Raw genomic sequence first — 139,365 nt, forward strand, 5'->3', positions numbered from 1 at the left:
GGATGACATTTTCTGTGGCATATTACAATAGTTCAATAAAGAAATCGGGGAAGGGAGGAGCACATGGCATAAAAAAACACTACATAGCTTCTGGAGATTTTATATTCTTCCTACAGGAAGGGCAGAAAAAGCTTTATCTAAGGCAGATTTTGAATCAGACAAAGAATCGTATCAGAGTCCACTTATTGTGTGACCTTGGATAAGTCACCTAACCTGTCTGAGCACTGGTTTATTTATGTGCTAAGTGAGGAATGAGATATATTTCGTGAGACTTCAGTAAGGATTGCATGAGGCATTGTACGTGAAATCGCTTTAGTACATAGTAAGAGTTCATTAAACGTTGGTTGCCGCTGCTGCTCCTTCCCAGAATAGCCGTCCGTTACTCCCAAATTCCGGAAAATTTGTATTCTACAGTTTAACACCTCGGCTGTAAAATGATGAAAAGAAACAAGTTTTATACCCGGGACTCACTTATTTGACACAAAACCGTTTTAAACTTTCCATAGGCAAAATCCACTTAACTGGTGGCGGGACCCGCTTTGAAAGCACTCCCACCTAGTTCTCACCCCCTGTGGATTGTGGGAAGTGTAGTCCTGCGCTGCTGATGCTTGGATACAGAAAAAACTGGGAGAAAACTACAACTCCCAGAAGGAAAAGAAACGGGACTATTTCCCAGTCGGGCGGTAGCGCTGTGGGAGGGAATTGGCAATCTCTCTGCCTACGTGGGAGAGAAGGGAGGGTTGGGGGAAGTGTGGAAAACCAGAATCTGAGCGGCTGCCGCCTGAGGCGGATTTGGTGGGAGGAGAAGTAGAGGGAAGGAAACGGGTGGAGGGGGTGAGGTGAGGAGGGCATCTGGGTCGCTGCCCCCGGGCGGCACAAAGTTCTTCGCTATGTGGCTGAAGCCCGAGGAAGTGCTCCTGAAAAATGCGCTGAAGCTGTGGCTGATGGAAAGGTCCAACGACTACTTCGTGCTGCAGCGGCGTCGGGGCTACGGAGAGGAAGGCGGAGGGGGACTCACAGGTAAGCAGTGGCCATTGCCCCCCATCTCGCCTCGGGGCAGTGTTTGCTGGTCCTTAAAAGGTGGTGAGGGAGTCAGTTACTAGTCGCCGCCCCGTGCCCAGTGCTAAACCCTGGGCGCTGGGGGTGACGGAGGGGCACTAGGGTTCCTCTCCCGCCACCTTTCGTTCCCCTCATCGAGTCCCGAGGACGCCTCCCCGGATCGGTTGTCGCTCCTTGAGGGGGACCGGAAAAGGGAGGAGGAGTTCTTTCTGAGGCTAGGGAACAATCCGAGGTAAAGGAGGGGGTTCTTTCTGAGGCTGAGTACCTGCCCTGTCGCTTCCCATGGGGGAGGGGGCTGGTGACGAGCGTTAGACGTGGGCAGGTCGCATTTTGGCAGGTGACTAGGGCAGGCTCGCAGTTGTGGACTTAACTTTTTTACACCCCCCTCCATAGATCATCACCACTCGGGCCGGAGTCGGGGGGCGGTAATTGTGTGGGAGGGGGGATGATGAGGAGACAAGGAGGCGCTCCAGTCCTATCTCGAGGGATCAACATCAAATGAGAGAATAGGGAGTCCGGGGCGGGGGAGGGCGAGAGGTAGGTCTCAGAATTGCTGACACCCCACCCCCACCCCGATTTAGCATCTTCCTCTTTGTTGCCAAGTTTTCTGTGCTTGGGATCCCCTCCCAAAGAAACTGTCGTAATTCATTTCTCTTGAGAGTTTGGCGCTGCCCTTTCTTTCAAAGCCAAGGCTGTAAGCAAACCATTTAAACAAACGGAAGTTTCTCTTCCCGCCTAATCCATCCTGCCTTCACTTTGATTTACAGATCAAGAACTCTATCTGGGTCAAAGGTGTAAAACCTCCAAGGAATTTGGTTTTGAGACCAGTCGTCTAGGGCATGGGCATTGAAAGTTTTGGTCGTCGGGGAGATCAGAGCTTTTTTCGTGACAGTTTCTCCTTTGGTATTGTGGCCTTGAAGTGATGGACCAGGCTTAACTAAGCAGCAAGAAGGAATGGGAAGAACGAGTCCCAAAAACTGCATTTTAGTCCCATCCTTAATCTCTGGTTGAATGACATTCGACAAATTCTTTCATTTACTCAAACTTAAGCACCTACTATGTGCCACATGGAATGCTAGGGCACAAAGATAATTAAGATTCAGTTCCCTGCCTTTAAAGTACTCATAATCTGGATAAGTGGTAGAGGGCCGGGTTTGGGGGAAGTAACCAGCAAACCATGCAAATTGTAAATATAACCCATAACTACTAAACCAAGCAAATTGTAATTAGAATCAAATAACTGAAAGATTGTGTCAAGCTTCACAGAGGAGATGACATTGCTTTTTCTCTCCTGTTAAATGGTGTCTACCTCAGAGTTGAGAGGATGAAATGAAAGATAATAAATAGGTGCCAAATCAGTGTGTGTTGTTGAGATGGTGATGAACATGTGCTGTTATTTTCTTTTTTTTCTAAACACCCGCAGTGTGGAGAGAATTCTGAGGTTCTGTGGGACATTAAAAAAAAAAAAAAAAAAAAAAACCCTGCAAGACCCATTCATCCTATCCAGCTTCTAAAAAGGCTTTCTTGAAAATACAGCGACAAGAATTGCCTCATTGATCACATTTTGGAGTTCTCCTGTGGCACAGCAGGTTAAGGATCTGGCGTCACTGCAGCGGCTTGGGTCACTGCTATGGTGCGGGTTTCTTCCACATGCCCCTGGGTGGGCCTAAAACCAACCAACCAACCAACCAACCAAAAATCCCCAAAAACTCACCCCCCAAATGCTTCACATTTTGTCCTTTTCTGATTTTCAAAAATTACAAATATTATTGTGCAGAGGAGTCTTTCCATTTAATAGATGGCTATGTTTTCCAGATTAAAATTTGAGAATCAATGTTCATAGTTACCCAGTTATGTAATTTATCCACTTGAGTCTATTGAGAACAGATCAGAATATATTTAAAATAGATGTTCCAGCTCGGGGTCACAGCATATTTCGGTTCCCCATAACTCTACTTGACCAGAATCTTCCTGGTGCTCCTGCTCACATTTACCAAATAAATGTATTTCACTTTATACAACTGTGTTCCTGGAAAGTAATAGGTAAATCAGATTTTTGAGGATCCAGCCCTGTTATATAGTAGTAAATGGTTTTTTTTTTACTTGTTGCACATTTCCTTTAAATAAAAACTGTTTTCTGTGTTTGGTTTTTCATTTGACCTGCTTTCTTAAAGCATGGATCAGTTGCTTGTACCAATTTCTTATCTCTGTCCCACTCCCATTTACTCTAGCTCCATTTCTCTAGATTAAGTGCTTTGTCTGAAGAAATAAGCCAAGATTTCTGCCACACTTGTGTGTTGAGAATAGCCAGAGCCCCGTTTTTGTGCTCCATTTGTATGTCTGCATTTTCGCTTTACCTGTGGTGTTATCAAGATGCTTGAAATTACCACATGAGAGGGGCCACTATATTTCATGTAAATTAAATAAAATGCATCAGAATGAAGCAAATAGATGTTTTTAAGGTTTGTTTGGTTCTCTTTGGTCCAGAGAAAAAATGTGTACTGATTTTCATGGCTGCTCAATTACTGTATTCTTACTTAAAACTATGAAGCCACGAGCGTTGCTGTGCTTTACCACAAATCTACGTTTGCATTAGCTCTCATAGGAGTTTGCGCCAGCATAAGCTTGCCTTTGTCCATTTTGTTTGCTAAAATCCAGTGTTAGGTGCTCCTCCTTTAAAAGATTCGTTTATACATTTTGCTTTAATGAAGAAAAGATAATGACCATCTAGAAATGTTAATAGTTGTACTTTCTTTAAGATTTCATTTCTTGGCCATGTGATAATTGGCAGTAAGGACCAGCAATGTAATGACTTTAGTTATGAACTTGGTGAAGTTCGTTGGCCTTTTTAAAATTCTAATAATGGAATTGGAGCAACAGAGAATCCTAGAATGGTTATAGCAGGAGGCTAATTTGGAAGTTAGAATTCTGAAGGCCTTTTCTAAATTTCTGAAACACTTCTAGTGGATATCTGATAGACTACTTACGATTTGCCTAGCTTTATCTTAATTGTCCCGGTTCACAACAGGGTGGAGTATCTTGTGAGTTTTGTTATACATAAGATTATTTTTCAGATAAAGTGGTTTTCACTTAAGAGAAGTAATTCACCCTTCTGGTTTTTTGCAGTTACCTTTTATTTTTGCTTGTTCCTCCTGGCTGGTAGGGTGATGACTTTTCTCTGGCACCTAAATTTAGCACCTAGCTTTATGTAATTAAAAATAATTTACGCATATTTGGCTTATTAAGCACAAATCAACAATTTGCTCTGCTTGGCAGATGGGAGCCACTACATGAGTGAAATTATGGGGCTGCATTCTATTAAGTACACTAGTATATGGGACTTAGGAAAATTTGCCAATTAGGAAGCTTTAATCTAGATAGTTTGTTGAGAGTATTTTACTCTTGAATTTTTCTGTATATGAATAGTGTAAGCAGGTTCTTGTGTGTTGGATTGACAGTCCCCCTCAGACTTCATTTTTTTTTGTCTTTTTGTCTTTTTAGGGCTGCACCCGGAGCATATGGAGGTTCCCAGGCTAGGGGTCTAATTGGAGCCATAGCTGCCGGCCTACGCCAGCCACAGCAATGCGGGATCCGAGCCACATCTATAATATTTGTTGTCAAGTAGATTTCATTCTAATAAAAGACTAAGAAGTGATGACACTTGAGTTCCCACTGTGGCAAAGTGGATTAAGAACCTGCCTACAAGAGTTCCTGTCGTGGCTTAGCAGAAACGAGTCCAACTAGGAACCATGAGGTTGCAGGTTTGATCCCTGGCCTCGCTCAGTGGGTTAAGGATACAGCGTGGCCGTGAGCTGTGGTGTAGGTTGCAGACGCAGCTCGGATCCCGAGTTGCTGTGGCTGTGGTGTAGGCCGGCAGCTACAGCTCCGATTCAGCCCCTAGCTTGGGAACCTCCATATGCCGTGGATGTGGCCCTAAAAGGACAAAAAAAAAAAACCCCAAACCCAAAGAAAACACCTGTCTACAGCAGTTTGGCTCCCTGGGGAGGCACAGGTTTGATCCCTGGCCCGAGCAGTGGATTAAAGGATCCGCCAGTAGCTGGAATTCAGTCCCTGGCCCAGGAACTTCCATATGCTGCAGGTGCAGCCAAAAAAATAAAAGAAATAAAAATAAATAAATAAATAAATAAAGCAATGCCACTGACCATCCTTAATTTTTCAAAACCTACAGAGCTGTTCTCTGTCATTCAAAGAGATCCCTAAAGGTGACTTTTTACTTGATTTCACGTGGATCAAAGTGTTCCAGGGAAGGAACTGAGCACAGTGTAATTTACCCTTCTCAGGGGTTAGCATGTGAGATTTTAATGAGTGAACTACATGCACAACTCTGCAAATAACACATATATCACCTTGCCCAGTAATTCTACTTACCCCATTAACCCTGCTTCCTTTATCTTCCCTGATTCGTTAATATTTTTGTGTGCCTATTCAGTTGTAATTATTTTGTAAAGGCTTTGTTTTGTCACTTGTAAAATGGGAACAAAACTTATCTTTCCTATCTCACGGGCATTTTTATGAGTCAAATGAGTTTTGAAACCCGTGAGCAACTATATAAACATTTAACATTCCCTTATCTATTAATGAAGGAATAAGATGTTAAGTGCCATTTCCTGTACCTGAAGATCAAATAGGGTCTAAATTTGTAGCATTTTATTGCTTTTATGTTAGAAAATCTGCCCAGTTTTCCACCTTTTGCTGCTGCTATATGAGCACAAAAGATAAGAATAAATCCTGGAGTACCCATCGTGGCGCAGGGGTTAATGAATCCAACTAGGAACCATGAGGTTGCAGGTTCGATCCCTGGCCTTACTCAGTGGGTTAAGGATCCAGCGTTGCCGTGAGCTGTGGTGTAGGTCGCAGACGCGGCTCGGATCCCGTGTTGCTGTGGCTCTGGTGTAGGCTGGTGGCTACAGCTCCGATTCAACCCCTAGCCTGGGAACTTGCATATGCCACAGGAGCGGCCCAAGAAATGGCAAAAAGACAAAAAAAGAACAAAAACAGAAACAAAAAACAAAAAACAAGAATAAATCCTTAATCTGATGATACAAGATATATTCATTCAACACATAATTACCAAGTGCCTTCTAAAAATCCAGCACTGTTTTAGGTGCTAGAGATAACAGCAGTGAGCAAACCCAAAATCCCTTTTCTCATGGGGCTAACATTCTAGTTGAGGGAGACAAATAAATAATATATGGCTACTTAAAAAAAAAAAAAAAGGAGTTCCTGTTGTGGCTCAGTGGTAAGGAACCCGACTAGTATCCATGAGGATGCAGGTTTGATCCCTGGCCTCGATCAGTGGGTTAAGGATCCGGTGTTGCCGTGAGCTGTGGTGTAGGATGCAGACGCAGCTCGGATCCCGAATTGCTGTGGCTGTGGTGTAGGCAGACAGCAACAGCTCCGATTCGACCCCTACCCTGGAACCTCCATATGCTGAGAGTGTGGCCCTAAAAAGAAGACAAAAAAAATATGTGGCTGCTGGTGGTAATCGATACAAAAAAAAAATCAAATAAGGTATAGTAATAAAGAGAGTAGGGAGTCGGTATTTTAGATAAATTTGGTCCAGGAAGCCTTCTTCAAGGTGACCTATGAACACAGACCAGAGGAACTAGAGTGTATGAGCCAAGCAGATATTTGGGAGCAGAGTAAATATACATAATTCTGGCTAGGAATTTTGCTGTGAAGGGAAGCAGAAAAATGTGTGGTAGCTGGCTGCTGTCCTGTGTACTTGATACACAGCCATGAATAAAACAGAAATAGTGTCTACCCTCACAGATTTTATAATCTGATGGGACAGAAAAATAATAAACAAGAAAGCAAGGGAATATGTTATTACTAGGATAATCAATAATAATATCAGCCTGGTTCGAGTGGCTCATACATAGTTGTGCACGCGGAGTATTTGAAACTCCCAAAGCGATTTTCCAGGCCCAGGATCTGGTGTAATGTGTGCTTATCCAATGTCCTGTTAAATAATACAAAGATTTCCTAAAAGCAGTGATTAATAACAATAGGTGGTATTCTAGTGGCAGAAGTCCAAGGTGACATCTGTGGAGCAACTTGCCAAAACCCCATTTGGATTGTTCTTTAATTAAATAAGCCATCTCTCAGCACTAACAATATCTGGAATGTGGTTTGGTGGAGAGAACTGGGGAGGACATTCTAAGTGGGAGGAATGATATGATAGTGCAAAAGCAAAAGATGGCATTTGTTGGGGACACAGAAAGTACTCCAGATTCATATATTTGTGGTTAAAAATATGAGACCCAAGGTATAGTGCCCTGAGCAACTAGAAAAGTTGTTGAAGAGCAATGCCCTAATCAACAAAAGAGGAAAACCTAGGAAACCTGAGTTAGAAAATTAAAGGGACCTGAGAATTAAACCTTTGTTGTTTGTCTCCACTGCCCTTTCAACTCCAGCCTAGATAGTCTTGTTTTTTTCTTTCTTACTCCAGTATAAAAAAAAGTGACTTTTTAAAACAAGATAATCACATTTGTTGATTTTTATCATTGTCGTAGGTGTCCTCTTGTTTTAAACTAACCAAAATCGTGGCCAGGTTTAGTTCCTTTTTTTTTTTTTTTTTTTTTTTTTGGCTTTGTAGGGCCGGACCTGCAGCATATGGAGGTTCCCTGGCTAGGGGCGTCCAATCGGAGCTACAGCTGCCGGCCTACACCACAGCCACAGCCACGCCAGGTCCAAGCCACATCTTCGACCTACACCACAGCTCACGACAATGCCGGATCTTTAACCCACTGAGTGAGGCCAGGGATCAAACCTGCAACCTCATGGTTCCTAGTCAGATTCATTTCCACTGCGCCACGATGGGAACTCCTCTAAATAATGTTTTTAAAGTACTGTACTATATATAAGTTTATTCTTTTGCTGCCACACTTGGTTTTTACTTTGCACCTAGGAATTCAGATGTATTTTCTTTAATTTTCTGAGGGCTACTCTTTTTGTACATTGACGCATAAGTCAAAGTGTATTAAGGCGCTGTAAATAAAGACGGTAAACAATTCTCATATTTCTTATGTTTTAATCCTTAGACGGTTCTAATCTTTAGCTGAGTTTAATCAATAATTCATGTATTCTTTTTTTCCCCACATGACATTGTAATCTGCCATTTTTGGCATCAATTACTTACCTTTAAAAAATTCTAAATCCTTTAATGAAACATAGATTTCGGTTAGGGAAGGAAATGAGTGCTTACATAGATCCAGCTTTCAAGTAAATGTCTTTAAAGGAATACAGCGAGAAGGAAAACAGGACAAAAGAATTATTAACTGTTTTCCAAAGCTGGCAGCTTTCAAAATGTCAACGGTGGCTATCCGATTATTATCAAATAAGCATTCACAGTCTTGTTTTAAGGATTTACATCTGGTAGCAAAAGCAGTAGACAGGAAAACCTACAGCCTCTACTGAGAACACTGCTTTCTCCTCTCTTTCCTACTAAGTATGTTGTCAGTTTACTAATTACTTTGTTCATTAACATTTAATGAACTTGAGATTATAAAAAATTCAGTGAAGAAGGTGTACTTGTTTGACTTTGTAAACGTGGCAACTTAAGACAGGATACAGAATCCACTCTAAAGTTCCAGCAGTCATTCCTTTGGCTAAAATTTATAATCAAACATTTTACTTAGAATGGAAATTAAATCTTATTTGTATTAGGAAGTTCAATTTTTTTTTTGTCTTTTTGTCTTTTTGTTGTTGTTGTTGTTGTTGTTGCTATTTCCTGGCCACTCCCGCGGCATATGGAGGTTCCCAGGCTAGGGGTCCAATCGGAGCTGTAGCCACAGGCCTACGCCAGAGCCACAGCAACGTGGGATCTGAGCCGCGTCTGCAACCCACACCACAGCTCACGGCAACGCCGGATCGTCAACCCACAGAGCAAGGGCAGGGACCGAACCCGCAACCTCATGGTTCCCAGTCGGACCCACCAACCACCGCGCCACGACGGGAACTCCAGGAAATTCATTTTAATGACACTTCTGCAGCTCAGGCAGTGTTGCCTTACACAGTGTCCTCAATTTAGTTTACAAGCAGAAAGAGCCACTTGTCAAATGAAAATGTACTAAACTAGTGCATTGATAATGAGTACCATCTTCAAGAGTTGGCTATTTTATAGTATCCCTTCCTCCAAAACTCAGCTCTTGGACCTACTTGTTCGTCATTATCATTAACATAATGTAAAAAAGGAATGTTTATCAATTTTGCAGGTGTCTGAAAGTCGAAAGAGACAATTAATACCATAGATCAGTTTTCTCAACACTGGCTGCATGTTAGAGTCAACTGAGAACCTTTTATACAAACTAAATGATCCTGGAGTATGTATGGGTAAAATGATACGATATCTGGGATTTACTTTAAAATACTCTAGGAGGGGAGTTTCCATTGTGGCTCAGCAGGTTAAGAACCCGACTAGGGAGTTCCCGTTGTGGCGCAGTGGTTAACGAATCCGACTAGGAACCATGAGGTTGCGGGCTCAATCCCTGCCCTTGCTCAGTGGGTTAAGGATCCGGCGTGGCCATGAGCTGTGGTGTAGGTCGCAGACGTGGCTTGGATCCCGCGTTGCTGTGGCTCTGGCGTAGGCTGGCAGCTACAGCTCCGATTCGACCCCTAGCTTGGGAACCTCCATATGCCACGGCAGTGGCCCAAGAAATGGCAAAAAGACAAAAAAAATTAAAAAATAAAAAAATAAAATAAAAAGAACCTGACTAGTATCCAGGAGGATGGGGGTCGATCCCTAGCCTTGCTCAGTGGGTTAAGGATCGGCATAGGTTGCAGATGCGGCTCGGATCTGGTGTTGTGGCTGTCATAAGCTAGCAGCTGCAGCTCAGATTCCACCCCTAGCCCAGGAACTTCCATATGCCACAGGTATGGCCTTAAAAAGGAAAAAAAAAAAAAAATACGCTAAGAGGGACAAACAATAGAAGATGATAAAATGTTGATATTTTTCAAGTTTGGTGATGGCACATAGAAGTATTAGTATATTATTCTCTCTTTTTGAAAATTTTTATAATACTAACTTAAGGAAAAAAATAGAAGACCTGGGCCATATCCCAGATGAATTAAATTAGAATCTCCAGGCTTTAATAGTTTTAAAAGTTAAGCTTGAGTAGTTTTTGAACTCCTCCAAATGATTCAGATTTGCATTTAGGGTTGAGAATCACCATCATAGAAGATAAAAATCTAGATTAAGAAAGATCTGGACAAGTTAAAATACACAGTTGAAATCAGTGAGATAAAATTTAACAGGGGTAAATGTAAACTTCATTTAATCGGTTTTTTAAAATCAGCTGTACAGGACAGAGACTACCTAGGTTGGTGCTTTTATTTGTGAAAAAGATCAAAGCAGGTTAGTTGATCACAATCTTAGTATGGTGATGATATGATGTATGACTAAAACTAATATGATTGTTCACTATATTAATAGAACCATGTAGCCCACAATATTAAAAAAAAAAACCCTTGCATTTGTTCAGATCTTATCTAGTATTTAGGTTTGAATGACACATTTTATAAGAGGCTTTGGCAAATACATATGTTAAGAGAATGGTAGAAGAAATAAGAAGCCCAGACAATCATATAACAAACATGTGAAAGAACTAGGTGTATTTTAAGCTAGGAGAAGAGAAGAATAACAAAGGTGAAAGAAGATAACTATAATTATAGTATTTGAAGACCTATCATGTTGAATAGAGCGTTTTGTATTTGTCCCAAAGTTGCAAGGCAGTAGCATTTTACTTATCCTAAGAAAGACCTTCCTTTTTCTTTGTTTTCTAAATGCGTTAAGAAATAACTTTATTTTTCTATCTTAAAAGTTAAAAAATGTACATTGGAAAATTTTTAGAAAAATATGTATAGGTATAAAAAGAAAATAATGATCACTCATCATCCTGCTGCCCAGAGATAACCACTGAAACCAGGACTGGCTACCTAATGTGTATGGCCCAATGCAAAATGAAAATGCAGGGCTCTTTGTTCAAAAATTAAGATTTTTTTTTTTTTGGTCTTTTTGTCTTTTAGGGCCACACCCATGGCATATGGAGGTTCCCAGGCTAGGGGTCCAATTGGAGCTGTGGCCTCTGGCTTACGCCACAGCCACAGCAACACCAGATCTGAGCAGTGTCTGCGACCTACACCACAGCTCAGGGCAACTCCTGAACCCACTGAGCGAGGCCAGGGATTGAACCCACATCCTCATGTTTCCTAGTCAGATTCGTTTCTGCTGCACCACGATGGAAACCCCCCAAAAATTAAGAATTTTATTTTTATTTATTTATAATATTTTTTTAAGGCCACACCCATTGCATATGGAAGGTCCCAGGCTAGGGATCGAATCAGAGCTGCAGCCGCTGGCCTACACCACAGCCACAGCAACGCTAGAGCTGAGCCACATCTGTGACCTACACTGCAGCTCACGGCAATGCCGGCCACATCTTTAATCTACTGAGCGAGGACAGGGATCGAACCCACATCCTTATGGATAATAGTAGGGTTCGTTACTGCTGAGCCACAACGGAAACTCCAAAAATTAAGAATGCTAAGATGGTGAGAGAAAAGTATTAAAATAGCAAGCATGGGAGGTCCTGTCATGGCACAGCGGAAATGAATCCAACTAGGAACCATGAGGTTTTGGGTTCGATCCCTGGCCTCACTCAGTGGGTTAAGGATCTGGCGTTGCTGTGAGCTATGTATGGTGTAGGTCTCAGGCGTGGCTTGGATCCTGCATTGCTGTGGCTGTGGCGTAGGCTGGCGGCTACAGCTCCGATTCGACCCCTGGCCTGGGAACCTCCATATGCCACAGGTGAGGCCCCAGAAAGACAAAAAGACAAAAAATAAATAAATTTTAAAAATAATAAAATAAAGTAGCCAGCATGGAGACCTTCTAAGCACGAGGCCCTATTGGCAAGTCATGAAGCCAAACTTTACTGTAATATCTGGATATATACAGTTCACCCTTGAACAATGCAGGGTTTGAACTGCTTAGGTCCACCTTTATGTGGGGTTTTCTTTCTTTTTCTTTTAATCTTGTTTTTTTTAATGAAAAAATGTATTGGACTATAGGCGACTTACAATGTTGTATTAGTTCCAGGTGTACAGCAATGTGAGTCAGTTATACATAAAAATATATCCATTCTTCTTTCTCATCCAGGTTATTGCAAACTATTGAGTAGATTTTCCTGTGCTATGCAGCCAGTTCTTATTAATCATCTACTTTATACAGTCGTGTGTATATGTTATTCCCACCCTCCCTCCCCACAATGGTTTCACCTCTGGTACCATAAGATTGGTTTTGAAATCTGAGTTTGTTTCTGTTTTATAAATAAGTTCTTTTATGTCATTTTATTAGATTCCACATATAAGTGATATCATATTTGTCTTTTTCTGACTTCACTCAGTATGATAATCTCTAGGTCCATCCATATTGCTGCAAATGGCATTATTTCATTCTTTTTATGGCTGAATAATATTACATTGTGGGTTTTTTCCCCAATAAATATAATAGTACTACATGATCTGCAGTTTTTTTAATGAATTTTTTTACATTTATAGTTGTACAATGATCATCACAACCAAATTTTATAGCATTTCCATCCTAAACCCCCAGCACATCCCCCTACCCCACAACCTATCTCATTTGGAAACCGTAAGTTTTTCAAAGTCTGTGAGTCAATATCTGTTTTGCAAAGAAGTTTACTGTGTTCTTTTTTTAGATTCCACATGTAAATGATACCATATGATGTTGGTGTCTCACTGTCTGACTTCACTTAGCATGATAATTTCTAGGTCCATCCACGTTGCTGCAAATGCGATTTCTTTCCTTTTAATGGCTGAGTAATATTCCATTGTGTATATATACCACATCTTATTTAGCCACTCCTCTGTCAATGGACATTTAGGTTCTTCCATGTCTTGGCTATAGTATATAGTGCTGCAGTGAATATTGGAATACATGTATCTTTTCCAAGGATGCAGAACTGCAGGTAATGGAGGGCCAACTATGGAGTTACATGCAGATTTTTGACTGCATGGGTGTTTGACGCACCTAACTTCTTCATTGTTCAAGGGTCATCTGTAAAATATTTTTTTCAGCAAATTTCCATAGACATTATAATCACAGGTACTACGCTTTTGTCTAAGAAGTGTGTCTCCTTCCTTTTTTTTCTTTTCTTTTTTTTTTTTGGTCTTTTTAGGGCCGCACCCACAGCATATGGAAGTTCCCAGGTTAGGGATCAAATCGGAGCTGTAGCTGCCAGCCTACACCACAGCCACAGCAACGCCAGGACTGAGCCGTGTATGTAACCTACACTGCAGCTCACAGAAATGCTGGATCCTTAACCCACTGAGCAAGGCCAGGGATTGAACCCATGTCCTCAGGGATGCTAGTTGGATTCATTACTGCTGAGCCACAACAGGAACTCCAAAAATATTTTAGAAATAACTTTCTAATTAGTAGAAATTCACACCAATGGCTGCCTTGGGGAGAACTCTGTAGTTAAAAAGGAAAAAGCTGGGCTTTCTTTGAGGAATACTATAGAGTAGATAAATGTATTAGATTACATTGGATTACATAACCTGCTAGGATAGTTTTCATTTCTGATGTCAGTGGTGCTTTATCTCTATCCATCCAAAAATAAGTGGTTCATGAACAATAATTATTACCTAGGACTTCCCGTGTGGCTCGAAGCATAACTACTCGGCGTTGCTTCTGCACTGGCTGTGGCTCGACTCCTGGCTCGGGAACTTCCATATGCTGCAGGTGCGGCCACTTGTTTAATAATAATAATAATTGGAGTTCCCATCATGGCGCAGTGGTTAACGAATCTGACTAGGAACCATGAGGTTTCGGGTTCGATCCCTGGCCTTGCTCAATGGGTTAACGATCTGGTGTTGCCGTGAGCTGTGGTGTAGGTCGAAGTTGAGGCTCGCATCCTGCATTGCTGTGGCTGTGGCGTAGGCCGGTGGCTATAGCTCCGATTAGACCCCTAGCCTGGGAACCTCCCGTGGGTACAGCCCAAGAAAAGGCAAAAAGACAAAATAATAATAATTACTATTATTATTATTATTGTTATTACCTGAAAATGCCCGTTGTTTTTTTTTAATAATAGAACCTTGGTTTATATCTTTTTTTTTTTGTCTTTTGTCTTTTTAGGGCCCAAACTGCGGCATCTGGAGGTTCCCAGGCTAGGTGTCCAATCAGAGCTACAGCCACCAGCCTACACCAGAGCCACAGCAACTCGGGATCTGAACCGCAGCCATGACCTACACCACAGCTCCCGCAATGCCGGATCCTTAATCCGCTGAACAAGGCCAGGGATCGAACCCTCCTCTTCATGGATGCTAGTCGGGTTCGTTAACCCATGAGCCATGACGGGAAATCCCTCCACCTTGCTTTTTATCTTGCTGTGTCATTTAACAAAAAGTATTTCACACCAATTATGATGATGAGTTTCCTTCCGAAGTCTGTTGCTACTTATATGGCAGGATGCTACCAAAACCACATAGACCTTTAGTAGGGTCTAGAACTTTGATACTTTACTCAGTTATAGATCTTCAAAGGATGATTTGAATTTCTTGATATTTTAAAATCTCTTGTTCTAGCATGCAGCTGATAGACAGTTTCTACTCTCTTCCCAATTTAGTACTGCTGTAGAACTGCCCATGTGTAGGCTTAAATGAACTTGAGTGTTCAGTCTGTCAGATGATAAACCTATATGAATACGGAAAAGCAACCCAAAGTTGTCTGTCTCCTTGTACACTTAGAACTTAGGCATTGGCACATATTAATTCCTAAATGACTTGCAGGGACATGATTATAGCTTTAATGAGCTGGAAGCCTTCCTCAAGTGACTGGGAATGTATTCTAGCACTAGCTTCCAAATTATTGCATGGTTTTACACTAACTGCCTGATTTAAAACACTTAACAAAAACTGAACAATTTCCCTTCTGAATAGCGCGAGGCACTTAAAATCTTGCAAACATTTCGGTTGCAAAAAAGAAAAAAAGCTTTCATGCCAGTGATTTTGACTGCTTTGTCCCCAGTTGCAAACTTTCTATCAAAGAACTAATTGTTGTTCTGTTACCCAGGAATGATTATCTGTGGCTTCTCTTTCCTCTCTCACGCATCCACACTCCCACTGTTAACTTCCAGCTGAAAACTTTTCTTTACCTCTTTGTTCTTTTTCCCATTCTTATAATACTGCTTTTCTAGTGTATATTAAAAAAAAAGGACATACAATTCGAGCTACTTTTATTTAAAATATGGTAAAGGGGAAACAAGTGATTTTCCTTGCAAATTTGAAAACACTTTTTTGAAAGCTTTTTTAGAATTTAAGTTCTTGGAAGGTAAATCCAGCAGCTAAAACAGTGCGGTGTTTATTTAATGAATGCTTTTATTTGAACTTATAATCCCTTTATTTTGACAATTTTGTCAAGTTTTTACATGTTCGACATTTGTACACATAATTCCATTTTTTCAACCTGAGGATAGTTGCCTCTTTTGTTTGTCTCGTACTACTACTCTTTTATCTTTTCGAGTATTTTTACTTTCTCATCTTCAAACTGAGAACATTCTTTTTTTTTTTTTTTGCATTTCCTGAATAATTTCAATAACATTGCTCTGAAGCGGCCATCTGGATATGTTTAGCTCCCACTTTTCTTTCTTTATCTTTGACCAACTCCCACTTTTCTTACTTTATCCTTGATCTCTGAGGCAGATCTCCAATTCTCACAGCCACTTTTTTTCAGGCTGAAAGTGATAGAATTATTTTACCTTTTCCCTCCACATCCTCCAGTAATTCCCTCATCATTAGTTGGCATATAATCTCTTCCTCTGTCTCTCCTCCTCATTCCCATTATCTCTTCCCCGGTACCATCTTTCATAATATTTGTCTGGATGTTCATATTGCTCTTTCTTAGTCTTCAAACCATATTATAGCTTTTTTCATATCAGATTTCTTTGCTGTATAATCTGCACAGGTTATGATTGCCACAATATTCATTCTTTATACTTTACTATCAAAACCTTCTGTCAGATTGCTAATTGATATTAATGCTGCATTTGTGACCCCTGTGTTTTACTTTCTACCAATTCCTACATCTACTCTCCCACTCTTTCCTTTCAGCTGAGCCAAATTTCCCTTTATTTTTTTTTGTTCCTTCTCCTACTCTTCTAATCTACCTCCCTCTATGTTTATGACTTCCTACCTCACATCTGCCAATTTACCTATATTCTCATTCAAAGCTTGCTTGAAATCTTAACTCCTTTCAAGTGGGTAAAGGCAGGAAAACAGCCAAAGACCTGTTTTATAATTGATTTTTTCCCTCAAAAGTCTGTATGCTAAATCAAAGAGGGATGTCTCATAAAGTAAAACCAACACTCAACCAATCAAAGCTTTCAGAAAAGGAAGGTAGATTTATGTATTTCAGCCATGTCATTGATACAGTTAAGTCAACAAATTTTGCTCCTGTTGTGTCCAGCAATGTGTTAAAAGTTAGGGATACAAACCTGGAGATAGAAGACATTATTTTTGTCCTCAGAAAACTAATAATCTATAAGGAGGCAAGATTTAATATGCAAGAAGCACTTAGAAAGTAGTTGTAAAAAGCAGCCTAATAATCAAAATGCTAGGTTGTGTCATATAGACTTTAAGTGCTGTAAGTAATCAGAGGCAATGGAAGGCATAATTGCCTGGAATTGCCAGTGAAGATTTCGCGGGACAAGTGGGTCTTGAAGAAAATGTAGAATGTGGATTAGCTAGACTGGGCTACAAGACTTGCCTTTGCAGTTCTAGGTAAAAAGAGACTTGCTGAGCAGACTTTAAGGGAGAAATTAGCTGTTTAAGGAAACAGCAAACTTTATTTTAGGGAGGAGTAGGAAATATCAGATGATTAAATTGAAACTAAATGATCAAAACCTTGAATTCCAGATTGAGAATTCATGTCAAAAAGAAAATCCCTTTACCTAAGCCTTTTAATTAATCAAGGTTTTTTATCTTGTTTAAATAAATAATAATAGTGTTTTCTTATATAATAATAGTGTTTTCTTATATAATAATAGTGTTAACTAACATTGAGTGTTTTACTATGTGTTAAGCATTGCTCTAAGTGTTTTCATCCTTACAACCACCTTTTGTGGTCGGCTCCATTTTTACCACCTTATTTTACAATTGAGGACGAAGGAAAGGTAAGTACAACTGGCTCAAATGGACACAAGAAAATACCAGAGCCAGAATTCAAACCTAGGTAATCTCTGGTACCAGAATCTACATTCTTATCTGTTCTATACACAATCTTGTAAAGTAGATAAGTGCTGCAAATACATCATGAGGCTTAGACAGCTGAACGTGACTTATTCTTTTATTGAAAGATATTTTTTTCAATATTCTCTTTATTACAACAGGACTTCTGGTTGGGACTCTTGATTCAGTCTTAGACTCTACTGCTAAAGTAGCTCCATTTCGCATCCTACACCAAACACCAGATTCTCAAGTTTACCTGTCAATTGCATGTGGTGAGTATGATTTTCAAAACATAGATTTCAAACTAAATAAGGACACTAAGAAATTGAATATTTAAATTTATTTATACTCTCCAGTTATTTTGATTTAGAAATGAGTTAAATGTGCAACTCTGCTTTGATAGACTAGAAAGATATCTATTTATTTAAGAAGGATTACAGATTATTATTTTTTTAAATCCATCAATGTGAGGGACATGAAGCATATGTTCTAACAGCGCTGATTCTGAGCAAATTTTTTTTAATGATTCTTATTTTTTCCATTATAGTTGGTTTACAGTGTTCTGAGCAAATTTTGGTCAGTGCTACTGCTGTATGACTCTTTTCTTCAACTTGCCTCTCCTGCTTAACCCAACTGCTTAGGAAGATGAGAATTTACTTTGTTTCATCTCTAATAACTCAAATGAGGAGAATCAAACTCAAAATCTAAAGGTTGAGCCCTAAGAAAACATAAGCCTGAAAAACCAAAGCCTTTTTTTTCCTCCGGAGTTTTTTGGTTTTTTTTGGTGGGGGGAAGCACACTCTTGGTATATGGAAGTTCCTGGGCTAGGGGTCAAATTGGAGCTGTAGCTGCAGCCTATGCCACAGTTACAGCAATGCAGGATCTAAGCAGCATCTGTGGCCCGCACCGCAGCTCACGGCCACACCAGATCCCTGACCCACTGAGCAATGACAGAACTCCATGGAGCCTTTTTATGTACCTACTTTCTTATAAAAGGCATCCTTGAAATATGAAAGGGTATCTTACAGGTAATGCTACATATTTATCCACACTACGGTGGTTCAGATGCTTCTACACATATCTATTGTGGTAGAAGAGGAATTAGGATGATTCTTCCTAACAAAGCAACTCAAAATTAATGACAGTTTGTTACTTGTTTTATGATGGTATTATAGTGTTAATCTAAATTGGAATCTGAGATGTATGGCTTTTTTCATATTGAAAGGCTGCCTTTTTCTTTTTCTCTCTTCTTTCCCCTCTTCTCAGTAAGATTCAAAAAAAAGCATGTGGGAATTCCCATCGTGGCTCAGTGGTTAACAAACCCGACTAGTATCCATGAGGATGCGGGTTCGATCCCTGGCCTTGCTCAGTAGGGTAAGGATCTGGCGTTGCCCTGAGCTGTGGTGTAGGTTGAAGACACAGCTCAGATTCTGCGTTGCTGTGGCTGTGGTGTAGGGCGGCAGCTACAGCTCCTATTTGACCCCTAGCCAGGGAACTTCCATATGCCATGGTGCGGCCCTAAAAAAAGACAAAAACAAAAACAAACAAACAAAAAAAACGCATGTGAATTTCTGAACAGTTCACATGTGTAAACATAAAGCATACAATTAATTTTTTAATAAGATGTGTGGCTTGTTTTTTGCATTTTTCTACTTTTCCTTTAGAGTTCCTGGTGAGTGTTTTATCCTGGCTCTTTTAAACTGAATGCCTTGGAGTTCCCATTGTGGCACAGCAGAAATGAATCCGACTAATAACCATGATGTTGAGGGTTCGATCCCTGGCCTTGATAAGTGGGTTAAGGATCTGGTGTTGCTATGAGCTGTGGTGTAGGTCATAGACATGGCTCAGATCCTGTGTTGCTGTGACTGTGGTGTAGGCCGGCAGCTGTAGCTCTGATTCGACCCCTAGCCTAGGAACCTCCATATGCCAAGAGTGCGGCCCTAAAAAGCAAAAAAAAAAAAAAAAAAAGAATGCCATTTAAACTAAATGAAGAAGATATTATACCTGCTGACAACCTCAACTCTAAATCTAGTTGGTAGAAATTATCTAGAAAAAATGTCCTTTTTACTTAAGAAAAAGCATGATGGTATAACTTATTCCCTCAAATTAACCTGATACAGAAATATAGTAGTTACCAACTAATGAAACTTCTTTATACCTAAAGGACCAAAATAAAGGCCTTAAAAATTTCCCCCTGGCTTTTATTCGTGGTTCCTTAAAGAAGGATATTATACATTCTGTGATGACTTTAGTAATGAACACAATTCTAACTGAATTATGGGAAATAGACAATTTCGCAGTGTCAGTAAATTTTTTTAAGGTCTCCCTCTCCAAGTATCATAAAACATGCTTAGAAGTCAAGACATTTCTTTTGAATGAGATTTGTATAATCTGTAGTACTGTAGAGATATTAAAGATACATGGGTTATAGGAGGAAATTGACAGACAATGAAATGTTCTTCAAGCCAAAGCAACTCAGAGCTAACTGTAGTATTTAACTTTCAGTAAGCCACCCAACACTGATTCAACAGACTGTATGGATTTAACCTTGCTACAGGATTTCTAAACTCTTTTCATAAAATTTGTTGAAGTTGACTAGGCCTTTTACTGAAAGAGTTGACTCTGAGCAAAGGCTTCATACTTTCTGAGATAGAGTTGTCACAAGTGAAATTCATGTGTATACCTTATGCATAGGATTAGTCACGTGCATGCTACTTTCAGTCACAGAGATAGGCACAGTAGTAATTATATTATTTGAGGGCCAAAGTTTAAATTATGTATATTTATATTCTATATTCTGTATGTATATTTATATTCTATATATTCTCTTAAAAGAACTGGTTGCCTTAGGTACCAGTTACTGGCACCTTGTTTTCAGAATTTTATATCTTTTCTCATGAGTTTTATTTTCTCCACTTTCATTAAATATCTTATTCTCTCGATTTATAATGAAAAATAGTGTTCATACCCACATATTGGGATGAAATAGAGAATAAAAGTAATATCCCTGTTCCTTTATGATGATTGTTTTTAAAAATGAGCAAATATAGTTTTATTTCTTTTTAAACCAAGCTTATAAATATCAAGAGCATTTTTTTTACTTTTTATTAAAGTATAGTTGATTTACAATGTTGTTGCTATATAGCAAAGTGAATTAGTCATACATATATTTCATTTTTTTTATATTATTTTCCATTATTGTCTATCCAAGGAGATTGGATATAGTTCCCTGTGCTATTCAGTAGGACCTTATTGTTATCCATTCTTTATGTAATGGTTTGCATCTCCTAACCCCAAACTCCCAGTTCATCCCATTCCCTTCCTCCAAGAGCAGTTTTTTGTGTGTGGAGATTCTTTGAGTATTTCATTCTCTTTTATTATTAATCAGGAGCCAACAGAGAAGAAATAACCAAACATTGGGAATGGTTAGAACAAAATATCATGAAGACTCTATCTGTGTTTGATTCAAATGAAGATATTACTAATTTTGTACAAGGAAAGATAAGAGTAAGTGGCATGGATGTATTTTGTAGATGGAATACTAAAATGTTTGACCCTCTTTTTGGGAATCAAAGCTACATGGAAGGTCCTGGTTTTACTGGCACCTTTCAGGATTGGCTGGAGTATACGTATGAATATCAGAATCAGAACTAAAAAAAAATTATACTTAGTGGTTAGTCTTTGGTGCCCTTGTGAGTACTCTTAGGGATATTTTCATTTCCCTCATTTCCAAACTGAGTTTGGAGTTTGAATGAACTCTTCACTCAATCAAATGATTATTTAGCACCTATATTTGTGGTAGTTTCTTGTGAGGTATTAGAAAAAGTGTAATTATAGGAGTTTTCTGTGGCACAGTGGGTTAAGGATCTGGCATTGTCACTGCAGTGGCTTGGGTCACTGCTGTGACATGGGTTCCATCCCTGGCCTGGGAACTTCCACATGCTACTGGCATGGCCAAAAAAAAAAAAATCCTAATTACAAAATTAAAGAAAATCTGCTCACCTCTGCCCTAAGAGATGTATGTATACATATGTGTATGTGATATGTATCTGTGTGGCTATACACAGGTTTATTCAACTAATTGTTTAAATATGTGAAATAATTTTTACTGGTAGTTACTTACTAATTTTCCAAAAATATCTTGTCTTCTTTAGGGATTAATTGCTGAAGAGGGAAAGCATTCCTTTGCAAAAGAAGATGATCCTGAGAAATTTCGAGAAGCCCTTTTGAAATTTGAAAAATGTTTTGGTTTACCAGAGCAGGAAAAGTTAGTGACCTATTACTCATGCAGTTATTGGAAAGGACGGGTTCCTTGTCAGGGTTGGCTGTATCTTAGCACCAACTTCCTGAGCTTCTATTCTTTTTTGTTGGGATCAGAAAGTAAGTGGTTTCTATTGCTTCCTGTGACTTTGAACTTGCAGACTGATCTATCAGCTCTGTGGTGGTGTTAGGTGGTGTATAAAGTGATTAGATAGATATTAAAGGTAATTAAACTGTACATTTAAAAGTTCACTTCATCTAGGGAACAAATCCTTTTAAGACTGGTTGCTTGACATAGGAACCATTAGAATTTTGTAAAGAATGCCTTGCATATTATAGGAAGCAAATGAGTATTAAACTATGATGGTGATCTGGCATATTAACTCTTATCTTTTTTTTTTTATGGCCACGCCCATGGCATATGGACGTTCTAGGCCAGGAATTGAATCTGAGCCACAGCTGTGACCCATGCCGAAGCTGTAGCAAAACAGCTTTGGAGTTCCCGTCGAGGTGCAGTGGAAACGAATCCGACTAGGAACCATGAGGTTGCAGGTTCAATCCCTGGCCTCGCTCAGTGGGTTAAGGATCTGGCGTTTATGTGGCTGTGGCCCCTACTCTGGGAACCTCCATATGCCACGAGTGCAGCCCTAAAAAGACAAAAAGACAAAACAAAAACAAAAAAAACCCCACCAGATCCTTTAACCCACTGTGCCAGGTTGGGGATTGAGCCACTGCAGTTGGATTTTATTTTGTTTTATTTTATTTATTTACTTATTTTGCTTTTTAGGACCGCACCTGTGGCATGTAGAAGTTACCAGGCTAGGGGATCAATCGGAGCTGCATCTGTGACCTACACTGCAGCTTGCAGCAACACGGGATCCTTAACCCACTGAGCAAGGCCAGGGATCAAACCTGCATCCTCATGGACACTGTCAGGTTCTTAATCCACTGAGCCACAACAGGAACAGTTGGATTCTTAACCCACTATGCTACAGTGGGAACTCCTTTTTCTCTTGTTCTAAATTACCTACTTTCTTCAATCTATGTTTTAATCCTTGTTCTGTTTTTTTTTTGGTTTTTTTTTTGTTGTTGTTGTTGTTTTTGTCTTTCTGCCATTTCTTGGGCCGCTCCCGTGGCATATGGGATGTTCCCAGGCTAGGGGTCTAATCGGAGCTGTAGCTGCCAGCCTATGCCAGAGCCACAGCAACGTGGGATCCGAGCCGCATCTGCAACCTACACCACAGCTCACAGCAACACCGGATTCTTAACCCACTGAGCAAGGGCAGGGATCGAACCCGCAACCTCATGGTTCCTAGTTGGATTTGTTAACCACTGCACCACGATGGGAACTCCCTTAATCCTTGTTTTAAACATACAATATAAATATAGTAACCATAGTCCCTAATGGCTCACAGCTACAAAGAAGAATCGAACAGTACTGTTCATGGCACATGTATAGCTTTTACATCAATGGTTATATAATTGTGTAAATTTATATATCAAGTTTAATATAAGATTTAAATATCATATCAGAAAAAAATTTTAAATTATGTCTATCTTTAGAATCACCAGTTGCTGTATGTTCATTGCTATGCTTCAAAATTTTAACTAATCTTGAACTCTAAAGTATGTTAGTTGTTCTGAGAATTTTTCAAGTGGTTAACTATTGTTTTGAAAGATCCAATTGATAAACATTAATCAACATTGAGAAAGTTAATCGTATCTGCTTATAACTGCTGTTTACAGTAAAACTCATTATCTCCTGGGATGCAGTCTCAAAACTTGAAAAGACTTCAAATGTCATACTGACAGAGAGTATTCATGTGTGTTCGCAAGGAGAGAATCACTACTTTTCAATGTTTTTGCATATTAACCAAACATACCTTCTTATGGAACAGCTGGCAAACTATGCCATAAAAAGAATTTTTGATAAGGAAACATTTGATAATGATCCAATCCTTGATGATCCTCTACAAATCACTAAAAGGTATTCAAAGTTTAATTAATATTTACTTTTTAAAGTATTGTTTGACCAAAGAATGGTAGTCTTAAATAGCATTAAAAGTTAGCTATTCTTGTTGTATGATAATTTTTCTTTGAGGTAATCATTGATGTGTGTTTTTCTTTTTTCTTTCTTTCTTTTTTTTGGGGGGGGGGGCACACCACGGCACACGGAAGTCCCCAGGTCAGCTATTGAACCCAAGCCACAGCAGTGACAATACTGAATCCTTAACCCGTAGGCCACCAGGGAATTCCTGATGTGTGGGTTTGTTTTTTGCTTTTTTTTTTTTTAGTTCATTCATGTGTGTTTCACAAATAGTATCCTCCCCATGAAATTTAATTGTAAGAAGTGATGGAAGTTAAGTTTGAAAATTATTTCTTGAGATCTCAGTAGGATTTGTTCTGGAGTGCTTTTAGAAGCATAGAGATTTTTTATGTGTGTGCACGGTTAGTTCGAGGAATAGCCTAGATAGTTTTAGGTCTGAAATTGTTAAATGTATTGTTTATTTATTGCCTTTAGGACTGTACTCGTGGCACATGGAGGTTGCCAGGCCAGAGGTCGAATGGGAGCCACAACCGCTGGCCTACACCACAGCCACAGCAACACCAGATCCAAGCCACGTCTGTGACCTACACCCCAGCTCAGGGCAATGCTGGATCCTTAACCCACTGAGCGAGGCCAGGGATCAAACCTGCATCCTCATGGATCCTGGTCAGATTCGTTTCCGCTGAGCCGTGATGGGAACTCCTATTGTTTATTTTTAAACGTAATTTATACACAGTTTCATTTTTTAATATAAGGGTAAGTTAGTAGAGTCGGTGGAACATGGGCTTTAGGAGGAGAGTAGAGCAACTCTGGGACAAGTCATAATCTCTCAGGACCTCAGTTTCTCATCATTTGTACCTCAGAGAGCACTTGTGAGGAGTGAGCAATATAATGAGTGAAGGCACTTTGTAAAATTTAAAGCACTAGATAAATATTAATCATTATTAGCGCCCACATCAGAAGTATCTGTCTGAAAGCTGTTTGCTACTATATTTGGTTTGCTGGAGGGGCCCAGAGCCCTATCATCCTGCTCAACACTCAGCACAGTTGACTGAAATGAGTATGCCAAAGGGGAGGGAGAGCAGAGAGAATCCAGAAATAGCTAGTGAGAGCCGCTTCTGGCAAGAAGAATAAGGGTCTAGACCGTATGGGAAAGTGTAAAGAAGAGGAACCTAAGCTGCAATCCTATGGATAGACCAGAACAAGTGACCTGGAGGGTTGTGTGATTGCTACATAGCCCTAACTGAGTGCAGTTGTTTCTCTTGCCTATTCTTAAACCATTCCTAACATCTATATACATAAGAATTCCTTTGTGAGCCTTCTTGCATTTCTGCAAATAGATTAGCAATGTGAATTTTTTTTAACACCTTATCACCAAAATTAGGTCCTAGTGTGCATGATTTATAAATAGAACTCTGTAAGGATTAAGAATCATTTATGTTATATTATAGTGAGACATTTGTTTTTATAGGTTGTTTCTTTTTTTTGTTTTTTTTGGGGGGGATTTTTCTTTTTTGTTTGTTTTTTTTTTTTGCTTTTCAGGGCTGCACTCTCAGCATAAGGAGGTTCCCAGGCTAGGGGGCTAATCAGAGCTACAGCTGCCGACCTACACCATAGCCACAGCAATGCCAGATCTGAGCTGCATCTGCAACCTATACCCCAGCTCACGGCAATGCCAGATCCTTAACCTGCTGAGCGAGGCCAGGGATCGAAGCCACAACCTCATGGTTCCTAGTCAGATTGGTTTATGCTGCGCCACAACGGGAACTCCTGCAGGTTGTTTCTTGACTGGCCACCATAAACATAAACTTTTTAGCCATTTTATTTCCCTTAAAATAGCCTAAAAGGCCATCTATCAATGAGTTATTCATTACCAAGTCTGTATTTAAGTGAGGTATAGGAAATTGATTTTTGTCTATGTGCATTTTTAAAGAGCCTATTGAAAATTACCTAAATCCTGTTTTTGTAGTAAGTTAAAAAGAGCAATATCTTATTTAGACTTTGTCTCCAAATGGCCTTTTTCTAAAATGAGTATCTTTATTGCTTCAGCTTATTATTTTAAAAAATATGTATTCTATAATTTAAACAACACAGAAGCATAATAATAATAGCTAAATAACAGGCCTTTTAATGCATGAATTAAAAAATATTTTCCAAAAACATGAATGGGACTAAACATATATTGTTCGATAAATTTTTTTCCTTGTAAAATAATATATCATGGGTATCTCTTCATTCATATAAAGAGATCTTATCCTATCCTTTTAAATAATAGTAAAATAATCCACCAAACTACAATTTAAGTGAGGTAAAAATTAATGTGGTTTTCTTTTCATATTTATCAAAGTTATTTTTGAAAGATGTGAACTACCACATATTGCTGGAAGGATAAATTTAGTTTTAACTTTGTTGGCTTTGAGTTAGAACTTGCATAATATACTTACTATCCCAGATGGTATTGCTGCTTAGCACAAGTGTTTAGTGCCTTTAGAAAAATTGTACTATTTTAAGCAATTGTTTTTTTTATTTATATATTTATGTAGCAGTTAACAAGTCATCTGTATTTATTGACACTCATCCTGTGCCCAATACTATGCAAGCATGCTGCTTTATCTTGCCTCTACTTTGAATTTTTTAAACATTTGAAGTTTTGCTTCACTTAATTTTAATGTTATTATTATTTGCTTTTTAGGGCTGCACCTACAGCATATGGAAGTTCTCAGGCTAGGGGTCAAATCAGAGTTACAGCTGCCGGCCTATACCACAGCTACTGCAACGCCAGATCCAAGCCACGTCTGTGACCTACACCACAGCTCACGGCAATGCCGAATCGCTGACCCACTGAGCAAGGCTGATCGAATCTGCAATCCTCATGGATGCTAGTTGGATTCATTTCTGCTGTGCCATAATGGGAACTCCATTAATATTATTTTATGTACTATTGTTCCCATCAAAATTTTGATGCCATAACTTTTCATTATTTTATTTTGTTTGAACTGGGTAACTCTTGATTTTCTGATAACCAGGTGGAAAAATTATTGTCTGCCAAGATTGGCTTTAGCCATATTCATATACTATGAATATATAATAATATAGTAATCCCCCAGCAAATCACTCCTTAGCAGATGTCATCTCTAACTTTTGTGCATTGTAATCTACTAATAATACAAAATGGAAGCACAAACAAAACTAATTTGTTAGGAGTTAGTGTGTTTATTCCATTTCATAATTTGTTGAAGAGCATAGCATGTAGTATTTAATCATTCTGCTTTACAGTGCACTTAGAAGAATCAATATAGACATGTGTACACTTTAGAAGTCGTCATTTGAGCCCCCTTTTTTTTTCTTTCCTGTAGAGGTCTGGAAAATCGAGCCCACAGCGAGCAGTTTAATGCCTTTTTTAGGCTGCCCAAAGAAGAGACTTTGAAAGAAGTACATGAATGTTTCTTATGGGTACCATTCAGCCACTTCAACACTCATGGAAAAATGTGCATCTCAGAAAATTATATCTGCTTTGCTAGCCAGGATGGCAATCTATGTAGTGTAATTATTCCATTACGAGAGGTAAAATAAATTTGGTTAAATATCAGTTTTTAGCTCGAAAATGTTATCATTCACAGAGTAAAATAGCCTTTTAATTCTGTAAATTATTAAAAACTCAGTTATGCCACATCCTTTTAGGAGTTTTTTTGTTTTATTTTGTTGTTTTGTTTTATTTTCTTTTGCCTTTTAGGGCCTCACTTGTGGCATATGGAGATTCCCAGGCTAGGGGTTGAATCAGAGCTGTAGCTGCTGGCCTACACTACAGCCACAGCAACACCAGATCCAAGCTGCATGTATGACCGACACCACAGCTCATGGTAATGCCGGATCCTTAACCCAATGAGCGAGCCCAGGGATCAAACCTGCGTCCTCATGGATGCTAGTTGAGTTCATTAACTGCTGAGCCACTATGGGAACTCCTCTTTTTAGTAGTTTTTTTTTTTTTTTTGGTCTTTTTGTCTCTTTTTAGGATAACACCCAAGGCATATGGAGGTTCCCAGGCTAGGGGTCAAATCAGAGTTGTAGCTGATGGCCTACGCCACAGCCACAGCAACGCTGGATCCTTAACCCACTGAGCGAGCCCAGGGATCAAACCCGAATCCTCATGGATGCTAGTTGGGTTCATTAACCTCTGAGCCATGACAGGAACGCCTCTTTTTAGTAGTTTTTAAATAGTCATTTTTTTACTTTTAGTAATATTCTCCAGGGTAAGAGTACCATTCCTCAGGATAAGAGTACTTATTGAAGATGAAAACAGAAAAGAATTTTAAATTTATAAACAAGTGTTTAGGCTGGCTCAACATGGAGCATGATCACTTGGACATTTATGACATGAATCTCAAAACTTGTACCATCACTTTAGTACACATAGTCAAACAGAATAGAATTGATAGCTTTTGTCTAAGTCAGATATCAATTGTCAGTATTGTGGCATTAAGAAGTATAATAACTTGCACTGAGGGTGCTTGTATCAGTTGCATAACTAGTACCCAAAGTCTATTTATTTATTTTTAATTACTCAATGAATTTTATTACATTTGTAGTTGTACAACAATCATCACAACTAAATTTTATAGCATTTCCATCCCAAACCCTCAGTGCATCCCCCCAGCCCCCAACCTGTCTCATTTGGAAACCATAAGATTTTCGAAGTCTGTGAGTCAGTATCTGTTCTACAAAGTTCATTGTGTCCTTTTTTTTTTAGATTCCACATGTAAGTGATAGCATTTGATGTTGGTCTGTCTCTTAACTAAGTCCTACCATAGATCAAAACTTGTTGCCCTCCCCCCCACACACGCGTACACACACACACACACACACACACACACACTCATACACACAGCTAAACACATTTTGCCTGACTCTCTGTAACAAGGAAAAACGTGATTCATTGATAATATGTCTTCACCCCCCAGGTCTTAGCTATAGATAAGACAAATGATTCCAGCAAATCTGTCATCATTAGCATCAAAGGAAAAACAGCTTTTCGCTTCAGTGAAGTTAAAGAATTTGAGGAATTGGTGGCAAAACTCCGGCTCAAGTGCGGGGCATCTTCAACTCAATGTCATGATATTAGTACAGAGGTAATTATATGCCATTCAAATCATTTTGAAGAAAAAGGTTTATGTTTGGTGTGGTCCATTCTTTCAAAAGGAATCCATAGCACCTTTCCTATTTATATACTTGGGTTTAGGTTTTTTTTGAAAAAGATGAGTACCAAAGAAATTATATTCTCTAAGTCACATCCTAAAGCAGAAGTGAGAGTAAGGACTTTATTCTTTTTTAAGAACTTATACTTTTGAAAAAAATATTATCATTTGATTTTTCTTGACTGCATTTGCTGTTTATCATACCTTGTACTTTAACATAACATGGTTTTTTAACAACTCAAAATATATTTGAGAATTCAACAAGAACTTGAAAAGGATTCTCCTCTTATTGCTCTAGAAAGAGCAATATTGAACCAGTCTGAATATCTTTTTATTTAACATCAAGTAGGTCTGCCTTATTTACATAATCTAGGCCAAAGCAAAATAGTGACATATCTATTTACTAGTGAAATATTAGAGAAGGCAGATATTCTTGGCAAAGGCTGATTTTGATGTTTGTCTTTCATGGCAATGTAGATTGTTTCAATTCAAATTAATTTTCTTTTTCAATGCCAAGGAATTTCGTGTTTTAATAGATTGGTAAAACATAAAAGGTAACTATTTATATTTTAATTAAAAATTCAAAGAAGAAATCAACATTGGCTTCACTGGTTATGTGATTTTACTTAGACTGGATTATAGAGGCTTTTATTTCTTTCTCCAGAGCAGAAACTAAAAATATTATGCTAAATCAATTAGAATGTGGGATTTACAAGACACTTTTTTTTTTTTTGCTTTTTAGGGCCACACCTGTAGCATATGGAGGTTCCCAGGCTAGGTGTTGAATTGGAGCTACAGCTGCCGGCCTACGTCACAGTCACAGCACAGCCACAGCAACTCGGGATCTGAGCCCTATACCACAGCTCATGGCAATGCCAGATCCTTAACCCACTGAGCGAGGCCAGGGATCGAACACACAACCTCATGGTTACTAGTCATATTCATTTCCGCTGCGCCACAATGGGAACTCCAAGACTAACTCTTTAATAATAGAAAAAGCATAGTGAAAACATATAACTTAAAAAGTACATATATCTCAGCTCAGTTCCAGACACAGAACCTTCATGTTGGCTGTCAAGAGTTTTCTTACCCCAACTTGCTATTCTTTCATTCTCCTCAAATATGTACCCAGGATATACCGTTGTTGATGGGAGGACATAGGTAAAATCTGATCAGTCTTGGTAGTTTCTCTCTTAGCGCTCCCATATTCTTGCATATATCACTTTTGTTTTTCTGTCCTATTCCATTTCAGATTGCATTAGATTTAATGCTTTGCTTATCTTTCCTTCTCCTTTAATTTACCTGTGTCTCTTGAACTGAAGAACTGGAATTTCTCCCCTGAAAACTCTCAGGTGCCTCTAGTAGTTGGATGTGCTTAATTGTTAAGAAATGATTTTGTTTCAAAATGAGTTTCCCATCTTTTCAGATGTGTGTTGGAGTTCTAAGGTTTTCTAGGTCCTCTTATAAATTTTTAGAGGTGTTAAGAAAAATATGTACAAAATACCAGTCAACGTACTGGTTGCTTGGAAATGTATTTTTTAAACATTGTCATGGAGTTCCCATTGTGGCTCAGTGGGTTAAGAACCTGACTAGTCTCTGTGAGGATGCGGGTTCAATCCCTGGCCTCACTCAGTGGGTTAAGGATCTGGCATTGCCACAGCTGCAGTGTAGGTCACAGATGTAGCTTGGATCCTGCATTGCTGTGGCTGTGGCATAGGCCTATAGGTGCAGCTCTGACTTGACCCCTAGCCTGGGAACTTCCATATTTCACAGGTGCAGCCCTAAAAATAAAAATAAATTAAAAAATTAAACATTGTCATACACTCTATTTTCACTTAAGATTTTTATCTTAGCAATGAGGAAGAATATGAATTCGTTTTAGTATTATCTGTATATGTCTAGCTTTATTTATAGTACATTTTAAAAATAGTGAAGAGAAAGAGAGCTGGGTTCCATTTGATTTCTAAATGACAGAAATTGTAATTGTATTTTATAGCTACACCTAGCATACTGAAACAAAAACAAAAAATTACATTCTGTAATTTTACACAATGGGATTTTTTATTCTAAATCTCAAAGAAGTATAAATCAACAAAGCTAAATATGAATCCTGGAAGGACTAGGAAATTTTTCCCATGAGTGAATCAAAATGTGATGTAAGGGAAAAAAAAATCCTCCCAGAAACAATTGGGATTATACATAGGTACTAGTTTTGTCTATATGTTTAAATATGTCAATTAAAATTCTCCATGGAGTTCCCACTGTGGCACAGTGGGGCAAGAATCTGACTGCAGTGGCTCAACTGTGGAAGTGCAGGTATGATTCCCGGCCTGCTGCAGTTGGTTAAAGGATCTGGTGCTGCTGCAGCTATGGCATAGGTTGCAGCTACAATTCAGCTTCACTCCCTGGCCTGGGAACTTCCATATGCTGTGAGCACGGCCATTAAAAAAAAATAATTCTCCACATTTTATTAAATTACGTTAAAATCTGGGTGCATATACAAGTTTTGAAAAAATCTAACCAAATAATTAGAAAACACATTAATCTTTTATTTTTATTTACACATATACTCAAGAAATATTACCAGATATGTTAGTTTTTCAAAACCATACTAAAGGAAAGAAAAATGGGCTCTTTTAGCTTAATTTTAAGCAAAGTGGCCTAAGAAGGGAAATTACTGCTAAAGATCATTTACTTGATGCTTTGAAACTGTATTATAAGTGGATCATAGGAACTACAATGTCAAAAAGAGGTAGAAATTGAACTATGCCTTGAAGTTTTTAGAAGGGCAGATATCTTCTACACATTATCAAAGCATGTATAAACATACTTGTTTCATTAATTCTCATAGACAACACTCTCTAAGTTTTTGTTTGTTTGTTTGTTTTTGCTTTTTAGGGTTGCACTGCAGCATATGGAGATTCCGAGGCTAGGGGTCCAAATGGAACTACAGCCACTGGCCTATGCCACAGCAAGGCTGGATCGGAGCCCCGTCTGTGACATACACCACAGCTCATGGCAATGCCGGATCCTTAACCCACTGAGCTAGGGATTGAACCCGCAACCTCATGGTTACTAGTCAGATTAGTTTCCATTGTGCCACAACGAGAACTCCTAAGTTTTTTTAATTGAAAGTAGTGGCTTCCTTATCCTACATAATAATGCAGATAAGAATAATAGTTTAACCCACACAACTGGTGTTTGCCTGAATAAGAATAAAGTAATGCATTTTCTGTAACTACACTATAAAGTAGAGATTTTTAATCTATGTGGACTAGATTTATTTCAGCATTAGGAAACCAGAAATTTTATTAAGAATAAAATTAGCACTAATTTTAAATTATGTACTATGAACAAAGTAAGCTTCTGATACCTAAGAGAAGTGTTTCTTTGTATTTTTGTTGTAATTTTTGGTTTCACAGGTCAACTCTGGCCTCCAGCCATTATTATTATGTTGAGTTTTGTGAAATATTCTAATTTAGGTATAATTACTAGTTTGTGAAAAAGTTGCACATAAATATTAGTCTTTATTTACCTCGTCTTTCCTTCACTTTTAGATGCCATATGCTAGTTCTAAATAGCAGATACCATAAACCAAACCAGTGTTAAAAATACCTCTTATAAAGTCAACAACCTATGTTGCTTCCTCATGTGATTGGATTTTGCTCTGCCACTAAATGGCTGATGAGTGCCAAATTTATAACTGTCACAAGTATGAGCATCCAAATAGATGAATATATAGAATATATAGAATTGGTGAAACTCTCCCATTCAGAAGAGCCAGAGCAAAAAAAATAATCGAAGAAATTTAAGCTTAGTTTCTTGAATAATCTACTTTTATACTCTTCAAATAATTCAAATATTAAATTGATGTAAACCAACATCTTTGAAGGTGAATATATTAATGTGATTTTATGAATACTCAAAAGGTAATCATGGATAGAAGTGGTACATTTGCCATCTCTTTTATAAATTGATGTTTGGGGCTTCATTATTTCAGAGGTTATTTTTCTTTTCCGTCTTGGCTACTTTTCTTATAGTTTGAATAGACTACTAAATAGATAAACTGCTGCCTCAGTCATATGGCTTACATTAAGGGGATGTATTTTGCTCAAGATCCAGACTATAACCATGAAGTTTTTTAGCTGGTTTTGCAAAAACATAATCCCTCATTAGAACAGCAAAATTTAACATGAATAGTAAAGCAGACTCATCGAAACAAACTTTTTAAAAAAGAAAAGCGTTGTAATATGGGATGTATAGTACTAATAATTATCGTTTCCCTTGTAAGCTTCTTCTGTCCTACCATTATGTTCAGGCATTGATTCGAATACTCCTTTTTAACTTTTCCTGAATCCTCTTAACTTCTAAGCTTTTTAGGTCTTGTCGGCTTCTTTGGTTTCAGGCTGAAATACTACTGGAGTGCTCCACCCTAAGCTGCTACTTTTTCGTCACCTTAGTCATGGACAGTCTTTTCATCTTTCTTACGCTCCTAAAATTAAAGGGATGATATTAAGTAAGTCTTTTTCTTTAGTACCTCTAGTGGTAACTCTAGAATTCAGGTATAGTTATAATCCACAGAAGTTGGGTAGCAGATACACTTTAAGAGTAAAGCCTTGGAGATCATAAAATTAATGTGGAAATGCAAGGGACCCAGAAGAGCCAACACAGCATTAAAGAGGAAAAACAAAGTTGGAGGACTCACATTTCTTCAAAACTTGCTACACAGCTGTAGTAAGCAAGACAGTGTGATCTTGCTGTAAGGGTAGACATAAAGATCACTGTAAGAGAATTGACAGTCTAGAAATAAACTTCCATTGATTTTTTTCAACAGAGTACCCAATAGATGCAATGAGGGAAGTACGGTCTATTCAACAAATGGTATGGGGATAGTAGATATTCACACACTTACACATGCAAAATAAAGTTGGACCATTTCTTTACACCATACACAAAAATAAACCCCAAATGGATCAAAGACCTAAATGTAAAAGCTAAAACTAGAAAACTCTTAGAGAAAACAGAGGAGTAAAATATTCATGACCTCGAATTAGGCAATTTTTTTTAAACTATGACACAGAAACAACAAAAATAATATGCAAATTAGGCTATATCAAAAGTAAAAATGTTTGTTCTATAAATGATACCATCAAGAAAATGATAAGATGGAGTTCCCTGGTAGCCTAGTGGTTAAGGATTCAGTGTTGTCACTGCTGTGGCTGGGGTTTGATCCCTGGTCTGGGAACTTCTGCATACCATGGGTGTGGCCAAAAAAGAGAAAACAAAAATGGGAGTTCCTATTGTAGCTCAACGGGTTAAAAACCTGACTAGTATCCAAGAGGATTCGGGTTTAATCCCTGGCCTTGTTCAGTGGGTTAAGGATTCAGCATTGCAGCAATCTGTGGCATAGATCACAGATGCAGCTCGGATCTGGCGTTGCTGTAGCTGTCACGTAGGCTGGAAGCTATAGTTCTGATTCAACCCCTAACCTGGGAACTTTCATATGCCGAGGATGTGCCCCCCAAAAAAATAAAAATAAGGAAAAAAATTCATATTGCTAAAATAAAAAGTTACAGTAAACTTTTTAAAAAAGTGAAAAGATAATTCACAGAAAGAAAATATTTGCAAATTATATATCTGGTAATACATCTATCCAGGATATATAAAGACCTCTTACAACTCAATAATAAAAGCAAAGAACCTATTTTTTATTTTTTTTCAAATTCTTGGTTTATTAATCCTCTCACGAAAAGTTTGCACAATCACCACAGACAGAGTCACTGCAGAATCTTTACTCCTTCTTTTTGGCAGCACCAGCCTTTGCAGTTCCCCTTACTTTCTTCATTCTGTTCTTGCATTCTTTTCTGAGGTCTTTTTTTTTTTTTTTTTTCTCATACAAGCCATGTCTTATAAGCCTGTGTTTGGGCTCATTTTTCTTTGCATTATCCAATGAATCATAAATCATGCCAGAGCCAGTTGTCTTGCCACCACCAAAATGAGTTTTGAATCCACATACAAAGACGACATCTGGTGTAGTCATGTAAATTTTGGCTAGTTTTTCCCGAATTTCTGTCTTAGGTACTGTTGCCTCCCCAGGTTGAAGGACATCAGTGACCATTTGTTTCCGCTGAAATAGTCAGTCGCTCATGAACTTCCAGGTCCGGATACTTAAACAGTGTTATTCATGATGGCTGCTAGTCTTCAAGCAGCCAGGGAGGAAAAGCAAGAACCTATTTTTTTTTTTTTTAATGGTCAAAGGATTGGAATACACATTTCACCAAAGAAGATAAAGAAATGTCCAGTAAGCATGTGAAGATGTTTAGTGTAAATAGTCATTAGGGAACTGCAAATCAAAACCATGATGAGGAGTTCCCGTCGTGGCTCAGTGGTTAATGAATCCGACTAGGAACTATGAGGTTGCAGGTTCGGTCCCTGCCCTTGCTCAGTGGGTTAAGGATCCGGCGTTGCCATGAGCTGTGGTGTAGGTTACAGATGCGGCTCGGATCCCGTGTTGCTGTAGCTCTGGCGTAGACTGGCAGCTACAGCTCCGATTAGACCCCTAGCCTGGGAAACTCCATATGCCGAGAGAGTGGCCCAAAAAATGGCAAAAAGACAAAAAAAAAAAAACCATGATGAGATACCATTTCACACCCAGTAGGGTGTCTCTAATAATAAAGACAGACTATAACAAATGTTGAGAATGCGAAGAAATTAAAATCCTTCATACATTGTTCATTGATTATTTTAATAATTTCTGTCTCGGATGATATTCTCTATTTGATGGTACATAGCTGTCATACTTTCCTTTTTATCCTTTTAATTAATAGACTTTATTCCTTACAGCAGTTTTAGGTTTACAGAAAAATTGAACAGAAAGTACAGAGAGTTCCCATATATGTCCACTCACCCTTTACCTGCCCAGTTTTCCCTGTTATTACCATTTTGGCATTGCAATGGTATATTTGTTATAATTGATGAACCAATACTGATACATTATTAACTAAAAGTCTGTAGTTTTCATTAGGGTCCACTCTTGGTGGTGTATAATTCTATGGGTTTTGCCAAATGCATAATATATCTACCATTATAGTATCATACAGAATAGTTTCCCTGACCTAAATATCCCCTGTGTTCTACCTGTTTATTCTACCTCTAACCCTTGGTAACCACTGATCATTTTACTATTCTGTATAATCTTGCCATTTCCAGAATGTTATATATTTGGAATGGTACATATCCTTTTCAGACTGGCTCCTTAGCAATATGCACTTAAGCTACCTCTATATATATTTTTGTGATTTGATACTCATTTCTCATTTTTTTTTGAATTTAGAAAAATTCAAAAAATATTTATTAAACTTCAGTTATGTGTGTAAGGGACTGCTGGGTTCCTTTTTCCCCAGATTTACTGAGGTAATTGACATATAATACTGCATAAGTTGAAGATGTGCAATGTGATGATTTGATACATATTAAAGTGATTACCTTAGTAAGATCAATTAACAGATCCCCCACCTCATGTAATTGTCATTTTGTTCTTGTTATAGTGAAAACATTTAAATTCCACTCTCACTGCAACTTTCAAGTATTGTTAACTGTAGTTACCATGCTGTACATTAGATTCCTAGAATTTATTTCTCATATAAACTAGAAGTTTGTACACATTGACCAACAGCTCTTCATTTCCCCTGGCAACCACCATTCTACTCTGCTTCTATACAATGGGTTATTGTATTTTATTTTATTTGGCCACGCCAGTGGCATGTGGAAGTTCGGGGGCCAGGGATCAAACCTGCACCACAGCAGTGACAATGTTAGATCCTTAACTTGCTGAGCCACCAGAGAACTCCAAAGTTGGCTGTTTTAGATTCCACATATGAGTGAGATCATACAATATTTGTCTTTCTCTGTCTAATTTATTTCACTTAGTGTAGTGGCCTCAATGTCAATGTATGTCATTGCACATTGCAGAACTTCTTTTATATGGCTAAATAATAATTCATTATATATATATGTATATGTGTATATATTAATATATAGGCCCCATTTTTTTCATCCATTCATCTATCAACAATTAGGTTTGTCTTGGCTTTTGTGAACAATGCTGGAATGAGCATACTTGTACAGATCTCTCTTCAAGACAGTGATTTCGTTTCCTTTGGATATATACCAGAAGTGGGATTACCAGATCATATGGTAGTTCTAATTTTAACTTTCTGAGGAACCCCCACACATGTTTTCCATAATGCTGTACCAATTTATATCATCACCAACAGTGCACTTGAGTCCCCTTTCCTCCACATCCTTGTCAATGCTTATCTCTTGTCTTTTTGATAATAGGTGTGTAGTTATATCTGATAGTGGTTTTAATTTATATTTCCTGATGATTAATGATGTTCAGCACCATTTCATTTACTTGCGGGGCTTTTGCCTGTCTTCTTTATTAAAAAAAATATCTATTCAGGTCCATTGTCCATTTTTTAATCAGATTGTATTTTTGCTGTTAAGTTGTATGAGTTCCTTATATGTCATGCATGTTAACCTCTTATCTGATTTATGGTTTGCAAATATTTTCTTCTGTTTCATATGTTGCCTTTCATTTTGTTGATTGTTTCTTTTCCTGTGCAGAAGCTTTTTAGCATTTTGTAATCCCACTTATTGATAATGCTTTTGGTGTGCTATCCAAAAATCATTGCTAAGACCAATGTGAAGGAACGTTTCCTCTGTGTTTTCTTCCAGGAATTTTATGGTTTCAGGTTTTATGATTAAGTCCTTAACCATTTTGAGTTAATTTTTGTGCATGGTGTAAAACAGCAGTCCAATTTTATTTTTTTGCATGTGAATATAAAGTTTTCCCAACATCCTTTATTGAAGAGACTATTCATTCCCTATTGGGTTGTCTTGGTTCCCTTGTCAAATATTAGTTGACTATATATACGTCGATTTATTTCTGGGCTCTCAGTTCTCTTTTGTTGGTCTGTGTGTCTGTTTTTATGCCAATACCATACCATTTTGATTATTATAGCTTTGTAATAAAGTTCAAGATCAGGAAATGTGATGCCTTCAACTTTGTTATTTCTCAAGATTGCATTTACTATTCAGGATCTCTTGTGGTTCCATATGAATTTTATGATTTTTTTCTATTACTATAAAAAGTACCATTTGAATTTTGTAGGGATTGCTTTGAGTCTCTAGATGGCTTTGGGTAGTATGGACATTTTAACAATATTAATTCTTCTGATCCATGAACACGGCTATCTTTCCATTTGTTTGTGTCTTCATCAGTTTCTTCAGGGTCTTACCATTTTTGGTGTATAGAGTTTCACTTTCTTGGTTAATTTATTTCTAAGTATTTCATTGTTTTGATACTAACGTAAATAAGATTTTTTTCTTTAATTTTTTTCAGATAGTTCACTACTAGTGTATAAAAACACAACTGATTTTATATCCTAAGACTTTACTGAATTGTTTGTTTAGTTTAACAGGGTTTTTTTATATATAGATTCTTAAGGATTTTCTCTGTACAAGATCATATCATCAGCATACAGAGAGTTTTATGTCTTTCTGATTTAGATAACTTTTATTTCTTTTTCTTGCTTAATTTCTCTGGCTAAGACTCATGGTACTTTGTTGAATAGGAGTAGTGAGAGTGGGTACCCTTATCTTGTTCCTGATCTTAGAGAGAAAGCTTTCAACTTGTCACCATGGGGTATGACTTTAGCTCTGGGCTTGTCATATATGACCTTTATCATATTGAGTTATGTTCCTTCTATACCAACTTTGTTGAGAGTTTTTGTTATGAAAAGATGTTGAATATTTGTCAAATAATTTTTCAGCATCTACTGAGATGATTATATGGTTATTACCTTTCATTCTATTAATGTGGTATATCACATTTTATCAGTTTGTGTATTTTGAACCGTCCTTGCCTCCCAGGGATAAATCCCACTTGATCATGATGTATAATCATTTTAATGTGCTGTTGAATTCAATTTGCAAGTATTTTCTTTAGAATTTTTGCATCTGTATTCATAAGGGATTTTGGTCTTATTGTTTTTTGTTGTTGTTGTTGTTTCTTGTAGTGTTCCCACCTGGCTTTGATATCAGGGGAATGCTGGCCATGTAAAATAAGTTTGGGAGTGTTTCCTTCTATTTAATATTTTAGAAGAGTTTGATGATTAGCATTAATTCTTTAAATGTTTGGTAGATTTCACCTGTGAAGCCATCAGGGCTTTTTGTTGTTGTTTTTGTTGGGAGGTTTTGGATTAGATTCAGTTTCCTTATATGTTATTGGTTATGTTCAGTTTTCTATTTTTTTTTTCATCTTTTTTGTCCTTTTTAGGGCCACACCTGTGGCATATGGAGGTTCCCAGGCTAAGGGTCTAATCGGAGCTACAGCTGCCAGCCTATGCCAGAGCCACAGCAATGCCAGATCCGAGCCACGTCTGCAACCTACAGCATAGCTCACAGCAACACTGGATCCTTAACCCCTGAGAAAGGCCAGGGATCAAACCCGCAACCTCATGGTTCCTAGTCGGATTCGTTTCTGCTTTGCCACGACGGGAACTCCCAGATTTTCTATTTTTTATGATTAAGTCTCGGTAGAATTTGTCCATTTCTTGTATGCCATCCTTTTTTTTTTTTTTTTTTTGGCTGCATATGTGGCATATGGAAGTTCCCAAGCCAGGGATTGAATCCCTTAACCTGCTGTGCCACATTAGGAACTCCAGTTTCATCTAATTTGTTGGCATATAATTGGTCATAGTAGTCTCATGATTTTTTTTTCTATTTTTTATTAAAGTATAGTTGATTTACACTTATGATCTTTTTAACGTCTGTGTTATTAGGCATAAAGTCTCCTCTTTCACTTCTATCTTTATGTTTGAATCCTCCTTCTTTTTCTTGGCAAATCTAGCTAAAGGTTTGTCAGTTGTGTTTATCTTATCGAAAAACCAACTCTTAGTTGTATTAATAGCTCATTTCTTTATATTGCTGAAAAATATTCCATTGTATGGGTATACCAGTATTTATCCATTCACCTTTCGAAGGACACCTTAGTTGCTTCCAATTTTTGGCTTTCATTTCTTATTTCCAAAGTCAGCCAGAGTTGAGTGAATGAAGCCTTCTCCTGTTCCATTTCTTTCCTGGGCAGGTTCATACTCTTGTACATGCATATATACTTCCAGATCCCCAAGAATATGTTGGAGCCTTTCAAAGTTCCCCTCTGATTCTTCTGTAGACATTCTTGTGCAGGTTTTGATATGTACATAAATTTCAACTTATTTGGGTACATACCCAGGAGCACAGTTGCTGAATAACATGGTTCGACTATGTTTAGCTTTGTAAGAAACTGTCATACCATCTCTTAAATTGGCTGTACTGCTTTGTATTCCCACTAGCAATGAATAAGAGTTGTTCCATATCCTCAATAGCACTTGGTATTTTGAATTTTAGCCATTTTAATAGGTGTTCAACTGTATCACGTTGTTTAAATTTGCAATTCCCTATTGACATATGACATTGAACATCTTTTCATATAATTACTTGTCTTTATATCTTCTTTGGTGAAGTCTCTGCTTAGATCTTTTGCCCACTTTTTAACTGGCTGCTTTATTTTTTTAAGTAATTTCCTTTAGTTCTTTGAGTATATATGTAATAAATGCTTCCCATTACTACTTTAGAAAATCATGGCAGTGAGCCCCTTCAGGGACTTTTTTGTTGTTGTTGCTGGTTGCTTTTTTTAAGTTCTTGTTTATATTTTTAAGCCTGGCTTCCTCAGGTCACACCCTCCCCCCACCCCAGTCAGTATAAATCAGTGGTTAGCCAGTGATGGGTCAGAATATTTCCTTAAATGCCTTGAACCATTAAGTTTTCCATCTTTTGCCAAAGGGATCTTTTTTTTTTGTCTTTTTTTTTGTCTTTTTTGCTATTTCTTTGGGCCGCTCCCACAGCATATGGAGGTTCCCAGGCTAGGGGTCGAATCGGAGCTGTAGCCACCGGCCTACACCAGAGCCACAGCAACGCGGGATCCGAGCCACGTCTGCCACCTACACCACAGCTCACGGCAATGCCGGATCATTAACCCACTGAGCAAGGGCAGGGATCGAACCCGCAACCTCATGGTTCCTAGTCGGATTCGTTAACCACTGCGCAACGATGGGAACTCTGCCAAAGGGATCTTTGTGCAAAGGTATACCTCAAACTTTAGGCAGTTTATAAATCAGCCTTAGCTTTCATTTCTTATTTGCAGAGTCAGCCAGAGTTGAGTGAGTGGAGCCTTCTCCTGTCCCATTTCTTTCCTGGGCAGTTTCACACTCTTGTACATACATGCACGTATACTTTCCAGATCCCCAAGAATATATTGGAACCTTTCAAAGTTCCCCTATGATTCTCAAGGTCTTTCTTTTAAATTTTTAGCCAAGCTCCTTTTGCCTCAAATTGAAATCACAGCTTTAGGCAGCTGTGATATTATCAGCAGATTGCTGTGGTTTTTTGGAATGCCCTGGGGACGGGGCTTTTTACACAGAGCCGAGCTCTGAATCAAATCACAGGATAACAACACCCTGGGGATGGAGATTTTCCAGGGAGCTGATAGTCTGGTGAAAATATTGACTGTTCTGGGGATGGGCTTTTAAAAAACTCTGAAAGGTCCATTGGCTGTGCTAATACTGGCTTTCATGGCTTTCACACCTCCGAGCTTGGAAGGGAGAGAGAATGGAAATAGCTTCAAGTTAAAACTTCACAAGACTCTGGTGTTCTTACTGAGGTTCATTAGTTTTGTTTTGTTTTGTTTTTTGAAATTGATACCTTTCAGTTCATTCTGTCGCTTTATTCAATTCAGAAATTTCCAATGTCTGAACTGTTTTTTGTTTGTTTTTAATGTTTTGTCAGTATTTTGTTGCCCATGTATGGGAATTGATTCACTGGGGTCCTGAGTTTGATGTTCTAGACATTAGTTTGTGGACATCTCTAATTTTGATAGAAAAACGATGGTCTTTTGAGAGATTGCTTTAATAGTTATTATTATTTAAATTGTGGTTTATAAATGACAAAATAGCACTTTTTTTCTGGCAGAAACTTTTAAGCATACATTTGGGACAATTATATTCGTTCTTTTTCAGGTTCCTGTTAGTTCTGATTCTGTAGACCCATCTGATAATATTGAGGTGCAGTCTTTGACGTGTCAGAGAGAATGCAGTAAAGCTGTAAACACTGAAGCCCTAATGACAGTATTTCACCCTCAGAACCTGGAGACTCTTAATTCCAAAATGGTAAGAAAATAAAATATTTAAATCTATATATTGAAACAGTTGATGAAAAATAAAAATCTTAGACTAGACCAGAAGGTATCCCAACTGAAAACTCTACTTTTGGGGCTTGAAAAGTTTTTCTAGCAGGTGACATGTTTGGTTCCATTACATAATAGGACTATTATCAAGAATTAGATGAAAGTTGAACCTTGCGTTTTATTTGCATAGATTTCTAACAATCGGTCCTAATTGGGGCGATTTAGTGAGAATGATGGTTCAAAGCTTTACCTCCTAAGTGTTATGCTTTTCCCATTTTAATATGAGTTTAGTTAAAAACTAAAATAGTGGAGTTCCCGTCGTGGCGCAGTGGTTAACGAATCCGACTAGGAACCATGAGGTTGCGGGTTCGGTCCCTGCCCTTGCTCAGTGGGTTAATGATCCGGCGTTGCTGTGAGCTGTGGTGTAGGTTGCAGACTCGGCTCGGATCCCATGTTGCTGTGGCTCTGGCGTAGGCCCGTGGCTACGGCTCCGATTCAACCCCTAGCCTGGGAACCTCCATATGCCGCGGGAGCGGCCCAGGAAATAGCAAAAAGACAAAAAAAAAAAACTAAAATAGTAAATTAAAGCTGTTATGCTCACACGGATATAAAAGATTTTTGTGATGGCAGTGGTCTAGTTTTTGGCCAGTGTGTGAGTACTGATTTTTACTTTCTATGTTCTTGTTTTCCATAGGTATTGTTTCATGGTGAAGAGAGTTATCAATTTATTTTTAAGTTAATTTCTCACTATGTTTAGTTGCTTTAATTTTTTTTTTTTTGTCATAGTTGAAAGAAAAGATGAAGGAACAGTCATGGAACATACTGTTTGCAGAATGTGGGCGTGGTGTTAGCATGTTTCGAACCAAAAAGACTCGTGATCTGGTTGTAAGAGGAATTCCAGAGACCTTAAGAGGAGAGCTCTGGATGCTTTTTTCAGGTATTACATTTATTCACTTTATTTAATAGACATGACTATGCCTCTTCTAGGAGTTGTGTAATAAATTAAATGAAAATAATTACAAAGATCCTAGGACTAAGTCTTACTTACTCATCATGAGTTCAGACTAGTCAGAGAGTAGTTATGTTTACTTACTTATATATCCACACATCCATTGTCTGAGCAGATTAGTTTATTAGGCAATATATGGCTAATTCTGAGTTCCTGTCGTGGCTCAGCAGTTAGCGAACCCGACTAGCATCCATAAGGATGTGGGTTCGATCCCTGGCCTCACAGTGGGTTAAGGATCCGGTGTTGCCGTGAGCTGTGGTGTAGGTCACAGACGTGGCTCCTCAGATCCCACGTTGCTGTGGTTGTGGTGCAGGCCGGCCGCTACAGCTCCGATTGTACCCCTAGCCTGGGGACCTCCATATGCCATGGGTGTGGCCCTAAAAGACACAAAGACCCAAAAAAATATGGCTAATTGCAAGGGATGGGGTGGGAATCTCTAATGTCAGAGAAAAGTTAAGGGGAAAAGACAGTTTATGAAAATGTTATTCTTTTGAACAAGATTGGTGTCCTGATGTTAACCAATGTTAATGTGAAGCTTTCCCTTTTATTTGTTTACACTCAGATAACACTTGAGCATAAAGCTATTTTTAGAGGTAATCCAATTCTTCATGTATATCTGCAAGTAGTCGCTTTGTTATATTGCTCTTCTTTTGTATGTTAAATGTAATCATCTTTATAGGTGCTGTTAATGACATGGCTGCTAATCCTGGCTATTATGCTGAGGTGGTTGAGCAGTCGTTAGGGACCTGCAACCTAGCTACTGAAGAAATTGAACGTGATTTGCGTCGCTCACTGCCTGAGCATCCAGCCTTTCAAAGTGACACTGGCATATCTGCTCTGAGACGGGTACTCACTGCTTATGCATTCAGGAATCCCAAAATTGGATACTGCCAGGTATGATTTCATTATGAGCTCAACTGTTTACATGTTCCAAATGATAAAATCAGCTCAAATCCAACTATACTAATAAGGACAGAGGTTGGGCTAAGATTGATACAGTGAATATTATTAATCTAAGTAGAATGGTATTGGGAAAACTTAGACTTTATCTTTCATTCATTCTTTTTTTCTTTTATATTTAACAAATACTTACTGAATTTCTGCTCTGTAAAAGAGACTGCGCTAGGTGCTCAAGACTATGTAAAACTGAATCAGATAAGGATCCTGCCCTTAAAATTATATGGACTGGTAGGTATTAAAACATATGCATATGCAAATGAAAAACAAATGAGACAATTTATTAGAGAAATATTAAGTCTTGCCAGGATTTATAATAGGGATAAGTTAGAGGAACATAGAAGGGGTTATAGAAGAAGTGGCATTTATAAGTCTTGGAATTGATGAAATTTGGATGTATGGAGATGGAATGAAAGACCATTCTAGGAGTTCGCGTCATGGCACAGTGGTTAATGAATCCGACTAGGAACAATGAGGTTTCGGGTTCGATCCCTGCCCTTGCTCAGTGGGTTGACGATCTGGCATTGTCGTGAGCTGTGGTGTAGGTTGCAGACGCGGCTCGGATCCCATGTTGCTGTGGCTCTGGCGTAGGCCGGCAGCTACAGCTCCGATTAGACCCCTAGCCTGGGAACATCCCATATGCCGTGGGAGCGGCCCAAGAAATGGCAAAAAGACAAAAAAAAAAAAAGACCATTCTAGGTGAAGGGATCAGTTAACCAAGCACAGAAGTAAATGTGGAATATATGTAGGACCATGTTCTGTTTAGTAGAAGCGTAGAGTGGGTGAAGTAAAATAATTGGAGGGAAAAAAATCAATGAGGTAGATTGGGAAGGGTCAGGTGGTTGAATTATATTTTGTAAGCAGTAGAGGAATCATTGAGAAAAAATCCTCTAGGAGCACATTATATTAGTTAGGGTATGCTAGACTGCTGACACAAATAATCTGAAACAGATAGTAGCTCAAACACAATAGAAGTTTACTTAAAGGAGTAAACAGAGGATAGCAAGTATTCAAGTCAGCAGGTTGCTCTCCTCCACGTGATTATTCAGGGATTTAGGCTGACAGCAGGCTCTATCATCTTCAAAACATGGCTTCCAAGGTGCTCTTTCATTGCCATTACTGCTCACAGGAAGGGGGAGAGAGCATGGAGGAACAATTGTGGGAGATTTTGTTGGCCAGGCCTGGAAGTTGCATACATCACTTCCCCCACAGTTTATGGGAGGATCTTGGTCTCATAGCCACACTTGTGTCACACACATATATTCTGATGCTGTGGAAGAAGGGGCAGTTTGATTATAGTGGATAGCTTAGCACTCTCAGCCACACAGTCATTCATTCATAATAGGGTTAAACACCCATAATACTTCCGTATCAATCCTATCTATCCATTGAAACTTGTCAATAGAGAAAGGTGTCTTTTTGTTTGTTTGTTTTGTTTTACTTTTCAGACTGCACCCTCAGCATATGGAAGTTTCCAGGCTAAGGGCTGAATCAGAGCTACAGCTGCTGACCTACACCACAGCTCACAGCAATGCCAGATCCCCGGTGCATTGAGCAAGGCCAGGGACTGAACCCTCATCCTCAGGGGTCCTAGTTGGGTTTGCTACTGTTGAGCCATGATGGGAACTCCCGAGAGAGGTATTTTTGAAAAGCAATTTAAGTGAATGAATTATCTAAATGACAAATATTTAGCATGTTTTAGGATCTCTGAAAGCTAAAAAGACGCATAATGCTTCTTTTTTCAGAGCATATACTCACAGAGCTTGCGATGTTACCTATATGCAGTAGTTTAGAGGCAGCTTCAAAGTAGGCAATACTTGATATTTGACTTCTAAAAAATGAGAGCAAACTTAGAAACATGGAGAGCCAGAGGAAAGTTATTCTGAGTTAGGTAACTCTATGAGCAATACCATTCCGGTGAAAATAAGCCTACTATGGAGATCAGACTGGCTAGGTTCATGCTGGAAATCAAGAAGGAAATAAGTTTTTGTGAGGCAAGATCATGGTGAATCTTTCAAGCCTGGGAAAAATTTGAACTTAATACGGTAAGCAGGTTTTATTGCTTTTGATCACAACCCCAGATGATCCATACTGACTTATTATGGCTGGCCGACTGACTTTATCTTCTCTTCCTTCTTCCCTCTGTCCCTTCCTTCCATCTATCTGATCTATATTCCTTTATTCCCATCGGGGCTCAGTGGTTAACAAACCCGACTAACATCCATGAGGACTTGGGTTTGATCCCTGGCCTCCCTTAGTGGGTTAAGGATCCGGTGATGCCATGAGCTGTGGTGTAGGTCACAGACACCACTTGGATCGGCGTTGCTGTGGCTCTGGCGTAAGCCAGTGGCTGCAGCTCTGATTCAACCCCTAGCCTGGGAACCTCCATATGCCGCGGGTGCAGCCCTAAAAAGACAAAAAAAAAAAAAAAAGAAAAAGAATAATTTCATCACCCCAAAAGGAAGCCCCATATCCATTAGCAGTTATTCCCCATTTCTCCCTACCCCCAACCCTAGGCAGTCACTAATCTACTTTTCTGTCTCTATAGATTTGCCTATTATGGATATTTTATCTAAATGGAATGATATGTGGTCTTTTGTGTCTGCCTTGTTTCATTTAGCGTTATTGTATTCAGGGTTCATCCATGTTGTAGCATGTGTTAGTGTTTCCTAGTTATTCCCTGTTACTCCTTGTATTCCTTGTATTCTTTGTATTCCTTGTCATGGCTGAATAATAGTCCATTGTATGGATATATCACATTTTGTTTATTCAACAGTTGATAGGCATTTGGGGTTGTTTCCACATTTTTGCTGTTATGAATAATGTTGCCATGGATAGTTATGTACAACTTGTTGTATGGATGTGGTTTTTGATTCTTTTGAGTATTTAGCTAGAAGTAGAATTGCTAAGTTATGTGGTAACTTTGTTTAACATTTTAGGGCATTGCCAAACTATTTTTCAAAGATATAGTACCATTTTACATTCCCACCAGCAATGTATGAGGTTTCTAATTTCTCCACATCCTTGACAACTCTTATTATTATCTTATTTTTGATTATAGCTATCCTAGTAAATGTGAAGTGGTACCTCATTATGGTTTAGATTTGCCTTTCTCTAATGTGCTTATTGGCCATCTGTATATCTTCATAGGTGAAATGTCAATTCAAGTCCTTTCCCATTTTTTTTCTAGGGCCACACTCATGGCATATGGAAGTTCCCAGGCTAGGGAACTGCTGCTGCCGGCCTGCACCATAGCCACAGCAACACCCAATACGAGCCGCGTCTGTGACCTACACCACATCTCATGGCAACACCAGATTCTTAAACCACTGAGTGAGTCCAGGGATTGAACTCACATCCTCATGGATGCTAGCTGGGTTTGTTGCTGCTGAGCCACAATGGGAACTCCCAAGTCCTTTCCCATTTTTAAAGTTATTTATCTTGTTATTGTTGAGTTGTAATGGTTCTTTATATATTTTAGATACCAGTCATCTATCAGATATAATATTTGTAAAAAGTTTCTACTGTTCTGTGGATAGTCTTTTCACTTCTTTGAAACACAAACGTTTTAGTGTTTTTCTTTTGTTGTGTGTACTTTTGATATCACATCTAAGAATCCAAGGTCAAAAAGATTTATTCCTATGTTATCGTCTAAGGTTTTATAGTTTTAATGCTTAAATTTAGGTCTCTGAGCCATTTTGTGTTAATTTTTCTGTGTAGTGTATGGAAAGGGTTCAGCTTCATTCTTTTATTTGTGGATAGCCAGTTGTCCCAATGTCATTTGTTGAAAAAAAAATCTTTCTATCCTTGAATTTCCTTGGCACACTTGCTGAAAATCAATTGACTATAAATGTTAGGGTTTATTTCTTGACTCACAGTTCTATTCTATTGATTTATGTTTCTATTCTTATGCCAGTATCACGTGGTCTTTTTTACTACATCTGTGCAGTACGTTTTGAAATTGGGAAATGTGAGTTTTTTAACTTTTCAAAAAATTTTTTGGCTTTTGTAGGTCTCTTGCATTTTCATATGAATTTTAAGATTGTCAATTTCTGGAGAGATCATTTCCTATATGCAAGACTTGTACTTCATTGCTAATTTCATTTCTAAGTTTTTTATTCTTTTTGACATTGCAGTAAATGGAATTGTTTTCTTGATTTTATTTTTGGACTGCTCATTGCCAGTATATAGAAATACAGTTAATTTTTGTATATATTGATCTTCTCTCCTGCAACCTTGCTGAGCTTATTAGTTCTAGCAGATTTTTTTGTGAATTCCTTACTTAGGATTTTCTATATACAAGACTGTGGGAATCTGTTGGGATTTTGTTGTTGTTGTTGTTGTTCCTTTTTCTTTTTTGGCCCCAAATGTGCAGCAGCTTCATTTGGGATCTCAGTTCCCAACCCAGGGATTGAACCTGGGTCATGGTGGGGAAAGTGTTGAATCCTCACCACTAGACCACCAAGGAGCTCCCAAGACCATGGAATCTGAATAGTGATGTTTTTACCTTTCCAGTCCAGATGCCTTATTTCCCCTCTTTTTCTTGCCTGATTGACCTGGCTATAACTTTCAGTGCAATGTAGAAGCGAAGTGATGAGAATGAGTATTGTGTCTTGTTTTTTTATCTTAGGGGGAAGCAATTAGTCTTTCATCATTAAGTATGATGTTAGCCATGGGAGTTTTTTTTGTTTGTTTGTTTGTCTTTTGTCTTTTCGAGGGCTGCACCTGCAGCATATGGAGGTTCCCAGACTAGGGGTCTAATCAGAGCTGCAGCTGCCAGACTACACCACAGCCACAGCAACTCGAGATCTGAGCCACATCTGTGGCCTACACCACAGCTCATGGCAACGCTGGATCCTTAACCCACTGAGTGAGGCCAGGGATCGAACCTGCAGCCTCATGGTTCCTAGTTGGATTCGTTTCCACTGCACCATGCCGGGAACTCCAGCTGTGGGAGTTTTGTAGATTTACTTTATCATGCTGAGGAAGTTTCCTTATTTCGTAGTTTGAGTATTTTTATCATGAAAGGGTGGTGGATTTTATTAAGTAGTTTTTCTCCATCTATTAAGATAATCTTGTGGGTTTTTTTCCTTTATTTTATTAATATTGTTGTGGGCCTGAAACAAACAGACTGCCAGATTTTTTTTTTCCAGCAAAGACAGGCTAATTTGAGAACACCAGAGAATTGCAATGCGGGGACAGCCATGGTGAGCAATGGGCAAGTTCCCCCCATGGCAAGGGGAGGAGAATGCTTTTATAGAGAAAGAAAGAAAGTTGGAAGGGTTATACTAAACTAAGAGTCTAGGATTTTTCATTGGCCTTTCCAGGAAAGAAGAGTTTTTCTACTTGTTGGTCTCTGCTATAGTGGCAGGGCATGAACACACCCCCTTCTTGTCCACCAACTCTATTTAGTTGAGGTTTACATTTGTTAATTTTTTACATCATGTTTTCTGTTGATTTTCATGTTTTACCACCCTTACATTCACAGGATAAATCTTACTGGGTCATGATGTATGTTATTGGATTTGGTTTGCTAGTATTTTGTTGGGGATTTTTTTACTTATACTGATGCATAGTTTTCTTGTGATGTCTTTGTCTAGTTTTGGTACAGGCTCTCAAAGAATGTTTCTTCCACTCCTATTTTCTTGAGTTAATGAAGAATTTGGTGTTAATTCTTTAAATATATGGTAGAATTTGCCAGTGAAGCCATCTCTTCCTAGAGTTTTCTTTGCAGAAAGTTTTTTTCATTATTAACTCAATCTCTACTTATAAATCTATTCAGATTTTTCTATTTCTTCTTGAGTTGGACTTGGTGGTTTTTCTAGGAAATTGTCCATTTTGTCTAGGTTGTCTAATTTGTTAGCACACAGTTGTTCATCTTATTCCCTTATAATCCTTTTTATTTCTGTTAAGGTTGATGGTAATGATATCTATTTCTTGATTTTAATTTTTTTTATTATTTTTAATAGTTATTTCCCCAATACGATTTTTTCTACTGTACAACATGGTGACCCAGTTACACATGCATGTACACATTCTCTTTTCACACATTATCATGCTCCACCGTAAGTGACTACACACAGTTCCCAGTTCTACACAGCAGGATGATTTTAATTTTTTAAGAATTTTATTGGAATATAGCTGACTTACAATGTTGTGTTAGTTTCAGGTGTATGCCAAAGTAAATCAGTTTCACATATATCCATTCCTTTTCGGATTCCTTTCCCATGTAGGTTATTACACAGTATTGAGTAGATTTCCCTGTGCTATACAGTAGGTCCTTTTTATTTATCTATTTTATATATAGAATTGTTTATATGTTAATCCCAACTTCCTAATTTATCCCTCCCGCCAATGTTTTCCCCCTTGGTAACCATAAGTTTGGTTTTGAAATCTTTGAGTCCAGTTCTGTTGTGTGAATGAGTTTTTTGTATCGTTTTTAAATTAGATTCCACATATTAGTGATCTTATATGATGTTTGTCTTTATCTGATTTTCTTCATTTAGTATGATAATTTCTAGGTCCATCCATGTTGCTGCAAATGGCATTATTTCATTCTTTTTTATGGCCAAGTACTGATTTTAATTTCTCTCTGTCTCTGTCTCTCTCTCTGGTTTTGTTTTATATATATATATATTTTTTTTTTTGGTTAGGCTACCTAAAGGAGTTTCAGGGTTTTTTAAAGCTTTCCAAAGAACCAACTTTTAATTTTGTTGATTTTTCCCCTATTTTTTTCCTGTTTGTGAAGAACCTCAAGATTAGCCAGAGGTAAGGGGATAGAGCCTTTTCTGTTCTTTCCTGAGCATACATACAGCTCTGGGCAGACATAAGCCACATGCACTTGGCCTTCTAGATTCCCAGGAATAAATTACAGCTTTCCAAAGTCCCTTATGGATATATCATTCCTCAGCTTTTCATTTTAACCCTGTATTACCCTGTTGTTTGGCCCAACTGTTACCCACTGCCTCAGGCAGCCACACGTTCAACAGCTGCCTCTGATTTTTTCAAGGAACATGCTGGAGAAAAGTCTGTTTGCCTTGGGTGAGCTCTGTGTCGGGTCAAATAAAGACAGCCTTGTGAGTGTGGTCTTACAGAGAACCACCAGACATGTCCAATAATGACAGTTCTCTGGGAATGAGACTTTGAAGGCACTCCAGCCCCATTCTGTTCCTTCCTGTGGCTGCTAGGTGCTGCTTTTCACCATGATTGCTGAGTGTTGGTTTTTCAGGCTTCTGTGAAACTGAAGAGGGCTGGGACTTGAGCAATTTAAAATACCACAGAGCTTACTCTTCTTACTGAGATTCAGCCATTTTGTTAAATAAATGCTTCCTGAATTGCTATAAGCTTGTGGTGGATTTTCAGAGTTCTGAAAAATTATTTTTGATAATTTTTTTTTTTTGGTCTTTTTGCCATTTCTTGGGCCACTCCCGAGGCATATGGAGGTTCCCAGGCTAGGGGTCCAATCGGAGCTGTGGCCGCCAGCCTACGCCAGAGCCACAGCAACGCAGGATCCGAGCCGCGTCTGCAACCTACACCACAGCTCACGGCAACGCCGGATCGTTAACCCACTGAGCAAGGGCAGGGACCGAACCCGCAACCTCATGGTTCCTAGTCGGATTCGTTAACCACTGCGCCACGACAGGAACTCCTATTTTTGATAATTTTTGCTCGTACTCTTGTTGTTATTATAGAGAGAGCATTTTCAGAGAGCCTTATTCTGCCATCTTCACTGATGCTGCTCTGATTATGGCTTCTTTTTGAAAGTAAAAAATTTTTTCTTTCATTTTTTATGACCACACCTGTGGTATATGAAAGTTCCCAGGCCAGGGATTGAATCTGAGCCATAGCTGTGACCGAATGCCACAGCTGCAGCAATTCTGGATCCTTTAACCCAGCGCCGAGCAGGGGATTAAACCCACACCTCCAGTGACCCAAGCTGCTGCAGGCAGATCTTAACCCACTGTGCCACAACAAGAATTTCCCATAATGGATTCTTTTTTCTTTCTTTTTTTTTTTTTTTGGTCTTTTTTAGGGCCACACCTGCAGCATATGGAGGTTCCCAGGCTAGGGATCTAATCGGAGCTGTAGCCGCTGGCCTCGGCAGAGCCACAGCAATGCCAGATCCGAGCTGCTCCTGGCAACGCTGGATCCTTAACCCACTGAGCAAGGCCAGGGATCGAACCTGAAACCTCATGGTTCCTAGTCGAATTCATTTCCCCTGTGCCACGACGGGAACTCCTCATAATGGATTCTTGAACAGGAAAGTGGTGGAGTAAAAATTGAACTTGAGGTCGCATATTGTGCCAGAAGTGACAAAGAACTGACATACTTAATATATAAATCTATAAGAAAAGTACTAAATTATAAAAATGAGCAGTGGACATGAAAAGATTTGTCATAGAACAAAAAATACAGATTGATAATAAAGTCTAAAAAAGAAAGTTCAACCTCAAATCCAAATTCAAACCATGAGATGCCACTTTCATTATCAAATCAGCAAAGACAATTAAAATTATTATAATTCTTAGTATTGGCAAAAGAGCAGTGAAGTAAGCATTCAAACACTTTAAGTTGGAAATATAAATTGGTAGAGCCTTTCCAGAATACAATTTGGCAGTAATATCGAGTCATTTAAAAATAATATTCTTGGAGTTCCCATCATGGCTCAGTGGTTAGCGAATCCAACTAGGAACAATGAGGTTGCGGGTTCGATCCCTGGCCTTGCTCAGTGGGTTAACGATCCGGCGTTGCCCTGAGCTGTGGTGTAGGTTGCAGACACGGCTCGGATCCCGCGTTGCTGTGGCTCTGGCGTAGACCAGCGGCTACAGCTCCGATTCAACCCCTAGCCTGGGAACCTCCATATGCCGTGGGAGCGGCCCAAGAAATGGCAAAAAAGATAATAATAATAATAATAATAATAGTAATAATAATAATATTCTTTAGGGAGTTCCCTTCATGGTGCAGTGGAAATGAACTCAATGAGTATCTATGAGGATGCATGTTCGATCCCTGGCCTCACTCAGTGAGTCAGGGATTCAGCACTGCTGTGAGCTGTGTTGTAGGTCACAGATGTGGCTCGGATCCCGTGTTGCTGTGGCTGTGGCATAGGTGGGCAGATGCAGCTCTGATTCAGCTTCTAGCCTGGGAACTTCCATATGCAGTGGGTGTGGCCCTAAAAAGCAAAAAAATAAAAAATAAAAATAAATAAATAAAAATAATATTCTTTGGAGTTCCGTGGTGGCATAGTGGTTAAAGGATCTGTCATTGTCACTGCTATGGCATAAGTTCTATCCCTGGCCTGGGAACTTCTTCATGCCATGGGCACAGCCAAAAAAAAAAATTTTTTAAATGTTCTTTGACCAAATAACTTCATTTCTATGGATCTTTTTTAAGAAAATAGTAAAGATTTATATACAGAGATATTCCTTGCAGAATTATATATAGTAGTGAAAAGTTGAAATCAACCTAAATGTTCAATAATAGTAGCATGGTTAAATAATTTATAATGTATGCAACTTACTCGATTATTTTACAGTCATTAAAATATGGTTTTAGAATTATTTAATGGTGTTTAAAATGTATAATATAATGTTAAGTGAAAAAAATCAAACTTTATAGTTTGGTATACATTTTAGAAGGTGTAAAAGAAAAAATAAAAACACAAAAAGTACACATCAACTTGTTAACAGTGGTGATCTCTGGGTAGGTAGGATATAGGAGATTTTGTTTTCTTCATGCCTTTCCATTCTTTCCAGACCCTATCCCTTAAAGGTTTATTACCTTTATAATAAGGGCCATGGCCAAATGTAATATAAAAGTAATGATCTGACATTTGTATGGAAGATAGATTAGAAGAAGGTGGACACTAGGGTGGTTGTGGGAATGGAGAGGATAAATCAAATCTAAAAGACATTTTATAAGAAGATACTAGGATATGAAGACAGATCAGTTGTGGTAAATAAAGGGCTTCTAGCATGATCAAAATTAAGGGAGCAAAGATGGGAATCCTATTTAATAGAGGAAAGAAGATGTTTGATTTCTGACACAATTGAGGAAGATGGACATCTAAGAGAGGGAGTTGAAAATACAGATGAAGTTTATTTCTACAATTTGAGTATGTCCTTGAAAGTAGGTGTTTTTTTAAGATTTGCAATAATTAATATTTTTTACTCATTGAAAGTAGTCTAAATCAGAGAGGTTTTACTTGTGTTCTATGTTCATGATGTTACCTCTTCATTTTCCTTGTGAAAATGAAATTTACCATGTGAAATAACTGATTAGCAAATGTTATCCTGACTTCACTTTGTTTTGCTTTGGACTGGCTCAGAGTTCTTATGTTTCCATTATGATTACTCTCATGGTTGTTATTGCTGAAAACTACTGTGTTTGAAGAAGAAATGTAATTATTGGCCAAGCAATGTTTATTTTTTAATTTTAGGCGATGAACATTTTGACTTCAGTGTTGCTTCTGTATGCAAAAGAGGAAGAAGCTTTTTGGCTTCTGGTTGCTGTATGTGAACGAATGTTACCTGATTATTTTAATCGTCGAATCATTGGTAAAAAAAACCACACACATATACATACACAAACACATATTTCTTTTCTAAACAGTTTATAGGCCCCTTGTCTATCCAATTACCTAGCATATGGAAGAACTGATCAATTAAGTTTTGAAATACAAAAAATGTAAGCAATATGAAAATGTCACATTCACTGACATGCTCAAGAGAAGAGCTTTTTGCACTGAATATACAGTTGGAAAGATTGTTTAATATGTTTTTTAAAGATAAAGTACCAGGTCTGTTTCTTTATAAAACAGAAAATTTGGAGTTCCTGTCGTGGCGCAGTGGTTCACGAATCCGACTAGGAACCATGAGGTTGCGGGTTCGGTCCCTGCCCTTGCTCAGTGGGTTAACGATCCAGCGTTGCCGTGAGCTGTGGTGTAGGTTGCAGACGCGGCTCGGATCCCGCATTGCTGTGGCTCTGGTGTAGGCCGGTGGCTACAGCTCCGATTGGACCCCTAGCCTGGGAACCTCCATATGCCTCGGGAGTGGCCCAAAGAAATAGCAAAAAGACCAAAAAAAAAAAAAAAGAAAATTTAAGTTTACTATCTCTGTATTGCTAAAACAGTGGTGATCTTAAGCATCTGGAGCTACTGGAAAATTTGTAATAGTTTCTTGATTAGAGAGATTTTAATCAGCTTAAAATCTCCACATTTTTATGAACTGTATAGATATATACAGGCTTTCAAAGGATCAAGTTCTTAGTTTGTTAATTATATAATATTTTCTTCAGTCATCAAATATTTATAGATCTGTGATCCCCTCTCTTAAAACCATAGAGGGTCTCTCCTTTGTTACCATCATAAACCTTTGGTATCATGACCAGGTCATCGATTGTATTGTCTTGTGTTATAGTTATTTGTGTATTTATCTTAAGTTCTATTAGATGTTAAGCTCTTTGAAGATGAGCCATTTAATTAATCGGTATATCTCTTATATCACCTATTACAAGTGTCTGCACATAGTAAAGATTCCATAAATAATTGTCCAAATGAATATGAATTGAGTTTCTCAGGTGCTTCTTGATGCATGATACCGTTAGCAGATAAAGAGATGTGTGAAATATAGAGAAGGCGCAGAAGATGTTTATAATTTAAGAGAAATAAAATATATCGGCATACTAATAGAAGTGGGAAGGTATCAGAAACAAGTCCTCTTGAAAGGTGTTTATTTTTAAGTTTCTTTTTATGTTCTTCAGGTGCCTTGGTGGATCAGGCGGTCTTTGAAGAGCTTATCAGAGATCACCTTCCCCAGCTGACTGAACACATGACTGATATGACATTCTTTTCCTCAGTTTCTCTCTCATGGTTCCTCACACTTTTCATTAGTGTGCTACCTATTGAGAGTGCAGTGAACGTAGTAGACTGTTTCTTCTATGATGGAATAAAGGCCATTTTACAACTGGGATTGGCAATACTTGACTATAATTTAGACAAACTGCTGGCCTGTAAAGATGATGCTGAAGCTGTCACAGCTTTAAACAGGTACTGTGAGACCCACAACATTTAAATCTGGCAAGCACCTTAGAGGTTATGTTGTTCAAGCCCCTTATTTTATTGATGAGGAAACCAAGCCCTAGAAACGTTAAATAATTTGCCCAAGCTCACAAGCTAGTTGAATGAAAAGCCAGGCCTAGAGTCTACTCTTCTGCTTCCAGAATATAACAAAAGTAAGTCACTTTGATGTAAACCACTAGGTTATATACACATTTACAGTAATACTGTTGATTCAGTGTGCTGGGACTTTCAGAGTCCCAGTTCGTGCTATAAATTAAAGCATGTACAGGTAATTTGAAGGGGGAAAGGTAGCAATATAATATTATCATTCATATTATTATACAGTATATATTATATTCATGTTATAATTATTATATTATATACTATATAACATTATATAATATTAAATATCCAGTGAAGGAAATTTTTCTGGTTTCTAAGTGGTTTCAATCAGATAGGCCGAGCTTTATTTGCCTAGTGCCTTTTCTGTGAATTCTATTTTGTATTGTAACACATGTGTTGTGTGTATATATATACTATGTATGTATATATTAAATGAATGTATATATAAATATTTGGGAACTGTTGTGATGGTGCATCAAATGCCATTTATATACAGAATAAAGTATAAACACCTCACTCTGGCATTTAGAACTCTCCGTGTTAAGGCCTCCCTGTATCTTTCTCAAATTATTTCTCCTTAGGTACCTCTACGTACCCTAATTCCATCCCCACTGGGCTATTTGCTGAGTCCTCTCTGAGCCTGTATGCTTCTCTGTGCTCTCCTTCCCTGCCTCTGACATCATTTCATACCATCCCATTTCCTGCTTCTCTGTCCTCCTAATTCCCAACCCTCTTCAACTTCTACTTCCTTCTAAGACTGTCCCTTGTCCTCTTGGTTGAAATTAACCTCTGACTAACTGGGGAGAAATTAGCTGTCACTTTCTTGGCATTTTACTTCTACTAATTCTTGTTATTACTATCCCTTTTGGATAGGTTCTTTGACAATGTCACTAATAAGGATAGCCCATTGCCTTCAAGTGTGCAGCAGGGTTCAAATGTAAGTGATGATAAAAGCAGCCATAGTCGAGTGGATATTACAGATTTGATTAGAGAGTCAAATGAGGTAAGTTTTTCTTATGCCATAATATATAATTACATAGCACATTTAAACGATAGCTACTATAGTTTTAGCTCTAGTGGTACATTAAGAGTAAGATAATATAAATAAAGATACAGTAATTTAAAACCCAACTTCACTTTAAAAATGAGTTCTGTGAACCATTCCTAAGTTATAGAGCCTCCTCTGCTTCAGTTTGCTTTTCATTAAATGAAACTATTCACAAATAATATCCACTTTCAAATATCTATCACTGTATAAAAAGGTGAAAAATATGCTCGATGTAGAGACTAAGAATTTTACCGATGTCCTTGTACTTAGTCTAGACTCATAGTAGATGGAATCCTCTCCTGTGAATATACAGAACAACTGAAACGTGGGAGGTGAAAATTTGTATAATCACTGCACAGGTTAGGAAAATAGCTAGAAATAGAACCAGGGCCTCTGAGAATTGAATCTGCTGAAATTCAATTGTAAGAGAAGTGGATATTTATTATGAATGAGTATCTACTGAAATCATATTTCTTGCAGAAATATGGCAGTATTCGCTATGAGGATATACATAGCATGCGCTGTCGAAATAGGTTATATGTGATACAGACCCTAGAGGAAACGACAAAGCAGAATGTGGTGAGTATCCACCCAATAGGAGAAAACCAATTGGAGTCACATTTTTTTCTCTCAGCTTCCTTTTAAAAATGATCATTCCATGCGAAGAAAATAAAATAACTATAGACATTTGAGCTAGATTCTTGCCATAGCTTAGCTTGCTGTAAATTTTTTGAGGGGAAAGAAGTTATTTTCTTCTGGTTGAATTATATTGGTTTCTCCAACATGTTCTGTGCTATTTGACCTTTAGTATTGAATGCTATGATGTAGGCATTTAAGCATAACATATTTGTGATACGCTTCATCAATAAGAACAGCTGACCCACATAGTAGTTTATGCTGCTAATATGTATTATTATCCTTGGATACCTAAGATAAAGTGAAAAAGTTATGAAATGGTATGTTTTAAGTACTTCTTACTAATATTTGGATGACTACATAAGAAGCTGTTAATATTGCTTGCCTCTTTAATAGATTAATAGATTAATCAATTAATCTACTCATTAATAGATTGCTGGTTGGAAGAGGGAGGGCTTTATTTTGCTGTATAAATCCTTCTGTACTGTCTGAGCTTTTATCATGAGAATGTATTGTTTTTGTAAACCTAATGCTTAAAGGTCAAGTCCACAGAGATACAAATCTGGGAAAATTAACATTTCTGAAGATTACAGGTTTAGATCACAAATAATTCAATGATGTTACCATGACATAGTTAGCATAGAGCCCCCTTGTTTTAGTTTTTCTATATTAACTTTAAAAAAACATACCAAAGCAATACATGATTACTTTGAATAACTTAAAAATTATAGAAATGTAAAAAAGTAAGTTTCCTACCCCAGGAGTAACCAATATTAAAATGATTTGCCATATATCCTTCTAGACCTTTTTTCTAAATATCTATAGACATACGTATATACAATGGGGGGTGAGGGAGCAATATAGCTTTTTAATTTTAATTTTATTTTTATTTATTTATTATTATTATTTTTGGTCTTTTGTCTCTTTAGGGCTGCACCTGCAGCATATGGAGGTTCCCAGGCTAGGGGGTCGAATCGGAGCTATAGATGCTGGCCTACACCACAGTCACAGCAACGTGAGATCCAAGCTGTGTCTGCAACCTACACCACAGCTCATAGTGTAACAAGGATCCTTAACCCACTGAGCAAGGCCAGGGATCAAACCCGCGTCCTCATGGATACTAGTTGGGTTCATTAACCACTGACCCACAATAGGAACTCCATACATGGGTTTATTTCTGGAGTCTTTTTTCTGCAACACCACCAAACTATTTTAAGTATTGTGGCTTTATAGTCCATTTTGAAATCTGGACTTTCACGTGTCTTTTTAAGTGTCTTTTTAAGTGTCCTTTAGTAAGCATTTATTGTTTATCATAGAGGTTTTATATATTTCTTATTGTGTTTTATCTACTCCTGTGTATTTTATGGCTTTATTGCTAATATGAATGAGGTTTTTTTTTCTTTACATTTTCTAATTTATTGCAGTATATGTAAAAGCTATTGATTTGCACACGTTGCTTTTTTCAGTGGCTATGTTACTGACTCATTAATTCTAATTTTTTTTTGGTTGAATTTCTCCAATTTTCTGAATAGACAAGCTTATCATTTCTAGTCTTAGAGTTTTGACCCTTCCTAGGATGTATACCTCTTTGGGGGGGGGGTTATAGTGGGTAGAATTTTCATAGAGGTATTACATAATAGCAGTGAAGTAAGCTTCCTTGTCTTATTCTGGGATTTAATAGGAATTCCTCTAGTATTTTATTGTTAGGTATGATGATTGCTCTTGATTTTTATTTATTTATTTATTTATTTTTGCTTTTTAGGATCACATCTGCTGCATATGGAAGTTCTCGGGCTAGGGGTTGGGATCAGAGCTGCGTCTGTGACCTACGCCACAGCTCACGGCAATGCCGGCAGATCCTTACCCGTTGAGTGAGGCTAGGGATTGAACCCACATCACTAGTCAGGCTCATTACCACTGAGCCACAGTGGGAACTTCCTGCTCTTGATTTTTGAAGGATGCCTCTTATCAAATTAAGGAGTTTCACTAAGTTTCTAGGTTAAGAGGTTTGGGACATTTTTGAAACATCAATATTATGGAGTTCCCATCGTGGCGCAGTGGTGAACGAATCCAACTAGGAACCATGAGGTTGCAGGTTCCATCCCTGGCCTTGCTCAGTGGGTTAAGGATCCGGCGTTGCCATGAGCTGTGGTGTAGGCCACAGATGTGGCTCTGATCCCACGTTGCTGTGGCTCTGGTGTAGGCCGGCAGCTACAGCTCTGATTTGACCCCTAGCCTGGGAACCTCCGTATGCCACAGGAGCGGTCCAAGAAATGGCAAAAAGACCAAAAAAAAAAAAAAAAGAATTCGTAATATTAGGAGTTCCTGTAGTGGCTCAGCAGAAACAAATCTGAGTAGAATCCATGAGGACACGGGTTTGATCCCTGGCCTCTCTCAGTGGGTTAAGGATCTGACATTGCCATGAACGGTGGTATAGGTTGCAGATGTGGCTCGGATCCCATGTTGCTGTGGCTGTGGCGTCGGCCAGCAGCTACATCTCCGATTCGACCCCTAGCCTGGGAAACCTTATGCCACAGGTGTGGCCCTAAAAAGACAAAAAAAAAAAAAAAATAGACTTCCATTGAATTCTTGAAATGAATTCTGTTTGTTCATGTTGTATTATTCTTTTAATATTCTGCTTTGATAATGTTCCTAAATAGTGTAGCTAGGTTCTTTATATCTATGTTACAGTGATGTTGGCTTACCGTGTGTGTGTGCTAACTTTATTTTTCGTATTTGAATTGTGCTCACAGGAGTTCCCAGCATGGTACAGTGGAAACAAATCCAACTAGGAACCATCAGGTTGCGGGTTCAATCCCTGGCCTCGCTCAGCAGCTTAAGGATCTGGCATTGCTGTGAGCTGTGATGTGGGTCATAGATGCGGCTCGGATCTGGCGTGGCTGTGGCTGTGGTGTAGGCCAGTGGCTACAGCTCCGATTAGACCCCTAGCCTGGGAACCTCCATATGCCGTGAGTGCGGCCCTAAAAGACAAAAGACAAAAAAAAAAAAATTGCGCTCATGTCATAGAATGGATTTTGGAGCAAACCATATTTTCCTATGCTTTTAGATGGTTTAAATCACATAAGAATTATCCATTATCTGACAGTTTGAGATGAGCCTGTAAAACCATCTGGATCTGCTGCCTTTGGTGGGAGGCAGATCTTTGCTTACCAGTTTAGCCTATTCAGAACTTGCTCTTCCTGAGTTAATTTTGGCATTTATATTTTCCTAGAGAATTAGCCATTTCATCTAGACTTACAGATATATTTTCATAAAGCTTATGAAATTCATTCAACAGATAATGCTACTTTTTTATGTCCTGGACACTTAATGAGCTCTATAGATATGTTTATAGTATTCTTTTCCTTCTCAATGATATTTATTTGTGATTTCTTATTTCTTTTATCATACTTGCCAGATATTTATTTTACTTACTTTTTCAATTAACCAACTCTTTTATTTATCAAGTCTATTTTTTATTACCCGTTTCATTAATTCTAGCCTTTGTCTTTACCCATGCTTTAAAATTTCTTAAATAGTAAAACCATTTTACCATCAGTGCTTTTTTTTTTTTTTAATGGCTACACCCATGGCAAATGGAAGTTCCTGGGCTAGGGGTCGAATCGGAGCTGTAGCTAAGGCCTCTGCCACAGCCACAGCAACACTGGATCCAAGCCACATCTGCAACCTACATACACTGCAGCTTGCAGCAACACCAGATCCTTAAACCACTGAGTGAGGCCAGAGATCAACCCTGCATCCTCAGAAACAAGTTCATGTCCTTAACCCACTGAGCCATAGTGGGAACTCCCATAGTGCTTATTCTTCATGGAGTCGAATGAAATTACATATTTTCTAAGATAATTGTTTCTAGGATTACATTTCTTGACACAGAGAGGGAATGTATATCTCCCAATTCCTTTCAAGTGTTTACTGACAATCTCACATGATTACTTGACAAATTGCTCATGTAGCAAGACAGGAATAGCTGACAAAAGACATAGAATACTGTTGCTTATATTTCTAGACATTAAGTGGCTGTCCTTTGGGAGTAATTTCTAGGTATGAAGCGATGAAGGTCAAATTACATAATCAGTAAAATTGAACTATAGTCTATATACAACCTTTTTAAAGGGCAAAATAGGTACATTTACTTTTGTTGGCCCTTTAAAAAGTTAAAAGAAAAATATTTTATTCTGGCAGAGAGAGATTTTTTAATTATATTCAAAGAGAATTTCTAAACTGAAGTGTTAATTCTACATTGCTTCTAATCTTTTTAAAGTTGCGTGTTGTATCACAAGATGTGAAGTTGAGCCTTCATGAATTGGATGAACTTTATGTCATCTTTAAGGTACTATTTTCCTTCTTTAAATGAAAAATAATATTCTTAGCATAATTTTACCACAGCCACTCAACTATAAAAGAAAAAAAAATCATACAAAGTTACTTTTTCTGACCTAATGACTTTCCTTTTTTTCTTTTTTTTTTAAATAGAAAGAGTTGTTTTTTTCTTATTATTGGTGTTTGAGTTCTCCAGTGTTGAAGCACCATGATCCCAGTCTGCCATATTTGGAACAGTATCAGATTGACTGCCAGCAGTTCAGAGTGTTGTATCACTTGTTGAGTCCCTGGGCTCATTCTGCAAACAGAGACTCACTAGCTTTATGGACATTTAGATTTTTGGATGAAAACTCCGACTGCCTTATAAACTTCAAAGAATTCTCTTCTGTAATTGGTAGGATGATGTCCAATAATTTTCTTCTTAAAAACAAAAAATAAAGGTACCCTTAGAAATACTAAGTATTGCCTATTATTGCCACTTTCGTCAGATTTTATCAGCCTTATTTACATTGTCTCCAGCTTTAGCGAAAACTGGACAATTTTGTGTGTTTGTCACTAAAGCTAAGTATATTTGTCTAATTTTGCTTCAACCCTTCCAGAAAACCAAGCTGTTAGATGCAGATGATTTAATGGTTAACATGAAGGAAGATAATGTCCTGATTTTTCCCACACTTGGGCACATGAATACTTCAGAGGACAGTCTCCCTCAGTAAAAATCCAACCACATAGCCTAGAAAAATGGTAGCGAAATATTCAGGGAACATTTTGTGCCTGTAGATAGTCCATCAGTTATATCGTTCCTTTGCTTTTCCAGACACCCTATTCATGCTTTCCTACCAGGGGCTCCCCCTTGAAGAAGAGTTCTCTCCTCAAATGAAGCATAAAGCCTGATTCAAAAGAAAAACATTAATTTTAGATTGGGATTGGAGGAAGAGAATTCAACAGGAGAGCATTTTATTTATTCCTCTGATAAAGGATCTTTTGCGTATATACTTCAAGGAAAGAATCTGGCTGACTGGGTGGTGGTTTAACTGTTAGTTTAAGTAACAGAAGGTTTCTGAACCCTAATTCCTGGCTAATAGCTGGATCTTTATAATCTGTGTTGCTGGAATTGCTTCAATGTTCTTCAGATGTGATTATTTGCAATTTAATTTTATTGAACAGACATAATGTACAATGGAAGTTTCACCGAGAAGCTTAAGCTGCTTTTTAAGCTGCATATTCCTCCAGGTAAGAGTTTAACAGTTGTTAGTGATGTATGGAAGTTGACTCCATTTGAACAACTATATATTACACATGCCATTCCATTTTAACAAATAACATAACTTTCCACATGACATAAAGTCATTGTTTCAGTGTGGCCAGTGGATCATATTGCCAGTATTTTTGCTAATGTATAGTTACGCTGAAATCTATGGAAGAGATTCTGTATAACAGATGGGTTCACAAGTTTCCTTCCCGTTAGTGGTCAATTTCATGATAAGTAGTTTGTGTATAAGAACTATTTATCATTTGAATATTGGTATAATATTGAATTTTTTTTATTATTGCTGCTGTTGTCGTTAGAGCATAGAATTTAACTTTAGACAAACTGCCAAACTTGTGAAATACCATAAATTATTCAGAACAATGAGACAGGAAGCAGGGATGTTAAACATTTAGAAAAGGAAGCAAAATGAAAGCTACCATTTATTGAACACTTGTTCTGTCAAGGCATTTATTTACTTAATATGCATTGTTTTATTTAATTCTCATGGTATCTCGGAAAGGTAGTATTATCTTTCCAATTTTGACAATAAGTAAACTAAGAGAAAGATTAAATTTGCTGAAGATCACATGGCTAATAAATTGCATAGCTGGCATTCAAACTGAAGTTTGAATCCAAAATTCAGGTTTCTTTGTATTTTACCATACTGCCTTTAATGGCCTGATTCATATTTTGGGAAAACAGTTTTAGGCTTTAAAGGAACATCGCAAATGTTCCTTAGATAGGGTGATTCACTGCCTCCCTCCAAAAAACGTACATCGTAATTTGTCTAAAACTGTACCTGAGGTCTCTTAGAGTCTTCCCAGGTTAGCTGGGAACCATTCTTTACCAGGCAGACCAAAAATCTAAAAGCCATCTTTAACCCCTCACAAACTCAAATCACAAATACAACATTAAAAACAACAGACAAACCAAATAATAATTTAATTATGAAGAACTTTACATTGTCAAGTTACGTTGTCCTCAGAATGTCTAAGATTGCCATAGAATGAATATACTTTCAGTAGAAATATCAAAAAAAAAAGCACTGTATATCTGTTAGAGCTCTCAATGATTTCCTTATTATTAAAGACTTTTTTTTTTTTTTGTCTTTTTGCCTTTTCTAGGGCCGCTCCCATGGCATATGGAGGTTCCCAGGCTAGGAGTCAAATCGGAGCTATAGTCACCGGCCTACGCCAGAACCACAGCAACGCCAGATCTGAGCCGTGTCTGTAACCTACACCATAGCTCGTGGCAATGCCAGATCCTTAACCCACTGAGCAAGGCCAGGGATTGAACCCGCAACCTCATGGTTCCTCATCGGATTCATTAACCACTGCACCACGATGGGAACTCCTTAAAGACGTTTTTAAACAGCTGAGGTTATATTTTCAGAGATTCCCACGTGCCAGATTTTTAAATTTCAACTTATAATGGCTCTCAGAAAACTTATTAGAAAGCATGTAGTTTGCAGAAATAACAGAACTGAAAATGATCAAATACTATACAGTAGTACCACTTCCACATTTCTTCATGTATGTCTTTCTTTTACAGGAACCCTTTGTTTAATTCTCTGCCCCCAGATTTAATTGGACCATTTATAGGACCCATTTCTGTCCCTCATTGTTATAAATATGATTTGGGTTATCTGTTTTCAGCTTATACTGAGGTGAATGCTAAGGACCCTTCAAGGGGAGATGAACTTTCCAAGGAAGAATTACTTTATTTCAGTCAGCTCCATGGTAAATATCTGTTTAAAATCTGTTTCGATGATTAGATACTCAAGAGATCTTCCTGGCTTAAATATTCTTTACCCAGTTACCACTAGTTAAATTTGGGTCAATTATACTTTTTTGGTGCTACAATAACACTTCACACAGCCCTAAATGCATGGTAAGTATTCCATAAATATTTGCCTGATTAACTAGATTACATTTGGGGGTTTGATTTATGGAATTTCTTGTTTACTGGAGAATTAGAAAAAAAAACGCATTTTATTTCTACTTCTGTATCAGAAATTTCTAAAATGTATCAGACCATTTTTCATGCCTTGTTAAAATGCACTGAAGACAATGGTATTTTTGATGATCGAAGGTCATAGCTATTATTCAGACAGTGACTACTTATTATAAATCTCTGTAGGTGTAGGAGACAGGGATGAGTCTGTCTCCAAGACACAGTTTGAAAGTATTATGAGCTCATTTTTGTGTTTTACTTCTTTTTCATAAATATGAATGTCTCATAGAAGGATAAGTCCTTATTAATGTATGTTTATGGTTACTCTATGTTAGCATTTAAACATTAAGTTTGAAGAAACCTTACAAATACAAATCATCCAGTCAAGTCCCTTAATTTTTTTTTTTTTTTTTTTTTTTGCTTTTTAGGGCTGCACCTATGGCTTATGGAGGTTCCCAGACTAGGGGTCCATTCAGAGCTACAGCTGCCAGCCTATGCCACAGCAATGCCAGATCTGACCCACGTCTGTGACCTACACCACAGCTCACAGCAACTCAGGATCCTTAACCCACTGAGCGAGGCCAGGGATCGAACCCGCATCCTCCTGGATCCTAGTCGGGTTCGTTTAACCACTGAGCCACAATGGGAATTCCTCAAGTTCCTTAATTACATTTAGGTCACTGAGGCCTAGAAAGGAGAAGTGACTTGTGAAAGATTTTTCAGTGAGGTTTTATCACAATCAGGACTAGTAGCTCAGTCCTTTGACTTCCAGTATGTTTTTTTTCCCCCAATAATACAAATAATACAATATATTTTTTTTTTTTGTCTTTTAGGGCTGCACCCGTGGCATATGGAGGTTCCCAGGCTAGGGGTCGAATTGGAGCTGTAGCCGCCGGCCTACGCCACAGCCACAGCACTGCAGGAGCCGAGCCGTGTCTGCAACCTACACCACAGGTCACGGCAACGCCAGATCCTTAACCCACTGAGTAAGGCCAGGGATCGAACCTGTGTCCTCATGGATGCTAGTCGGGTTCGTTAACCACTGAGCCACGACAGGAACTCTGAAATAATACAATTTGAAGAAAATCACAAGGAAGGAAATATCACATACCACCCCAAAATAAATATTTAATATATGGTATACTTCTAGCATTTTTATATGGATTTTTCCCCAGTATTCTTAAGTCTTTACATAAAACATTATTTTACTTTCAAAAGGTATTTATTAAATATTTTACAAAATGCACTTATCTTCTTTTCCTCTAGTTTCCAAGCCTCCAGAGGAGAAGGAAGCAGAGTCAGTGAAACACAGCCCTGAAAAAGGTATATGACCTAGGAGTCTCATTTAGTATAAGTTGTTGTTTTTGTGAATAGGGTTAACTACACAAAAGGGAAACAGGCGTTTCTTTTAAATCTATTGATTTGTCCTGAGAGCTTTTTCAGTTTCCTTTGTTTTAATTTAATAATTTATTCTTTCTTCTCTTAATACTTAAGTCTCGGAAGTTATAGACAATAGTAAATGACATTTATTTATTTATTTCTGTATTTCTGTATTTATTTATTTTGCTTCTTAGGGCCGCACCCATGGCATATGGAGATTCCTAGGCTAGGGGTCGAATAGGAGGTATAGCCACTGGCCTACATCACAGCTCATGGCAACACCGGATCCTTAACCCACTGAGAGAGGCCAGGGATCAAACCTGCGTCCTTACGGATGCCAGTCAGATTCGTTTCTGCTGAGCCATGACGGGAGCTCCCACATTGATTTAATGTTATTATTTTGAAAATATCTATTTTAATTACATAAGTAATATATAATCCTTCTGAAAGAAATTTAAATGGTACAGAAATCATCATACACTTTAACCAACCTGTTTTCACATTACCCTGAGGTAAATGTGAAAACACTTTGGTTTATATTCTTTCCAGGCCTGTGTCTATATATAAACTACAATAAATAGACATCGCTCTTTTTTAAAAAAGGATTATTTCATAAATACTGTCCTGCAAATTGCTTTTTTGATTTTGTGGTGTATCACGGACATCTTTTCATGTCAGTACATTTGGATTTATCTTATTCTTTTTAATGGGTACAGAGTATTCTGCCATTTATTTCAGAAACTGGCTTGAAATTGCTGAACATTTAGGTTGTGCCCAATTAATTATATTGTAAACTATGCTCCAACAAAGATTTTTTTATAGTTACATTTTAGGATACTTTTACATGTATTTTTTAGTATAGGATAAATTCCTAGAAGAATGAGAAATTTGGGTCACAAAGAACGTGCACATTTAACATTTTGATAGAGGTTGTTATATTGTTCTCCAATATAACATTGTTATTGTTATATTGTTCTCCAATATAACATTCATCATTCTTTATGTTTTTGAGTAACATTTAGTTAAAAAACAAGTGCTGAAGATCTGCTTAAATATGACAACCTCACCAGGCTGTTCAGTATATCCTTGTTTTCCAAGAGGTCTAAGTAATCATGATAAAGTCATGTTAATATCATCATGGTTAAATTCTTCAAAGGAATGAGTGAATACATACTGTTTTGAATTTCTGGGTTTTTTTTTTTTATTTTCTTTCTTTGGCCACCCTGCATCCATGGGGATTTCCTGGGCCAAGGATCAGATCTGAGCCACAGTTGTGAGCTAAGCCACAGCCGAGGCAACACTGGATCCCTTAACTCACTGTGCCAGGCTGGGGATCGAACCTGTGTCCTAGTGCAGATCTCATTGCACCACAGCGGGAACTCCCTTTTTGTTTTTTTGGCCATGCCCATGGCATGCAGAAATTCCTGGGTCTGATATCAAACCTGCGCCACAGCAGTGACAACACCAGATCCTTAACCACTGGGCCACCAGGTAACTCCTGTTTTGAATTTTTGAAAAAGAGCCACCAAAGACCACTTTGGTATCTGCATATTAAGAACATCAGATAGAAGCTATTTTAAACTTAGTGGCATGCAGGAGAATATCTCCATGAAATTTACATCATCAAGCTGGAGTGTACGGGTGAATCTAAAATGCATCCTTCTCCCTCTCTACTCACATCTTCCCTAGTCTCCAGCCTTTCCAAAGTAAAGGTTTTAGTTTAATGGAAATAGAGAATGTATTTTTGAAAACCAGAGAGTGAAATAAAAGGTATAGTCAGATCCATTTCTGGAATCTTCTATCTCAATGAAATATCTTTCCGTCATAGTTGCTCTTTTTTGGGATGTGGGCTGATCATTATGAAATGGTTTTATTCCCCTTATTCAGGAAAAGGAAAAGTTGATATTCAAGCGTATCTAAGTCAATGGCAAGATGAGCTTTTAAAAAAAGAAGAAAACATTAAGGATTTACCAAAAATGAATCAGGTGTGGTATTTTCAAAGAAAAATTCTGGTTTTCTTTTGTGTGTGTATGTGTGTGTGTGTGTGTTTTAAATGAGTGTGGTTGTATCCAAATCTAAAATAGCTAACATGGTATTACAAACATAAATTATCTATGTATCATCTTTGTACATTTCAGATGAGCATAGAAGACTGGGAGTAAATTTTAAATGATTTTCTACTTTAAACCCTTAAATGTATCTAGAGTTTCAGTAGAGTCCAGTCCTCTGCTATGGCAACATTTGTACCATATAGAAATGATGTGTGTATGTGTAACATATATTTCAGTGTTTTCTAGTTGCAGCTCTATTAGAAATGTTCATTTATTTAGTAAACATTTTTTAGAGCCTAGTAAGATGACATGCCCAATGCTAGGTAGTAGAAATAAGAAATAACTAAAATAGGTTACAACACCCTGGTTTCTAGTCGTCTTGTATTTGAACCTGCTCAGACAGTACTAATGACTACTATTGGCACCATTCTAAATCCATCTCTTTCTTGTACACTATTCAGTCATTATATATTCTTATATTTTCTAATGAAACTCTTTTGGTATAGATACTGATGATTGCCGGAAGTTTGCCAAAATGAAAAATATGAAATAACTTAGTTTTTCTCAGTGGACTAGGTAATTTGGTATTTGAATAAGTACTTTTAAAAATTAATCAACATGATATATTTATTCAAAAGTTTAAATAAACGGTACTACAGACTTTAAATAAAAGCTTAAAATCTTGGTATATATTTTTATGAAGTATATCTTTTTTACTTGCTTTTTATTTATAGATAAACTTGTCTGTAGGACATTGATCTACAGGACTTTTGTGTTAGAATAGTTTTTTTTTTTAATTGACAGATATCTTCTAGGAATATCTATGGATTATTTAGGGGCAGCTAGCAAACAATCCCAGTTTATTTCGCTCCTTGAGCCTTTAAAAAGAAGCTTTAAAAGAGAAACATTTCCAAATGGGCTCCTTTGAGCTACCTTGTGCTACTAAATAGGCCCCAAAACATTCTTCCTTAAATTTAAATCATCTTTTTTTTTGTCTTCTTAGGGCCGCACCCACGGCATATGGAGGTTCCCAGGCTAGGGGTCTAATTGGAGCTGCAGCCGCTGGCCTGTACTGCAGCCACAGCAACACAGGGATCCGAGCCATGTCTTCCACCTACACCACAGCTCACAGCAATGCTGCCTCCATAACCCACTGATCGAAGCCAGGGATCAAACCTGCAACCTCATGGTTCCTAGTCAGATTTGTTTCCACTGTGCCATGACGGGACCTCCCTTTTTTTTTTTTTTTTTTGGTCTTTTTAAATCATCTTAGTTTAGCTGCCCACTCTACTCTACTTCTTGAGGAGAGCAAGGGGAACTCATTCTTAATCTGTTCATTAAGACTCATTAATGAGGAGTTCCCTTGTGGCACAGCAGGTGAAGGATTTGGCCTTGTTACTACAGCCAAAAAAAAAAAAAAGAAGATTGGTTAATGAATGAATGATTTACATATAGGGAAATTAGGGACTTTGCCTAATCAAAAGTACCACCTAACATTGAAGGAATGCCAGCGGATACTGTCCAGGAATTATTGTGTATATATAATATATGTACATAATTTACTTTTATTAGGCAAGAAATGATAAGACTTAAGCAGAATTTCTTTCATGGTTCATACTCATCTTTCTAGAACCAAGACTTATTTGAGGATTAATCATCAGTTCTTATAACTTCTATAGTGAAAGTTACATGGTACCAATTCTAAATAGAACCCACTTTCAAGTTCTCTTTATATGTGCTAAGTCTAATATAAAATGCGATGTTTCTAACTTGTGTCTTCTAGTCACAATTTATTCAGTTTTCAAAGACGCTATATAACTTATTTCATGGGGACCCTGAAGAAGAGTCATTATATCAAGCCATTGCCGTTGTAACCAGCCTTTTGCTCAGGATGGAAGAAGTTGGAAGGAAACTCCATAGCCCTACGTCATCAGCCAAAGGACTGTCTGGTGCAGTGTGTGCTTCTGGAGGACCTATTGAGGGGCAAACCAAGAGCCACTTGGAGAAAGATCCTTCCTCCCCTCGGGAAGAGCCTCAGTGGTCATTTGCCTTTGAACAGATTCTCGCATCTTTGTTGAATGAGCCAGCATTGGTGAAGTTTTTTGAGAAACCTATAGATGTAAAAGCCAAATTAGAAAATGCAAAAACCTCTCAGTTAAGTTCTAGAACCAAGAAGTAAGTCTCTTAACAGGAATTGCCTACTATAGACAAGTTTACCAAGATCCTTGTAGTTGTCAGCTTGATTCCTGGGAGTAGGAATCGGGGATTTATCTTGTTACTAATATATTTGAAGGTTAAAAAGAAGACATTTGGAAGCACAATGACTTATTCCTTTGTGGTCATATCTTGATATTTTGATATTCTCTGATTCAAATAAACTTTTTGTATTTCCTAAGACACGCACTATCAGGGGGAGTATGCTAAATGTTACCACCAGAGGGCACCACCATATCACTTTTAGTAAGGAAATTCCTAGTTTGTTTTGCTATTTACGTGTGAATTACTGAGGATTTTTGAAAATGTGGTGTTACGTTTGAGTATTAGTGATGCCGACATGTCATAGTGATAAATCCTACTTTCCAAATTGCCTAAGTCCTATTAGAATGCTTTAGAAAACCAGGCTCTTAGATCTGTAGCCTTAATTATCCACACGATTACCCAATGGGAAATTCATTTTCAAGTTACCTAACTGAAATAATATTAAGTTTTCAGAGTACATCTCACTCGGTCTTCTAATAATATTTTTTTTTAGTAATTTCTACATTCTCCCCACCTGAGCAGTTCAGAAGCTGCTGACACACTTCTAGCTCTGTTACTGATAAAAATAACTCAAAACTCTGGGCTGATATAAAGAAAAACAATATTGGATTTGGATTTGAGCTGGTTCAAGCCAGCCAATTCAGAAGGCTTAACAAACAGTACAGTTTCCTGTGCGAAGGTCTCTCATTAGGCTGCGATATTACTTGAAGTTCTGAGTGCTGCCCTTCGTGGCATTTGTCTCAGAGTAGCTTGTGACTGCTTTGGTTCTAGTTTTAGATTTTGGATTTTCACCGGTTGTATTTTAAGTTACATCAGATAGACTGAATTATTGTATTAGTCTGGCAAGTTCACAAAGCGTACAGGCATACCTCATTTTAGTGAGCTTCGCTTTATTGCGCGCTTCACAGATACTATAGTTTTATTGCAGATTGAAGGTTTGTGGCAACCCTGCGTTGAGCAAGTCTAGCGGCGCCAATTTTTCCAACAGCAGTTGCTCACTTTGCCTCCGTGTGTCCAATGTTTCTTGCAACATCTGAAACTTGTTCATTATTATTATGTCTGTCCTGGTGATCTGTGATCAGTGATCTTTGGCATTGCTATTATGACTCACCCAAGGCTCAGATGATGGTTAGCATTTTTTAGCAATAAAATAGTTTAAGGTATGTACGTTGTTTTTTAGACATAATGCTATTGCACATTTAATAGACTATACTGTAGTGTAAACATAACTTTTATATGTCCTGGGAAACCAAGAAATTCATGTGACCTACTTTATTGCAATATTCACTTTTACTGCAGTAACCTGGAACCGAACCTGCAATATCTGAGGTATGCCCGTACTTGTGCATGATGATTGTTAAGATAATGTATAGAATTCCTGGCATCCAGCTCAGAGGCTGTAATCTATCTGATTGAGATGTGTAATCTCAATATACTTTATGCTGCTTATATTTCAGTCATTACAATACAAGTTCATTTAGAGATAATGGGCTTTGTTGGCACTTTAAAGAAAAAAAAATCACACCCGTCCAATCTTCTGTGCTGTTTTCTGAGAAGAGAGTTTATTAATCAGTTAATTTAGACATTGTGGGGAGACATCATCCATTGGAGTGTCTTTCTTCACAAAAGACTTTGATTTAAGCCTTTTTGACTTTTCAGATTTGAAACAATGAAAGGGCAGACATCCTTTAGAGCAACCCAAGAAATCTCCCTTTCTGGAAAGAATTGGTATAGTCAGCCTTTGTCAGGAATCCACTATGAAACAGACCTAACACAGAGGCTTCATCACCATGTAATATGTTATTTTCAGAGAGTTCCAAGAATTTCCAAGTTGACCCTTTGAAAATGTTGTAAATTGGACTTGGTCAAACACTTCTAGTTGTGTTCTTAAAATGATTTTGCCAGTCTTATCTTTTCAAGGAAATTGCCACTTAAAGAGACAATAAATAAGCATTGTCCCTTTTCTCAGAAGTGGCTTGACTAAAACATGTCCAAATTTTAGAGGTTAGTTAATAGTTTATATGAGAACTATCACAACTATTATACAGTGATTGTTAAACTACACTACAATAGCTCTATAACCACAAGGCTCTATGCTTATGTGCAAAGGCACTATTGCCAATACTTTGTTCAAAATTTTGTCAGTTGTATTTACAAAAAAAGATACTTTTTAAGAGCATATGTTATTAATATTTGATATGATTTCTGAAATCAGAATATTGAAGATTACCTAGTATTGTATTTTAGCCTAGATTAAGATTGAATACTTTAAAGAGATTTTTGAGTTGCAGAAAGATTATAAGTTAAAAAGACAGACATTTATTTTCTGAATCTGCAGGAGAAATAAGCTGAACACATAGTTTTGTAGTTGCTACCTTGTTAAGCAAATGAGTTGTTCTTAATACTTAAAATCTTATGTAATTGTGTCACCCTGAACCAGTGCATTATACCTTTTACATTAAATTAAATGTTATAAGGTGGCTTTCCTGGTCTTTCTAAACATAAATGTTATGAATCTGTTATAATAAACATGAAAAAATGGCTTACTTAAAGATCTTACCATTATTTCTTATGATGTCTTTTTGTTTGTACTTAACTTGGTTATCACTTGAGGACTTCCCTCCTATACTAGTTAAGGTTCAGTTGCAGAGAACAGAAGTCACTCTATAATTAGTTTAGGCAGGAAAAGATTTATTACCAGACATTAAGTGGCTTACAGAATTACCAAGAGGAATGACTCAAAATTGAGCTTTCAAGAACAACTTCCAAAGCTACACCACAGAACCAGGCCACCAAGGGAGTTGCTCATTTTTCTGTGATTAGGAAATTGCTCCTGCCTACTGCCAATGATGAAAAGCCAACACTACAGCTGCTACCTCCAGAACCACGCTCCACCTGCTATGATTTACACCAGCAAAATGGATACCAAGCATCCTGCCTCTCAGCATCCATAAGCTAGTGACTAACTTGCAGTAGAACAACCAAACATCTTCACAACCACGTGTACCAGCAGAAATGGCAGAAGCATAGTCGCCACCTCCCTTCTGCTGTTTAAGTCTCACAAGTGTGCGTCTGCTTGGCCTATAAAAAAATACATCCAGAATCCTAGTTCCAAGGGAAGCTGGGAGATGTCTTTTAGCTTTTTAGCCCCTGCTGTACAGGAAGGCACACTGAGAGGCTGGAATGGACACTGAGCACTGTATTTGCTTTCTATCGCTGTGTAGCAAAGTACCACAACACACATTATAGGCCATCTGATTGGCCTATCATACATCCAGAATTCTAGTTCACCATTTCAATGGGTCAGGACTCTTGGCTCAGCTCAGCTGGGTCCTCTGCTTAGGATATCACAAGGCTGCAAAACCAAGGTGTCAGCCAAGCTGGTTCTCACATGGAGGCTTCACTGGGTAAGAATCCACTTATGAGCTCACTCAGGCAGTTGGCAGAATTCATTTCCGTATGGGTATAGGTCTGGAGGGCCCAGCTTCTTGCAGATAGTCGGCTGGAGGCCACCCTCACCTCCTAGAGGCTTCACTCAGTTCCTCACTGCTACCCAACCTTGCCATGTGGGCTTGCCCCAAATGGCCACTTACCCTCATCAATCCAGCGAGAAGAGTCTGTTAGCAAGACAGTGTCTTACATAACATAATCTCACAGTGATGACGTATCCCCTTCAAGCCATATTCTGTTGCTTAAAGGCAAGTCACAGGTCCCACGCACTTTCAAGGAGAGGGGATTACACAAGGGTGTGGACATCAAGAGGCAGGGGTTATGGTGCAAGTGTAGAGTCTGTCCAACTCTTCTGTACTTCTACATGAAAGCTAATTGCATCAATGGCATGCTGCTGCCTATAACACAAGCCTCCCTCATCCCAACAAAAATGCACTGATCCTCTCTCCTAGGGGAAAATGTAAGTGTCTATTCGTTACTTGGATCCCTCGATGGGTAATGTCCACTCCTAATTCAGTCTCAACTCCATCTCGATATCCTGTAAGATGTGGACTAAAAAAAAAATGACCATCAACTCACCTTGTAAAATAGCAGGGGAAAAGTAGAAAATTGACACATTGATTATTATATATATGATATATGTATCTAAAAGAGAAAGGCAGAAACTGGGTAGCTACTGCAGTCCTTGTTTCTACGAGGCCATAGTTGTCTTTTATTTTATTTATTTTATTTTATTTTATTTTTTTGCCTTTTCTAGGGCTGCACCTGCAGCACATGGAGGTTCCCAGGCTAGGGGTGGAATTGGAGCTGTAGCTGCTGGCCTACGCCAGAGCCACAATAACACCAGATCTAAGCCGCATCTGTGACCTACACCACAGCTCACTGAGCAAGGCCAGGGATCGAACCCGCTACCTCATGGTTTCCGCCACGCCACGACCGGAACTCCAGTTGTCTTTTATTTTTGTTTGTTTAGAATTATCAAACAATAAGTTAACTTCTTTTTGGTGTACACGTGTAGGAATTTTTAACAGAGGTATATATTCCTGTAACCATCATCACGATTAGAACACAGAACAGTCCCATCACCCTAGAAAACTCCCTCCTGCTGTCCCTTCACAGTCACACTCCCTCCCTACCCCGAACAGCCCCTCATCAGTTTTCTGTCCATCATATTAAACACTAGATATTTGCTTTCCCACAATCCCTGCCTCTTGTAGCCACATGACCAAGGATTGGTTAAACAGATGCTTCTGCCTGAATTTCTCAATCTGTGGCAAAGCAGGAGCGCAAGTGGAGAATACATTCTGGTGGCAGTGGTGATATCTTCATATCAACACTCTGGTTCTTAAATAGCATTTAAAGTGTTTTTAGATGCCCAGTGTTTATCCTTCCTTTTTTGGCAGGGGTTGGGCAGGGGGCGGGGGCAGGCTTCTTAGTGAATCTATGAGCCCAACAGTTCAATAAAGTCTTGTTCTGCTTTTATCAGCCAGAATCTGTTGCTTTGGCTTTCTAAAGTCAGATTGAGTAGTTCCCGTCGTGGTTCAGTGGTTTAGCAAACCCGATTAGCATCCATGAGGACGCGGGTTTGATCCCTGGTCTTGCTCAGTGGGTTAAGGATCTGGCGTTGCCCTGAGCCACTGTAGTGTAGGTCGCAGACACGGCTCAGATCCCAAGTTGCTGTGGCTGTGGCGGAGGCCAGAGGCTATAGCTCCGATTGGACCCCTAGCCTGGGAACCTCCATATGCCATGGGTGCGGCTCTTAAAAAAAAAATAAGACCAAAAAGAAAAAGTCAGATTGATACATGTGACACTTAGAGCCCTGTAGCACTGACTCAAGGCACAGCAAGCAAATTATCCTGGTAGCTACCATCCCAGGCTTACGACTGCAGGCAGAAGGACGTTTTGTCCTTAATCTCACTTTATACTGCAGCTTCCATTTCTGTCATCAGTACTGCATCTTTCCCCCTGTCACCAAAGCACCAAGCAGTAGATTTCCTAGCTTCTAATTCTACTTGTTTTCCTTTGCAGGTAATATGTTTTCTTTATGACTGCTTTTAAGATCTCAGCGTTGCCAGTGTTCTGCAGTTTCTTACGATTTATCTAACTCTAAAAAATTCTGTTTGGGGAGTTCCCGCTGTAGTGCAATGGGTTAAGGATTCAGTGTTGCTGCAGCTGTGGCTTGGATTTGATCCTTGGTCCGGGAACTTCCGTATGCTGCAGGTGGGGCCAAAAAAGAAATCCTGTTTGGCATTAATTATTAAATTTTGGTTATCAACTATTATTCTCCAAGTGCTGCCTAACTTTTGCACAGTTCAGACAGGCAAGTTTTCTTTTAAACTTTTCTTGAAGTATCGTTGATTTACAAGGTTGTGATTATTTCTGCTGCACAACAAAGTGATTCAGTTATCCATGCTCTTTCAGATTCTTTTCCCACATAGATTATCACAGAATATTGGGTAGAGTTCTCTGTGCTATACGACAGGTCCCCGTTGGCCAGTCATTCCATAGACCTCAGTGTGCATATGCCAATTCCAAACCCCCAGTCCATCCTTCCCCTCTCCCCCTCCCCACACACTTTCCTCCTTTGGAGTCTGTTGAGTCTGTTTCTATTCTGCAAATAAGTTCATGTGTGTCCTTTTTGTAGATTCCACATATAAGTAATATCATAGGACTTGTCTTTCACTGTTTGACTAACGTCACTTAGTATGATGATTTGCAGCAAAACAGGCAAGCAAGTTAAAGGAGGTAATAGAAATCACCTCCCGGAGTTCCTGTCGTGGCTCAGTGGTTAACGAATCTGACTAGGAACCATGAGGTTGCGGGTTCGATCCCTGGCCTTGCTCAGTGGGTCAAGGATCCGGCGTTGCTGTGAGCTGTGGTGTGGGTCACAGATGCAGCTCAGATCTGGCGTTGCTGTGGCTCTGGCGTAGGCTGGTGGCTACAGCTCCAATTGGACCCCTAGCCTGGGAACCTCCATATGCCGTGGGAGTGGCCCTAGAAAAGGCAAAAGGACCAAAAAAAAAGATATCACCTCCCACCTCTCATACACACACACACACACACACACACACACACACACACACACACACACACATCCTTCCCATCTTCTGTAGGCACTCGCCTCCGTGATTTCCCCAGGGATACAGTATTGAGAGATACAGTGAATTCTACATGGCCCTTCCCACCATAAATAGCCCTTCCTACACCCTTCAGGGAGCAAATGGGGTAGTGTTGTCAGAACTCGGCCTCTGCTCACCGGTGACTAATAGAAATGCCATGGACACAGAGTTTTGGGCGAAGGAGAAAAAATAACTTCATTGCTTTGCCAGGCAAAGGAGGGTCGTAGCAGGCTAATGCCTCAGACTCTGTTCCCCCTTAGGCGAGATTGGGAGTGAAAAATGGGGCTGCAGATAAGGATCAGGGTAGAGGCAAGCTTGTATTGCTTTCAAAGTTGGTGTTGGGGTGGTCTGGTGGTCTTTTTTCCAGAATAAAGAATGCTTCATTAACATCTTCCATTTGTTGGAGGTTTTAGTTCTGCAGAACAACTCAAAGATAATGTTTTATCCATATTGTTGAGGAGGGACCAGGCCCCTGCCCCAGAGCTACACTATGGTTTCTTGACTGCTCATCTCTGGTCCCTGCATCCCCTCCCTTCCCTGATGAGCAACTGTTGAACCTGCCCTTTGGAACTCAAAGAAGGTCCTGGAGGCTGAAGTTTATTCCCTAAAAACATGAAATGGGCACAGAAAGGCTGTGTGCCCAGGAGCCCACAGAACCCTGCTTGGTTACAGTAGATGTACCCATTGGTAAATATTGCTATTTCAAATATTCATAAACCAAGGACCCTATGATGCATTTGCAGATCCACTGGACCCATTGTAGATGGATCTGAGATAAAATTATGTTTCTTGGAGTTCCCATTGTGGCGCAGTGGAAACGAATCCGACTATGAACCATGAGGAGGCAGGTTTGATCCCTGGCCTTGCTCAGTGGGTTCAGGATCCAGCATTGCTGTGAGCTGTGGTGTAGGTCGCAGACGTGGCTCGGATCCCGAGTTGCTGTGGCTGGAGCCTAGGCTGGCAGCTACAGCTCGGATTAGACCCCTAGCCTGGGAACCTCCATATGCCACGGGTACGGCCCTAAAAGAATAAAAGACAAAAAAAAAGAAAAAAAATTATGTTTCTTGACTCCATAATCCCTGACTGTGACCGCTGGATGAACTTCGTGCTCCAAATGCTCCCCCGACTCCCCATACTGGCCCCAGATGAATGTGAACTCGGTCAGTGTCCAGTAATTTCTGAAAATTATTACAGGTTCCAGTTGCCCAGCGCATGGCTACCATGGTAAACGATTGCAGAAAGAAAAAGAAAAGCTAGGAAGAAAATCTGTAATACATGCTTATTATATTTTTATTTATATTATTCATTAATATAAAAATATATAATAAATAATATAGTGTATATATTAAATAACATACATAATATATTGTATTATATATAATATATAATATAATTAATATATATGTATTATGTATACTATATAATATACAATATATAACATTTATTATTATTATTATTATTATTATTATTATTATATATTGCTGAATCCGGGGCCTCTGGGTGTGTGAACTGACTCAGGTTTCCAAACTAGGTGAGAGGCCATGAATCTCCATGATAATAGCTAAAATTAGATTTTTATTCACCGGACAGAAATGTCTTGGCTATACAGATCAAGTAGGAATTAATAGGTTGATTATCTATTTCCCTCTAAGGGATCTGAAGAACAAGGAGCCATTACCAAACTTTTCTGCAGCTCAAAACACTCCAATTACTTCTAAGGCCAGGCTTCTGTCACGTTAACCATGCTCACCCCACCTCTGGTCATTAAATGCTGCCACTAGGTCTCTTCCATTCAAGATCCCATTATTTTCTTTGAAATGAGCAAGTTCCTTTCAGTGTCAGCACCTGTCGCCTCTATTTCTGTAGTATGTCCCAAGGCTATCAGAAGGCAGCTCTCGTTGATATATTTTTCAATGTCTCAGGGACATGGTTAGGATGTAGGTGTGTGAGTCATGTATCCTGAGTGTATTCCAATGTTTCTATTTTCTTAAGTTTTTGGAGTACTTCCTTTATATTATACCAAGGATATCCGGCATATCGACTTCATTTAATGTAGGCTAATTTTCTCTCTCTCTCTCTCTCTCTTTTTTTTTTTTTTTTTTTTTTTTTTGCTTTTTAGGGCTGCACCTGTGGCATATGGAGATTCCCCGACTATGGGTCAAATCGGAGCTACAGCTGCCAGCCTACACCACAGCCACAGCAACTCGGGATCCATATCTTCAACTTACACCATAGCTCACGGCAATGCTAGATACTTAACCCACTGAACGAGGCCAGAATCGAACCTGCATCCTCATGGATACTAGTTGGATTTGTTTCCCCTGTGCCATGACGGGAACTACCAAATGTGGGCTAATTTTCAGCCTTGGCTTCAATCAACCAAGCAAATAGAAGCAAGGTCCTGGTCCCTCCACAAGGAATATAGATAACAATATCTTTGATTTCTTCTGCAGAACTAAACCCCCAACAAATTGAAGATGTTAATGAAACATTCTTTATTCCAGAAAGAAGACCACCAGACCCCCGACCTCCAGCTTTGAAAACAACGCATGCTTGCCTCTACTCTGATCCTTGTCTGTGGACCTGTTTTTCACTCCCCTAACTGTAAAACCACCTCCCAATCTCCCCTAAGGGGGGGCCCCACAGTCTTTGAGGCATTAGCCTGCTATGACCCTCCTTTGCCTGGCAAAGAAATAAAACTTTTTTCTCCTCTGCCCAAAACTCTGTCTCCACATTTCTATTTGGCACCAGCGAGCAAAGGCCAAGTTCCGGCGACACTTCCAATTGGGTAAGCGAGTAATTGAATACAGAAACTCTGGCAAGTATTCAGGTGTCGAAATATTAGGCCCCATCTAAAATTACATTCCTTCCTCCCCGGTATAGTATCCTCAAAATACATTCCTGCACATATTCTTTCAATTTCTTCCATTATCAGTTAGCAAAATTTTGCAATTCCCTCCTTCCAGTTCAGACCTTAATATTTGTGTCTTTGTGTTGTGGTGGCTGTCAGCAGCCCAAGGCCGGAGTGTTATCAGCTCTGGTGGCAGCCCTGTGGCCAGTGTACCAGCTCCAGCAGCTCTTTCACCCAGCAAGAAACCAAGCAAGCACTCGGAGAGTTGGAGAACTCAGGTTTATTACGCCAGTGGGCTCAGAGGAGATTGCTCTCCGGAGTCTGAGCCCCAAAGAGGGGTTTCACAAGGCTTTTTTTTTTTTTATTACTCAAATGAATTTATCACATCTGTGGTTGTATAATGATCATCACAATCTGATTTCACAGGATTTCCATCCCACAACCCAAGCACATCCCCCCACCCCCCAAACTGTCTCCTCTGGAGACCATAAGTTTTTCAATGTCTGTGAGTCAGCATCTGTTCTGCAAAGAAGTTCTGTCTGTCCTTTTTTCAGATTCCACATGTCAGTGAAAGCATTGGATGTTGGTGTCTCATTGTATGGCTGACTTCACTTAGCATGACAGTTTCTAGGTCCATCCATGTTGCAAAAAATGCTGGTATTTTGTTCTTTTTAGTGGCTGAGTCATATTCCATTGTGTATATGTACCACATCTTCTTGATCCACTCCTCTGTCGATGGACATAGGTTGTTTCCATGTTTTGGCTATTGTATCACAAGGCTTTTATGGGCTAGTTCTTCCGGGTCAGTGCTTGGTGGACCAGAGTGAGACCTGGCAAAGTAATAGATGCGGAAACAAGTTTACAGAAGCAGAGGGGGGTTGGGGCCGTTGGCTGGCCTTTGCTTAGTCATCATGGCCAGGGTCTCTCCTTTCTACCTTTTTATCGGGACATTTTCTCCTACACTTGGAGCATACCGTGATCTAACTCTAGTTATAAGCCCGGGAGCAGTGAGAGGTATTAGGGATGGTGGAAAACCGACATTCCCTTACAAGTAACTTGTAGGGTGTTTAAGCAAGGCAGGACCAGCTTCCTCAAGCTGCCGATGCTTCTACTGACAAAGAAGGCTCATGGGGGAGTTCCCGTCGTCGTGGCTCAGTGGTTAACGAATCTGACTAGGAACCATGAGGTGGCGAGTTCGATCCCTGCCCTTGCTCAATGGGTTGGGGATCCAGTGTTGCCGTGAGCTGTGGTGTAGGTTGCAGATGCGGCTCGGATCCTGCATTGCTGTGGTTCTAGAGTAGGCCGGTGGCTACAGCTCTGATGAGACCCCTAGCCTGGGAACCTCCATATGCTGTGGGAGTGGCCCAAGAAATGACAAAAAAAAAAAGAAGGCTCATTGGTGAAGTACTTAAAGTCATCTGAATTCACCCAAATTATCCTCATTTCCATTCTACGGAGACTCACTCAAATAAATGCCCTTACTTTCACAAAAATGACCCCCGACAAGGCTATGAGTTCAACATAATGGACATTGAAATTTAAAAAGCCATAGGAGGAGTTCCCATCATGGCGCAGTGGTTAATGAGTCCAACTAGGAACCATGGGGTTGCAGGTTCGATCGCTGGCCTTGCTCAGTTACCCAGCGTTGCCATGAGCTGTGGTGTAGGTCGCAGTCGAAGCTCAGATCCCACGTTGCTATGGCTGTGATGTAGGCCGGCGGCTACAGCTCTGATTAGACCCCTAGCCTGAGAACCTCCATATGCCTCGGGAATGGCCCTAGAAAAGGGAAAAAGAAAAAAAATAAATAATAAAATTTTTAAAAAAGCCATAGGATAAAACCAACTAATCTTCACCTATGTCAGCTCTATGTTAACAAGAGAAAAGAGAATAGAAAATACTGTCTTCTGTTTCTGGAGCTGGGAATTTAAATCCTAAGATTGCCATTTCACTATTTGAAACCTCTAGAGCACAATTAGGAGTCATCCCACTCCATGGTTCTTGGGTTCATCATTCGTGCCAAAATAATCCATAGTAGCAGCTACCTGGACCATCAAGCTGTGTTTTTTTTTTTTTTTGTCTTTTGTCTCTTTAGGGCTGCACTTATGGCATATGGAGGTTCCCAGGCTAGGGGTCTAATCGGCTGTAGCTGGCAGCCTACAGGACAGCTCACAGCAACGCCGGATCCTGAACCCACTGAGCAAGGCCAGGGATTGAACCCGAAAACTCATGGTTCCTAGTCGGATTCGTTAACCACTGAGCCACAACTGGAACGCCAAGCCTTGCTTTCAATAGGCACTTCATTTTAGATGCCCATTGGTAATAATTTGATTGGTTTGCCTTTTCATATCATGAACTACCAGCATCTCATCTTCTAAGACTAACAGGATTATCGCTGCTTTCAAATCCAATCAGGTTAAGTAATCAATTCCATTTTCCCATTTCCTTGAAACACTATCGCCTTTGAGCACTCCTGGTACTATATTCCCATCCTTCATTGGTCAGGGTTCAGTTTCAGAGAGCAGAAACCACACTAGCTAGTTTAAGGAGGAAGCCATTCATTACAGGGTCTCAAATGGCTGTAGAATTATTTAGGAGGGCTGAAGAAACAGATGTTATGCTGAGCCTTTAAGAATTATTCTCAGAGTTCCCGTCGTGGTGCAGTGGTTAATGAATCTGACTAGGAACCATGAGGTTGCGGGTTCGGTCCCTGCCCTTGCTCAGTGGGTTAAGGATCTGGCGTTGCCGTGAGCTGTGGTGTAGGTCACAGACGCGGCTTGCATCCTGCGTTGCTGTGGCTCTGGTGTAGGCTGGTGGCTACAGCTCCGATTGGACCCCTAGCCTGGGAACCTCCATATGCCACGGGAGCGGCCCAAAGAAATAGCAAAAAGACAAAAAAAAAAAAAAAAGAATGATTCTCAAGGCCACGGCGTGAAACCAAGCCAGCAAAGAGTGCTGCTGTCTCTCCATACAGTCAAGAAACTTCTGGCTCTGGAACCGTGTTACTATTGCCACAATCTAGAACCCATTACTACTGCTACCAACTCCAGAAACATGCCACATATAGTACCACCTGCACTTCCAGTCAAATGGGTGCCGCAGGCATTGCCTCTTGACTCCCGTGTAGTTAATGACTAGATCCTGGGACCACTGCTAACCCCCCTGGAAAATAACTAAACATCTAAACCCCTATGCTTGGCAGCAGAAATGAAGCAAAAGCCATGTTATACCTTCCAAATCTCATGCCTTTGCATCTGATGAGCTGAACCTAAATCATATTCAGAATCTCAGCCGCGGAGTTTTCCTGTCGTGGCACAGCGGAAATCCGACTAGGAACCATGAGGTTGCGGGTCCCATCCCTGGCCTCGTTCAATGGGTTAAGGATCTGGTGTTGCCGTGAGCTGTGGTGTAGGTCGCAGATGTGGCTCAGATCTGACATTGTTGTGGCTGTGGCATAGGCTGGCAGCTACAGCTCAGATTGGACTCCTAGCCTGGGAACCTCAAAATGCCTCCGATGCGGCTCTAAAACGACAAAAAAAAAAAAAAAAAGAATCTCAGCTGCAAGGAAGTCCAGAAAGTGTGTGTACTTTCCATCAACTGCATGACACACTAAGATGAGGATGGAATGGAGCTGAACACCAAGCTACAGTAGCTACCCTAGCCTTCATCAAAGATTTAATTTATTGGGAATTTCCTTCGTGGCTCACTGGAAATGAATCTGACTAGTGTCCATGAGGATGCAGGTACAATCCCCGGCCTCACTCAGTGGATTAAGGGTATGGCATTGCCGTGAGCTGTGGTATAGATTACAGACTCAGCTCGAATCCCAAGTTGCTGTAGCTGTGGTGTAGGCCAGCAACTACAGCTCTGATTCGACCCCGAGCCTGGCAACTTCCATATGCTGCAGGTGTGGCCCTAAAAAGACCAAAAAAAAAAAGACAAAAAAAAGATTCAGTTTATTTAGCTGGAACCTCAATTCCAGGATCACAGGGAACTCAGAGTTCTTTCTCTGATTTTGTCTCTCTTTTCTTGTGTTTCTCTGAATCATTCTCTGCTTCTAAATGCACACAGGCTTTCTAGCACCTTTAGTCAGAACCTGGTCAAAAACACCACCCCTTTCACTATCTTCTAAAAGAAATCAAAACACAATAAGCACATGATGATTTTTGCATTTTTTTCCCTCAAGATTCATGAGGTTATAGGAGAGAAAGGGCCATACTGATGAGCACGTGGCCATCTGTCATCTCACTGGTCCTGTCTTTTTCTTCATTTTTCTCTTGAAACTGATCCCTCAAGTTCACATTCCTTGTATATGACTCTCCTTGTGATACTTTTATTTATTCAGCTTTTTTTTTTTTTTTTGCTTTTTTTAGGGCAGCACCCATGGCATATGGAAGTTCCCAGGCTAGGGGTCAAATCAGAGCTGTAATGGAGTTCCCATCGTGGCTCAGTAGTTAACGAATCCAACTAGGAACCATGAGGCTGTGGGTTCGATCCCTGGCCTTGCTCAGTGGATTGAGGATCCGGCATTGCTGTGAGCTGTGGTGTAGGCTGGCGGCTACAGCTCCGATTCGACCCCTAGCCTGGGAACCTCCATATGCCGCGGGAGCTGACCTAGGAAAGGCAAAAAGCCAAAAAAAATAAATAAATAAAAATTGTAGCTGTAGCAACGTGGGATCTGAGCTGCATCTGTGACCTACACCACAGCTCATGGTAACGCTAGATCCTTAACCCACTCACTGAGCGAGCTCAGGGATCAAACCTGCATCCTCATGGATACTAGTCGTGTTTGTTAACCACTTAGCCACGAAGAGAACTCCTTGTTGATACTTTTAATCCTTTTTATTTTTATTCCCATGACTCTGCTTTCATTTTACTTTTATTTTGGTTTTTTTTCTTTCTTTCTTTCTTTTTTTTTTTTTGCCTTTTGTCTTTTTAGGGCTGCACCCGCAGCATATGGAGGTTCCCAGGTTAGGGGTCTAATCGGAGCTGCAGCTGCTGGCCAATGCCAGAGCCACAGCAACGTGGGATCCGAGCTGCATCTGCGACAGCTCACAGCAATGCCAGATCCTGAACGCACTGAGCGAGGCCAGGGATCGAACCTGCAACCTCATGTTTCCTAGTCGGATTCGTTTCCGCTGCGCCACGACGGGAACTCCTCATTCTACTTTTAATGTTTTGGTCAGTTGGGATGTCTCCCATCATTTTGACTCTTGTCCTTGTACATATGGTAATTCTTTTATAGATTTCTGTTCGGGGCTCCATGGGGGCTCATTGTTGCAATGGCTCTTTCTGCTGACCCATGAGACTGCCTGCCTTGCTTAAGTGACATCCTGTTTTCACCACTGGTGCCTCCTTTCCCAAGACTATGAGACCCTCCCCCCCCCTTCACCGTGGGACACCACATACCTCCAGCTTTCTCAAGATTACGAGACCACCCTACCGTGAGACACCTCCGACTTTCTCATGACTCCCTGACCACCAGAGTTCAGCTGCAGGCGAAAGATAAATTAAACTCCCCCAGCTTCAGGGAATCCAATTTCCTATCCTCAGGGTATAAGAAGGCCCCACGAGAAGGGGGGAGCTGGCTCTTCCCAAGGGTCAGTCACCCTCTCCTTTTTCCCTCTAATCAATTTTCTTCTCTTTGCCTGAACACCCGGCTCCATTCTCTTTTTCTCTGTGCTTGCCTTACAATTACCTATAAGTTTTTCCATGATTTCAGAGAATTAAAAAAAAAAAAAACACCTTTCATGACCATGGTTGGAATTTAAATAGTGGGAGTCCTTAAAATGTTTTTTAGAATAAAAAATCCATTTTCCTGGAGTTCCTGTTCTGGCTCAGGGGTAACGAACCTGGACTAGCATCCATGAGGACACGAGTTCGATCACAAGGTTTCCGGTTCGATCCCTGGCCTCACTCAGTGACTTAAGGACCTGATGTTGCTGTGAGCTGTGATGTAGCTCCCAGATGTGGCTCGGATCCTGTGTTTCTGTGGCTGTGGCAGAGGGTGGCAGCTGCAGCTCTCATTCAACCCCTTGCCTGGGAGCTTCCGTACACCGCAGGTGCAGCCCTAAAAAATAAATGAAAAATTTTAAAAATTTAAAAGATCCATTTTCCCAACATGCTGTGTACTTTCGGAATACTCAGCATGATATGTTCCTTTCACTGAAGTGTGCAGGGAACCTTGGAGAAATAACATGAACTGAGAATTGCCAATGGCAACTACCTAAAGTCACCCCTCCCGGTAGTTCAAACAAAGCTTCTGCTCCCATATTCACAGTTGTGTACACAGAGCCTCTTAGACAGCTTCCCCAAGTTGACTAGAAAATCGAGTATCCAGAAAAGTTGAGCAGACAGAAAATCAGAAATATTTCAGCTGCCTCTAGTGTGAAACCATGAGCTTCAGCTCCTCCAGTAATTCACCTGAATGGCTTTTATGCCAAATCTTCAAAGGTTTCTCCCAGAAATGTCTGGGGCTTGTGCCTGCATTTTGAAAGGAAGACTATTATACTGAAGTTTCTTTCACAGTACTTATTAAAATATGGATTGATGGTTCAGTGGGTTAAAGATCTGGTGTTGTCACTGCCATGGCTGGTTACTGTTGTGGCACAGGTTTGCTCCCTGGCCCGGGAACTTCCGCATGCTGTGGATGCAACCAAACTAAGTTAAACTAAAATAATAGAAGAAATAAAACAAAATACAACTTTATATAACATTTTACAATTTGTAGAACGGTTGCATCATATAACTACCCACTCAAACCTCATTTCCAAGAAACCTAAAGAGGTGGGCAGGCGAAAGACTAACTGAGGAAACTAAGTCAATTGTCCAACACATTGCAGAGAATATAAATGACAGAACTTAATGAGATCCTGCTGTGTAGCCCTGGGAACTATGTCTAGTCACTTATGAAGCAGCATGATAATGTGAGAAAAAAGAATGTATACATGTGGAGTTCCCGTCGTGGCACAGTGGTCAACGAATCCAACTAAGAACCATGAGGTTGCGGGTTCGATCCCTGCCCTTGCTCAGTGGGTTAATGATCCGGCATTGCCGTGAGCTGTGGTGTGGGTTGCAGACGCGGCTCGGATCCCGCGTTGCTGTGGCTCTGGCGTAGGCCGGTGGCTATAGCTCCGATTAGACCCCTCGCCTGGGAACCTACATATGCCGCAGGAGCGGCCCAAAAAATGGCAAAAAGGCAAAAGAAAATGATAAGAAGAATGTATACATGTATGTGTAACTGGGTCACCATGCTGTACAATAGAAAAAAAAATTGTTTGGGGGACATAGCTATTAATAATAATAATAACAAAATTAAAAAATAAATAAATGACAGAACTTGAACAAGTACCTAAGTGTCCAGATTCTTTCCACAACACTGTCCCCACTTTAGAAAATATTAGCCATTAATAAAGTTGGATAAGTTTCCAAAGAATGGATTTTTATTTAATTTTTTTTAACCTATGGAAATTGTCATCCATTTTCCAAAAGGGCTTTGATAATTAAACAATTTTCCATGGGTCTGTTCGAACAGGGGAAATTCCACTGTTAGCCCAAGGCAAAGCCACTACTCACAATTTCACAACAAAGTCCCATCACTCCTACATGTCTGTGAAAGAGCTACATGCAACTAGAAGCTCAATATGAAATTTGGGTTTAGGAGTTCCCATTGTGGCGCAGTGGAAATGAATCTGACTAGGAACCGTGAGGTTGAGTGTTCGATCCCTGGCCTCGATCACTGGGTCGGGGATCCGGCATTGCTGTGAGCTGTGGTGTAGTTCGCATACGCAGCTCAGATCTGGCGTTGCTGTGGCTGTGGTTTAGGCCAGGAGCTACAGCTCCGATTTGACCCCCAGCCTGGGAACCTCCATATGCAGCAGGTGGGGCCCTAAAAAGACAAAAAAAAAAAAAAAAGACAAAAACTCTGACTCTAGCCAAACCTTCCTAAGTATTGTAGGTTCAAGGAGTTTTCATGCCTGAATCTCACCACTCATCCTTCTTCTCTTCAAGACTTTCCACTGAGAAAGCTTCATGCAGAGTTCTGGTGTGGTGCAGTGGGTTAAGGATCTGGCATTGTCATGGCTATGGCTTGGGTCGCTGCTTTGGTGCAGGTTCGATCCCTGGCCTGAGAACTTCCACATGCTGTGGGTATGGCCAAAAAAAAAAAAAAAAAAAGAAACAAAAGAAAAAAGAAAGAAAGGTATATGCACATGGAGCATGGAGCGATTAGAACAGCAAACAAAGTGCCATTTATTAGTAAAAGCTTGATTCAAGAATTCAGCATATGCTTTTGTAACCCCACTCCCTCCCTTTCTCTCTTTCTTTTTTTTTTTTTTTTTTGTCTTTTTGCTATTTCTTTGGGCCGCTCCCGAGGCATATGGAGGTTCCCAGGCTAGGGGTTGAATCGGAGCTGTAGCCACCGGCCTACGCCAGAGCCACAGCAACGCGGGATCCGAGCCGCGTCTGCAACCTACACCACAGCTCACGGCAACGCCGGATCGTTAACCCACTGAGCAAGGGCAGGGATCGAACCTGCAACCTCATGGTTCCTAGTCGGATTCGTTAACCACTGCACCACGACGGGAACTCCCCCTTTCCCTCTTTCTGTTGTAGGATCATCTGGTTTAACAAATGGACTGGAACAGGCAGCTTAAGCTACTCTGTCTCCTCTGAATCTGAGAAGCTAAGCCCTTCAGCACAAATGTGACCTGACCTAATCATCCAGAGCAGGCAGAATGGACACCAGAGTCACAGGAGTATCTCAACCGGCTCACTGGTGAGATATAGCCTCGTGATTGATCTCACACCAATCAGATTAGCAGCTCCTATGCAGGAAGCTCTAAAAAAGAGGTCTGTCCAACACCAGAACTGTAGGTGGAAGAAGCTACTCTTCACCACGGACCAAGGCTGCAGCATGGAATAAAAATGTTCCCTTCCCCTAGTATCAGAGACAGTACATTTGCTGTTCCACATATGTCTGCTGCGGAGGAGTTGCTTTTGATGCTGGGTCCCTCTCAGGTTGCCATGGTGATAGCAGAGTGAAGAGCAAGTGACAGCCGAAAGAGAAATTCAGTGTCACCCAAGGATCCAGTGCTCCAGGAGGAGGTAACAAGGTTTTCCTCTCAGCAGAACCAAGCTTGCCAGGGCTTCCATATAACATAGGGCGGGAGGAGGTGGTCTCTAGGCTCCGTGATACGTCCTTTCAGCGGGGTTTGTGCTGTTGCCAGTGTGTCAGAACGAGAGGAGACCAGCCTCTGGCACTAACACTCAAGCCTGCATTCTCTCTCTCTCTCTTTGCTTTTTAGGGCCACATCCATGGCATACAGAAGTTCCCAGGCTAGGGGTCGAATCGGAGCCACAGCCACAGCAACGCAGGATCTGAGCCATGTCTGCGACCCACACCACAGCTCCCGGCAACGCAGGATCCTTAACCCACTGAGCGAGGCCAGGGATCGAACCCGCATCCTTATGGGTACTAGTCAGATTCATTGCCACTGTGCCATGATGGGAACTCTACTTTTTTTTTTTTTCCTTTTTAGGGCCACATCTGCGGCATATGGAAGTTCCCAGCCTAGGGTCAAATCAGAGCTACAGCTGCCAGCCTACACCATAGCCACAGCACCACCAGATCTGAGCCGCATCTGTGACTTATGCCACAGCTCCCTGACCTACTGAGTGAGGCCAGTCATGGAGCACCCATCTTCATGGATACTAGTTGGATTCGTTTCTGCTGTGCCACAACAGGGACCCCCTAATCCTGCATCCCCCAGAGTCACGTCAGGTGACACTGAGAGCTATTATCATATTGTTTCCCCTAGTGCCTGCCAACAGGTGCCCCCACAAGGACCCATGCTGGTGACACCCATCAACAACTCCCAATCTTTGTACCGACTTGGGGCAGAGTTGCCCTTTCCAGCCCCTGAGGTTATGTCCAACATGAGATGAGATGAGTAGCTAAATCCAGTTGGCTGTGAACACGGGGACAGTGGTTAATTTCTCAGCGGTGCCTGCAGCTCGGCTGGGGATTCTTGGCATGTGTTGGAGAGGTGGCTGTTTTGGCTCACCAGTCCTAGTAACTTACTGGCATTTCTTTTAGGAAAGGAACATAGTTTGACAGTTTACTGGAGATACAACCTTGGCCTTGGTAGAAACAGGAAAACTTTGTCACAATGCAGTGATGTATGCAGCTTCCAAACTAGAAAGCTGAATCCTGGATTAGAGATGCTTCACGTTTAGCCAGAGCTCAGGGCACTGGGCCATTGCAAGGGTTGAAGGAGGAGCACTGGACTCAACACAAGATTCCGGGTGGCGGTGGGGGTGGGGGGGTGTGCACAGTCTTGACTCCTGTACCGACTTGCTGTGTGGCCTTGAGCAGATGGCTTCTCTTGGGAGTTCCCATTGTGGCTCAGCGGAAACGAATGACTGGTAACCATGAGGACACATGTTGGATCCCTAGACTCGCTCAGTGGGTTAAGGATCCAGCGGTGCTGTGAGCTGTGGCATAGGTCAAAGATGCGGCTCGGATCTGGCATTGCTGTGGCTGTAGTGTAGGCCAGCAGCTACAGCTCTGATTCGACCCCCTAGCCTGGAAACTTCCATGTGCCCCGGATGCGGCTCTAAAAAGACCAAAAAAAAAAAAAAAAAGACACATCACAAATCACTTCTCTTCCCACCATCTTCAAATTCCTCATTGAAAAATGCGAGTACCTCCTGGGGACCTCCTGGGGAGAACGTGGATGTCAGGCTGCTCTGAAGCACGGACAGAGCCTGCCCAGCATGTGTGTAAAGCAAGCTTACTAACGGGATAGTGAGGGACAAAGATGAACGGTCCAGGGTGCTTGAAAGTATCCGTGGAGTAAAGCAAATGTCTTACTTAGCCTGTGTAATAGCCATAAGCTGTAGGAAAGTGTGTGGACAGTGCCTTGGGGCAAAGACAGCGGGCTTGGAGGCATCAGGGACCTAACAGAGCTAGAAAGGGAAGTCGAGGGGACTCAAAGAAGTACTAACATGATAGCATGTGTCAAAAAGGAAGATGATTATATATATGCACGCACTATATATATATATATATATATATATATATATATATATATACCCCACACACATGTGCATCTCCCATCTATCATGTGCCAAAGATTCTAAATCCTTTACATGTATTATATCATTTAATCCTTAGAATTATCCTATGAAATTAGTATTTTTTTTTTGGTCTTTTTAGGGCTGCACCCACAGCATATGGAGGTTCCCAGGGTAGGGGTTGAATCGCGAGCTGTAGCCACTGGCCTACACCACAGCCACAACAACGCCAGATCAGAGCCACGTCTGCGACCTACACCACAGCTTACGGCAATGCCGGATCCTTAACCCGCTGAGCAAGGCCAGGGATTGAACCTACGTCCTCATGGATGCTAGGCAGGTTCGTTTCCACTGAGTCACAATGGGAACTCCTGAAATTAGTATTATTATCATTCCTATCTTTTCAATGAAGAAACTGGGGCTTGGAGACTAATTTGCTATTTGGGCCATCATCACCGAGCTCACAAAGAACCAGTGCTTACAACACGGGTGTAGTGTAATTTCAGAGCTTCTCCACATAACCAAAGGGCACTAACTTGCTGGCCACAGAACCTTCTGGGCGCCTGAGCCTCCTGATCTCTTGCCCAGTGTTGTAGGTCCAGGCTCAGTTTAGATCTTGGCCACGAGGGGGCGCTGCCTCCCCTACTGTTAATGGACAGCTATTGAATTGCTCGGGACTTGCAGGAGCTGGCTGTTCTCTGCCAGGGATGGAAGACTCCTGGAAGACCCCAGAGCCTGACTCCAGATTGTTCTTGGGTTCTCCCTCAACACTTTTTAATTCCCACTTAGCTTCCCGCCCCAGGTATCCCCAGTGATGGCTAGAAATGCCTTTGCCTGACAGTTTATTATGTGCTTCTCTTCTACGTAGCTGCCCGCCCTAATGGGACTCTCAGTGAGGGATGCACAGAAGAGGTTAAGAGCCAGGACTGGGTCCTGACCATGAAATCTGATCATGATTTCACCTCTCTGAGCCCCATTTCCTGTCTGTTAACATGAGGAGAGCACCTCCCGTCCTGCTGCGGTTTGGCGAGCCCTTGTTCTTGATAAAGTGGGGGGGTGGGGTGGGGGGGGGCTGAGTTCAGTGCCTGGTGCATCTTGGGAGAGCTGGGCCATAGGTAGTTTCTCCTGCTGGGCCCAGACCCTTCATCCACAAGGAAGCTCGCCCAGCCAGGGCCCTGTCCACGCAGAGGTTCCACAGCGCTGAGGGCCAGCAACTGTGCTCCCTCCTCCATCCCTTGCCTCTGGTGTCCCCATGCCTCAAAGAGCCCAGGCTCCATAAGAGGCTGTCCCTGCCCTGCAGGAGGCCCCGACACCTTCGCAGCTCTTCTTGGCTCAGAACTGTTCCTAACCTCTGACTCACTTCCCTCCAGCAGGATTTGAAAGCTTCTCTCGGCCACCCTCCCCAGAGATTTCATCCTTCACCAAATCCTGTAGACTCTGCCTTCTGCCAGCACTGGGGCTCTACCATGAGACAGACCTGCATGCTGGTCCTGCCACTTTTCACTGGTGCCACGTGGGCCAAGTGCTGTAATCTCTCAAATCTTGACTCAGCCATTGACTCATGGTGTGACCTTGAGCAGATTCCTTGACCTCTTGGAATATCAGTTTGCTGACTCATAAAATGGGGATAATAAATGGTATTTGGGTCTCAGGGTCATTGTAATGATCAAACGAGGTAATACGTGTAAAGTGCCCTGCTGTCTAGGCCCCTCTGGGCAAGGGGGAGCCCCCTCTTCCACCTCAGCAGGTGTTACCACCTGGTACCCAGGTGACTGTGTGGTTACCCAGTGGGGAGCAGTCTGTTTCTTTTCTGCTCCAGACCCCTGTCCTTAAAATGGTGGCTTGTGCTCACTAGGGCAAAAACCTTACTAACTCTTGGTTTTCTCATATGTAAATGGGCATCATTCCTGTGCCTCTCTCCGAGGAGTGTTGCAATTATAGATCCTTAGGAGTTAACCATGGGTGTAACGTGAGTAGCAAGCACCTGGCAGAATGTGTGGCCACCACTTCTGAGGACTTGCTCTTTGCTGGGTTTTCTACCTGGGTTTCTGTGCTTGCCTGGAGGTTGCTATAAGCCTTGCCAGCTGGGGAGTAAACCAAAAACACAGTAACCAACACCAGGCCCCCAGCAAGTCCAAACAGTGAGATCAGTCCACCTAACAGCTTTGTTTGGAAGGAGGACAGGCCACCGTTTATAACGGGGGCCTGGGGCAGAGAGGAGACACACCGTAGATAACTACACAGGTACAGTCAGGGGGAGGGGGACAAGGTGGGGTCGGGGAAGGGGCTTTCCTTGCCCAGAGACGGGAGAATATAGGTAACTTTTAATGCACATATGCAGTGTGTGTGTGTGTGTCTGTGTGTCTGTGTGTCTGTGTGTCTGTGTCTGTGTCTGTGTATGTCTGTGTCTCTAAGCACTATAATAAGGGACTACAGAGGTGGCAGTGAGAGGGCTTAGGGCAGAGAGCTGACCTTGTCACCAGAGAGGAGTGGGCCTATGGATAGAACCAGCAGAGGCCAATATGAGGTTTGAATTCAGGTACATCTGCCTCCAAAGCCCATGCTCTTAACCACTAGAGTAGGAATGCCTGGCGCAGAGTAGATGCTCAATATGGGTTTAAGGAAGGAATTCGTACTGCTGCCTCTTTCTGGAATGTTCTCTCTCCATCTCCACCTGGGCTCGTCCTTCAAGGCCCAGATCAAACAAGCCTCACACCCAAACCCTGTGCCATCTGTCTGTTGCTATGGGGTGGGGGAAACAGGAGGCATCAGCGCGGGGCGAGGAAGGATGGGGCACTAGGATGGGCCAGCTGGGGTGGAGCCAGAGGAAGGACTCTTAAGTTTTGCAAAGATTTTTTGCTTTCCCCTGAGTTGGTGCAGTAGATTTGAAGTTGCTACAAGGACTGGAGACACCCATAACAAAGTAACGGCAGGCTGGGCTCTGAGGAGTCAGATAGTGAATTCCAACCGCTTAGCCACACTGTCTGGGGAAGAAGATCACAAGCCATTCAGGACGGGGGACTAGGAGGAAAGTGAGACAAAATGGCTGCCACTTACCAACCGGCACATGCGCAGTAAGGGGCAGGAGAAGGGCAGTGAGAGGAGGTCGTTCTGAGTTAAGAATTACTGCTCCAAGGGTTTTAGGGTTCTTAAGCCACTGGGGATTTAGGGATTAGTAATTCTATGCTATATAATACCCTAAAACCAAGGATATTGGGATTCCAAGGATTTTAAACCCCTACTACCTATGGTACAAGGACTGGAGCAATTTTTGAGCTATGAAATGCTGGGAGCTTAGAACCCAAAACAAGGATTTTAAACGGAACACTGAACATGTTAAAATACTAATCCCCCTTGGACTTCAAATCAGTCTTGCTTTAACCCTTGGGAGAGTGCTTTCCAAACAGTCTTCCTCACAAACTAGGGATCTCTGAAGGTGCCTCACAGAAAGAGAACAGAGAGAGTTTGCCCAGGGAGGAATTCTGTGTCTCCCATTGTGTTTCCCACCAGGCCTGCTCCATTCTTTTTTTTTTTTAATTACTCAATGAATTTTATTACATTTATAGTTGTACAACAGTCATCACAACCAAATTTATAGCCCTTTTTAAGGCCACGCTTGTGGCATATAGAGGTTCCCAGGCTATGGGTCTAATTGGAGCTCCAGCCACTGGCCTACGCCACAGCCACAGCAACGCCAGGTCCAAGCCGTGTCTGCAACCTACACCGCAGCTTATGGCAATGCTGGATCCTTAACCCGCTGAGCAAGGCCAGGGATCGAACCCGCAACCTTGTGGTTCCTGGTCGGGTTTCTTTCCGCTGCGCCATGAAAGGGACCTCCCGAGATCCATCTTTTTTGATTTGTACTTTGGGGTTCTGCACTCAATTCAGAAGAAAGGTGTTCCTGCTAAAGCACATAAAATAAGTTTTGAGGAGTTCCTGTCTTGGCTCAGTAGTTAACGAATCCGACTAGGAACCATGAGGTTGCAGGTTTGATCCCTGGCCTTGCTCAGTGGGTTGAGGATCTGGCATTGCCATGAGCTGTGGTGTAAGTTGCAGATGCGGCTCGGATCCTGCGTTGCTGTGGCTCTGGTGTAGGCAGGTGGCTATAGCTCTGATTCGACCCCTAGCCTGGGAACCTCCATAGGCCGTGGGTGTGGCCCTAGAAAAACATGAAAAGACCAAAAAAAAAAAGAAAAAGAAAAAGAAAAAGTTAAAAAAAAAGGTTAGAAAAAACTAAGTTTTGAAATCTCTCTCCTAGGAAAAAGGGACCAAAAACCTGTAACAAGTAGCCCTGGAAGCTACATTTGTCCCGTCTCTTTCTTTCTTTGTTGAATGGAGCACAAACACCACAAAGATGCTTTGACGGGTAGATGATCAAGTGGTGCCGGGGGATCCAGGTGGAGAGGGCTGACAAATCAGTCATGAGTTGAATAAGCCTGTCATTACCTGACTCTAGCCTCTTAGCTCGTTTCGGTCATGAAGTTAATAATAACAACCACTACTACAACCATGATGACTATGAATAATTTCCCTTGTGTGCTTTTACTATGTGCCAGGGCTCGTGCTAAGTACTCTACCTATATTACCTCACGGAATCCTTACAACCACCCCCGAGAGGAAGTATCCTTACATTGCCCACTTTACAGATGAGGAGAGCGGGGCTCAGAGTGGATAAGTAACTTGCCCAAGGTCACAGAGCCAGCACATGGTAAATTCCACTTTACCTCCAAGCAGAAACAGAATGGACTGAAGGAATTAATATGATCAAGGGTCAACTCTCTGGCAGCCTTCATTAAGGAACAAGGCTTAACTTTGACCAATAGATGGCACCAGCGTGTGAGTTTGGTGGCCCGCTCAAGGCCATGTCTAATTCAGGGAAGCCCCAGGGAGCTTGGAGAGCTGAATAGACTGTATTGAGGGAAGAGGGAGAGGAATATGGCCAGCATTTCGCTCCTCAATCAGATAAGGTTACCTTGTGCTTCCTACAGCTCAGCAAAGACATGGGAAGCCAGCAGGTGGGCCAGGACCGAGGGGGTGGGGAGCTGGATGAACAGAGGGGGTTCTACCAAAAACTGCTTTAAGACCTGCAAATCTTTTTCTTCCTTTTTTTTTTTTTTTTTTTTTTTGCTTTTTAGGGCTGCACCCATGGCATAGGCTAGGGTCCAATCGCAGCTACGGCTGCCTGCCAGAGCCACAGCAACGCAGGATCCGAGCCACGTCTGCACCACAGCTCAGTTGTCGGGTCCTTAACCCACGGAGCGAAGCCAGGAATCAAACCCGCAACTTCATGGTTCCTAGTTGGATTCATTTCCGCTGCGCCAAGGATGGGAACTCCTCCTTCAACATTTTCTGAGCACTTCCCTTGTGCCAGGCAGTTTGCGGTTCAGAGAAGTCACGTGGGGTTATCAAATACAACCCCATCTTCCTGCACAGGAAGAGAGGTAGTTGCAATGGTAGAGGAGGTGCTGAATGGGGGGGGGGGCCTCCAAGACTGGACCTGGGAGTGTGGGGAGATGTCTCACAGAAAGTCTGAGCTAGTCCTAGTGGATGCATGGGACTTGATCAGACCTGCAAAAGTCTAAAATGCATTTCGGACAGAGGATTAAAGCCACAGAAGTGTGAGAAAGCCTGACACATTCAAGAACAGGCAGCATGAACTTCAACTGTCAAGAGGTGAGTCTGGGAGTTCCTATCATGGCTCAGTGGAAACGAATCTGACTAGCAACGATGAGGACGCAGGTTCGATCCCTGGCATTGCTCATGGGGTTAAGGATCCGGCGTTGCCGTGAGCTGTGGTGTAGGTCTCCGACGCAGCTCGGATCCCATGTTACTGTGACTGGTGTAGACTGGCAGCCATAGCTCTGGTTTGACGCCTAGGCTGGGAGCCTCCATATGCTGAGGGTGTGGCCCTAAAAAGACAAAAAAAAAAAAAGAGAGAGAGAGATGAGTCTGAAGACACAGGTAAGGACCTGTGTCTAGGCACTTGGACAGCCTAGAATATCCAGTTGAAGACTTGGTTTGGAAATGTATGAGTAGAAAAGCTATATACTCTCATGAGGATCTGTGATTTAAAAAAATAATAATAATAAGTCCAATTGTTGATGAGACAATGAAGTGTCATGGTAGGGCTTCAAGCAGGGGATAAAACATAATCTGATCTCGGCCTGTATGGAGGATGAGTTGCAGAGGGACGTGCTGGAGGCAAGAAAATAAGTTGCAGAGTGACCGAGAGCCTGAGAGCTGCGGCAGATACAGAGGGAGTTGAGAAGGTAAAATTGATAGGACTTAGTAGCCTCCCAAGCCCCCTCCCCACATGCACCCGCTCATCTCCATAGTTCGATTGAGGCTGCACATCTCGCTTTCCCCACCCCCCAGCCCTCCTTCCAACTTTTAAGCTGCTCTCTAGGGGGCCTCTGTGTCCCCTTTCCAAGAGGTCTTTGATGGTTAATTAAACTGATTGCACAAGTTGACAAAGACGGCCTGGTCCCATGTTGGGCCCCCAGTGGTACATCCCTGTGAAGAATGATCTGTCAACTGACCTCGGGTAGACCAATGAATTGGCCTTGAGCTGGTCTCTGACCCTCTGTCCGCGGCTTGACAACATGGGCAGAGTTCACTTAAGAAATCAGTCCAGTTCCAGGAAAAAGGTAAACATCATCTAGTTTATTTTTTCTCCTGATTCATCTCGTGTCAACACAGAGACCCCCAGTAGAAGGGAGGAGGTCCCCATAGCAAGCTGACTCTCTAGATGTGCCCTTCCCTTCCTGCAAGGTCCATCAGGAAGGCACCCCAGTTGTGCCTGGATCTGCTGTTGCTCTCATATCCCTGGAGATGAAGCCAGCAGGTGGGCTTTCTCTAGGGAGACAGGACTATACAACCACCTGGAAGGCTGGGGAGTCAAAGAGCCTTGAAGAGCAACCATTCCCCGCTGCACGGGCATGCTCTGTCCTGATCTGCTCCCTGGGGACTTCAGAAAACAAGTCTTCCCTCCCCTAGAGCTCCTAGGACCCTATCACTGTCAACAAAACAGCAACCCAATGAGATGCCAGAGGCCTGGACTCGTGGGTGAGCCAGGGTGAGCCAATGACTTGAGGCCGCAGCTTTCAATCCAGACAGCTGTGCCTGGCGATCCCTGGCTAATCAGTGCCCTGGTGGCCTTACTAGGCATACTGAACCCCAATCAGACTCTGTCTGGTTCAATTGGGACAGGTCAGGGGCAGGGAGGGAGGAGGAGCTGTGGCCCTGTGTGGTGCTGACCCTGGAACCTTCCCACACCCTTCTGGCCCCTTTTCATCTGCCTCCTGTTTCTCCTCCTCTTCTGCTTCCCCCTCCTCCTCTTCCTCCTCCTCGCTGTCCGAGTCCTCATAGAGGTTGATGGTTGCCTGGACAGGGAAGTTCTGCAGTAAAATCTCCCCATCACTGTACAGGTAGTCAAAGGAGCGGGATTTAGGCCAGAAGAGCCTGTGGACAGAGAAGAAATATGGCCCCAACTTAGCAGGGTTCATATGTGCAGAGGGCTCAGTAGTGCCAAGAAGGAAGCCAGCTCCTAAATCCTTCCGCCTGCAGTAACCGGGTGAGAGGAAAAGGAAGAAAGAGAGCTTTGCGACAGAACCTTCTGGATTGTTACAACTGGGTTCCAGGCAGGAAGGTAATGTCTGGTGTGCTTAAAGCTATGGGAAGCCCCAGCCCCAAGCCTGTATCGGTCCTGACACTGATCCCACCCACCCACCCCCACCTCAGAAGGCCTTCAGCCAAGGATTCTCTAGCTCTCTGTCCTCCAACTCCTACTAAGGCTTTGTTCACTGACCCCTCCCTTGGGGCTCATTCTTAGGGGTCACTGACCATGACTCCAGGGACGCCAACCTTGGCCAAGTCCCTTAACCTCTCTGGGCTGCAGTTTCCTGGTCTGTGAAAAGGTGATCGCAGCGGTGCCTCCCTCCTCCTGCTTCACGGGGCTGTGGCTAATGGAGCCACATCAAGTTCTGAGCCAGGTGCCAGATGCTTACCTGACAGGATGATGGAACTCGGAGTCACCCTTGGTGACCTTGGCACCTGTTGCCTCACCGGCGGCCTGTCCAAAGCAAAAGCTAGCATGTGGCTCAAAGTACATGGCCAGATAACTGGCTCTTTTGTATCAGGGGTTAGGAACTTGCAGGTAAGTTGATCGGGAAGAGACCTTAGATATCTCTGGGGTCCAGCCCCCGCCCCAGCAAGGGGGTCTGTCCTGGTTGTGGTTGAAAAACAAGTGGATAAAGTCCGGGGGGGGGGGTGGTTTGCTTTCCTGCCCCCGTTCTAACACCTGTTTGGAGACAGACCTGGGGACAGAGTTCTACTGGAGCAGCAAAGATGAGGTGGGGGCAGAGCACTGGGGCTGGATGCTGGGAGACTCGAATTCTAGCACCAGCTCCACGGCAGATGCGCTCTGGAGCCTGCCCACATCTCTTCCCTGCTCTGGGAATGGGTCTCTTCATCTTCCAAATCGCCCCAGGAACCTTGACTCTGCTTTCCTCCCTAGAGCTGTTGCAGGAATCGAAATGTGGGCAAGGCTGGGGAGGTGCTTTGCCAGATCTGCAGCCCTGCAAAGAGGTCAGGGGGCTCTCTGGAAGGGAGCTGCTCAGCATGAAGGCATGTGGCCACGGGCGCATGCGACCGCGTGGAACAGGGGTTCAAACTCACCAGATCCCCAGGTTTCCTCACCTGCCTCCGGGGGTCACTTGCAGAGGACAGCCAGGGCCTCCACAGACAAGCTCCTCTAGGACAAGGAGGAGAAGTCAGTTGGTGGAGGAAGAAGAGACTGGATTGGGGATTGTGGGCCCCCTGAGATAACATAGGAGGCCTGCCAAAAACTTGGCTCAGATTCCGCCTCCTCCAGGAAGACTTTCTTAAGGACCCTGAATCCAGGACAATGTTATCTCACTGAGGATGATTGATTTACTTGTCTCAGAGCTTCTTTTTTTTTTTTTTTGTCTTTTTCTAGGGTGCGGCCCTGTCTGCAACCTACACCACAGCTCACGGCAATGCCAGATCCTTTACCCACTGAGCGAGGCCAGGGATTGAACCCGCCACCTCATGGTTCCCAGTTGGATTCATTAACCACTGAGCCGTGACGGGAACTCCCCTTAGAGCTTCTTCAGGGCAGATTTCTGTCCTGCTGTATCTGAATCCCCAACACCTACTAGCCTAAAGCCCGATACACAGCAGGTGCTTCCCTCAATGCTTGGTGAAGGTTAAATGGTTAGAGGGATGAATGAGGGTTGGGCGGAAAAAATATCTTGCCCCCTACCTCCCCCTCCAGGCAGAGAGCTCACAGTTCCACCATCTTCCTGGGCTGGGGAAAGGGGCCAAAAAAAAAAATGTCTGGGTCCACCACCTCCCCACGAGACTTTAGAAGGTAGGAAAAAAAAAAAAAAAGGCAGTGAAAATCTTGTGATGTGGTCAAGAAAGAGACCGTCCCTCCATCACAGGCTTTTTGGGACTTTGGACCATGTTCCCCGTTCTACAGCCTAGGTCATGTTCAACCCAGGTTTCATGACGGTTCAGCTTTCGGCTTTGGCAGTGCCCCCGTCCCCGAGTCCCCTCCTGCCAGCCAGAGCGACTAGTGAGGTGACAAGCCATTTGAGATATTGCAGCCTGAGATGTGGAGCCCTCTGGGGGCTGTGAGGCTTTCGCCTTTTGCCTTTGCAGAGAACAAGGCATATCTAATGTCCCTTCCTCTCCCAGGAACCACACTAAGTCTGAGTTCAAGTTGCCCAAGGCCAGGTTCCACTTACCGTTCGCTTCCATCTATTTCTTGTCCAGAGGAGAGAAGGGACAATGGGCTTCCTGGGCCAGGGAGTGCCGGGGGGCTCTGCACTAGGGCTGGAGCTGGGGCCAGGGTCAGGGCTGGGGTGGGGGCGGCTGCAGCCTGAGTGGCAGAGTCCATCCTCTGGCTGTCACAGCCAGGCAGGCTGTGGGGGCTCCTATTTCTCAGAACCTCCTGAACTCCTTTGGCCTTTTCTGCAAGACCCTTTTATAAAGCCAGCGTGGACTCATAAATTATTCAGGGACCTGCAGGGATGGAATAGCTGGGACAACGACAAAGATTTAGGAAAAAAGGCTCACGCCGGGAGAGCGGTGTTCCTGGGTGTGAAATCTCTCCCAGTTGAATAAACAGAGAGTCAGAGTGGGGCGAAGGGTTTTCTTTACCTCCAAGTCAGAAAGAAAACACAAAAGGGGCAAATCGCACACCATTTGTGCGAATTCCCCAGGCTGCAGCAAGGCCTTTGAGGGGAGGCGGGGGGGGGGGGGGGGGGGGCCCTCAGGCAGAGGAGGCTGGGGGGGGATGGGCCTTTAGCAGAGCCAGTTCCCAGCGACAAGAGACAGCTGAGCCGGCTCCTAAGGCGAGTGAGAGACTCACGTGTGATTTCAGCTCACACTCCAAATAGATTTCCCTGGTGGACCTGATATAGCGTCCTGCCCTTAAACTTATCACCCAAGGCCAGGGGGGGAAAAAGGAGGTTCTGGGGGGGGGAGCAGGCGCGGATGCCTGTCGGTGGGGATGAACCTTAAGTCTTCTTTCCACGCCTTCGCCTTTACTGGTTTGTTTGCAAAAGTGCCGGAATCCCCTGTCCAGCCTCAGCAGGAAGTGGTCCGGGAAAGGAGCGCAGGCAGCATTTTTCTAGGGTTTCCAGGTCAGATTCCAGATCTCAGAGCTCAGCTTCCAGTCCGGGAGCCAGGGTGCTGGGGGAAAGCAGAGCCCTGCCCAGCTGCGCAGCTGCCGAAGGACCATCTCTGGCCCTGGGGCCTCGGGTCCCTCATGTGTGAGAGGAGGATGTGACCCCAGTGGTCCCCAAGGGCACCATCAGCCTGGACACTCTGTGATGTGGGCTGGGTAAATGGGTACTGACCTGGGGGCAAGCCCAGCGGCTCAGCCACAGTACTTGACCTCAGCCAGTCTTCTGGGCCTTTGCCAGAAAGCTTCCAGTTACAGCTACTGGCAGGTTCCTTATGCTTTAGAGGTCCCGAAAATATGCCTCCTGACCTCAGTTGTCCAGCACAGGCGCAGATTTATTTAGCTCCTCGGATGCATCACAGGCAGGTGTGTCATCGTCAAAAATTAGAAACCCCCTCTATGTCCAATAATAGGAAACCAGTTCTATTAATTAGGGTAAGTCCTTGCAACCGAGTACTAAGCAGGCACTCGCCATCATGTTCTGGGAAGTATGTTATCAACACAAAAGTAAAAATTGAAAAAAATTCAGATGCTGAAATAATATGAATAGGACTTTCCATTGTAGCTCAGCAGGTTCAGAACCTGACTAGGATCCATGAGGATGCGGGTTCGAGCCCTGGCCTCGCTCGATGGGTGAAGGATCCGGCATTGCTGTGAGCTGTGGTGTAGGTTGCAGATGTGGCTTGGATCCCACATTGCTGTGGCTGTGGTGTAGGCCGGCGGCTCTAGCTCTGATTCAACCCCTCGCCTGGGAACTTCCATATGTTGAGGGTGCGGCCCTAAAAAGCAAAAATAAATAAATACGTACATACATAAATAAAATAGCATGAATAATTTGATTAAAGAGCTCTTTTTTTTCTCTGTTCGCCTACCCCCTCCCTCCCTCCAGCCTACTTCAAATTCCAGCCCCACTGTGTTTTTCTGTAGTAAGGAAAATTGGAAACCAGCCAAATGTCTCACTTTAGAAAGCCGGTTAAAGCAATCATTGAACAGTTATACAATTTCATATTCAAATTGGCTGGGTAAAACATTGGGAGAAAGTTAATATATTGAAAAGTGAAAAAAAAAGAAGCCTGTGCAATATAACTTAGAGTTACACAGTGTGCGGGGGCGGGATTGGGGGGAAGACTGGTTAGAAGAAAGGAATGTGTGGAGTTCCCGTCGTGGCTCAGCAGTTAATGAACCCGACTAGGATCCATGAGGATGCAGGTTCGATCCCTGGCCTCGCTCAGTGGGTTAAGGATCCGGCGTTGCCGTGAGCTGTGGTGTAAGTCACAGATACGGCAGATCTGGCATTGCTGTGGCTCTGGTGTAGGCCGGCGGCTTTAGCTCCGATTCGACCCCTAGACTGGGAACTTCCATATGCTGCAAGTGTGGCCCTAAAAAAGCAAAAAAAAAAAAAAAAAAAAAAAAGAAGAAGAAAGGAGTGTGTTAGAGTGGTCGGTTCTGGGAGTAAGATTATGGTAGGTTTTTACTTCCTTCTTCAGGCTTTTCTGAATTTTTCTACCAAGTTCCACAAGCCCTGATATTATGTGAGTAACAAACAAAGAGTCGTGACTCATTAAAAATAAAAAGAAAGAAAGGTTTATCCACAGAGGAGACAAAACTCTTCGGGAAATGACAGCCATTTTCAAATATCTGAGGATTAGCTGCAATGAGATTATACACTTGTTCTCTGTAACTTCAAAGGGCAGGGCTGAAGCCCAGGGTAGAAGCTACAGGGAGACACGTTTTGGCTCGATCAAAGGAAAACTTTGCCACAGCCCAGCCACCACCTAACCCAAAGGCCTGGCACTATACCGGCTCTCAATAAACAGAGGTTTATTATATGTGGTGAAATGAGCGGAGCCTTGGACTGGACTAAGCTCTCTGTCCCTGAATTGTGTAAGTGCAGCCTGGATCTTGGAAAGGAAAGTCGGTGGGGGGGGGGGGTAGGGGGAAAGTCGGGGGGGGATGGGGGAGGAGGGCTGCCAGGGAGCTCAAATTTCTATCCATCTCTGAGGCTTCTTGCTGAATTTACCTGCAGAAGTTGAGAGTGTGCTTGTCCTGTGTCACCGGCTCAAATGAGGGGTAAGGCTGAGAGGGAACCAGATGGAAGAGACTGGGCTGGAAGGTGGCATGTGATGGACGAAGAAGCAGACTTCTTGTCATACCCTGGGATCTTTTTGATCTCTGGTTGGCCACGAACTCAGAACATAGGCAGAAGCGTGGAGAGCAGGGGAGAAGAGGTAGATATTCCTCCAGAGCCCAGAGCTCATGCTCGGTCAACCTTGAACCTGTGTTCACTCAGCCACAGTTTTTCACGATCCAGGCTGTCCAGCCCGTTCCCTCCCGGAACAGCAGGCCTTGAGGTTCCTCTCACACCAGCTCCCAGCTTCCTCTCTGGGAGCCCAGGCCTGTCTCCGTGGATCTTTCTTCTCCCCTACCTAACTGCTCTGTCTTACTACCTCCTAAGAATTGCCTCGGCCTCATTCAGCTTGTGGGAGATGAAGCCACGGGCCCCTCAATTGGGCCTCTCCCATGGGCCTCTCCTAGCCTGAAGGATTTAAAGCCTGCCAGGGTTGCTCGGCAAAAGTGAGCACCTGGCTGTTCTCCTGTCAGCGCAGAACAGGAATGAGGTGGCAGGAAAGGTCTGGAAGAACCAAAATGAAGGACTTCCTGTCAGGGCTCTAACGGTCCTACTTCTGTTTTCCCTAACAGCCCTAGAGTGCCTCCGGGTTGTGTCAGTGACTTCCTTGCCACAGCATTCTGTGAGGGCTGGGGGCCTCCTCTGGGCCAGACACTGCTGGGCACTGCCAGGCAAGGGAATGTACTAGAAAGAGGAAGGGGCTGCAGTCACTGCCTCACGGTGCTTACGGCCTAGCGAGGAAGACAGGACCTACATAGAGGAAGACAGACTCGAACAACCTCAGCTGGGCCTCTTACCCCTCTGCCACCCTTGAGCCTGTGTCCTTGCCACCTCCCCAGCTCCAGCCTCCACATGGCCCTGGGCCACCTTCCAAACTTTCTTCAGCTCCTACCGCGCCTGCGTTCCTCCTGCCCTGCCCCCTCTCCCCTCAAGGAACAACTTCTCCTCCCACTTCCCTGAGAAAACAGAGGCTTTCAAGCGTGAATTACCTCAGTGCCCTGGCCCACCCCCACCCAACTGGCCTGCCTCTCCAACTTCCTTCCCCTTCAGCCCTCCCTTCTCAGGGGACAAGGTGCCCCTCTCGTTAGTTAAAGACTAATCTGTGCACCTGGGCCTTGGCCTCGTCCGCCCTCTTTCTCTGGGCCCTTCCTCCAGGCCCGAGGACTCTTCTCCTCAGGAAACTTAAGCTTCTTTGTATCTTGTCTTTCCCTTCTGGTTGTAAAATGCCTGTCTCTGTAAGGGCCCAGAACAAAGCCTCTCCCTCCCTGGTGGTGTTCTCCTGCTTCCCTAACTTGCTGGCTCTTTCTCTTCATCTCTTTCTCTCTCTTTTCCCTCCTTGGCCCTCAGGTGTGTTGAAAGTCGAGTCTACGCTTTTCCCCACTTTGCATTCGTACCTCAGCCTCCTGTGACTTGGCCCTGTCCCCACCCTGCTAGTGAAAGGGCGCTACCAGAGGTCACCAATGACCTCTGAATTGCCAAGTTCAATGATCTCTTTGAACTCTGGGTAGCAAAAGACACTGGTGGCCAAGCCCTCATTTCTGAAGCTCTCCTTCCTCTCTTGGCCTCCACGGTCACGCTCTCCTGGTTTTCTTCCTATTTCTGGAAGCATCCCTCGCGGTATCTTTTGTTGTCCTCTCTTCCTCTGCTCCGTCCTCGAATCTGTGGATCTCAGTTACCATCCTCAAAGGAGGCGGGTACACAGTCATGCTTTCAATGGGGAAATCATCAAAAGTAGAGCTTTTAAAAATAATCTAAATGTATTCACTTATAAAAGTTTGTCCTTGGAGTTCCCGTCGTGGCGCAGTGGTTAACGAATCCAACTAGGAACCATGAGGTTGCAGCTTCGATCCCTGCCCTTGCTCAGTGAGTGAAGGATCCGGCGTTGCCGTGAGCTGTGGTGTAGGTCGCAGACGTGGCTCGGATCCCGCGTTGCTGTGGCTGTGGTGTAGGCTGGCGGTTACAGCTCCGATTAGACCCCTAGCCTGGGAACCTCCATATGCCGTGGGAGCAGCCCTAAAAATGGCAAAAAGACCAAAAAAAAAAAAAAAAAGATTGTCCTTTTTTTGACCTTACGTCCCCTCCTTTTTTGGTGGCAAAATAGTCTCTCCTTTTTTGAAATGATGGCAATTGTGGATGCTAGCTTCTAGGTGAGTCCCATTAATGCTTATTCAATGAATGACAAATGGGGAATTATGTTTCCCATCTGAAATTCTCCTGATTGGTGTTTTCAACTCATTCCAAAAGTGAACTGATTTTGTCCCCCCCACAAACTTCTCCTATACCTGCCTCAGTAATGAGCGTCACGTTGGCCCAGTGGCTCAAGCTAAAAGCCTCAGCCACCAAGCTCCACTCATGGTGGTCTTCACAGCTTCTCACATTTGCCTCCTCTGTGCTCCCCACTATCCTGGTTGCTTCTTCAGTCATGGCCTCATCTGTCCTATCTCACCTGGATACCTGATGCAGCTTCCAGATATCGGCCCCCATCCTTGAACTGGCCTCTCCGATCCATCCTCCTCACGGCCACCGCAGTAACACAAGACTGAGGATGCGCATCCTCTGTTTAGACACTTCCAGTGATTCCCAATTGCCCAGGGGAAACAGCCAATCTCTTTTGTGTGGCCCTCGAAGCCCTTTGCTGCCTAAGCCCAGCCTGCCTCTCCAACCTCCAGTGCCCTCCGCACCCCCTCCCCTGCATCTCCCCTGTAGGGACCCCTACTCTGTTAATAGGCCATGCCTTTCACATGTCATCTTTTCAGAGTTGAGGGCTTCTGAAGCCCACCCGCAATCTCACCTTGTATAGGGCTTATCACAGAGAACACCATGGGTCACGGTGAGTGGCAGAGCTTAAAATCAATCTAGTGGGCTGCAGCCAGCATTTAACAAAATGAATGAATAGCAAACAGAAGAGGGAATCACATAAGGGTATACATGGTGCTGTGAAACTTTTGTTTTGTGCATGTATCTAGATCTAGATTGAAAGATACTCAAGGAGAAAAAACAAAACAAAAACAAACAAAAAACCAAAGGTACTCAAGGAGTTCCCTTGAGGCTCAGTGGGTTAAGGATCTGGCATTCTCACTGCAGCTGATTAGGTCACTGCTGTGGCACACAGATTCCATCCCTGGCCCAGGAACTTCCACATACCCTGGCTATGGCCAAAAAGAATAAAAAAATAAATAAAAAGTAAAAAAAAAGATACTTAAATGCATGACCTGAGTTATGCTATAAAACATTTCTTACTGTGGATCCCACTTTGCAAAACTTGATTGTACTCAAGGGACTAGATGTTATTCTGGGACTCGTTTCATAAGTTCTGCTCATGTCAGAGTCCTTGCTCTCACAGTGCATCTAGTCTCACCCGGGGAGTGTCACAGAGATCAAGAGAACAGGTGACCCCGGGAAGCCCTCATGGAAGAGGGGCGACTGACCAGGGATCGGCTCACACAGGCAGAGAGGAGGGGAAATATAATCTTGGCACAGAAGTGGATAGTAAGAGGACAGAACATTTGTTAAACATTTATGTACTAGGCACTGTTCTAAGCATTTTGCATGGATTAATTTAAGTCTCACAAACAACCCTATGAGGAAGATACTATTTCTCACCTCATTCACAGGTGAAATTAAGGTACTTGCCCAAGGTCACAGAGTGAAAAGTAACATGGCTGGGATTTGAACTTGGGTAGTTTCTGGTCTCTCTCTCTCTCTTTTTTTTTTTTTTTTTTGTCTTTTTGCCATATCTAAGGCCGCTTCTGCAGCATATGGAGGTTCCCAGGCGAGGGGTCTAATCGGAGCTGTAGCTGCCGGCCTACATCGGGCCACAGCAACGCTGGATCCGAGCCGCGTCTGCAACCTACACCACAGCTCACGGCAACGCCAGATCTTCAACCCACTGAGCAAGGCCAGAGATCGAACCCGCAACCTCATCGTTCCTAGTCGGATTCATTAACCACTGAGCCACGACGGGAACTCCTGTGCTCTCTCGTTTGAATCCATTCAGAGAATCTTTTTAAAAATGTTTATGATAGTTGATTTACGGTGTTCTGTCAATTTCTGCTATACAGCAAAGTGGCCCGGTCATATGTGTGTGTGTGTCTCTCTCTCTCTATATATAGACACATACACACACACACACATTCTTTTTCTCATATTGTCGTCCATCATGTTCTAGCACGAGATATTGTATGTAGTTCCCTGTGCTGTACAGAAGGACCTCATTGCTTATCCATTCTAAAAATAATAACTCATGGGGCATTCCCATCATGGCTCAGCGGTTAGTGAACACAACTAACATCCATGAGGATGCAGGTTCGATCCCTGGCCTCGCTCAGTGGGTTAAGGATCTGGTGTTGCGGCGAGCTGTGGTCTAGGTCACAGATGTGGCTTGGGTCCCCCGTTGCTGTGGCTCTGGCGTAGGCCGGCCACTATCGTTCCTATTGGACCCCTAGCCTGGGAACCTCCATATGCCATGGGTGCGGCCCTAAAAAGACAAAAAGACCAAAAATAAAATTAAATTGAAATAAAAATAATAACCCCTTTGGAAGGAATTTGCAATCCATCCTCCCTCTGAAAGGGAGGGGTCTACACCCCCTTGTATGAGATTCCCAGGCTGGAAGGGGGCAGCACCGAAGCTCAGGTGGTTTGAAAATAAAGTTCCATCTTCCAGGAAAGCTAAATAAATAAATAAATAAACAAACAAATAAAAATAAATGGAATAGTTTGCATCTATTAACCCCAAATTCCCACTCCCTCCCCCTCTATGCTCTTAACCACAGTACTGCACATCTGTCAGTTCTGCCCCTGGGGATCAGGGTGGGAGGGGGCGGCAGGGAACAGGGAGAGCCTAGGCCAGCAGGAAACTGGAAGAGGACCTAGGATGCCAGGTGGAAAGCCCCAGAACAGGTTTTGCTCTCCCCTGGGGAAAGGAGGTACTCCTTTTCCCTCTAGCCTCTGCCTCGTGAGCCTTGGTCCCTGGGGCCGGGGCCCAGAAGCCTAGAAAACAGAATGGGGGCCAAGGGGAGGGAAGAAGCAAGGCAGGGTCTGTGCTGAGAGGGGAGGGCAGAGGGTTTTCTTGACGCCCAACCCTCTCCCCGAAGCAAAAAATAGCAAATGGTGACTGGGACCTCTGCCCTCAAGTCCAAATGTCCCAAATGTGCCAAGTCTTGGCCCCAGCCCCTTGGGTGCCTGGGACAGCGGGGTCCCCTCTGGAGCACAGTTTGTTGCCGGGTCAGCTCTGCTCCTGCACTGGCTGCGTCCGTCTGGGTCGCCATTTGAGCCGGAGCTGTGGCCCATGTGGTGCCAGGCTCTCTCCGGACAGAGCCCCCTCGCAGCTCCCCATTTGCTCCTCATTTGGACCTGCAGGGGCCTAGAAAAACAGAGGAAGCAGGAGGGGTGAGAGGGAGGGTGCCTGGGAAGGTCCCTCCCTGCCAGGCTTCCTGGGGCCTCCGTTCTGTCTCTCTAGCCCCGCCCCTGGCTCCGCCCACCGGCCTCTCCAGCCTCTTCCCTGAGCCAGGCTCCTCCCCCAGCCTGGCCTCCGGAGGAAGATGCAGTGATGCGGAGTCCTCAGGTGTGCATTCTCCTCTCCTCTCTCTCTCTCTCTTTTAAACTTTCATGGAAGTATAATGAATTTACAAGGCTCTGATCATTTCTGCTGTACCACCAAGCAACCCAGTCAAACATACAAACATAGCCATTCTCTCAAAGATTCTTTTCCCGCACAGATTATCACAGAATATTGGGTAGCGTTCCCTGTGCTATACAGCAGGTCCCCGTTGACCAGTCATTCCATATGCCACAGTGTGCATATGCCAGTCCCAAACCCCCAGGCCACCCCTCCCTCCACCTCTCCCTTTTGGTAACCCTAAGATTTTCAAAGTCTGTGAGAGTCTAGTTCTGCAAAGAAGTTCGTTTGCATCCTTACTTTTGTTTCGTTTTGGTTTGTTTTTTTAGGGCTACATGTGTGTCGTATGAAAGTTCCCAGGATAAGGGGTCAAATCAGTTGCAGCCACCAGCCTTCACCACAGCCGTAGTAACTCAGACTCTGAGCCACATCTGCAACCTACACCATAGTTCACGGCAACACCAGATCCTTAACCCGCTGAGCGGGGCCAGGGATCGAACCTGCATCCTCATGGATACTAATTGGGTTTGCTACTGCTGAGCAAAAACGGGAACTCCCTGCACCCCCTTTATTTATTTATTTTTTAAAATTCTTGGTGCCCTCTTGATCCTGCCTAAGTAAATGCCAGATACTGGTAACTAGCGGCAGATAACTTTCTAGGAGGTGGCGCCTGACAAACTCCTAAGAATGACCCCCACCACAACACAAATAAGTAACATTTATTGAGCGTTTACACTGTGCTAAGCACGTTTTTGCTTTATTATTTCATTTACTCCTCAGGGAAATCCTATGAGGTAGGTACTGTTATTTCTCCCATTTATTTATTTATGTATTGCCTCTTTTTTTTTAGGGCTGTACCCATGGCACATGGAGGTTCCCGGGCTAGGGGTCGAATCAGAGCTGTAGCCTCCGGCCTACACCACAGCCACAGCTACGTGGGATCTGAGCTGTGTTTTCGACCTGCACCGCAGCTCATGGCAACACGGGATCCTTAACCCACTGAGAGAGGCCAGGGATCGAACCCGCGTCCTCATGGATACTATTATTCAGCCTCATTAACTGCTGAGCCAAGATAGGAACTCCTATTCCTCCCATTTAAAGGCCAGCAGGAAACTGAGGCACAGAGACGTTAAGTGACATACCCAATAGCTTGTGACTAATGGATCGGAGGTTGGAATTGAAATCTGTTTTGTGTCAGCACTCTGTGAGATTTGGGAATACCGCTGTGTGGAGGATGCGATCCATTTGGTAGTCGCCCCAGACGCCCCACTTAGAGGCCTGTGTGCGGCTGTGGAGTTAGGAAGTTGGCAGAAGGGCCCAACGTAAGTGGCTGACTGGTGCCACAACCTGAGCAAGTCTCCACCATGGCCACCACCCCAGTTGTCATCTAATGGCTAGTATTGCTGCCGGAACTTGGCATCTGCTCACTGGTGCCAAAGAGAAACGCGGAGATAGAGTTTTTGGTGAAGGAGGAAAAAAACAGTTGCATTGCTTTGCCAGGCAAAGGAGGGCCATAGCAGACTAATGCCTCAAAGACTGTGCCCCCCACCCCCAGGGGACACTAGGAGGTGGTTTTATAGTTTGGGGAGTGAAAAATAAGGCTGCAGATAAGGATCAGGGTAGAGGCAAGCTTGCATTGTTTTCAAAGCTGGTGGTCAGGGGTCTGGTGATCTTCTTTCTGGAATAAAGAATGCTTCATTGGAGTTCCCGTCTTAGTGCAGTGATTAACGAATCGGACTAGCAACCACGAGGTTGCAGGTTCGATCCCTGGCCTTGCTCAGTGGGTTAAGGATCCGGCGTTGCCGTCAGCTGTGGTGTAGGTCACAGACGTGACTCGGATCCTGCGTTGCTGTGGCTCTGGTGTAGGCCGGTGGCTGCAGCTCCCAATTGGACCCCTAGCCTAGGAACCTCCATGTGCCACGGGAGCGGCCCTAGAAAAGGCAAAAAGACAAAATAAAATAAAATAAAATAAAATAATAAAATAAAATAAAGAATGCTTCATTAACATCTTCCACTTGGGGGGGTTAGTTCTGAAGAACAACTCAAAGATATTGTTATGTATATTCCTTGAGGAGGGACCAGGCCCATGCCCCAAAGCTATGCTATTGTTTCTTGATTGCTTCTCTCTGGTCTCTGCATCCCCTCCCCTCCCTGATGAGCAACTGTCTGAACCCGCCCTTTGGAACTCAGGGAAGATCTTGGAGGCTGAAGTTAATTCCTTAAAAACAAGAAATGGGGACCACAGAAAGGCTTGTGTGCCCAGGAGCCCACAGGGCCCTGCTTGGTTTCATTATTTCTGCAGTAGACCCTAAAGTGGAAAAGCTTGGGCTTTAGAATTGGATGGGCTTGGGTGTGTATCCCAGCTGTGTGCCCTGGGGCAAATGACTTAACCTTTTTTTTTTTTTTTTTGTCTTTTTAGGGCGCATCTGCGGCATATGGAGGTTCCCAGGCCAGGGGTCGAATGGGAGCTGTAGCTGCCGGCCTACACCACAGCCACAGCAACGTGGGATCCGAGCCGTGTCTGCAACCTATACCACAGCTCAGGGCAACGCTGGATCCTTAACCTACTGAGCAAGGCCAGGGATCGAACCTGCGTCCTCATAGGTGCTGGTTAGATCCATTTCAGCTGAGCCATGATGGGAACTCCGACTTAACCTTTCAATTCCCAATTTTCCCCTGTGTGAAATAAGGTAATGATGGTGCCTGCCTCACAGGATTATAGTGAAGATGGAATGAAAAAGGGTGTAGATTGTTCAGCAGGACACATATTTAGGAGCCAAGCTATGTTGGCTGTTACCATTTTAATTATTCTCATCTGCCCCTCCATCATTACAGTTATTCAGAGCATAGGCTTTGAAAGCAGATCTGGGTTGGAATCCCTCCTCTGGAGTTTACCTTGGGTAAGTTAACCAATCGCTCAGAGCCTCAGTTTCCTGGAGATAAAAACAGTAGCACCCATCTCACAGGCTGGAGTGAGGATGAAATGAAATACTGTAGGTAAATTGGTATTCGTTCTTTTTGTTCCACATACTTTCTGTATGCTTGGTTTAGCTGCCTAAAAGAGCTTGCAGGAGTTCCCCTCATGGCTTAGCAGTTAACAAACCCAGCTAGGATCCATGAGGTTTCGGGTTCGATCCCTGGCCTTGCTCAGTGGGTTAAGGATCTGGCATTGCCGTGAGCTGTGGTGTAGGCCAACGTCTACAACTCCAATTCGACCCCTAGCCTTGGAACTCCCATATGCTACGGATACGGCCCTAACAAGCAAAAAACCCACAAAAAACCAAAAAACACAGCTTTCATGGAATAAGTCAGGCATTCATAATTTCCCCTATAACTCCAGCCTCACTTCCGATTCTAGCTCTCCCTCTTCCTCCCAGCTGGCGCTTGTCACTACATTTGCCCCCGACGTGATCATCTCTGCCCCTGCCTAGGTCTGGAATGCCTTCTCTCTCCCCTCTGATTCAAATTCTTCATCTCATTTTCAGGTCCTCATTGCACCCACACTTATCCCAGGGAACCTCCAAGACCGTGCTAATATCTGCCTACTTCCATAGGCTTATTATCTGAGCTCCCTTTTCAGACGTGAAGCCAGGTACTCTACTGAGGTGATCAGGGGAGGGGCTGTGGCCTTGCCATCTCTCCTCCCTCCCAGGCCCAGGAGTGGGTACACAGAAGGCACTCATTCCATAGGAATGAAATGCCTTTTGACATAGAGTAATTGGACAGATTCAGTCTGGCAGAGCCTTGGGGCTCTAGGGTAGGGTGCCAGCTGCACACGAGCCAGGATGGGTTTCTCTGTTAGTATTTTGACCTTGCAAGACAGAGTAACCAAGATCTCAGAATGGGGCGGGGGTGCGATTTAGAGAGTAGCTATTGACTTGGCTGGGACAGCTCAGGAGCAAGACAAGTCGGGAGTAAGAAGACCACAGCAGGAAGTTCCCTTTATGGCTCAGCAGTAACGAGCCTGACTAGCATCCACGAGGACACAGGTTTGATCCCTTGTCTCGCTCAGTGGGTTAAGGATCCAGCGTTGTCATGAGCTGTGGTGTAGGTCACAGACACGGCTTGAATCCTTTGTAGTTGTGGCTGTGGTGTAGGCCAGCAGCTGTAGCTCTGATTTGACCCCTAGCCAAGGAACTTCCTTATGCCACAAGTGTGGCCCTAAAAAGGCAAAAAAAAAAAAAAAAAAATCACAGCAGAGGTCCTTGTGGGGAAGGAATCTAGAAATTATTTTCTCTTTATTTCTGCTGCCTCCTCTGTTAAGAGACCATTTCCTTTTTTTTTTTTTTTTTTTTTTTTTTTGCTTTTTAGGGCCACACCCATGGCATATGGAAGTTCCTAGGGGCTAGGTGTTGAATCAGAGCTGTAGACGTTGGCCTACACCACAGCCACAACAATGCCTGACCCAAGCCCTGTCTGTGACCTACACTACAGCTCACAGCAACTCCAGATCCTTAACCCACTGAGTGAGGCCAGGGATTGAACCGGCAACCTCATGGTTCCTGGTCAGATTCATTTCCACTGAGCCATGACAGAACTCCCATTTCTCTTTTTCTTTTTTCTTTTTGTCTTTTGTCTTTTTAGGGCCACACCCGTGACATATGGAGGTTCCCAGGCTAGGAGTCTAGTTGGAGTCGTAGCTGCCAGCCTACACCACAGCCACAGCAACACCAGATCCAAGCCGCATCTGCGACCCACACCACAGCTCATGGCAACGCCAGATCCTTAACCCACTGAGCAGCGAGGCAAAGGGATCGAACCCACAACCTCATGGTTCCTAGTCGGATTCATTTCCACTACGCCACAATGGGAACGCCCCATTTCTGTTTTTAATTAATCAATTTATTAAAGTATAGTTGATTTACAATGTTGTACCAATTTCTGCTGTGCAGCCAAGTAACTAGTCATACATATATATACACGTTACTCCACAGACCATTTCTAAGCCTATTTAAAATTTTACCACCAGCCTCCTTTTTAACCTCTCCTGCCAGCCTCAGCCTAGACCAGCAACCCTAAATGTGTGATCCAAAACCCATGGGGACCACTAAGGGTTGATCAAGGGGTTCAAAGCTACTTTCATAATAATACTGAGACATTATTTGCCATTTTCACCACATTGACATTTGCACCAACAGAGCAAAAGCAACAGTGGATTAAATGCCAGCCGCTTAGCACGGATCAAGGCAAGGCATGAGACTATATTCATATTCTTCTTCATCATCAATGTACTCCTGGTAGAAGAAATACCAGTTTCATTTAAGAATGTCTTGATTAAACAGTCAAGATCCTTCATTTTGAATAAATCTCAACCCTTTGAGTACATGTTGTTTTTAAAAGTCTGTGTCACAAATAGAAAGGATATATAAAGCTCTTCTACAGCTCACTGAAGTATGATGGTTAGCATAGGAAAAGCACTTGTTGGATGGAATTGCAAGCTAAACTAGCCAGTTTTTCATGGAATGCTTTTTTTTTTTACTTGAAAGAACAACTGATAGAAAAGCTATGGTGATTCAGGCTTGGGTATTTGGCCAGCATTTTGTTATAAATGAATAAAGTGATCCAGTCATTTCAAGGAAAATGACTGATTATATCTGTTGTCAATGATAAACTTTAAGCTTTCAAGAAAGAAAAAGAATTCTGGAAAACCTGTATCTGCCTCTATGAGCTCAAGAGTTTCTCAATATCCTAAAGACATTTCTGATAAGATTAGTAGTGATCTTAATAAGTGTGGATTTTTATATTGTATAATCATGAAATGAGTCAACAATTGGAAGATATGTATAACTGGGCGGGCCAATATTTTCCAAATGACTAACGCAAGATGTTACAAAATCGTGCATGGATAATAGATCCATTCAAAGTGCAACTTGGGTCAATGGATTTTAATGTAACAGAGTACAAAAGGTTCATTGATATGGCTTCAGATTCCACACTGCAAATAAACATTAAGAAACTACCACTTGCGAAGTTTACATGTACTATTAAAAAGAATGTGCACAGTGTATTAGTTTTCTATTGCTGCCACAACAAAGTACCGCAAATTTAACAACTTAATATAAAGCCTATTTATTATTTCACATTTCTTTTTTTTTTTCTCCCTTTTTAGAGCCACGCCTGTGGCATATGGAAGTTCCCAGGCCGGGGGTCAAATCGGAGCCGTAGCTGCCGGCCTACACCACAGCCACAGCAACTTGGGATCTGAGCTGTGTCTACGACCTACCCCCACAGCTCACGATAATGCTGGATCCTTAACACCCTGAGAAGGGCCAGGGATCGAACCCACATCCTCATGCATGCTAGTCAGATTTGTTTCTCCTGAGCCTAGACGGGAACTCCCTTATTTCACAGTTCTGTAGATAAGAAGTCCAGGGGGTTTCACCTGAGTTCTCTGCTTAGTCAAATTGTTGGCTGGGCTGGGCTGTTACCTGGAGGCTCTAGGGGGAAAAAAAATCTGCTTTCACTCAGAATGTTAGAAAAATTTCGGTCTTTCAGGTTGTAAGTCTGAGATCCCTGTGGCCTTGCTGACTGTCATCTAACAACCATTTTCTGCCTCTTAGAGGCTGCCCACATTTCTTCTCATGTGGCCCCTTCTACGATCAAACCCTCATTGGCATGTCAAGCACTTTGCATGCTTCCAATCTCTCTGTCTTCCTTTCCTGCCACTAGCCAAAGGAAGCAATCCACTTGGAAAAGACTCACATGATTAGATTAGAATCTCTAATCTCTAACCTCTGGAGAAATTCTCTTTGCCAAATAACATAATCACGGGAGTGAGAATCATCATAAACACGCACTCTCAAAGGAGAGGAAGTGAATTTTATTTTTTGGCTTTGTCCATGGCATGAAGAAGTCCTGAGGCCAGAGATCAAAACCACACCTCCCCAGTAACCAGAGCCAAAAGTGACAATGACAGATCCTTAACCCACTGAGCCACCAGGGAACTCCGAGGGGAGGAAATTTATCCACAGGTAAGCATCATTTGGGGGGGTCATTCTTAGAATTCTGCCTAAAAAGTTATTAAATCGCCCCCTTCTCTTACTACATACCCAGCCTTTCTTCATATCTTCATATCCTTTAGCCAGAACAACATATTGCAATCAATTGAATGCAGGTACGAGAATCCAGCTGCTCTTTTATTCAGCCAGATATTGAAGAGATTTGTGGGAGTTTCCATCGTGGTGCAGTGGAAACAAATCTAATATCCATGAGGATGCGGGTTTGATCCCTGGCCTCGCTCAGTGGGTCAGGGATCTGGGGTTGCCGTGAGCTGTGATGCAGGTCGAAGGTGAGGCTCGGACCCTGCGTTGCTGTGACTGTGGCGTAGGCTGGCAACTGCAGCTCCGATTCAACCCCTAGGCTGGGAACTTCCATATGCCACTTTGCAGGTGTGGCCCTAAAAAGCAAAATAAACAAATATATAAAAAATAAAGAGATTTGCAAAAATGTAGTACAATGCCAGTTTTTCTTGCTAATTTTTTGGTTCCGGAAAATAGTAATTTTTCATAAATATAGCTTATTTTAACATGCAATGGGTTTATTGTTATGATTTTAAATTAAAAGTAGTTTTAAAATTTATCCATTTTAATTTCTAATATGTTAAATACTGATAGATATAACCCAGAAAGATGAAAGCCCTTTGGGGGCCTTTAATAATTTTTTAACTAATACTTTTTATTTATTTATTTTTAAATATGTCTACATGTCCTTTTCTTTTTTTTTTTGTCTTTTTAGGGCTCCACTCTTGGCATGTGGAGGTTGCCGGGCTAGGGGTCTAATTGGAGCTACAGCTGCTGGCCCATGCCACAGCCCCAACAATGCCAGATCCAAGCCCTGTCTGTGACCTACACCACACCTCTCGGCAATGCCAGATCTTTAACCCACTGAGCAAGGCCAGGGATTGAACCTGCATCCTCATGGATGCTAGTCAGATTCATTTCTGCTAAGCCACAATGGGAATTCCCTACATGTCATTTTATATTCTGTGTGACACAATGTGAAAGGACACATAAAATTCATTCTTTAGGGTGTATAATTTCACGAATTGTAGAGTTATACAACAATCTTTACAGTTCCAACATCCGGAATAATTTCATGTGCCACATCATTGTAGTCAATGCCTTTCCCCACCCCAACTCAGGCAACCACTAATTTATTCTCCAGCCCTATAGCTCTGTCATTTTAAAATGTCAAATAGGAATTCCCCGTGTGGCTCAGCGGTTAACGAATCTGACTAGCATCCATGAGGTTCAGGGTTCAATCCCTGGCCTTGCTCAGTGGGTTAAGGATCTGGCATTGCCCTGAGCTGTGGTGTAGGTCACAGATGCAACTCAGATCTGACGTTGTTGTGGCTGTGATGTAGGCTGGCGGCTATAGCTCCTATTCGATCCCTAGCCTGGGAACCTCCATATGCCATGCATGTGGCCCTAAAAAGCAAAACAAAACAAAAAGTCATATAAATGAAATGACACTGTAAAAAGCATTTTGAATCTGGCTTCTTTCACTCAGCATAATACATTTGAGCTTCATCCATGTGATTGCCTGTACCAATAGTACATTCCTTTTTATTGCTGGGTAATATTCCATTGTACAGATGTGCCATAGTTTGTTTATCCATTCACTAGTTGAAGGACACTGAGTTGTTTCCCAAATAATTCTTGAAAGTGTCAGGTGGTCCCGAGACCACAAATTTTGAGAGATAGATAATGGTAATGGATACTAATGGAGTTATCATTTTTACATGGGAAACCAATAGACAGATGAATGAGCCATATACTGCAGATAGGATTGGAAGGATTTACAGATCATATGCGATGGGGTGTGGAGGGTCAGAGAGAGAGAAAAGAGTGACATTCACTGGGAACTATGATTGGTCACTTATGATGGAGCATGATAATGGGAGAAAAAAGATTGTGTACATGGATGTGTAACTGGGTCACCATGCTGGACAGTAGGAAATTGACAGATCACTGTAAACCAGCTATAAGAAAAAAAATAAAAATCATTATATAAAGAAAAGAAAAGAATGATGTTAAGTCTAACTATGAGTCTAAACTGATGGCTTTCTCAAATGGAGAAGATGGAGGGAGGATTGGTTTTAGTTCAAAGGGAATCAAGGATATAATTTTTGGACAAGTTGAGTTTGAGAAGCTTTCCAGACCGCCAAGTGGAGATGTCAGTATATAGGGGTCTGAATGTCAGAGAAGTCTGGGCTGAAAATGACGATTTGAAGTCATCAGGCTACAAAGGGTAATTGAAACCCTGGAAGAGAGATGAGTCTCCCAAGAGTGGGAATGCAGAGCCAGAAGGGAAATAGACTGAGGTCAGACTCCTGGGAAACACCTGTATTTTAGAATCCAACAGGAGTTCCCATCGTTGCTAAGTGGTTAACGAACCCGACTAGTAATGATGAGGTTTGTGTTCGATCCCTGGCTTCTCTCCGTGGGTTAAGGATCTGGCGTTGCCGTGAGCTGTGGTGTAGGTTGCAGATGAGGCTTGGATCTGGCATTGCTGTGGCTCTGGCGTAGGCTGGCAGCTGCAGCTCCGATTCGACCCCTAGCCTGGGAACCTCCATACATGGTGGGCGCAGCCCTTAAAAAAAAGACAAAAAGACAAAAAAAAAAAAGAATCCAACAGAGGAGAAGGAAGAGTCAATGAAGTAGCCAGAAAGATGGGGACTATCAGGAAACTATCACAGAGACCAAGAGAAGAAAATATTTCAAGAAGGGCAAAGTCAGAGGGGCTGTCGAAGGTGGCGTAGAAGTTAAGGACTGCAACATGGCCATTGGTTTTGGTGACATAGGGGTCATTCGTGACCTTGATGAGAATTTCTTGGTTTGGTGGTATAGTGGGGCTAGAATGGTTCTAAACCTCTCTGCCCCCGACCCTGACTCCTTCTCCCATAGTCCTCTCATCCCTGCCCCTTTGCCTCTAGAATCTCTCATTCCTCCTAGACTTGTCTTTTCTTAGCATCTCCTCCCTCTCTAAGACCTGGCTTTACATCTCTCTCAGATTTTCCTCCTCAAAGACCCCTCTCCTGTTTCTTCTGCTCTCCTCCCTAGGCTGTATCTTCCCAGATCCTCATTTTCCTCCCTTTGTTCTCTCACCGCTGACTCCCCTCCTTCACCAGATACTGCTTTTCTCAGACTGCTCCTCTTTCCTGTCCTCTCGGTTCCCCCACTGATCGAGGCTTCCCGCATCTCAGCAGGAGTCTTAGCAGATTACTAAAGAGGCTTCTAGGCTTAACACTGAGGAGTCACAGTCTTTGGCATGATTCCACCAGGATCTGACAGTGCCAACCTGGAGGAAATGCAGAGTTAGAACGTAGTCCTTGAGGGACTGCCAATCTGGTAACCACATCCTGCCCTCATCCGCCCTGGCACCTGCCCCTAAGATTCTGCCTTTCCCTATCGTCAATTGCACAGAATCCCTGTGAGCTGATAAGGTGCCCCTTTATTATACTTTCTCACTCGCATTCAACCAGGATTTTCTTTTTTCTTTATCTTTTTGTCTTTTTTAGGGCTGCACTCGCGGCATATGGAGGTTCCCAGGCTAAGGGTCCAGTCCAAGCTGTAGCTGCCGCCCTACACCACAGCCACAGCAATGCCAGATCCGAGCCGTGTCTTCGACCTACACCGCAGCTCGCAGCAACACCAGATCCTTAACCCGCTGAGTGAGGCCAGGGATCGAACCTGCAACCTCATGTCAACCAGAATTTTCTACTTGTCAGCATGCTTTCATAGACTCTAGCCCAGGCTTGGGAAAGTCAGCTGGGTGAAACCTGGGGAAAGAGATGAAGACTTAACCCTGGGACACACAGCTGCTTGAAAGATTAGCCTGCTATCCCCCCGCCCACCACCCATCTTGCTTGCTTTCATGCCCCCAGACTCCCAAGGCCTGAGATCAGGAGCACTGCTGGGGGACCAGCATCCCTTTAGCATCCCCAAGACAATTACAGGCCACTTTGGGAAGGAGGGTGATTTCCTATTTGCTTCAATGAATTCACACTAGGCGACAAATCTGATTGGTTGCTTTGATGGTTGCTTTGATAATTGCTTCCAAGATGGAACAGGGCCCAATGATTAAGAGTTGGCTCTTGGAGTTCCCGTCGGGGCACCGTGGAAATGAATCTGACTAGGAACCATGAGGTTCCAGGTATGCTCCCTGGCCTCTCTCAGTGGGTTAAGGATCTGGCGTTGCTGTGAGCTGTAGTACAGGTCACAGACGCATCTTGGATCCTGTGTTGCGGTGGCCGTGGCATAGGCTGGCAGCTGTAGCTCTGATTCGATCCCTAGCCTGGGAACCTCCATATGCCTAAATAGCCCAAGAAAAAAAAAAAGGGATTGGTTCTTAATGCCCAGACCTGGTCCTGCTCAGCAGTACCTCAGTCAGATAATGAAACCCTCACCATGATATCTGACACCTAGAAAGTGTTCAGGGAATAGTGGCCACTAGTCTTCCAATTTAACTTAGGCATTCTTGGGGGAGGGAGTGTGGTACACTGGCAAGTCTATTGAACCAGGCACCTGGAGACCTAGACTCCAGGTCTAACGATTACTGCTCAACTCGAGATGCTGGGTGTCATTCATTTCATCTCACTGGGCCCCTGATTTCTCATCTGAAAATAGCAATAGCTGCCCTACTTCTGTAATGCATCGTGTTAGCCTTTGAAGCATTCATACTCTTTGACCTAGCAATTCTGTTCCTAGGAATTTGTCAGTATTATATGCAAAGATGTTAGGATATAGTAGTGAAAAAATGGAAATAACAAAAATGTCTAATAGTTGATGGTTAAATTATATTTCTATATGAATAGAGCACATCCATAAGAGAATGATGCACATCTGTTTTCTTTTCTTTTATAGTCTTTTTAGGACCACAACTGTGGCATATGGAAGTCCCCAAGCTAGGGGTTGAATCGGAGCTGCAGCTGCTGGCCTATGCCACAGCCACAGAAATGCCAGATCTGAGCCATGTCTGTAACCTCCACCACAGCTCATGGCAACCCCAGATCCCTAACCCACTGAGCTAAGGCCAGGGATCGAACCCGAACCTCATGGATACTACTTGGGTTCTTAATCCACTGAGCCACAACGGGAACACTCTGCTTTTTAATTGACATAAAAAATGGGCCCATATCCATGCACTAGGTCAATGTCGTATCATTATATTGTTTAGAATTGGTAGAAAGTTATAGAACTGTGGGGACTGATGCAATTCAATTCTGTAAAACGTATTTCTCTTCCCATCTTCTATATACATTAAAATGTTAACAATGATTGAAATTATACCTCTTGCTTGTGGTATGGGGGACCTCTTTCTTTTTTGTGCTTTATTTTTGGAATTCTTTGCCATAGCATCTATGTTTCTAAGCAGAAAAAAATGCATGGGAAAGCCTTCTTTTCTCCCATTTTGTAGAGGAACCCCCAATCACCACACTCCACACCATGGACCCTCTTTCTTTTTTTCTCTCTTTTGGCCATGCCCATGGCATGCAGAAGTTCCCAGGCCAGGGCTCGAACCCACGCCACAACTGGAACTAGAGCCACTGCCGTGCCCATGTCAGATCCTTAACCCCCTGAGCCATGGGGGAACTCCCTCCACAGAAACTTTTGAGAGAATCACATGACATAGAGTGGGGATACTGCTGTGTATGCTGCACACAGGAGGCTCACCCTTATCATGGCTGCCTCAGTCCCATCTTGTAGGGACCAGGACGTGCTCTTCGAAGCCACTGGAGTCTGAACCTACACAAGTCTGCCCTTGAGCCTGTAGTCAGTCTTAGGCGTGGGGTAGGCCTGGAGGCTTGCTGGAGAAAAGCAGGGTAGATGCGTCTGCGGGGCTGTAGGCAGTACAGGGCCGCTTAGGTACTAGCTCTCACCAGGGCTGTGTTTATGAGGCTGACTTCCTGCTGGGCCTCCAGGCCGCTAGCCAGGAACACCTAATGGGGGTTTACAGAGCCCCCACCTCTTCCCACCCCAACGCTGGAATGTTCTAAATTCCTCCCTCTCCTCTCAAGATCTCTCCTGGACCCACACAGGTCACCACACAAAAGCCCAGCTGGAGTTTTTGACAGGAAAAACACAAAACTCACTGAAAGTTTTTTTTTTTTTTTTTTAAGTACCTCAATCTCCCACAGCCTTCAGGGCTTTAATTCTGATCTGTAATAAGTCTCTGACCCAAGGCTGAGATTTGCAGATGGATTTTGCAAAGCTGCAGCTAACAATTAGAAATCCTTTATCACCTCAGCCTGGGCCCCTTGCACCTTCCTCCCCTCCCTCAGCATCCCTTCCTTCCTCTCCAGGGCCATACATCTCCTCCAAGGCTCTGCAGGAGAACTGCTTTGTAAGTGTCTCGATTCTGATTTATTTGCTAGCTTTTATTATTTTTTATTTTTTAAATTTTTTTGTTTTTTTAGGGCCACACCCACGGCACATGGAGGTTCCCAGGCTAGGGATCGAATCAGAGCTGTAGCCACCAGCCTAAGCCACAGCCACAGCAACGTGGGATCTGAACCACATCTTCGACCTCCACCACAGCTCACGGCAACGCAGGATCCTTCACCCACTGAGCGAAGCCAGGGATTGAACCCGCAACCTCATGGTTCCTAGTTGGATTCGTTAACCACTGAGCCAGGACAGGAACTCCCTATTTGCAAGCTTTGAAATTCACCTGGGTGAGTTCTTGCTTTCTAGTTGTTACCAGTTTGGCCCATGCTGAAGCCAGGCTGGACCACCTTGGGTTTCTGAGGAAAGGGGTGGGGAAGGAAACACTTAGATTGGTAGTATTTGTTTCCTCAAGACTACCACAAATTTTCCACTTGTTTTCTTTTCTTTCTTTTTTTTTTTTTTTTTGGCTTTTTAAGGCTGCACCCTCGGCATATGGAGGTTCCCAGGCTAAGGGTTGAATTGGAGCTGCAGCTGCCCGCCTACACTACAGCCACAGCAACCCCAGATCTGAGCTGTATCTGCAAACTACACAACGGCTCACAGCAATGCCGGATCCTTAACTCACTGAGCGAGGCCAGGGATCGAACCCAAAACCTCATGGATCCTAGTCAGGTTTGTCACTGCTGAGCCACGATGGGAATTCCAGTTTCCACTCTTTGAAACTATAGGACCAGAGGAAGCATTCGCCAAATCAGATAATAATTTTTTGGATGCATGGAGCTTTTTGAGGATAAAAAGATGGAAACGAAGGGGTGAGAGGAACAGAGGCCCAGTTTACCCCTCTGCTTAGCTTCGGTGGGTACAAGGGCTGAGGGCTGAGGAGGTCTGGAAGGGGGACTCCCTCATAGCTAGCTCCAGTGCCTTCCTCTCGGCATGAACTCAGGGAGTCAGCAGAAGATGGATTTCTGGGTGAAGTCTCCCCCTTAAGCCCTTAAATAACTCTCTCCCACTGGTCTCCAAGTCTGTCATTAGAAATTCCTTCTTTGAAGAGAATCTGGCTATTTGGGACAACGTGGATGGACCTTGAGGGCATTATGCTCAGTGAAATAGGTCAGACAGAGACAAATACTGTATGATATCATATGTGAAATCTAAAATAAAAAAAAAATGAGGTGTTCCTGTTGTGGCGAAGCAGAAACGAATCTGACTAGTACTCCTGAGGATGCGGGTTCGATCCCTGGCCTCGATCAGTGGGTTGGGGATCTGATGTTGCCGTGAGCTGTGGTGTAGATCACAGACATGGCTTGGATCCCATGTTACTTTGGCTGTGGTGTAGGCTGGCAGCTGTAGCTCCAATTTGACCCCTAGCCTGAGAACCTCCCTATGCCACAGGTGCAGCCCTAAAAAGCAAAAAAAAAAAAAAAAAAAAAAAAAAAAGGAGAGAGAGAGAGAGAGAGAGAGATCATAGATGCAGAGAACAGACTGATGGTTGCCAGAAGTACGGGTGGGGATGAATGAATGAAATGGTGAAGGAAGTCAAAGGTATTAACGTCCAGTTATAGTATAAACAAATCCTGGGGATGTCAGGTACAGCATGATAACTATAGTTTTGTTTTGTTTGTCTTTTTTGCCATTTCTTGGGCCGCTCCCATGGCATATGGAGGTTCCCAGGCTAGGGGTCAAATCGGAGCTGTAGCCACAGGCCTACACCAGAGCCACAGCAACGCGGGATCCGAGCCGCGTCTGCGACCTACACCACAGCTCACGGCAATGCCAGATCCTTCACCCACTGAGCAAGGGCAGGGATCGAACCCGCAACCTCATGGTTCCTAGTTGGATTCGTTAACCACTGAGCCACAAGGGGAACTCCGATAACTATAGTTAATACTGTACTGTGTATTTGAAAGTTGCTAAGACAATAGGTGATAGAAGTTCTCATCAGAAGAAAAAAAAGAAAAATTTGTAACTACGTGGGGTGATGGATGTTAACTAAACTTCCTGCGGTGATCATTTTGCCCTATACACATAGATCAAATCATTATGTTGTACACGTGAAATGAATGCAATGTTACATGTCAATTACATCTCAATTTTTTTAAAAAGGCAGTTCTTCTTTGGACTGAGACATTATTCAAGTAACCTCTTTGACAATGGGATTGGAACGAAAACATGAACAGCACTGATAGCTGGGGAGATCCTAGGAGGTATCTGTTTTCTAAATTCTACTTTTCTGTGTTTTCTAGCATCCAAATGTGAGAGCGCCTTATTTTGATGATCAGGACAAAACTAAACTTCTTTCTTCTTCTTCTTCTTCTTCTTCTTCTCCTTCTCCTTCTCCTTCTCCTTCTCCTCCTTCTTCTTCTTCTTCGTCTTTTAGGGCCACTCCTGCAGCATATGGAGGTTCCCAGGCTAGGGGTCGAATCAGAGCTGTAGCAACGTGGGATCTGAGCCACATCTGTGACTTACACCACAGCTCATGGCAATGCAAGTTCCTTAACCCACTGAACAAGGCCAGTGATTGAACCTGCGTCCTCATAGGTATTAGTCGGGTTCATTAACTGAGCCACGATGTGAACTCCTAGACTTTTTTTTTTTTTTGTATTTTTGCCTTTCCTAGGGCCGCTCCCGCAGCATATGGAGATTCCCAGGCTAGGGGTCTAATCGGAGCTGTAGCCGCCGGCCTACACCAGAGCCACAGCAACACAGGATCTGAGCCGCGTCTGCAACCTCCACCACAGCTCACGGCAATGCCGGATCCTTAACCCACTGAGCAAGGCCAGGGATTGAACCTGCAACCTCATGGTTCTAGTCAGATTTGTTAACCATTGAGCCACGATAGGAACTCCTAGATGTCTTTCTCAAGTAAGTAGAAACTCTCAATCCAGTTGCAGTTCCCTGAGCTATCATCAACCAGCTGATGCAGAAGGAAAGGTGAACTGCTCCAAGGACCAGCTTTCCAGAAAGCCAGGTTTCGAAGGAATGGCTTTACCACCTACTGGAGCCCTTGGGAACTGGGGGTGGAGTGTGGAGAGGAAAGCCAGGGTCTCCGATTTCTGTGAGGGGCTGTGAGATCAAGGGATGGAGAAATGAGGCTAACAGAGGAGGGCCGTGGTGGCCTCCATCACCCCCACAACAGTACTGCATATCCTTCTTTGAGCCCAAGAACCCCTCCCGTCTCATCCCATGGAGTCTTATGAAAGTGCCCACGCACAAGACTCTTGGAGCAAGAAATGGCAAGTGGCGGGGGCAGGGGCTCAGGCAAGAGGGGGTTAATTCCGAGGCTGCTGTCAGTCTTGACCCTCCTAATCCTCTCCTGCAGTTCTAATCCCTCCCTTAAGGAAGATTAAATAAGACTCCTAAATGAAGCCTGCTTCCCCAGCCCCTGGGCCATGGAGTGTGTTGGCCCCAAGCCCAGTAAAACAAGTTCAGCTGGTACAGCCTAGAGTTCTCCGTCCCTCTGAAGCCACCAGGGCTTGACTTCTAGGAAGACTTCTTTCAAAACTGCCTGCTCCTGGGAGTTCCTGTGGCTGCTCAGCAGGTTATGAATCTGACTAGTATCCATGAGGATGCAGGTTCAATCCCTGGCCTCGCTCAGCGAGTTAAGGATCTGAGGATCCAGCGTTGCCATGAGCTGTGGTGTAGGTCATAGATGCAGCTCGGATCTGGTGGTGGCTTTGGCTGTGGCGGAGGCTGACAGCAGCACCTCTGATTCAACCCCTAGCCTGGGCATTTCCATATGCTGCAAGTGCATCCCTCAAACGAACAAACAAATTCTGCCTTTCCTCTGCCCCAAACCACTTTCCTATTTACTCCTCCTGAGTCAGAATTGGCTCTGGGGAGAGGCTCTCCTCCTGAGGACACTGTGAACTCCCATGAGAAACCTAAACCAGGCTCTTGCGAGGAAGGCCAAATCAGGAGCTGCTCTTCTGGGAGGCAGGGATCCTTGTCCCCAAAAGTCCTCAGGGTAGCTCACCAACTCTCATGGACTGCTCAGCTATGGATAGGAACTACAAAGTGAAAATATTTAAGCCAGCTTGGATGGGAAGAGGGGTTTTTGTTTGTTTGTCTTTTAGGGCCACACCCACAGCATAAGGAGGTTCACAGGCTACGGGGTCGAATCAGAGCTGTAGCTGCTGGCCTACACCACAGCCACAGCAATGCAGGATCCGAGCCGCTTCTGTGACCTACGCCACAGCTCATGGCAATGCCGGATCCTTAACCCAGTGAGTGAGGCCAAGGATCGAACCCTCGTCCTCATGTTTTTGCTTTTGTTTTTGGTCTTTTCTAGAGCCACACCCATCACATATGGAGGTTCCCAGACTAGGGGGTCAAATTGGAGCTGTAGCCACCAGCCTATGCCAGAGTCACAGCAATGCGGGATCCGAGCCGTGTCTGCAACCTACACCACAGCTCATGGCAACGCCGGATCCTTAACCCACTGAGCGAGGCCGGGAATCGAACCCCCAACCTCATGGTTCCTAGTCGGATTCGTTAACCACTGGACCACGATGGGAACTCCAGAAGAGGGGTTTAAGAAAGGTTTCAAGGAGAGGATGAGCCTTGAAGGATGACTAGCCATTATTCAAACAAATGTTGGATGCTTGAATAGCATGCTTAAGGGTTTGGAGCCGGAGAGAAAGGCAACTTTAGAGAAGCACATATGTTCAGGAACGGTTAGAGTGTGTGTGTGTGTGTGTGTGTGTGTGTGTGTGTGTGTGTGTGTGTGCGCGCGCGCGCGCATGCACATAGGAATATAAAGCATGAGGTTGGTGGTTGTTGGTGAGGGATGAGCCTTGGAAGAAAAGCAAGAGTCAGACATTGGAGAACTCTCCTAGTTTCCTGGGCTATACAGTTTGAACTTCATTGTGAAAACAATGATGAGGTCCTGAAGGTTTTTAAACATGGCAAAGAAGTGGGGTGGTACTAATGACTTGATTTCCATTTTATTTTATTTTTTATTTATTTTTTTGTCTTTTTAGGGCTGCACGCTCAGCCTACAGAGGCTCCCAGGCTAGGGGGCCCAATCGGAGCTGTAGCTGCTGGCATACACCACAGCCACAGCCACAGACATGCCAGCCCCGAGGTGCGTCTACAACCTACACCACAGCTCACAGCAATGCCGGATCCTAACCCTGCAATCCAGGGATCAAACCTGCGTCCTCATGGGTACTAGTCGGGTTCATTAACTGCTGAGCCACAATGGGAACTCCTTGATTTCCATTTTCGAAATTTCCTTGTCTACTGGCTGGATAATTGGTTGCAGGGGCAGGGCAGAAGCAGAATTAGATCAATTTGAGGTACCTTTGGGATTTCCAACTGGACAGAGGTAATAGCTAGAGGGTTTGACTATAGTCTAGGTGGTGGAGATGCAAAGAAGTGGATGCATTCAGGATGCAGTTTAAAGGTAGATCTGATACACTTCATAGCTGATTGATTGCATGTCAAGAAGAAGTGAGGAGCCAAGGATGACTGGTTTGGGTTTCTGGATGAGTGATGGTCCCATTGAGATAGGAAACATGGTGTGAGTGTAGAGAGAGAAGAGTGAAAATGATATTAGGGGTAGAGAGGGAAGAGTGAAAATGACTAGGGGTAGAGAGGGAAGAGTGAAAATGATTTCGGGTTTGCGAAATGTTGAGTCTGAGGTGCCATTAAACTGTTCAGAATGGGACATTCCAAACACAGATGCATCTACAATTCTTGAGTTCAGGACAGAGATTTAGGCAAGATGTATGGATTCACGGGTCCGTGGCATAGAGATGGAGTGGAGGAGGTCACTCATGGGGAATGTAAAGAATAAGAAGAGGGGAGTTCTCATCGTGGCTCAGTGGTTAACGACTCCTATTAGGAACCATGAGGTGGCAGGTTCAATCCCTGGCCTCGCTCAGTGGGTTAAGGATCTGGTGTTGCTGTGAGCTATGGTGTAGGTTGCAGATGCGGCTTGGATCTGGTGTTGCTGTGGCTCTGGCATAGGCCCGCAGCTACAGCTCCCATTAGACCCCTAGCCCGGGAACCTCCTTATGCCACAGGTGCAGCCCTAGAAAAGACAAAAAAGAGACATGCACACAAAAAAGAATAAGAAGAGATGTCTAGATGAAACCCTGGGTGGGAGGAATAGTCAGATTTAAAGCATGTGTAGAAGAGAAGGAACTTATAAAGGAGTGGTAGAGGAATCATTTTGAAGAGCAGGGAGACCTGGGGGTGCGGTTTTAGAAAATGAGGGCGTAGAGAATTTCATGAAGGAGAGGGACAAGGCGAGATGGCAGAGATATGACCACTGGATGTGGGGACAAGGACATTGTTGGTAACTTTGGTGAGAACATTTCCAGTGGAGGGAATTCCTGTCATGGCTCAGAGGTAATGATCCCGACAAACATCTGTAAGGACATGGGTTCGATCCCAGGCCTCGCTCTGTGGGTCAGGAATCCGGCATGGCTGTGAGCTGTGGTAGAGGTCGCAGATGCAGCTCGGATCCTGCATTGCTGTGGCTGGGGCGTAGGCTGGCAGCTGTAACTCCGATTGGACCCCTAGCCTGGGAACTTCCATGTGCCATGGGTGCAGCCCTAAAAAAGATGACCAGCCAAAAAAAAAAAAAAAAAAGAATCCTGGCTGCAAAAGGGAATGATTAGGATAGGGTGATAGCTTTGTAGGGAGGAGGTAAGCACAGGGAGCTCAAGGAGCTCAAAGACCCAGTAAGTATTTGAAGGGGTCCCCAGGAGACACTCACCAGGGAGAGGTAGAAGGGCTTCCACCAGCTCTGAAGCCCCCATTGAGATGCGTAATCATGACTGGAGCAGGTAGCATGGGGCTCGTTTTAGCAATAAGAGGATGAATGCCTGCAAGAGACTTGAGCAGTGTCCCCACGGACAAGAGACAGAGATGAGATTCAAACAGATTTCCCTCCACACTTCCTGTCCAATGTTTTCCTGCCCCTGCTCCACACTGCTTTGCATCCACCTTTGGCATCATCATAACCATCACTGATGAGGAGTGATGACCATCAACCTTGGGACAGACTCTGCAGAGGCACAATACGAGCTTCATGTATGGTTTCCTCCCTCAAACTGTTTTGGCATTAGGTTGAAGATACGTATACAATGGTGAAACTCCGTTTGCCTTTCTCTCAGTCACAGCCTCTCTCTCTCTCTCTCTCTCTCTCTCTCTATCTATCTATCTATCTCTCCCTCCCTTCTGTGTTCCCCACCCCCTCTTTATTTCTTTCCTTCTTTCTCTGATCGTTTCTCTTTTCCAAAGTTGGGCAGCTCTGGAATCTTACACCGAAGTGTCATCGACTCATTTAGAAAGTCCATGGCTCAGAGTCCCTCAAACCTCTCTACCATCTTTATTTATTCATTAAGAAGACATTTTTTTTTAGGGCTGCACTCGCAGCACATGGAAGTTCCCAGGCTAGAGGTCAAATTGGAGCTGCAGCTGCCCCGGCCTACGCTACAGCCCCAGCAATGCCAAATCTGAGCCACATCTCCGACCTACACCACAGCTCGTGGCAACTCCAGGTCCTTAACCTACTGAGCAAGGCCAGGGATTGAACCTGCATCCTCATGGATACTAGTCGGGTTCATTTCCACGGAGCCACAACAAGAGGTCCAGAAGACATTTTTGAACCCCTGCTTTGGGTGTGTGATTGGTGGGTAATGTGCCATGCAAGACCCTGGAGACAAAGTGATGAACAAGATACAATCCTTAGGTTCAAGTAGCTCATAGAATCCTGGGGAAGAATAAAGACTTGTTTTTTGTTTTTGTTTTTTGTCTTTTTTTTTCCATTTCTCGGGCTGCTGCAGTGGCATTTGGAGCTTCCCAGGCTAAGGGTCTAATCGGAGCTGTAGCCACTGGCCTAGGCCAGAGCCACAGCATTGCCAGATCGGGGCCACATCTGCAACCTACACCACTGCTCACAGCAATTCTGGATCCTTAACCCACGGAGCAAGGCCAGGGATCGAACCCATAACCTCATGGTTCCCAGTCAGATTTGTTAACCACTGAGCCACAATGGGAACTCCAGAATAAGGATTTGAAGAGAAGATTGCAATATAGTGAAATAAGTACAATCTCTACCTCAGTTTCCTTATCCACGCTATAGGGATTAGTATCTACCACAAGATATTGTGGTGATGAGTGAGTTAACGTATGTAAAGGGCTTAAAATAGTCACATAGCATACACTATATGAGTGTTGCTATTTTATTATATGAGTGTTGCTATTATTATTAGTAGTAGTAGTAGTATTACTATGATTGAGGTAAATAAGTGCTTCTAATAATTTTTTTTTTCTTTTTAGGGCCACAGCCATGACATATGGAGGTTCCCAGGCTAGGGATTGAATCCGAGCTGTAGTCACTGGCCTACACCACAGCCACAACATCAGATCCAAGCCGTGTCCGCGACCTACACCAACCACAGCTCACAGCAATGTCAGATCCTTAACGCACTGAGTGAGGTCAGAGATCGAACCTGCATCCTCCTGGATGCTAGTCAGATTCGTTTCCACTGAGCTACAGTGGGAATTCCCAAGAAGTGTTTATAATAGTCACATAGGACCCCCTAAAAAAAAAAGTCACATAGGATACACTCTATGAGTGTTGCTATTTTATTATGTGAGTGTTGCTATTATTAGTAGTAGGAATAATATTACGATGATTGAGGTAAATAAACACAAGATACCATAAGAACACACAGGAAGGGAACTTGACCCAGGCTAGGGTAAAAGACATCTGAGTTGAGCCCCTAAAGGATTAAAAGGTGCTAAACAGAGAGAGAAGAATGCCGAATCTCCTGCACAGTAGGAGCTGCCTGCACTCAGGTTTGGGAGCAAAAGGCGGCATGACATGATTGAGGAACTGAAAGTAATTTAATTAAGCAAAAGCATAGAGTATGAGGAGGGGAATGGCAAGAGATGAAGTTTGACAGGTCATAGCGTACAAACACGTTTGGACTTTAGCCGATGGGAAGCCACTGGAATGTTTTATACAGAGACTTGATCAGATTAGTGCTGAAAGATTACTTAGCAACAGCATGGAGAATGAAGTTGGAGGATGCAAGATTGGAAGTAAGACTGGGGAGAAAATCATTGCCATAGACCAGGGAAGAGAAGATAATGAAGCCTCAGCTTGTAGAAGCAGCAATGGGGATGGAAGATGCCCTGGGTTTGAAGTATCTCCAAGGATAAGACTGTGATGGGAGAGGTGAAGGTTAAGTGTGAGAGAGGGTTTCAAGAATCCGTTCTGGGAGTTCCCATTGTGGTGCGGTGGAAAGGAACCTGACTAGTGTCCATGGGGATGTGTGTTAGATCCCTGGCCCTGCTCAGTGGGTTAGGGATCCGGTGTTGCCATGAGCTGTGGTGGAAGTTGCAGATGCAGCTTGGAGCTGGCATTACTGTGGCTGTGGTCCCAGATGCAGCTCTGATTGGACCCCTAGCCTGGGAACCTCCATATACTGTGGGTGCAGCCCTAAAAAAAAAAAAAAATCCCTTCCAGGATTTAGGTCTTGTCTGGTGCAAGAAGATGGAGAGAGGTATCTTTCAGTGACCACAGGGAGCCCAGGGAAGAACTCTTTGGAGGGATGCAACGGAGGAGGTGATGCGTCCTCTTTTGAACTTGCCAAATGTGAGGTGCCCATGAGATTTCCAAGTGGACATGTTATTTAAATAATTGATGGATTTATTTTTGGCCATGCCTGCAGCATGTGGGAATTCCCATGTCAGGGATTGAGTCTGAGCTATAGCAGTGACTACGTCGGATCCTTAACCTGCTAGGCCATCAGGGAACTCTCCAAGTGGACATTTTTTTTATTTCTTATTTTTAATTTTTTTGTCTTTAGTCTTTTTGGGACTGCACCTGAGGCATATGGAGGTTTCCAGGCTAGGGGTCTAAACCGAGCTGTTGCTGCCAGCCTGTGCTAGAGCCACAACAACGCAGGATCCAAGCTGCACCTGCGATGTATACCACAGCTCACAGCAATGCCGGATCCTTCACCCATCGAGTGAGGCCAGGGACCGAACCCGCAACCTCATGGTTCCTAGTCGGATTCGTTAACCACTGCGCCACGACGGGAACTCCCCAGTGGACATTTTAAACAGGTGATCACTCTGGAAGTCTTTGAAGCTCTATGCTGCAAATTCAGATTAGGGAGTGCCATGAAAGGGTAGGCAGTTACATCTTGGGTGTGGACATGTTTGCTCAGGGACAGAGCCATGACTGAGAAAAGGATGGGCTTCCAAGGAGGACTCACATTTAAGAGGTGATTAGAGGAGTTCCTGTCATGGCTCAGTGGTTAACGAATCAGACTAAGAACCATGAGATTGCAGGTTCGATCCCTGGCCTTGCTCAGGGGGTTAAGGATCTGGTGTGGCCGTGAGCTGTGGTAGGTCGCATACGTGGCTCAGATCCCGCGTTGCTGTGGCTCTGGCGTAGGCCGATGGCCATAGCTCCAAATGGACCCCTAGCCTGGGAACCTCCGTATGCCACGGAAGCGGCCCAAGAAATGGCAAAAAGACAAAAAAAAAAAAAGAGGTGATTAGAGAAAGAGAAATCTTGAAGAGAGTAAAATGAAAGAGACATCTTGAAGAGAGTAAAATGGAATAGCCAGATTGTGATGGGTGGAAAAAGTAGTGGGGTTGGAGGGTCTTCCAGTAGCTGGAGAGAAGGATGACCCTTAATGACCCTTAATGTCTCGAAACTTGGTAAGAGTGGCAGGGGCGGGAGGGGGGGGATGCTCACTGAACCCTGCAAAATCCCCAACAGCTCTGAGATGCTAAAGGCTGCCTCTTGCAAAGCCCTCTATTCTAGAGCAGTTATCTTTTCCTGTGTCTGTCCTGGTGCCCCTAACAGAGAGCTTAGGGAATGTCAGAACTCCCTCCAGGCCCTGGAACAATCTTTGCTCCTGAATCCTCCCACATCACCTAAAAGGCCTAGAGATGGTGGGCCACCTCTGAGGAGGGTGGGCAAGAATTGTCGGGGTGGGAGTTCCTGTCGTGGCTCAGCAGTTAACCAAACTGACTGGTAATCATGAGGATGCAGGTTCGATCCCCGGCCTCGCTCAGTGGGTTAAGGATCCGGTGTTTCCGTGAGCTGTGGTGTAGGTGGCAGATGCGGCTCGGATCTGGCATTGCTGTGGCTCTGGCGTAGGCCGGTGGCTACAGCTCCGATGAGACCCCCTAGCCTGGGAACCTCCATATGCCGCGGGAGCAGCCCTAAAAAGACAAAAAAACAAAAACAAAAGAAAAGAAATCTGGGTGTGTTATACAGACAGGAGACCTCAGGCTAGCCTGTGGAGGAGGATTTGGGCAGGGCTGGGAAGACTTGAACTCTGAGACAGTGGACTGAAGGCTTTGTTGCCTGTCCCAACCTGCCCCAACCCTCTCATAATGGACAGGTTGACTCGGGCCTACATCATTGCTCTCTAGGCCTTTGGAGATTTGAGAGGTCTCTCACAAGCTGGAGTTCACGGCTCTATCTTGGGGCCTCTTCCTCCCGCTCCAGTTTCCTGGAGTTTGGCCCCAGTGTGCAATTGAGGGGCCCTGTGGCACTGTTGCCAGGCAATGCGTTAAACAGTAGGCCTGGGAGACAGAACCGTGCCAGCCGACATTCTGACCCGGAGTTAAACACAGTCCCCACGACCAACGCTGCCATCACCAGCTTCTCGGAAAGCAGCCACCCGTCTGGCCGCTGGCTTTGTCTGGCTGCCAATCTAATGCATGTGCCTACGCAGGAGGCGACGACATTTTGGCTCCACTTTCAAAGTTTTTTTTTTTTTTTTTCCTTTCTCGTGTGTTATTTCTAAAGATAACAAAGGTCAAAAGGCATCCAGCATTTTCTGGTTTCTCATAAGCTTCTGGTCAATATTTAATCTGGTTTATGGATTTTTTTTTTTTTTTTAGGTCTTCTGGATGCCTTCTTGAGCCTGCTCGTGGCCACCCACAGACACTTGTAAGGAGGCGAGAGGTCGGCCTGGCGGAGACACTGTGCAATGAGGGATTAGAGGCCAGGATCCAAGGAGCAAGTGCTACAGCCGGGAGACGAGGGAACGGGCCCTGAAGACGCATCTACGGAGAGGTCGGCCATGGCCTCTCTCGGCCTCCAACTCGTAGGCTACATCCTGGGCCTTCTGGGGCTCTTGGGCACCCTGGTTGCCATGCTGCTCCCCAGCTGGCGAACGAGTTCTTACGTCGGGGCCAGCATCGTGACGGCAGTCGGCTTCTCCAAGGGCCTCTGGATGGAGTGTGCCACGCACAGCACTGGCATCACCCAGTGTGACATCTACAGCACCATGCTGGGCCTGCCTGCTGACATCCAGGCTGCCCAGGCCATGATGGTGACATCTAGCGCCATCTCCTCGTTGGCCTGTATCATCACCGTGGTGGGCATGCGGTGCACCGTCTTCTGCCAGAACTCTCGCGCCAAAGACAGAGTGGCGGTGGTGGGTGGAGTCTTCTTCCTCCTTGGAGGCCTCCTGGGCTTCATCCCCGTTGCGTGGAATCTTCATGGGATCCTGCGGGACTTCTACTCCCCCCTGGTGCCTGACAGCATGAAATTTGAGATCGGAGAGGCTCTCTACTTGGGCATCATTTCCTCCCTGTTCTCCCTGATAGCTGGGATCATCCTCTGCTTTTCCTGCCCACTGCAGGGAAATCGCTCCAACTACTACGATGCCTATCAGGCCCAGCCCCTCGCCACCCGGAGCTCTCCGAGGCCTGGTCAACCACCCAAAGCCAAGAGTGAGTTTAACTCCTACAGCCTGACAGGGTATGTGTGAAGACCCAGGGGCCAGTGGTGGCGGTTGGGGGGGGGGGGCTGGGTCTGTGAGAGCCAGGGGACAGCCTTCCCCCAGGGCCACAGGTGAGGGACATTGCCACTGGATTGCGCCAGAAGGTGCTGCTGAGGATAGACTGACTTTGGCCACTGGATCAAGCAAGGGCAGAAACGGGAGCTGCTGTGACAGCGTGCAGGTTGAACTGTCAAGATGCTTGCCAAGCCAGATTTTCGGTTTCCTTCATCTTGGCGCCCCGTTCCTCCCACCCTGAATCCCCAACTCTCCACTCTAAACCCACCCCCCACCCCCCACCCTAGGCCAGGCCCCAGAGGCGCCCCTCAGTCCTCTGGTTTACCTGAGACTCCAACCCCAAACCCACCAATCGCATCCCAGTGACTGACCTTCTCTGTGATCGAAGACCCTTCCTCTTGCTCGGGTTGGTTCTCAGCTCGTTGCTGGGGGGTGGGGGTGGGAAGGAGACACGGTGGCTTCTATGGCCATCTGGCGCTAAGCTCCATCCCAAGCCTGCCTCCAAAGGAACTGATTGGCTAGTAAGTAATGGGCCCGGAAGCCTCCATCCCTCTCTTATTATGACTCCACAGTGTCTGGACTGGTTTGTGTGTGACCTGAAATAAAGCCATCCCACAGTCCCGAGGGAACAGAGAACCAGTGGGTATAGGATGAGAGGGAGGAGGGGGACCAAAAAAGACCAGAACCGCTGCCCAGGGAAAGCACAAGGAAAGAAGACATGGTGGAACGTTCAAGGTGGCAGCAGACTCTGACTGTCCTGAGGAACTCCCTCCGAAGCTACTTCAGCTCCATCTTTCTCTGAAGCCCCTGCCTCCCTCCGACCAGGCGTCCTGCTAAGGGGCCTATTCGGTGATCTCCTTAGAAACAGGAAACTGAGTTTTTTTTAAGACACGGCTCTTGGCTGGGGGATGGCAGCATGGGAGCTACTGGGGACTTGAGAAGGATACCCCTCCTTGATGCTGCCCAAGAAAGAATAAGAACTTGGGTGTCTGTGAAGCTGGGTGGACACGTGTGGGAAGTCCAGTGGGTGTTTCTACGGGGCCAGAGGGTCTTCAGGGCCTAATGGAAAATCAGCCCGAAGGCTGGGATCAGGCCCCCAGAGGCTGCCCCCAGAGCACTACAGAGCCTCTGAAGGACCACAGCACCAGACGGGCCCCCTGGCAGCCCTCTTCATAGTCTCCCCACCAGCCTTTACCAGACACGGCAGAGGTGCCAGGAGGCCCCCAAAGGCTCCCGCGTGGCATAATCCTGCCCAAGGTCCCATGGCCCACATCCGGGTGATACTTGAGCTGCAGTTGGGGCTGCCATTGAGGAGGACATGTAGGCGATGATGCCCAGGTGGTCATCTCTAACGTGTGAAAAGGCCCCATTTCCCTGGGGGTGGGGGTGCAGGTGCGGGTGTGGGTCCCAACCAAACCAAAGGCCTTGTCCCCTCACCGGTTTGTGCATGACCAGCTTCCGAAAAAACTCCAGGACCCCTCCCTGAACCTCAGTGCCGGCAGGAGGGGCCCATTCCTTGTAACATGCCTCTGTGCCTTTCTTGATTTGTTTTTGCCTCTATTTAAGCTGTCGTAAGGGGGAGGGAGGGCCCTCTCCCCTTAGCCACGTCTGCCTCATGCCTGGAGAAGTTGCTCAGCACCACCTCCTCCACTGAGCCTCCTCTGACCACTCCATCCCTCTCCCACCCCTCCATCCTCCAACCCTGGATGTAAGAATCACTCTTCGATGCTTAGCATTCACCATTTGTGATGGATAGTTGTCTTTGTGTATGTATGTATCTGATCTCACAAGTACATTGTAAACTCTTGGAGGGGAGGGGCCCCGTGGTAGACCTGTCTCTATCTCCCGGATTATTTGTAACAGTGCTGGGCACGCAGTGTTAGGTGATCAATAAACACTTGTTGATTGAGTAACTGCCTTTTCTTTCTTTCTTTCTTTCTTTCTTTTTTGGTCTTTTTGTCTTTGCTAGGGTGGCACCCACGGCATATGGAGGTTCCCAGGCTAGAGGACGAATCGGAGCTGTAGCCACCAGCCTACACCCCAGCCACAGCCACACAGGATCCAAGCCATGTCTTCGATCTATACCACAGCTTACAGCAACGCTGGATCCTTAACCCACTGAGCGAGGCCAGGGATCGAACCCACAACCTCATGGTTCCTAGTCATGATGCGTTAACCACCGAGCCACGATGGGAACTCCAGAGTAACTGTTTTATTAATTCAAACTAATTCACACACAACAGGTGTGACTGAGGGAATTGGGCTAAGGGGAAAATAGAATGGAAATTGGTTTTACTTCGCCCCCCCCCCCGCCCCCCCTCACCCCGCCGCTGGGTGGATAGAAAATTCAAGACTTTACAGGAGACCTTAAGAAAGCAGGACACCCCTCCTTCTCCCAAGGGGAAATATTAACCTTTTCATCATGTCCAGGGAGCCTCCCTTCTCACAAGAGATGTTTCATTTGAGTGATGTGCTGAATGGCTATGTGTTTACTCCATTCATCTCTGAGCCACCATTATGAGGAAGGGGAAGGAGATCGGATTATTTCCTTTTGACAGATGAGGAAACTAAGGCCCATATCAGTAAAGAGATTTTTTCCGCAGGGCCACCCTTCTGGTGCTAGGGCCCCAGGCTCCTGACTCTGCATTCTGCTGATCCAACAATATTCACAGCTGATAAGAAGAGCCTGCCAGAGGTCCCCAAGTTGTCTGAGGAAACAGCGTGTGGCCAGCAAGGTAACATGCAGGACACGTAGGCCCTCCTGGTCCCCCGTGAGGAGAATCTGGGAGAGCAGGAACAATTCACTGACTGGACCACTTGGAATGGCCTCTCCTGTGGCGCTGGCCAGCCCGGGTCCAGCTAGCCGGCTCATCAGGCTTACACTTGAATAAGAGCTGACACCTCAGGTCCAATCCCCTTACGCTCTGGAGGCGGGGAGGTTTGAGAGGCCAATGATTTGGCCCTGTTTGAACCTCAGGGGGAACTGACCAAGCCTGATTCCTCAAGACGTTAACTGTGGTGACACTGCCAAAAATGGGGTTCCCGGTGCAAGACAGGGGAT

The 139,365-nt window shown here is 42.8% G+C and overlaps 3 protein-coding genes and 1 pseudogene across 5 annotated transcripts; 2 read left to right on the forward strand and 2 right to left on the reverse strand.

Annotated features, from left to right (window-relative positions):
• Positions 1 to 720: 720 nt before the first annotated feature.
• Positions 721 to 73,735, forward strand: TBC1D8B (TBC1 domain family member 8B). Its single transcript, XM_047765202.1, has 21 exons — positions 721 to 1,020; positions 17,487 to 17,597; positions 20,714 to 20,832; positions 21,480 to 21,705; positions 23,332 to 23,572; positions 26,989 to 27,196; positions 28,591 to 28,758; positions 41,946 to 42,095; positions 42,899 to 43,049; positions 43,801 to 44,015; positions 54,517 to 54,634; positions 55,839 to 56,124; positions 57,133 to 57,262; positions 57,788 to 57,886; positions 62,226 to 62,294; positions 62,438 to 62,678; positions 63,449 to 63,514; positions 65,189 to 65,272; positions 66,753 to 66,809; positions 68,754 to 68,851; positions 70,701 to 73,735. Exons 1-21 carry the CDS (start codon positions 891 to 893, stop codon positions 71,094 to 71,096), a joined length of 3,363 nt encoding a protein of 1,120 aa, XP_047621158.1. The 5' UTR covers positions 721 to 890; the 3' UTR covers positions 71,097 to 73,735.
• Positions 34,616 to 39,982, reverse strand: LOC125118827 (40S ribosomal protein S24-like; annotated as a pseudogene).
• A 24,577-nt stretch (positions 73,736 to 98,312) lies between the features above and the next one.
• Positions 98,313 to 101,932, reverse strand: RIPPLY1 (ripply transcriptional repressor 1). The gene is made up of 4 exons (XM_047765779.1): positions 101,440 to 101,932; positions 100,367 to 100,421; positions 99,676 to 99,740; positions 98,313 to 99,130 (listed from the first exon to the last, which is right to left on the reverse strand). The coding sequence occupies exons 1-4, from the start codon at positions 101,589 to 101,591 to the stop codon at positions 98,866 to 98,868; spliced, it is 537 nt and encodes a 178-aa protein (XP_047621735.1). The 5' UTR covers positions 101,592 to 101,932; the 3' UTR covers positions 98,313 to 98,865.
• Positions 101,933 to 123,290: 21,358 nt separating this feature from the next.
• Positions 123,291 to 138,217, forward strand: CLDN2 (claudin 2). 3 transcript variants are annotated; one of them, XM_047765754.1, is made up of 2 exons: positions 123,291 to 123,469; positions 135,403 to 138,217. In XM_047765754.1, exon 2 carries the CDS (start codon positions 135,585 to 135,587, stop codon positions 136,275 to 136,277), a length of 693 nt encoding a protein of 230 aa, XP_047621710.1. In that variant the 5' UTR covers positions 123,291 to 123,469; positions 135,403 to 135,584; the 3' UTR covers positions 136,278 to 138,217. The 3 variants fall into 3 exon arrangements, with proteins under 3 accessions (XP_047621710.1, XP_047621711.1, XP_047621712.1); XM_047765755.1 differs by lacking the exon at positions 123,291 to 123,469 and adding an exon at positions 123,728 to 123,800; XM_047765756.1 differs by lacking the exon at positions 123,291 to 123,469 and adding an exon at positions 125,632 to 125,717.
• Positions 138,218 to 139,365: the final 1,148 nt, after the last annotated feature.

This window comes from Phacochoerus africanus, chromosome X, assembly GCF_016906955.1.
Source record: "Phacochoerus africanus isolate WHEZ1 chromosome X, ROS_Pafr_v1, whole genome shotgun sequence".
NCBI classification, from domain to species: domain Eukaryota; kingdom Metazoa; phylum Chordata; class Mammalia; order Artiodactyla; family Suidae; genus Phacochoerus; species Phacochoerus africanus.

Bases quoted from the DNA above. Each gene is read 5' to 3' on its own strand.
- RIPPLY1 (XM_047765779.1), bottom strand. From the start codon at position 101,591: ATGGACTCTGCCACTCAGGCTGCAGCCGCCCCCACCCCAGCCCTGACC. The intron at 99,741-100,366 runs GTGAGGAAACCT...TGCTTTGGACAG, and splicing joins CAAGTGACCCCCGGAGGCAG to GCCGCCGGTGAGGCAACAGG. The intron at 99,131-99,675 runs GTAAGCATCTGG...CTCTGTCCACAG, and splicing joins GAGTTCCATCATCCTGTCAG to GCTCTTCTGGCCTAAATCCC.
- CLDN2 (XM_047765754.1), top strand. From the start codon at position 135,585: ATGGCCTCTCTCGGCCTCCAACTCGTAGGCTACATCCTGGGCCTTCTG.
- TBC1D8B (XM_047765202.1), top strand. From the start codon at position 891: ATGTGGCTGAAGCCCGAGGAAGTGCTCCTGAAAAATGCGCTGAAGCTG. The intron at 20,833-21,479 runs GTAAGTGGCATG...TGTCTTCTTTAG, and splicing joins TTGTACAAGGAAAGATAAGA to GGATTAATTGCTGAAGAGGG. The intron at 57,263-57,787 runs GTAAGTTTTTCT...TATTTCTTGCAG, and splicing joins TGATTAGAGAGTCAAATGAG to AAATATGGCAGTATTCGCTA.